General features: G+C 43.5%; 10 protein-coding genes and 1 pseudogene across 17 annotated transcripts in view; 10 read left to right on the forward strand and 1 right to left on the reverse strand.

Moving 5' to 3' along the window:
- Positions 1 to 3,448: 3,448 nt before the first annotated feature.
- LOC139641835 (ubiquitin carboxyl-terminal hydrolase MINDY-1-like) lies at positions 3,449 to 17,099 on the reverse strand (the record flags this gene model as incomplete). Its single annotated transcript, XM_071516453.1, has 8 exons — positions 17,030 to 17,099; positions 16,535 to 16,651; positions 14,454 to 15,886; positions 13,819 to 14,082; positions 10,791 to 10,984; positions 7,302 to 7,359; positions 6,130 to 6,194; positions 3,449 to 3,607 (listed from the first exon to the last, which is right to left on the reverse strand). Coding segments are annotated over exons 3-8 (1,101 nt in total), but the record flags the coding sequence as incomplete, so codon positions are not given.
- An 11,672-nt stretch (positions 17,100 to 28,771) lies between these two features.
- On the forward strand, positions 28,772 to 41,660 carry LOC139641822 (exopolyphosphatase PRUNE1-like; the record flags this gene model as incomplete). Its single annotated transcript, XM_071516435.1, has 8 exons — positions 28,772 to 28,790; positions 32,812 to 32,894; positions 34,806 to 35,017; positions 36,463 to 36,647; positions 36,739 to 36,897; positions 38,617 to 38,711; positions 39,113 to 39,274; positions 41,163 to 41,660. Coding segments are annotated over 8 exons (1,413 nt in total), but the record flags the coding sequence as incomplete, so codon positions are not given.
- Positions 41,661 to 46,236: 4,576 nt separating this feature from the next.
- LOC139641823 (zinc finger protein OZF-like) lies at positions 46,237 to 49,960 on the forward strand. Its single transcript, XM_071516436.1, has 2 exons — positions 46,237 to 46,448; positions 48,357 to 49,960. Exons 1-2 carry the CDS (start codon positions 46,256 to 46,258, stop codon positions 49,490 to 49,492), a joined length of 1,329 nt encoding a protein of 442 aa, XP_071372537.1. The 5' UTR covers positions 46,237 to 46,255; the 3' UTR covers positions 49,493 to 49,960.
- A 3,835-nt stretch (positions 49,961 to 53,795) lies between these two features.
- On the forward strand, positions 53,796 to 70,603 carry LOC139641826 (BCL2/adenovirus E1B 19 kDa protein-interacting protein 2-like). Of its 5 annotated transcripts, none has more exons than XM_071516441.1 (15): positions 53,807 to 53,921; positions 54,025 to 54,049; positions 55,486 to 55,551; positions 56,311 to 56,441; positions 57,602 to 57,658; positions 57,741 to 57,776; positions 57,902 to 57,964; positions 59,184 to 59,267; positions 59,884 to 60,045; positions 60,669 to 60,920; positions 61,178 to 61,280; positions 64,059 to 64,190; positions 67,189 to 67,275; positions 67,515 to 67,613; positions 68,853 to 70,603. In XM_071516441.1, the coding sequence occupies exons 3-15, from the start codon at positions 55,511 to 55,513 to the stop codon at positions 68,875 to 68,877; spliced, it is 1,272 nt and encodes a 423-aa protein (XP_071372542.1). In that variant the 5' UTR covers positions 53,807 to 53,921; positions 54,025 to 54,049; positions 55,486 to 55,510; the 3' UTR covers positions 68,878 to 70,603. The 5 variants fall into 5 exon arrangements, 4 of the variants coding, with proteins under 4 accessions (XP_071372540.1, XP_071372541.1, XP_071372542.1 ...); XM_071516442.1 differs by having other exon boundaries at positions 53,834 to 53,921; positions 55,489 to 55,551; XM_071516439.1 differs by having other exon boundaries at positions 53,796 to 54,049.
- An 8,583-nt stretch (positions 70,604 to 79,186) lies between these two features.
- On the forward strand, positions 79,187 to 80,587 carry LOC139641836 (nuclear factor 7, ovary-like; annotated as a pseudogene).
- A 1,772-nt stretch (positions 80,588 to 82,359) lies between these two features.
- On the forward strand, positions 82,360 to 84,310 carry LOC139641821 (E3 ubiquitin-protein ligase TRIM39-like). 3 transcript variants are annotated; one of them, XM_071516432.1, is made up of 2 exons: positions 82,360 to 82,792; positions 82,838 to 84,310. In XM_071516432.1, exons 1-2 carry the CDS (start codon positions 82,602 to 82,604, stop codon positions 84,000 to 84,002), a joined length of 1,356 nt encoding a protein of 451 aa, XP_071372533.1. In that variant the 5' UTR covers positions 82,360 to 82,601; the 3' UTR covers positions 84,003 to 84,310. The 3 variants fall into 3 exon arrangements, with proteins under 3 accessions (XP_071372533.1, XP_071372534.1, XP_071372532.1); XM_071516433.1 differs by having other exon boundaries at positions 82,360 to 82,782; positions 82,846 to 84,310; XM_071516431.1 differs by having other exon boundaries at positions 82,360 to 84,310.
- Positions 84,311 to 90,082: 5,772 nt separating this feature from the next.
- Positions 90,083 to 93,161, forward strand: LOC139641819 (E3 ubiquitin-protein ligase TRIM39-like). The gene has a single exon (XM_071516429.1). The coding sequence runs from the start codon at positions 90,402 to 90,404 to the stop codon at positions 91,788 to 91,790; it is 1,389 nt and encodes a 462-aa protein (XP_071372530.1). The 5' UTR covers positions 90,083 to 90,401; the 3' UTR covers positions 91,791 to 93,161.
- A 4,765-nt stretch (positions 93,162 to 97,926) lies between these two features.
- On the forward strand, positions 97,927 to 99,512 carry LOC139641818 (E3 ubiquitin-protein ligase TRIM39-like). The gene has a single exon (XM_071516428.1). The coding sequence runs from the start codon at positions 98,112 to 98,114 to the stop codon at positions 99,510 to 99,512; it is 1,401 nt and encodes a 466-aa protein (XP_071372529.1). The 5' UTR covers positions 97,927 to 98,111.
- A 9,594-nt stretch (positions 99,513 to 109,106) lies between these two features.
- LOC139641831 (nuclear factor 7, ovary-like) lies at positions 109,107 to 111,619 on the forward strand. The gene has a single exon (XM_071516449.1). It carries the CDS (start codon positions 109,107 to 109,109, stop codon positions 110,505 to 110,507), a length of 1,401 nt encoding a protein of 466 aa, XP_071372550.1. The 3' UTR covers positions 110,508 to 111,619.
- Positions 111,620 to 124,069: 12,450 nt separating this feature from the next.
- On the forward strand, positions 124,070 to 126,004 carry LOC139641827 (E3 ubiquitin-protein ligase TRIM39-like). Of its 2 annotated transcripts, XM_071516445.1 has the most exons (2): positions 124,070 to 124,452; positions 124,522 to 126,004. In XM_071516445.1, the coding sequence occupies exons 1-2, from the start codon at positions 124,284 to 124,286 to the stop codon at positions 125,682 to 125,684; spliced, it is 1,332 nt and encodes a 443-aa protein (XP_071372546.1). In that variant the 5' UTR covers positions 124,070 to 124,283; the 3' UTR covers positions 125,685 to 126,004. The 2 variants fall into 2 exon arrangements, with proteins under 2 accessions (XP_071372546.1, XP_071372545.1); XM_071516444.1 differs by having other exon boundaries at positions 124,070 to 126,004.
- A 15,039-nt stretch (positions 126,005 to 141,043) lies between these two features.
- LOC139641832 (E3 ubiquitin-protein ligase TRIM39-like) overlaps positions 141,044 to 142,621 on the forward strand; it is a 1,972-nt gene continuing 394 nt past the window's right edge. Inside the window, exon 1 of the mRNA XM_071516450.1 lies at positions 141,044 to 142,621. This exon is cut by the window's right edge and continues 394 nt beyond it. Within this exon, the coding sequence (XP_071372551.1) occupies positions 141,122 to 142,522 (1,401 nt within the window). The 5' untranslated portion in view covers positions 141,044 to 141,121 and the 3' untranslated portion in view covers positions 142,523 to 142,621.

Genomic DNA, 142,621 nt, shown 5'->3' on the forward strand with positions numbered 1-142,621 from the left:
CCATCTCTGGACTCTGGAGGCACACACACACACACACACACACACACACACACACACACACACACACACACACACACACACACACACACACACACACACACTTAGGACTTCAGGGCAGTATCATAGAGCTTCTACAGAATCAGAGAAGTGCTGAGTTGAGAAAGTTGAGAAATGTTCAATTTCTTTTAAATTTTGTTTTCAATATTTTAAATCTTTTTTAAATCTTTACAGCAGGAACACAACAATAAATCAAATAAATCAACTATACGAAAAAGAAATAATAATATGCCAGATAATATGAACTACAAACAAGGCCATCATTCCAAGAAAATAACATCATAGACTGTTAGACAAGTCTGTTCTCTTCTAAATATCTAAGAGTTCCCCCGCAGGTTCTGTCAGATCTGTTTGGTGTTCTGGAAAAATCTTCCTTCCACTTCATTTAGCTCATTCTGAAAAGCAGCTGAAGTAAGAGATTTATATTCTTTAAGGATAAGTTTCTTGGCAGCTACCATGCCAACACCGTATGGAGTGTGAAGCTGCTTGTGTCTGCTGTGGACTTCAGTGAAGCAGGAACCCGGCTGAGCAGCAGGTGGCAGCAGAGAGACAGGGAACGAGCCACAGAGGAAACTGATGAGTAACACCGGTGTCATTTTGTTTCTGAATAGCAAAGCCTGTTTACAGAGCCCAGGAGCGGCCATTGAGAGAGAAAAAAGTGATATAGAGTCCACGATTTACTGTACCGTGCGTCACGTTTTAGTTCATTCATGCGCACGAGATACAATTCCTTCCCTCGATTTCGTTAAACTGTGCAGTTTAGGAAACAAAGCAACTTAAAGGAACCTTTTAGGTATTGCAGATAGGCCTAGTAAGGATTTGGTATGTTAATATCCATTGTCTGTTTACACTGAATAGGCAAATCCCCCAAATATTACAACATATTTATCCACTTAACCTTCAGGCCATGTAAACACAATCAGTTGCTGCAACACACCCAGGACAGGCCACATTTAAACATGATCACCAATATGTGACTGACTCTTTATAAGCTGTGAAGAGCGCATGGATTATATCCAGAGCATGATGTCACTGTTTCCAGGACACGTTTTGACAATTTGTGCACACGAAAAAGAGAAAACGAGAGCTTGAACTGCAGATCGTGGCCACGACATAAATTATTTTTCTCCCGATGGACACTCTGTACTTCATACTGACTCAACCTGTACTGGTGTTTCAAATCTCTTCTTGAAACTCACTTTCTAGACTTTTTAGTCTAGAGTTTTAAATACCTGATTCATTGCTTTTATGTTCTTTTGTTTTTACGTTTGTGTGTCTCATGTTGTTTTAATTCCCTTCTTACTTTGTGTTGTTTTTCTTGTTGTGTTGTTTTTCTTGTTGTTAATGTGATGCCTTTGGAAAGAACTTCGTAACTCTGTTTTTAATAACTACTATAGAAACAAAGTTATAACTATTATTATTATTATTATTATTATTATTATTATTATTATTATTATTATTACTACTATTATTATTACAAAGCAGTAAAGAATATGTTATACTGCCTCTTTCCAAAGCTGAATATACAGTTTTCAGGAGCGTCTGTGATGTTGACAGAGTTTCATGTGAAGTCTGTCAAACAAAACACACAGAAACCAAAAATCCTTCTAACTGCTTCTGTGGTTTGGATTCTGTTTCCCTTCATGATGAATTTTAAATCTTGATTCGTCGTATAAGTGAGTGAACAAGTTTTGAATTAACACACAGTGACTACTGTATAGACCAAGTAGTGCTGGAAACAGCTGGAAACAGCTGGAAACAGCGGTAACACTTTATTTTCCAGGTCCATAATTTCCTGATAATTTCCCAGAAAGGAAATATTCATTTCTCTGGAAGTTTCCTGAAAGCAGCAGGAAGTGAAGCAGCAGCTCAGTAGAAAGCAGCTGGAGAGTCGATCAGATACTGAACATTTCTACAAGAGTTTCAACTGCAAAACTATAAACTGTTTACTGGAAAAATAATAGGCAGAGGCCAATTATCAGAAATCATTATTCATATAATTATATCATATAGTTATTTCATTTCTAATTTTCTATATCACTACTGCATCACTTCATGGTTCTGTCTTGGAAACAACAGAAGAAATTGGATGAACTGACCAGCTGCCACTGAACTCTTTCTCCATTTTCCCTGTAATGAGAACATCACTTCATGGTTCTTTACAGCAAACTTCCAAAGAAATGAACAGTTCCTGTCTAGGAAATCATTAGGAAATTGCAGAACCCGGAAAATAAAGCGTTACTGAAGCAGGTAGAGTGCAGAGTCCAGTCTTCTAACTGAAGTAGAATAAACTTCATCCCATGTGGAGTCGCTTCATGATGAATTACCATGATCCATTTTAAAGTGAGTGAGTTTTAAATTAAGTTTTAAATGAATCTGAATCTGTTCACCAAATATCATGAAAATGAGTCAGGTGGGGTGGAAACATATTTCACTGAAACATTTATATTAATTTTTTTCTATAGTAGAAATTATTCTTGGCAGGTGTTTTCTTTTTCCATTCACCGGCCGTTCTGGAGACCGGCTGCATGTCGGAGTGTGAAGTGTCTCCACCTGCTTCTTCATTTCATCAGCACACAGCCCGGCTGAGGCAGCAGAACAGCAGACTGCTGTGACACTGTGGTCAACTTTACTCTCTGTCATTTCTATTTTATCACTTCAGGGAGAATTTCGCTTATGCAACAATTTCCACAAACAGAAAAACCGACAAAGTTTAGTGTCAGGCATTTAGTGACAAACACACAGCAAGAAGGCCAGCTCACCATAAACTAGGGCTGGGCGATATGGTTGAAATCAATATCATGATAATCATAAGGATTTTTCTTGATATCAATATACATCACGATATGGTTCCTGTATGCAAAATCATGTTAAATAATCAAATTAATGTTCATCTCATTGAACCGAATGGTAATGTTAGGTGTGATGTCAAACAAAACAGAAATATTCAAATAATATTCCTATCATACCTCATTTTATCAGAGTTTTTAAGTAAAATTTGCTTGTCATCATCAATTCAGACAGCAGAAATGTGTGTTACGATATCAAAATATCTTCATATCATCACGATATGATTCCACTGAAAGACGATAAATGATAATGTTGAATTATCACCCAGCCCTACCTTAAACACACACACACACACACACACACAGGCTTATATTACTACACTTGTGAGGACTTTCCATTCACTAAATTCCCTCTCTAACTGAATTTTAATCTGAACCCTAATCTAAAAAATGAGAACCGGAGAAATGTCCTCACTTTGGAGGATTTTTTGTGATCTTTCTCTCCTCACCAGGGCCTTTGACCCTCACAAGTACAGAAGTACAAGTCCACACACACACACACACACACACACACACACACACACACACACGCGCGGCGGTACCTGCGGGTCGACCAGCCAGCCGTGGTACAGCGGGATGTCCAGCAGGTCGAACACGATGCACTCGGGGGTGTACTCGAAGTCCGTCACGCCGGTGAAGCGCACGTTGACGTCCAGACCGGTCGACAGCTTGGGCAGCACCACCATGGCATCGCTCATGTTCTGCACACACACACACACACACACACACACACACACACACACACACACACACACACACACACGAAAACTCAGTATGTACAGTACAGTATGTTAGTAAGGTACCACAAGTAAAAAAATCCTTTCTTCCTATCAGAATGAAGCTTTACAAGTTGAATATGGACACAAATGCAAACACTTTTTGTATAATGATTTTTATTTATTTTATTATTAACGATTTCAAATTAACTAATATTTTTACTAATTACTAATATTTTTACGAATCCCTTTTCTCCCCCTCTGTGGATCGAGCTGCAGAGAACTTTCCCTATTTCATTCTGATCAATAACAAAATAGTTATTTTTAATGTGAAATACATGTATATATATACATATATATATATATATATATATATATATATATATAGAGAGAGAGAGAGAGAGAGAGAGAGAGAGAGAGAGATGGGTCAGAGAGAGAGAGAGACAGGTCAGAGAGAGACAGGTCAGAGAGAGAGAGAGAGAGAGAGAGAGAGAGAGAGAGAGAGAGAGAGAGAGAGAGAGAGAGAGTGTGAGAGAGAGAGAGAGATGGGTCAGAGAGAGAGAGAGACTGGTCAGAGAGAGACAGGTCAGAGAGAGAGAGAGAGAGAGAGAGAGAGAGAGAGAGATGGGTCAGAGAGAGAGAGAGAAGTCAGAGAGAGAGAGAGAAGTCAGAGAGAGAGAGAGAAGTCAGAGAGACGGGTCAGACGGGTCTTTTCTATCCAACTCTGGTTTAAATTTCTCCAGGATTACTGCAGCCTGAATAAACAGTTTCATTCTGATCAATAACAAATTAGTTATTTTTAATGTGAAATACACAATAAAAATAAATGACAAAAGATAATAAAAAGCCTCTGTAAACTACCAGCTAGTTCAGTTACGAAGCAGCAGGTCAGATTTGGATTTTAAAGTTAGGTTGAAAAAATACAGAGAAAATGTTTTGTTTTTAGTTAATTTTGTTTTACTGCTGAATGGATTTTGACAGAATTTAAGGGAATTCTGCGTCTCGTTAGAATTGCCCTGATTGGCTGAAGGGGGGCGCTACGTTTGTTTATTTATTGGGTTTTACTGAAACCTTTGGCGAGAGGTGGTTACCACGGTTACCATGGTATTCGCTCCAGCTATTCTCCGGCTTTTCATTTCCACAGGACACACACTGTTTTGTTTTGTTTGTTTTTTTGGTGCCGTGTGTTTGTGACAATCTTGCTTTCGTTTACATTATAGGTTACTGCTATTTATTGTTTTATGTGTAGTCATTTCATTTATTTTCTGATCTTTATATTTGGCTTATATGGCTTTTTCTTGTTGATATTGTGTGATTTCAAAATGTCTTTTTATTGTTGTTTTTGTGTGGAGCCCAGGAAGACTAGCGACCACATTGTGGAAGCTAACGGGGATCCAAATAAAGAATAAGGATTAAAGACTAGGGCTGAACAATTAATGACAATTTTATCGAAATCGCAATATGGCCGACTGCAATTTTCAAATCACAGGAGGCGCAATATTTGTTAAAGGTGAAATGTGTCAAAGTATCATTTTAAAGTAAATATTGTGGTGCTGCAGAGATGTCCTGGCCTACACATCATATTCTACAGACTGAAGAAAACATCTTTGTTTGGTACAGATCCCCGCAAAAATCACACCATAATCATTTAAATACATTTGCCATGAAAATGAGAATAATGATGTAAAAATTATCATTCCCTCTAATATCGCAAATCATATCACAATTGCAATATCAGTCAAAATAATCGCAATTAGATATTTTTTCAAAATGGTTCAGCCCTAGTAAAGACCTGGCTGCTCTCCAGCTGTTCTCGGTGCTGGTTGGGTCAGAACAGAACAGGCTCCACATGTTCACACACAAACTGACGCCGGGGCTCCTCCCCCTTTTCCCCCGGGTCCGACCCTCTGTGTACAGAGGGTTCCTGATTGGTCCATCTGGGGCTTCATCGTTCGTGTGGGACGACATGTTTACTGTGAGGAACTTTCCTGTCTGTGGAAACGCTTTCATGACTAAACTCCACTTTCAGTAACAGCAGGTGACATGACACCTGACGGTCGATATTATCCCTGATGAGGTCACAGTTTGTGCTGCGGTATCAGCAGGGATGATGTCATGTGTTGCTGTGGAGGCCGAAGGGATCAGCAGGTCTCCGCTAATCTTCTGGGTCAAAGGTCACCGCACTGCAGCTAGCTTACTCTGCTGCTGTGACACTGCAGCAGCAACACCAGGGAGGGCGTCGTGTTCTGTGGTTCAGAGTGTTGAGGTGGTGCTGATGTCATCCGGGCAGTCAAAACACACACACACACACACACGCACACACACACACACACACAAACACACACACACACGCATACCTGAGGAGGATTACAGCGATGTAAACACAGGAGAGCAGCCTGGCTCTGTGTGTTTATGGATCATGTGAGTGGTGTGATGATGTGTGTTTACTTGTTGGAAGTTGAAATGATATTCCCTCCGTGTGTGTGTGTGTGTGTGTGTGTGAGTACCTGTTGGAAGTTGAGCTCCATTCCATCTGCCTTCTCTCTGGGTGTGACGGACAACACACACTCTCCTACAGAAGAAATCAACACACATCGGTATCACAGAGCAGACTGATCATTTAAACTGGAAATGTGTTTTCTGTGTTTTCTGATCTTGTGACAATAAACAGGATTGTGTCTTTAACTCCCTCTGTCTTCCTGCACAACTAAACCTCTCTGTAGGAACAAAGATCAGCAGGAGAGGAAATTAACACCATTTTTTTTTTAAGTGGCTGGTAAGTTTGTACGAAAATTTTAACAGTGGCTGGTAAGTTTTTCATTTCTCCTCTCTTGTTTTTTCCTCCAGCAGATTAAACAAGTTGACTGTTGATAATAAGTTTCACTGTCTGAATGTCCTTGATTCAGGAACCATGTTGGTCGTCTTTCTCTAGAATTAACCAGTTTTTTTTTTTTTTCTGTAATGTCACGATGGTGAGGAAAACTAGAAGCATCCTCACTGATCTGTTTACAACTTTGAAAAATACCATTATCTCTTGAATGGGATCACAACAGAAATAATGTTTTCTCCATTAACCTCTGTCTTTCTAAACAAGAAAATGCTGCAAATTAGATTTAAACATCGAAGCAGTGAACAGAATAACAGAATCCATATTTTCGGTGACACTGAGCTGTCAAGATGAGTTCAGAATCACTCAGGTGACACACTGACTTTTGTTGTGATGTGGTTGAAATCAACATCATGATAATCATAAGGATTTTATATATCACCGTATGACTCACATCTGCAAAATCACCTGTTAAATAATCAAATCCCATTGAATTGAATGGTAATTGAATGGTAATGTTAGGGTGTGATGTCAAACACAACTGACATTTTCAAATAATATTCCTTAAAATGTTTCATACCTCATTTTGTTTTAAAAGAGTTTTTAAATAAAATGCGCTTGTTGTCATCAGTTCAGACAGCAGAATTCATCAATAATCAATATCATCACCACATGATTCACTGAAAGACCAGAAACCAGAATATTGAATCATCATCCTGGCTGCCAATGAAAACTACACTGACCAAACTGCATGTCTAAGGCTCTGGCTGAAGTGTGAGTGTGTGTGTGTGTGTGTGTGTGTGTGTGTGTGTGTGTGTGTGTGTGAGAGAGAGAGGAGGAGTGTTTTCTCACCCAGATGAGCCATCAGGTCTTCAGTAGTGATGACTTCAGTCTGAGCTGGCAGCTTGGCCTGAGGACAGACAGTTCTGTTCAGTTACAGTTAGAACACAATAAAGATTTTTACCAAACCTCAGGATGAGATGCAACATTCACACAGAAACCCGACTCAGATCCAGTGTCCGAAATTCATTAATTTTTACCCAGTTTTCACACTTCCAAACATTCAATACAGAGACGAGCAGATTGAGGTTTCGGTTGCAATGCCTAGATAAGAAACAATGAGTAGGTTTAATATTTTGAAGGAGTCGGTCTATACAGATGACCTGAGATGTGCCACATCATACACATTTCTAAAAGGCGGTTTTCTCAAACCTATGAGTAGTTTTTCTATGTGCTTTCCCCCCCCCCAATGTGTGAATGTATATATGTATATTAGGAGCGGGACGATCATCTCACGATACTCGGTATGGGGTTCAGGATTCAATACAACCAGGATACGATTTAGCCTAATAAATAAAATATGGAAAAATGGGTTCAAATATGGAATTCATTACCCACACATCTCAAATACGATCATAATTGGAATAATTTTAAATACAGACTAAAACAGTTTCTGAGGAGCAACCAGTCATATAGTCATGAGTGACTTTGTCTCTCCCTTTCTTTCTTTATTTCCTTATTTTCTTTTCTTATACCAGGCTATGTTCTTTTTTGTACTATCTGTCTTATTTTGACAATGTTCTTTTGTGTGTGTATTCTATCTCTGTTGTATATCTGTTTTTAACAGTGTGTTTACAAAAGCCCATCTAGGGACAAACATTGCAAATGTTATGATATGTGACATCAGACTATTTTCGTTTAAATGTTTAAATGCAGAATTCTGTTTATTTCTGAGACTCAAATCTTTCCAGCGATGCCATTGGCTGCTAGAATGTAAACAACAATTTAAAAATGTCATTACAAAGTGACAATAATATAATTTGGATGGAGAGCTTGTGAAACTGTGATGGTCAAGAGTCTCATTAGTGATTACTACAGCAGAATAACATGGAGCTGATATCACCATTTTTGTATCGTGATATATTGAATTTTGATATATTGTCCCATCTAATGTTTATATATGTATTTGTACGATTTGTACCATTTCCCTTGTTTACATTTTGCTTTTATGCGAAGCACATCGAGTTTCCCTGTGTAGGAAATGTGCTATATAAATAAAATTTTACTTACTATTACTGATAACGAGTATTCTAAGGCTGTAAAATGACATTTGTCCTAGTTAGTGACCTTTACTGATTTATCCACCAAAGATTCACTCCACCTGCGTTTCACACTTGAACATCATTTCTGACCGTGAAGACGTCAGAAGACACGAGGATGATCGGGTCAGAAGCGACATATCAGGGAAAATCTCTCAAAACATTCACACCGAGTTAGTTTTTGTTTAATCTTGCAACATGACCACAGTCCTAACGCCCACATGTTGGGAGCGGCAGGAGAAAACACATGATGGTGACTCAGCAGCCGAGCCGAGCCAGACGACCTGACTCACCGCCGAGCCTCCAGCAGAGCAGCTGCTCCTGTTTTGGACGTTTTCACGAGGAAAATTTCAGCCTTGGAAATATTTCCAACCGGTCTGAGAAACAAACACCGGCCAAACGCCGATCAATCCTGGTCGTAGCTGTCGAGTTTGTCCGCTCTACCAGCCGCTTCAGCAGCTGTCACTTGGAGGTTTTTTTCTATTCTAAAAGTCTAGTTTATTGGTAAAATGGTGAAAGTGGCTGGTGAATAATAGGATTTATCAGCCACTGTGGCCTGTGGACAACAAAGTCATTTTCTGTTTCCAATGGAGACACCCAACATGATCCAAAGTATCTAAAAAGGTGAAACGTGGGGCGCTGTGGATGTTTAGTATCAGCAGCTGATCTGTTTTGGGTAGCAGGTGCTCTTCTCTGAGAGCGAACTCGTCTTGTGGAGGACTGTTCGGTCGTTCTGCTGTGGACAGTAAACACTGGATAAGAGGCTCTGCTGTCTGACAGCCAGACAGACAGACAGGTTCCTGAAGCCAGCAGAGCCGGGGTGAACGAGCGGAAAAAATAGACATGAGAATAAATTGGTATAGTAGGAATATGTGTTTTTCCTATCGTATAACTCATATTGTGATGAGGGTCGGGTCTTTTCCAAATTTCCACCCGATTCATTAAGCTCCGAGTCTCATGAATCTCTTATCAAATCTTTTATCAATTTTTTTTCTCCTCTCTCTTCTCTTCTAGAACTGCTGTTTGCAACTGATGATGTAATCAGGGCATCTGCAGGTATCAGCAAATTGAATTGCTTTTTAAGACCTTTTTAATACCACTTTTAAGAAATTTTAAAGGATAAGGCTGGGGTTTTTTAATGCATTGCTTACCAACAAAACAAAGCAAAACAAAATCATTGCTGATTTGGTTATTTTCATAGGATTTGTTGACGGTAAGCAATGCATTAAAAAACACCGGCCTGATCCTTTAATGCCACCCCGAGCCGCAACTGGTCACACCATTAAGGTTACAGAAAAGCAGCATGTGAAAGCAAAACCAAGCAGTCTTGATGAGTGAGAAGAAGTCCATCACTTTAGTGTTTTACCAGTGGGAAGGCCATTGAAGCGATGAAAAAGATTTTTGTGCAGCAAGCCAGTAAAATATTACTGATTATTGCTAAAATGATAAAGAAAATATTTAAGACCTCTGGGAATCTCATTTCAGACTTTTAATGCCATTTAAGGCCTGAATTTTCGCTAAATTGATTTAATGCGTTTTCATACTTTTTAATGACCCGCGGATACACTGGTAATACATGTTCACACTCCCAGTTTGTTTACTGGTCTGACTGAACGTGGCAGATCAGATGTGCCAAAGTGTGGCTGCACTTCACTACAATCAACCAACAAACTGTGAGATGCAACATTTACAGCACCGTCCTTGCGACTCCAGGCCGGTGCTTAAACATTTATCTATTCTGCATCAGAGCAAAGTAAAAGAGAATCAGAGGAGTTGCAGAGTGCAGCATTTTTCACACCTTGTGCCGCCTCCACCTGCCGCTGCAACCAGTTCATCTTCAGTCAGTTCAACACGGTGCTGCACAGCTAAGGCAGCCATTCATTTAGTTGACGTTGGCTAAATGATTAAGTAGAATTCATATTATTTCCACTTACTTAACATTGTTTAAAGCTTTTTTGTTACAGTAGTGAGTGCAATAAAAACAAGATCCATTTTTTAACTAAGAAATTGTCTTCCCCCCCTAAACAAATTACCTAAATAGATTTAATAAGGGATTCAATAAGCAGATTTGATACTGGATTCAGATTCTATAAAATGCTTTCAGACCCCAACCCTAATTGTGACCCCCACCCAAATTATCTCGCGACCACCTGGAGGGGCCCGACCCTCAGGTTGAGAACCACCAGTTTAGAAGAGACTGAAGCGTCTCCTGATGTTGACGCCAACACTGAGGCGTCTTTACCTTCCAGCGCAGGAAGAGTGTGTTCATGATGGCCAGCAGGGGGCAGGGTCCGTTCTCGCTCTGGGTGACGATGGGCGTCTTCTTCTCCTTCCAGGTGATCCACTTCACCAGGTAGTAGGCCGGCATGGAGGGCTCGGCGTCCGCAGCACCACCAGCAGCAGCAGCAGCAGCAGCAGCAGCGGCAGCGGCGCCCCCTGTGGACAGGAAGTCAACTACAGTCACACAGAGCTGCAGCTGAGCAGGTTGAACTGGGTGTGGGGCGTAACCAAAAGGACACACGTTCCATCCCCAAACAGCCATGTATCCTGTTGACGTGTTGCTTTGTTTTTAGGTGGTGTTTTTTTTTTTTCCATCTCACCTGCACAAATTAGTAACTGTCCCCCATGATCAAATCAGGGGAGGGACTATGGATCAGTCCATCCATCCGTCCGTTTGTCAATATCTCAGAGGCTACTGATCAGATTTTGACAAAACTTTGGGGATTGATGCGTGTCACTGCTCCGTTCTGGCATTACTGCACTGATTGGCCTATTGGGACCCTACAACGTTTGTTTACTGTTTTACAACACTGATCCGATTTTGACAAAACGATGAAATGATGCATCTCAACTACTTTGCAGTTAGATGTGATGCTATGGGGCGTGCACTTTATCCAGAGATGCACATAGAATGTATAGACATAGAATACAGACAGACATATAAATTGAATGTACTTTACGTTATTACTGCACAGTATTAATTTCATTTTAACAGATGATTACACTTTTAACATGTGATATTACTGTGTGCTGACATAGACAAAAACAAACAAAACAAGTCTTGATTGGCCCAGATGGGGAGTTCATCATTCATGGGGGACGACATGTTTGTTGCCTTGTTTTCGTCTCTCCTTCCTGCATGTTTTTTCTAATCTTATTTTATCATCTCACGTCTATGCTTTATCACTGTGAAAATAAACTAAACTAAAACTAAACACTGAGACCCTGCCTGCTCATTCACCGTCTTTCTGGATAAATGAATCAGCTAAATCCTTAAAAACATAAAGAAACACGTCATTGTGGATTATGGCCTGTTACACAACACCCAGTTCACCCAGATTTCTTCCAGCCTGGTCCCACATGTGTTTAAAACCGTGTGACTGTTCATAAATAACCGCAAGATTAAACCTCTGATGATTACGTCTATTACTGTTCCTGCAGTACGGCGAGTGCTTTGTTCCTCAGCTTCAATAGAGAACTTTCTAATTTTGTTCCCTCACCCACTTCCTATTGTTCGACAACTTCCTCCTGATAACCTGGAGTGCCGCACTGCACTTCCCTCTCCAGCTGAAACATGCTGTACATTAGCTGCTTCAACACACACACAGTACACAATACTGAACGTATCTGTAGACTGGTATTAGACTGCTGTCTGTATGCAGACTGTGCTCAATACTGATGTAGGTTGATGGTTATGTAGTGTGATAGTGACGTAGTTTGATAGCGATGTAGTTTTGATAGTGATGTAGTTTGATAGTGATGTAGTAGTAGTTTGATAGTGATGTAGTTTGATAGTGATGTAGTTTGACAGTGATGTAGTTTGATAGTGATGTAGTTTGACAGTGATGTAGTTTGATAGTGATGTAGTAGTAGTTTGATAGTGATGTAGTTTGATAGTGATGTAGTTTGACAGTGATGTAGTTTGATAGTGATGTAGTTTGATAGTGATGTAGTAGTAGTTTGATAGTGATGTAGTTTGATAGTGATGTAGTAGTAGTTTGATAGTGATGTAGTTTGATAGTGATGTAGTTTGACAGTGATGTAGTTTGATAGTGATGTAGTAGTAGTTTGATAGTGATGTAGTTTGATAGTGATGTAGTTTGACAGTGATGTAGTTTGATAGTGATGTAGTTTTGTTAGTGATGTAGTTTGATAGTGATGTAGTTTGACAGTGATGTAGTTTGACAGTGATGTAGTTTGATAATGATGTAGTTTTGATAGTGACGTAGTTTGATAGTGATGTAGTTTGATAGTGATGTAGTTTGATAGTGATGTAGTAATAGTTTGACAGTGATGTAGTTTGATAGTGTAGTTTTGTTAGTGACGTAGTTTGATAGTGACGTAGTTTGATAGTGATGTAGCTGTTAGTGACATAGTTTGACAGTGATGTAGTTTGACAGTGACGTAGTTTGATAGTGATGTAGCTGTTAGTGACATAGTTTGACAGTGATGTAGTTTGACAGTGATGTAGTTTGACAGTGATGTAGTTTGACAGTGATGTAGTTTGATAGTGATGTAGTTTGACAGTGATGTAGTTTGACAGTGATGTAGTTTGATAGTGATGTAGTTTTGATAGTGATGTAGTTTGATAGTGATGTAGTCTGACAGTGATGTAGTTTGATAGTGACGTAGTTTGACAGTGACGTAGTTTGACAGTGATGTAGTTTGATAGTGATGTAGTTGTTAGTGACATAGTTTGACAGTGATGTAGTTTGACAGTGATGTAGTTTGACAGTGATGTAGTTTGACAGTGATGTAGTTTGATAGTGATGTAGTTTGACAGTGATGTAGTTTGACAGTGATGTAGTTTGATAGTGATGTAGTTTTGATAGTGATGTAGTTTGATAGTGATGTAGTCTGACAGTGATGTAGTTTGATAGTGATGTAGTTTTGATAGTGATGTAGTTTGATAGCGATGTAGCTTTGATAGTGATGTAGTCTGACAGTGATGTAGTTTGATAGTGATGTAGTTTGATAGTGATGTAGCTTTGATAGTGATGTAGTTTGATAGTGATGTAGTCTGACAGTGATGTAGTTTAATAGTGATGTAGTAGTAGTTTGATAGTGATGTAGTTTGATAGTGATGTAGTTTGATAGTGATGTAGTAGCAGTTTGATGGTGATGTAGTCTGATAGTGATGTACTGATGTAGTTTGATGGTGATGTAGTCTGACGGTGTGCAGCTACAGAGGAGTGAGGTGTCTCCCTGACTGACTGACTGCCTGTTCAGAGCCGTGGGGGAAAACAGCAACAACAAAAAGAAGAGCTGACCTGCAGTGGCAGCGGCGGCTCCTGGCGCCTCCTCGTCTCTCAGGCTGGGAACCTCGGTGGAGGGGGAGCGGCCCTCGGCTCCCAGGGCGGAGTAGGAGGAGGACAGCGCCTCGTCCACATCCAGGAAGTTCCCCGTCGCCGTGTTCCCGTCCGACAGCTCCAGGCTGGGGATGGAGAAGGAGGCCGAGTCGGTGGACTGGCGCTGGTCGTCGGAGCCGCCCGCCGTGGCGACAGATGAACTCTCCTCCAGGTCCAGATCCAGACCTGGAAGCAGAAATGTTTTTCACATTTTTGGGAAAGTGTAATACTCTGAAAGACTCCCTCCAAGCTCCGAATGCCGGTAAACTGAGTCTTTGATGGATACATCAGTCAGCGTCGCCGCCACACTGACTGGTAACTTTTAGACACGATAACATTTGAAAGCCTCGGTTATATTCAGTCTTTGGTGTTTTGCCATTTCTTAAATTCTGTCCCTGCGGCCACTGTACACGCTCTCTGACCCTCAGCCAATCAAATCAACGCAAAACATAAAATTACTCTTGTTTACCAGCCCTTGGCAGGTGAAGCAACAAGTTCATTTCAGACACTGCTCTACCCTCCGAGCTACACTGAACCTCCTTCTTCCCCAGGCTCACCTTGCTCCGCTCCTCCTTCCATGGCTCCTTCTGCCTTGATGTGGCCGAGCAGAACAGACAGAGACTCTTCTTCTGTGGTGGCCGTTACCGCTCCGTCTTCAGACGACAGGGATGACGGTTCCGGCGTGAGCGTCATCTCCTGCGTCAGGACTTTGGCAGGCAAAGGACTGTGGGTCTCGGCGGTGCCGGGGACCTCAGCGGTGACATCCGACCCCGATGTGTGGCCGTGCCCCTCTGTTGCCACGGTTACAGGAGCGGGTACGGCGAGGTCTTTGGAGATGTTTTCTGCCAGGGAAGACAGATCGTCTTTGCCCGCGATCAGCAGATCTCCTCCCAGCGTCTCGGCGCTGGACTCAGCCATGGCTCGCCGATCAATGCTGTCCACTTAAGCGCTTCAATCAATATGTGGGAATGACAGAAGGCCGGGCTTCAAGGAACACTACACAGACCAGACTACAGTCTGTCGGCAAGAAGAGCCCGATATACTCAATATATACTGTACAAGTGTAAAAAAAAAACAAATATACAAAAAAATCTAACAAACTTAGCCCTTCTTATGAAATTTTGATATTCGTTTACAAAAACACCTTGTCTGGATCCAGGCCACGTTCTCAAAATTTGACACAATGAACCAAAGTGAAACGCTGATTCAGGACGAAGACCCGGCGGTAAAAAACTGGCAGTTTTCCTCTAAAGCTAAATAAGGAGAGGAGTGGCGCTCTCCCCGGCCGGCACTCTGCTCCCTCCGGGCATTCCTGAGTGACAGAGGTCCTCGCTTTCCTAAACGAGCCGCAGCCTCAACATGGCCGCCTGGGAACGCTGCTGATCTCTGTGTTTCTGTTAGAAGAACCACTAATCTATCAGCTGCCTGCCCTCTGATGCCGGTTTGGGGGTTTCAGATAACAAACGCTACTATCTCCCTGACATTGCACACGGCGTACACACTAAACTGTACAAAACCCTACAAGTTACTTCCCTAAACAACAAGAAAAATATATATTCAAGACACAAGGTATCACAATAAAGACAACCCCAAAACTTTGGAGATGTTCCTAGCTCCAAGTCTACAGATTTCTGAGCTTCCTAGTCCAGTCGGTTCGGTTGAATCGCCTCGGGCGACAACAACAGCACGGAGGAGCGCAGGAGGCCTCCTCTGCTGCTCAGGGTGAATCCAGGCCTATTTGCAAGTCGGCCTACAGCACAAGCTGTGCTTTCTCTGCTGATGCCAGGGAGCCGGCTGTAGGGAAACAGAGAGAGATGTTTGTTTGAGGGGTGAAGCTCTTTTCAACAGGGCAGCGTGACAACAGAGCTGCAGTCTGTCAAGCATTTCCCCCGCTGTCCGTCAGCTGAGCGACAGGGAAGGAAGACTCTCCGGATCGAGCTCCCTGTCTGTCCGAGCTTCGTCTGAAAAGTCGATACACTTTATATCAGACCTGAAGGGAGACAAACACAAGGAAGAAGCAATTACCAAAGATTGTTCTTTCAGTGGGAAAAAAGTAAATGATCATCACAAATCACAATATCAATTCATCTATTGCTAAGAAGACAGAGGAAAGGGGATTAGGAAAGGGGATTAGGAAAGCTAATGTTAGAAAAACAACAGAGAAAGCAAGATCAACCAGCCCGCCGAACCAATTTAGCTTGAGTAATCGTTTCGCTAAACTGTCAGATAACAAAACAGAGGAAGGCAGAAAAGAAGCTAGCGTCACAGCTAAACTTACTGTCATTCTCGCCTGATTAAAGATTTATCACAGCGCAAAGTTAATATTGCAACAGTCAGAACTTATGAGGCAACAGCATTAGCTCGCCAGCAATTCCTCAAATCAACAATCCTCGTGTTGACTCACCTCATCTGAAAACTGATAGCAACGCTGCAAATGCAAGCTGTTGATGGCAGCCTTGAGCAAGCCGTTTCCTAACACAACAACTCCTGAGCTAGCAAACCTAGCCTTCCAGATAAGCTAGCCAAGTTAGCAACTGTTCCACAAAGGAAACAACTTCACTGCGCGAGCCGCTTCCCGAGAGAAGGCGGTCATCTGTTCGTTCAGACAGAAATAAAGTCGATTCAGGCGGATACTTACCAACTGGTCCACGTTTGTAGTTTTCGCTGACAGCGGCTGACAGACGAGCATGCTAGCTGTTTACATTCCACTTCGCCACGAACAGGCAGGGAGACAGGAGGGTTTTGGCCACGCCCACTACGGGACGAAACAAAAGCGTGTCGACGTCACTTCCGTTCAACTTTAAAGTCAGCGTTAGCTGGCTAGCTTATTATTTTTTGCTACTACTACCGCTACACTATAATACAGCTACTTTGTGCATGGGACCTGCATTGCTTTAATGGTATATAAATAGACGAGCTATCAAAGTATAGTAGGCAGCCAGCATCAGTGTTTTTAAGTAGATAATCATCTCGAAGTTTCTTAGCAAAAAGTTAGCACCCTGCTAGCCCCATTACGTTGCCTTTCTTCCTGAGAACTGTAAATGCTTAAACAAATCTGGAATCTTGAATGTGGAATCGCTTATCGGCAAAGTACATACATTGCATACCATGATTTAAGCTTTAAGACCCTTACAGACTTGTTTGGAGGCGCCGGTGAACTCGGCATACAAGTGATCCCCAAGAGCTCATAAAATGAATCTCAACTTTTACAGTTAGTTCCTACTGCTCGCTATCGCCCTCCAGGTGCGTTTTGGTGAAACAGGACAAGTGAACCAGCTCGAAAAGTTGAGATTTCATTGAAGCAGTTGCTGCTTTATATGTCGGATATATGCCGAATTGAACTATGGAGCCCAATGAGTAAGATAAAATCTTAAGTCATATTCTAGCATACATGTAGGATCGCCGACAAGCAAGGCAACATTAACCGGACAGGTAGTTCAATGGCGTTTGGCGTCTTTTGCATTTGGAAATATGACGCTCAGCTACTGCTTGCGTCCCATTAGTGTATAACGATCCATCATTTAGTGTGAGAGCAGAAAATAGCCATATCAGGTCAGAATATTTACTGTAGGCTAAATTAGGCTAGATCTTTCCGTTTTCATCACCATCTCAAGTTAATACACTCTGTAATGTCACTGCAAGCTCATAGATGTTGATGGTACGGTAGTTCTGGTGGGTGGAGCGCTCACCTCTGGCGATAGAATAGCACTGACAATCGGAAAATCTGCTCCACTCATAAACGAGGTAATTAAATGAAAGTCACCCAGACATCGGGGGAAAAGTCATGTAGGATGATATTGCGTACATACTTCTTGGCGGTAAGCCCCGCTCATCCGCGACAGCCCGAATGCTAAAACACCGCACCGCAGACGCGTCTGTGTAAACACGCCCACCTTTAAGGAGGTCCAGTAGGCACGAGCTGCTGGAGGATTTGTAACCGATAATATCCACTCTAACTTCACTTTTGTAGGAAAATGTGATGTTTGTGTTTACTGAACAGGGAAGAAGTAGATAAACACGACTTCTTTATTAACTCAGTTTTATTAATGGATGTATTTCATATTCACAAGTGCAAGTTAAAAAAAACAAAAAGTAATTTTATTGCTCTGATTAACAAACTCAAACAGTTCATACACACGATCTCATACAATAATAATTAAAAACTGTACAATTATGTTCACTTTGCAAGGCAGCTATTTGTGTGATGTAGCCTATATTTCCATGTATTATTAGGCCTGTATATGAAATACAGAAGCAAAGCTACTACAAGAATTATGTGATTCAAAATCGTTATAAAGCACTGCAGACTGGCTCATATTGCTTTAAGGAAACCAGTGTAATAGGAGAGAAAAAACTCGTTAATAATGTTGCAGCGTGGCTGTGAAGTGACACATAAGCATCAATGTGAGTGGTGATTTTCGGGTTTCGCAGGATGCGGTCCAGACAGAGGTGTGACCAAGTCAACTTTACTCAAGTCCCAAGTCAGTCTCAAGTCTTGAGGCACAAGTCAAGTCAAGTCTAAATGTAGATTACCAAGTCTAAGTCAAGTCCATGTCATTAATGTCAAGTCTCAAGTCTAAATGTAGAACAGCAAGTCAAGTCAGAACAAATCAAGAGTCCAGTATCAATTTAATATCTTAAAGAAAACTAAATATCTAGGACTTTTCAATGCAATATGGTTTTAATAGGATAAAAACTTGGTAAGAGCATCATGAGTTTGATTTCTATAATCAGTTTCAACTTCAATAAATTCAATCATTCCATACAAATTCAGAAAACAGAATTTAAATTCAGTCGTCTGCTGGAACAAATCTCATCACTTTCAAGACTTTAGAAACCTTTTCAAGTCATCAGAGTACAATTCAGAGTCAAGTCCCAAGTCACCAGAACCCAAGTCAAGTCAAGTCTCAAGTCTTCTCTTCATGCATCAAGTCAAGACTCAAACAATAAAGATGCGACTCAAGTCCAAGTCATGTGACTTGAGTCTCCACCTCTGGGTCCAGGTGTGTGTTTATATATTATTATGTATTATATTGTGTTAATATGTTTTACAGTGGCTTTGAACTGGATTCAGCCAATCAGAACTGAGGACTGGAGTTATAATGCCAAACAATTGACAAAAATGTGTTTCAACATTTTGGATTATTTCAAAGTTCCAGTGTGAGAATAAAGAATATTTAATGAGGAATATTCACAACATATCCTTCAGCCTAATATATACATACGCCTAAAGGACTGACAAAAATATTTAAAAAAATACACGTAAATACTGTTTACCAGACTACATCAGTGTGTGTGAACTCTGACCTCCATCAACAAAAACTGATGATATTTCCAGGAACTTCCAGATTTTTTTTTCACTGTTACGTCTATAACTTCAGTCAGTTTTTCCCCTCTTATCCTGTAAATATGACTCATTAAGGAAAATAGAAGTTTGTTCCCATACTGGAGTACGATAAAAAAAAAAATCAATTTTTTATCATTACCGTTACTTACCTATTTTTATCTTTCTGTCTCTTTTTTAATGTCATTTTACTAGACAAATTATGCATGTCTTGTGTTTTATGTGAAGCATTCTGACCTCCAGTTTGCGATCCTACAAACAAACACCGACATGAACAAAATCATTTTCAGAAACATATTTCCCCTTTAAAGGCTCTGTCCTCATGCAGTTTGATGCTAGTTAATATGATGTATATTGGGTTCGAGGGCTTTTGAAGCCTAATACTAATATTTATGGACTAAAGGTGCTGAGTGTTTCCACCAGAGTTTTCTTCTTGTCGGGGTGGAAAAGCCTCTGAAACAGCATTTAGAGAACCCAATATATAACCCTAACCCTAATGTATACTATGAAATTATATCACAAAGGCTTATGGCAGGCTAAAAAAAACAGATAAAGGCTATTCTACTAAAAAGACACCGATTCCTCCTTAAAAGTGGGAGTTTATAGTTTCATAGCCTAGGGTTTTATTCTGAAATGTGTGAAAGGAAGAGCTTTTCTTTAAAACTCTTGCTGGCTTGACACTGATCAGGTGGTCCTATACTCTCTCTCTCTCTCTCTCTCTCTCTCTCTCTCTCTCTATCTCTCTCCCTCTCTCTCTCAGTATATTGTCTCTTGTCCGAACAGCAGCAGTCATCTTGGGTTTTGAAACTCCAGCAGGCTGGTCAGGCTCCTGTCTCTCTCTCTCTCTCTCTCTCTCTCTCTCTCTCTCTCTCTTCGTATCAGTTTATTGTCTCTCGTCCGAACAGCAGCAGTCTGGATTTTGGGAACGCACACACACACACACACACACACACACACTCCGGCTGAGGCTGCAGAGCACACAGCATGGAGCGGTTCCTGACATGGAGCAGCGCTGCAGTGAAGGTGAGAACTGAACTGAACTGAAATGAGTTGAACTGAACTGAATTGATCTGACTGAATTTAACTGAACTGAACTGAACTCAGTTGAACTGAATTGACTGAACTGAACTGAACTGGACTCGACTGAATTGAACTGATTTAGCTGAATTGAGCTGAACTGAACTGAACTGAACTGAACTGAATTGAACTGAATTGAATTGACTGAACTGAACTGAAATTAATTGAACTGAGCTGAACTGAACTGAATTGAACTGAACTGAGCTGAGCTGAACTGAATTGACTGAACTGAATTTACTGAACTGAACTGGACTGAATTGACTGAACTGAACTGAACTGAATTTACTGAATTGAATTTACTGAACCGAACTGAAATGAATTTACTGAACTGAACTGAACTGAACTGACTTGACTTGACTTGACTTGACTGGACTGGATTGGACTGGACTGGACTGAACTGAATTAGACTGAACTGAACTGAATTGACTGAACTGGACTGGACTGAACTGAACTGAACTCAATTGACTGAACTGAACAGAACTGAACTGAACTGAAATTAACCAAACTTAACTGAATTTACTGAACTGAACTGAACTGAATTTACTGAACTGAACTGAATTTACTGAACTGAACTGAACTGAATTAGACTGAACTGAACTGAATTAACTGAACTGAACTGAACTGACTGAATTTACTTAACTGAACTGGACTCAATTGAACTGAACTGGACTGAATTGAACTGAACTGGACTGAATTGAACTGAATTGACTGAACTGAACTGAACTGGACTGAACTGGTTCTCAGCTGGAGATTTAATGTCTGAACTGGAGTGTTACTGGTGTGTGTGTGTGTGTGTGTGTGTGTGTGTGTGTGTGTGTGTGTGTGTGTGTGTGTGTGTGTGTGTGTGCAGGACATAAATAGAGCAGCATGACATCTCTAATGGCATTTTAGTCAGATAACAGACAGCAAAGAATGTGACACGTGTAAGACACACACACACACACACACACACACACACACACACACACACACTCTCTAAGTCCTGAACAGCAGACATCAGCGTCACTCTCTCTCCATTCTCATCTTTCCTCCCCTCTCTCACCCTGTCATCACTCTCTCTCTCTCTCTCTCTCTCTCTCTCTTTCTGTCTCTCACCCTGTCATCACCTTTTCGTTTCTCTCTTACTGTTTGTTTCTCTTCCCTTTTTCGGTTTCTCTCCATCTCTCTCTTTTTTATCTTTTATTATGTCATCATCAACCACACAGTGGATGTTAATGTGATGTTACAGAAGACTTTACATTTGACTTCATGGTGTTCGGTGTTGGCAGTGACAGACAGCGCTCTCAGTCTGTATAATCCCCCAGTTCCTTGTTTTGTCTCCATCTTTGTCCCTCAGCCTCACTGTGGTGTTTCTGCTGCTCTTCTCACAGATCACCTGTCAATCAAACAGTGTGGGCGGAGTTTGGATTTTCTGTTGATGCAGTTTGAGTTTCTGTAGGTGGCGCTCTTTTCTTTGTCTGTTCGGCCATGGTGTCGCTGTTCATGCTAATCGCATGCAAAAATGCCCCCCCAAAAAAGTTTTTCTGGCTAAGCCCAGTGAAAAAGACAAGAGGTAAGAGAGGAGGAAGCTAGAAGCTAATATTTTGAAGCTTAGCGCTCATAGCCTCATACCCATACTAAGTTATCTAGGTTAGCTAGTTAGCCTAGCTGACCAAGTTCAAACTAGCCATACTAGCCTATAGCTAACCTAGCAAACCTAGTTAGCTAGCTGCTGACCTTTAACATCATGATGCTATGGTCATGAAGGAATGAAAAAAGTAATTTGCATTGATGTTATATTTTGACCAGAGTTCCTTCTTTGCCATTCAAGTTTGCCTGCAGCTAACTTGAGCTCTGAAAAGCTGTGGTTCTTTGGCTCCGCCCACTGAGGTTTAATTCAGCCAATGAGATTATTTCTGCCTCCAGAAATGTTTAGCTACGACTACAATCAGCTCCCATTTAAAAGCCCCAATCCATAATCAAAATGTATTTATACTTACACTATCTTCTGGATCATTTTTCAGTCTCTCCTCCCATAACAACTATCATGGCCTTTATACACTCAGACAGGAAGCGAGGCAAAACGTCTCACTACTCAAGAGTTTGATCACTTGACTCAAAACATCAGCAGCAGAGACGGCATGCGAGCGACAGAGTGACAGATTAGTTGATATCTGCTTCTGCATTATGTTTTTTAATCTGTGATGCTGCATGTTAACCCTTTAGCTCCAGGCTTGGCAGCAGCATCGCTGTCTCCTTTGGGGAATCTCTCATTTAGAAACATTCTGGTCAGATGTTGGACAGTGTTTTTGGTCACAAATATGTTTCCTGCTAGCACTAGCTAGCATTAGCTAACGTATCTAGTAGCAGCTAGCGTTAGCAGGTTCACATTAACATCAGTGTGTTTGCTGGCTAGTTAGCTAGCTAACAGTTTGTTCAGGTTAACTGAGCTGACTCTTCTCAAGCTACAACTCTTCATGTTTTGGAGTAGAGACTAGGGCTAAAGACAAGACAGTTTACTGTGTCACAGTAACCTACATTTAAGCAATATTACATGAGATATTACACAAGAGAGTGTGCTTTATCGTCATTGGCACAACAGTGATGCGGTCAGCATCACTGAAGTATAGCGATTATACAACGGTTACCAACAAAATAATAGATATAATCAAAATGTATATTGTGGGGCAATTTGCCGTCAAAATAAAAAAAACGTTTTGCTAGTGTTATCTCTGTTTCCCTGGAAATACATGGGGTCTGACTAATAACTGGAAAACAATCAGTCACGTCAGTAGACTCCTATGTAATGGAACCTAGTTTACTGCTCCAGCAAGTAGACCGAGCCTTAGTAACGACCTGCAACAGAAACGATTTCTAGTCCCTGTTGAGTCAGCAGCCAACTTGAGCTAATGCTTTCTAGAGATCGTGGAATTTCCTAAACTGAATAAACACCACACATATAAACACAAAACTGCCTTGCTGGCTCAATCTTGTTGTAACTAAGATATCTGCTGAAAAAAATAATTTGCTGCTACGTCCGCGAACTTCACATGTATTTTTAAGCTAGTAGCGCCGTGTCACCGACTCACCGGCACAGCTGATGGAGGATGCAGAGCGTCTGGTAACATCAAGGCTGAACAGAGTTATATTTAAATATACTGTATGATAATATATGGCGGAGTAATATTTTTAGTGATGAGCACGGCTAGGTGTTCTGTCATGCTGATTTGATCACGTTATAAATGTCTAGTTGAAACAAATCCACCTTATCACACTATTCACTTTTACTGAGAACGTTACTGAGTGGATCTACAGCCACAGATCCCAGCAGACCTCCATGATGACAGAGTTTTATGCAACTGCAAAGCCTCTACAGACTGCTGACTATTTTTGCTTCATCTTTGCCCTCTATCAGGCTATACTGATAAAAACTTAAAGGTCAAACTTTGGCCTAGCTCACTACTAATATTTGGCTAGTGCCACACCTTGCCAAACCCAGCAGACACCAACTCTCCTGTTGTTGGTTTTTGAAGCGCTTGTCAGTTCAAAGCACTTTAGAAATCAACTTGTCTTGACTCAGATCATCATGGCTGTAAGCTCCCTCACTTCCTGTTAATGTACTTCTAATCAGAAACCTGTGGTGAATCATCAGGGCTGTGTGTGTGTGTGTGTGTGTGTGTGTGTGTGTGTGTGTGTGTGTGTGTGTGTGTGTGTGTGTGTAGTAGAACATTATCCAGATGGAATGAGAGGCATGAGAGGGCTGGGCAGAGGAGGAGAGGGAGGGGGCGGACGATAAGAGAGATCGATAAACAGAGAGAGAGACAGAGAGAGACAGAGAGAGAGAGAGAGAGCGAGAGAGAGAGAGAGACAGAGGGAGAGAGAGAGAGAGAGAGAGAGAGACAGAGAGAGAGAGAGACAGAGAGAGCGAGAGAGTTGAAATGGAGAGAGAGAGAGACAGAGAGAGAGAGAGAGAGTGGGAGGGAGAGTAGAGGAGAGGATATTTGATTTAGTCCAGCTCCACAGTAACTAAGTGAAAGCTGAAGTGATTTTCTGAAGCTCATCTGCTGATCTTTCCTCCCCGGCTCTTATTTCTTCTTCTCTGCCGTATTAGAGCGCTGTACAGAGTCTCCTCTCAGGCCTCTGTGACCTCTGACCCCTGACCTCCTCACTGTTGGTTGCTTGTAATGTTGCTGATGGAAGAATGGAGGCTCATTCTCCTGCTCACTAAGTCGCTAAACGGCTAAAATGTAAAAAATAAATCATCCTCGTGAAATTCTGTTTACTGAGAGGCAGAAGGGTGAGAGTGGGACATAAATGAAATTACATGAATTTAAAATTAATTGAATTAATAAAATGTTATTTTTATTAATGTTAATTGTTTTTTACCGTAGCTAATTTTATGCCATAAATCTATTTTATTTTACTTTATTGTATTATCTTTTATTTTATTATGTTCTATTTTTTATTTTATCACAGCCTATTCGTTTATCTTAGATACTTTATGCTTAAATCTCATTTTATTTTGTTTCATTTTATTTTATTTGTTTAATTTAATTTAACTTGACTTAATTTTTTTTTTTTTTATATCCTTGGATATTTAGTTTAGTTTGGTTATTACCCTTTCTCCACTCTTTATGGCTGTTTACTTACTGTTGTTTAATTAATCGATAAGCGATTCAAAAGCTCAGTTGTGGAACTGTGCCGTGCAAATAAAGCTGATAAACTGGCAGAGAATCACACCGACTGTTTACCTGAACCTGACAGTCACCTGAGGACACGACATGACGAGCGGTAACCAAATATTTGACAGAGAGAGAGAGAGAGAGAGAGAGAGACAGAGAGAGAGACAGAGAGAGAGATGGATTGAAAGGAAAGGGTATTTTATTTTATCTGAGCCAACAAACTGACATCTGTTGAACCATCAGTGAATCTGCTCTGCTTCACACTGTACTCACACAGTAAAGATGACAGACTGACAGCTGATAGATAGATAGATAGATAGATAGATAGATAGATAGATAGATAGATAGATAAGAACTGTATTAGTGGGAAATTCAAATTGGCACAGCAGCAAGACACTTCAGACTCGACACAGACAGAACAAAGCACAAACCCAAATACATTAAAATTAGAAGAATGAACAATAAATATAGATACAAAAAATGAACAATGCATGTACAACATATATGTGGAAATGTAGCCTATATGTGCAAAGCAAGATTATTATAGTTTTGCATTTTTCATTAGTTTTTATTTTTATTTCGTTTTGACTTTTTGTTTTCAATTTCAGTGTAGTTTTAATTTTAAATTTTAAAGCGGGTTTGCTAGTTTAGTTTAGTTTATATTTTTTGAAAATGCTTAGTTTTAGTTTCGTTTTTATTAGTTTCAGTGTTAGTTTTAGTCTTTTTTGTAATATGGGGTATTTGTCAGGGGCGAAATTCAAAAATTCAAAATACTGGGCTTATGATGATATACAAATTTTATTTTCAGGATAAAACCCCTTGAGATGTACCATCTCGTTTTGAAATACATTTACAAAGACGAAAACTAAAGACATTTTCTCTATAATTTTAGTTTATTTTAGTTAGTTTTGTAAACACACAATACAGTTTCAGTTAGTTATCGTTTTTTTTGTAAAGCCTCGTTTTTAATTTTATTTAAGCTAACGAAAATGTTTTTTCACACCTAGTTTTCGTTATTTCTTTTTAAAGATTTATTTTATGCTTTATTGATAGAGACAGTGTGAGAGATAGACAGGAAGGTATGGGAAAGAGAGAGGGGAGGACATGCAGCAAATGGCTGCAGACCGGATTCGAACCCGGGTCACTGCAGGAAGAACTGAGCCTTATGGTATGCGCTCTACTCGGTGAGCCACCGGGGCTCCCCTAGATTTTGTTCTTTCGTTAGTTTTTGTTAACGATAATAACCTTGGTGCAAAGCAGCATATTGTTATGAGAGAATATGTATCGAACATTGGTCGAGTTAAACCTCAGTGGATGGAGCCAAAGAATCAGTTTTTCTGACCGATGCTGAGCTCAAAGTTGGAAGTTGGAAATTCCCAGTCAGTGGGTTGTAATTACGACCTCGGTGCGTTCCAGTGGTCCGGCTCCAAAAACCACCAGGGCAGAAACCTGCAGCGAGATGCTGGGAAATAAAACCTGGTCTGAAAACCCTGCTCCGCCTGCAGCAGCTGATGTGATGTCATGATATTTGGCAACGTTAGCTGAGCTCAACGCAGCATGTTGGCAACTGTGAGCGCAAATTTACTTTTTAAATTTATATGTTTAACTGCCACTGCACTTCAGAACACTCCGGGTTGAGAAATGTTGGCCTTTCCAATGCAGAGGCCAGAGTGCCCTTCTAGTTAGAGTGAGTGATTCACCTGCAGTTCCTCTCTCAGTTGTTGGCTCTTCTTAGTGCGCTGGTATTTTTTTTCTTATTTTATTTTATTTATTATTTTACCTTTGCACTCATTCTAAGTTGCTCTGGATAGGAGCATCAGTTAAGTGCCTGAGATGTAAATATTAACTAGAAGGGCACTCGGAGAGCGCAGACCTCCTCCAAGGTTTGTGCTATTATTGCTTGTTTGTGAGTCGGATCCGGATCCGCTCCAACATTTAATGGGTTCTTCCTTGGCCCATGCTACACCCTTCCACCAAGTTTCATGACAATTGGGCCAGTAGTTTTTCCGTAATCCTGCAAACAGACAGACAAACAAACGGCACCGAAAACATATATAGAAACAAATATAGAAGGTTCTGGTAGAATCTGATCCCAGACCAGCGATGGCATCTGAACCTCTACCATTTCTCATCCCTTATCTAAAATGGACGTTCAGTGATCAGCTTGGGTGTAATAAACTGCGACTGCTCCCAACCCAGCGGTCCGGTCTGAAGCGTCCTGCGGGTCTCAGCTGTTGGCCGGACCTCCTCCGCCTCACCGCCGCACGTGCATCATGACCTCCAGACCCGGAGCCAGGCCGGGTCACAAGACGCTGTACAACCCGCAAACCAAATATTTGGGGTTTGAGTTCTGTCCAGTGAAGTAAACAGGAGTTGTGTGTGTCCCCGTGTTGCCCCGGACCGGAGAGGAGCCAAACCTCTGTGGTGGTGCCACGGTCCTGTTGAAACCACCTTGGCTGCGTTGTTGAGATCCCGTCAGAACCTCCTTAACCCTTTAAACCCCAACTTTCCTGACTTTCCCCTTAAATTTCCCCTTAAGTAGCTTCAAAGTTAGAAAGTCTTTGTCTCATCCATATTCTGTATCTGCTGTTCCAACGCTCTTGAAGCTCTAGCTGCTGATACTGAGTGAAATATTCAAACACAAGACGCCATGTTTTTATGGCTGTACCAATTACATCAAATGGAAAAAATCTAGATGCATGATTTTATACACGTTTCCCATGATGCTAACCTTACCTTTTAAAAGCTATGTTATTTTTAATGGATACCGTATTTCCTCTAATAGTGGCCGGTAGTCAATTAAAAGCTGGGTCTCTGATAATGTCCGGGGCCGTGGTCGACACGAACAAATAAAGGCCGGCCCCAAATACAGGCCGGGGAAAAACAAAGGAAACAAGCGTGAATTCGCAACAGCTGCAACCGCGTACACACACTGTGCGGCTATAGGACGCCAAAGGGTGGGGACATTTTTGTGAACCAACCAATTGACCGACCAACAGAGCGAGCTGTAGAGCTGCTGGTCGCAGCTAAAAACAACGTTGGATCCCGGTAAACTCCTGGTGCCTGGCGGAAGTCTCTGGAGCGTGCCGTCGTCGATTACCGTAATTATCGGTAATGCGTCGCAGTAACAAAAAAACGGCTACCTAACGAACCCCAAAAGAAGCAGATCAGAAAACAAGGAGGCTTCGTACTAAAATATGAGCAAATATACTTATCAAACAGAGGGAATTAGAAATAAAGGCCTGTCTCTAATATAAGCCTGCTTCCAATAAAGGCCTGGGACCCTCTGCAGCTGAGGGAAATAAAGGCCCGGGCCAATATTAGAGGAAATACAGTAATTAATGTTTATGGAATGAGAAATGAAGGACATTTCAGGGAAAATGAAGGGGTTTGGTTTGGTAGTATGTTGTAATGTAGCCTACAGCATCAGTATCAGTTAATTTAGCTACTTAACCAGCTGCTAAACAAGACTAGGTCAAAACCTAGTATATGGCTGGACCGTGTATGAGTGTGCCACGTGCCACGGCCGACCAATGGTGTAACTAACTCTGCTGTAGACTGCTAATACAGAATAACCCATCGGTGCCGAAAACGCCGTTCGCCGGACACCCGGTGGCGCATCAGCGTCGGGACCCCCGCTGAAATCTCGGCCGGATCACCGGGAACCGTGGCCCCGGGAAACCCCAGGAAGGTCGGCAGGAAGCCCTCGGCGTGATGAAACCTCCATGCTTGTCTGTGTCTCTCTCTCCGCCGACAGAACAGAGGGACTTCAGGTGGACTGAGCTCGCGCATATGCATCGAAATAAACAGCGATATGATATAATTGTGTCGATTCTACTTTAGCTTCAGCTTACATGCATGATATTGGTCAGCCTGCTTACGGTGTGGGAGAAACGGGCTCCCGAGGTCAGCGGAGAAACAAGATGGCGGAGAAAACGAAACTTAACTTTGGCTCTGTGATCCTATGATGTGTCACGTGCCACGGCCGACCAATGGTGTAACTTGATCACTCAGTCAGTCAGTCAGTCAGTGAGTGACAGCCATTCGCGTTTGTAGGGCTGGCCCCACTGTTGCGGTCCAGCCAACAATGAATACAGATTGATGCAGGTTGTTACAAAGTAATGTATTGTAGGAACCATGGTAGTTATATTGTAGCGATCTCTTCTGTTGAAACGGCGCCCGGCACAAAGCAGAACGCCGCGTCAGTTTGTTGTGGTGAGTGAAGAGCGAGCGCTGGGTGAATTCAGGTGCAACCGGCCCTTACGGCTGCGGACACAATCTGACGGGACGGGGGCGTGGGGGGGGGCGTGGGGGGCCCACTGTGGGACCGTGTGGGGGTCCGGGACCCGGAGCCCGGGGAGACGGCCCTGCTGCCAGCAGCTTGCTGCTCGGCTCTGCGGCCGGCGCTCCACATGCCAGCGTCCCCCAGGCTCAGCTCGGCTACAACTGCTGCTATTCCTGTCCTGCCAGGGGTTCACCCCACGTCCTTGGATGGGTCGCACCTGTGTGTGTGTGTGTGTGTGTGTGTGAGGGAGGGGGAGAGAGAGAGAGAGAGAGAGAGAGAGAGAGAGAAGTACTACTGCAGCTTCAGAAGTTGTCCTCTTGTTCTGACAGAAAAAGGAGGATAGTAAATGATTGTGTTTCTCTTCCAGCTGTAGAGGTTATCCTGCTGTGTGTGTGTGTGTGTGTGTGAGAGAGAGAGAAAGAAAGACAAAGACATAGAGAGAAAATGATAGTACTCCCCTTCCAGCAGCAGAGGTTTTCCCAGTTGTGTGTGTGCGTGTGTGTTTGTGTGTATGTGTTTGTGTGTGCGTGTGTGTGCGTGTGTGTGTGTGTGTGAGAGAGTAAGAGAAAGAGAGATGAAGACACAGAGAGAAAGTGATAGTACTTCCCTTCCAGCAGTTGAGGTTTTCCCTGTGTGTGTGTGTGTGTGTGTGTGTATGTGTGTGTGTGTGTGTGTGTGTGTGTGTGTTGGTTGCATGTTTGTGTGTGTGTGTGTGTGTATGTGTGTGTGTGTGTGTGTGTGTGTGTTTGGTTGCATGTTTGTGTGTGTGTGTGTGTGTGTGCAGGCCTGGAGGGCAGACAGCCTCTCCTCCTCTCTGCAGTTAAATTTAGCCTGTCCTTTCTCTCTCTCTCTCTCTGTCCCTTCTTCTCTCCCTCGCTCGCCCCATCTCTTCTCATCTCCTCTTCTGTCACTCCTCCTCTTTTCCTCTCCTCCATCCCTAACTTCCTGTCGTTCTCTATTTCCATCATTCTCTCTCTCTCTCTCTCTCTCTCGTTGCATCACACTCTTTCTCTCCCTCTCTCTCTCTCTCTTCCTTTCTCAGCCATTCCTCCCTCGGTCGCCCACTTCCCTCCTCCATCTCTTCCTCATCTCTCTCGCTCTCTCACTCCCTTTTCTTTCAATTCAATACCAATAAACTTTATTGATAGGAATGGAAGCAAACCAATATTACCAAAACATTTCAGTAACACAAAGCTATTAGTCCATTAATGGGTTTTTTTAAATACTTTGTTTTATTGTCATCAGGCAGTTTTCATACTTAGCATGTTTTATACATGATGACAATTTTTATACATATATATACTGGGTACAGTATGTATATCATTTTTAACAATAATAATAATCATGAAAGTAAAGCTGTGTGTATGCACTGCTTTAAATCTCTTCTTAAAAAGCAGAACAAGGCTTTTTATAATTGCTGATTTTATATTTTCCTTTCCATATCATTACATTTTACCTTGATTTAATTGGTAACACTTTACAATAAGGGTCACTAAGTTAAGGGTTACTTAATGCTTAATAAGGGTTAGTTTATGTTTAATAAGCTTATTAATCATTAACTAACCCTTAACTTAGTGACCCTTATTGTAAAGTGTTACCATTTAATTCCTTCAGTTGTACTTTGCACTTTACTTTTTGTATTTTCTCACACTGTAAAGCCCTTTGGAACATTTATTTTTGAAAAGTGCCATAAAAATAAATGTTATTATTATGATCATACGCCTATGCAGTAGTCCATTACACTTATCTTACAAGTATAAATGCAGAGAATACAAAACCTTAAGTGGTACAAACTGAAGAACTCAAACTACAGAACCTGATAATACAAACACATTATGTAACACATTATGTATTATATAATATACACAGTTATTATTATGTTTCTATAGAGACAGTAAAAGCTTTTAAATCTGGAATAAATGAAATAAAATCAACAGTTAGTTCTGAGTTTGTGGCTGAGACAAACAAACAGTGTTTTCAGTTTCATAGAGAAACACCCGGAACATTTCTCTGAGTCTCTGCATCAGCCTCTGTCTCATGCTGGATTATGTCCGGCTCTGACAGCTGGATTACAGGAACACCTGACGTTAAAACGCACATACAGTACGAATGAACTAAAATTAGATTTCAAAACACAGACCGGTGTGTTACTGTCCGGCTGCTTATCACCTGTTTGTTTTGCTGGTGCTTCTTTTTTCCATCCGCATGTTAAAGTTTGTCTGTTTACGCAGCTCCTAGAACCAGCTTGTTGTGGTGTGGCTGCAGATCCATTCAGTAACGTTCTCAGTAAAAGTGAATAGTGTGATAAGGTGGATTTGTTTCCAAATGTAACATCAGGGTATCTAATTCCGGACAGCATATGACCAAAAAATCACAATCATATACCAATATATTTCATCCTGTACTGTTTTCGCCGAAGTTTCTCATAAATTAACAATCCTCCATCTGTCTTTTTTAAAGTTTAATATCGCTTTTACCTTAACTTCTAATTGATTTTCTTCCAGTCCCTGCAAATGGACGATAGCGCACCTATTTTTCAGATTCAAAATTCGTATCCAATTCCGGACACTTACTTTCGTCCGTGTCGGTGTATTCATATACTCCATATTAACCCTTTATTAACCTTCCTGTACCTTCACAGTGTTACAGAGACTTGTAAGAAGTGCAGGCTCTGTACTCAAAGCTCTTATTTTTCCGTTTATCAGCCGATACAGATTCTCTACATGAAGTAACTGTCTCCCAAAGTGGGATTTAAGGCTTCCCGCTAATTGTTTGTGACTAAGTTCGTAATTTAGTGTTTTATATGCTTAAATGTGTATAGATATTTATGAAATTTGATACCTAGCTTCTGAAATGTGTATGAATTTACGTCACTTAGCTTTCGGTTGGGAACTCCGTATAAAATGCCGGTAAACACTGGAAATTACGCGAGTGACCGAGTGGCCGGAATTGGAATTGGATTACCTGAATTTCCCCAAGGGGATGAATAAAGTATCTATGAATAAAGTATCTATCTATCTATCTATCTGGATACAGTGTCCAGAATTGGATACAATTCAATACAATTACTGTGACACAGTAAACTGTCTTGTCTTTAGCCCTAGTCTCTACTCCAAAACATGAAGAGTTGGAGCTTGAGAAGAGTCAGCTCAGTTAACCTGAACAAACTGTTAGCTAGCTAACTAGCCAGCAAACACACTGATGTTAATGTGAACATGCTAACGCTGAACAAACTGGACACTTACATACTTTCCCACTTGAATCTGATGGTTCAAGACATAATAGCATTAATTTTCCCCTCTCTCTTCCCCCCTATCTTCTCCTCTCTCTGTTTCTCTCTTTTTCATCACCACCATATTTCCTTCTCCTCTCTCTCCTCCCTCTCTCTCTCTGTCTCTCTGTCCACACCCTGTTTTTCTCTCTCCATCTCTTACTTTCTCTGTTTCTTCTATTTTCCTTTCCCTCTAACTCTGTTATCTCTTATTTTCTTTCTCACCCCCTATCTCTCTTGCTCTTTTCTCCCCAGGCCGGTTCCCATGGCAACTCGCGGTTCCACATCGTCCTGGGCAACGAGTCATGTGACCTGGACTCCATGGTGTCGTCGTTGGCGATGGCCTACTTCCTGTCCAGGGTGAGCGAGGATGATGATGATGAAGTGTTATCATCTTGTTTTTTGGTGAACCCACTTTCCCTCAGCCTGCCTCGTCTGCTTCTACTGCAGTCAGTGATTTACTACATTTCCCAGAATGCCTTTCAGAGAAGGGGCAGGAACTTGTTGCTTTCAGCTGTGGGTTTGCTGTTTTTGCTGTTGAGAATTTTTTTTTTACTAAAATCCTGTCTCTCTGCTGCATTGCATTCTGGTCTCTCTCCTGCTCCTGTGGTGGAGAAACTGGTCTCTCTCCTCTTCTACGATGGATCTCTCCCTGTATTATTGTTGAACGTCTCTTGGTGCAAAATGGCGGCTCTAGAAAGAACAGGTTTTGACACCAAAACCTGACGTTTACCGCTGATGTTTTACATCCTGAAACATTTTCTCATATCAAACATCTGGAGGTGACGTCACCTCGTCTGTGATTGGCCGGTTATCCACCAAGAAGAAAAGTCACTGCCTGTCCGATTTCTGCTTTTTCCTCAAAATAAATCTTTCAACCGATAGCTGTCGTTCTCTGTGGTTCCATTAGGCCCCGCCTCCTGTCAATCAACACAGTCAATCCAAAAGACAAACCAAAGCCAGACTCCTCCTCCAGCTACAGTCTGCAACAAGACTAGACTACATTAGACTAGATTCGACTAGATTAGATTAGACTAGATTAATCTAGACTAGATTACACTACACTAGATTAGACTAGACTAGATTCGACTAGATTAGATTAGACTAGATTAAACTAGACTAGATTAGACTAGATTAGATTAAACTAGACTAGATTATATTAGACTAGATTAGACTAGATTAGATTAGACTAGATTCGATTAAACTAGACTAGATTAGAATCGATTTGATTAGATTAAACTAGATTAGATTCAACTAGAGTAGACTCTATTAGATTAAATGAGACTAGATTGGATTAGATTAGATTTGATTAAACTAGACTACATTAAATTAGATTGGACTAGATTAGTCTATATTAGATTAGAGCAAATTAGACAGAATTAGATTAGATTACAGTAGATTAGACTATTTTAGATTAGATTAGATTACAGTAGATTAGACTATTTTAGATTAGACTAGATAAAAATGGATCAGACAACATTAGATTATTTTAGATGACAATAGATTACATTAGATTAGTGTTGCTAGTGAGAAATGCTTTTTCCTCAAAATAAATCTTTCAACCGATAGCTGTCGTTCTCTGTGGTTCCGTTAGGCCCCGCCTCCTGTCAATCAACACAGTCAATCCAAAAGACAAACCAAAGCCAGACTCCTCCTCCAGCTACAGTCTGGAACATGACACAGAAATGAAAGCTAGATTTAAACTGCTTCTCTCTTGGGAGAAACTCCTAATATTTAGACAGAGTTTGTTTCAGAATATTTACTGTGAGAAACAACGAAGAAGAAGAAGGAAGAAAATCAAATATCTCCTGACATGATGAAAGCTTGCAGCTGCTGTCTTCATGTCTAACTGGTTTCTGGTTCCCAGTCGTCCCCCTGCAGCAGGTCTCTGGGTCCAGACTCCAACCTGCGGTGAAAACCACACCGATCAATAACTCACACCTCCGTCAGCCCATCCCTCTATCCCTCCATCCCTCCATCCATCCATCCATCCATTGATCCATTCTGTCTGAGATCATGTTAGGCCTGATCAGCTTTCTCTCTCTTTCTCTGTCTCACTCTATCTCTTTTTCTCTCTCTCTCTGTCTCTCTCTCTCTATCTCTCCCTCTCTCTTTGTCTCTTTCTCTCTCTCTGTCTCTCTCCCCTCTCTCCCTCTCTCTCTCTGTCTCTCTCTCTCTCTCTCTCTCTGTCTCTCTCTCTCTCTCCCCTCTCTCTCTCTCTCTCCCCCCCCTCTCTCTCTCTCTCTCTCTCTCTGTCTCTCTCTCTCTCAGATCTCGTCCGGTGTTCCGGAGAATCCGGTTGTGGTTCCGGTTCTCAACGTTCCGCGGTCGGAGTTCCATCTGCGTGCCGACGGCTGCTTCCTGTTGAGGGAGAGCGGCGTTGCCACGGAGACCCTGGTGTTCAGAGACGAGGTGGACCTGGCCCGTCTCCATGGCAACAGGAGGCTGGCGCTGACGCTGGTGGACCACAACGTCCTGCCCAGGTCAGAGGTTGCTCCACAGTCCTGATTCCTGACCCTAACCCATTTCTCACTAGCAACAGTAATCTAATGTAATCTATTGTAATCTAATATAATCCAATGTTGTCTGATCCAATTTTATCTAGTCTAATCTAAAAGAGTCTAGTCTAATCTGTTTAAATCTAATCTAAAATAGTCTAATCTACTGTAATCTAATCTAAAATAGTCTAATATACTGTAAACTAATCTAATTCTGTCTAATTTGCTCTAATCTAATATAGACTAATCTAGTCTAATCTAATTTAATGTAGTCTAGTTTAATCAAATCTAATCTAATCCAATCTAGTCTCATTTAATCTAATATTGTGTCATCTAATATAATATGAACTAATCTAATATAATCTAATCTACTCTATTTTAATCTAATCTAATCTAGTCTAGTTTAATCTAATCTAGTTTAATCTAATCTAATCAAATCGAGTCTAATCTAGTCTAGTATAATCTAATCTAGTCTAATCTAATCGAGTCTAATCTAGTCTAATATAATCTAGTCTAGTTTAATCTAATCTAGTTTAATCTAATCTAGTTTAATATAATCTAATCAAATCGAGTCTAATCTAGTCTAGTTTAAACTAATCTAGTCTAATCTAATCGAGTCTAATCTAGTCTAATATAATCTAGTCTAGTTTAATCTAATCTAGTCTAATCTAGTTGAAGCTAGTCTAATCTAGTCTAATTTAATCTAATCTAGTCTAGTTTAATCTTGTCTAATCTAATCTAGTCTAGTTTAATCTAGTCTAGTCTAATCTAGTCTAATTTAATCTAATCTAGTCTAGTTTAATCGTGTCTAATTTTATCTAGTCTAGTTTAATCTAGTTTAGTCTAATCTAGTCTAATTTAATCTAATTTAGTCTAGTTTAATCTAGTCTAGTCTAATCTAGTCTAATTTAATCTAATATTGTGCCATCTAATATAATCTGAACTAATCTAATATAATCAAATCTACTTTAGTTTAATCTAATCGAATCTAGTCTAATATAATCTAGTCTAGTTTAATCTAATCTAGTCTAATCTAGTTGAATCTAGTCTAATCTAATCTAATTTAATCTAGTCTAGTTTAATCTAATCTAATCGAGTCTAATCTAGTCTAATATAATCTATTCTAGTTTAAACTAATCTAGTCTAATCTAGTTGAATATAGTCTACTCTAATCTAGTCTAATCTAATTTAATCTAATCTAGATTAGATTAAACTAGATTAGTCTAATCTAGTCTAATTTAATCTAGTTTGATCTTGTCTAATCAAATCTAGTTTAATCTAGTCTAGTCTAGTCTAGTTTAATCTAGCCTAGTCTAATCTAGTCTAATCTAATCTAATCTAGTCTAGTCTAATCTAGTCTAGTTTAATTTAATCTAATCTAATCTAATCTAATCTAGTCTAGTTCATATAATTCTCCCTCTCCTGCTCAGTACCGACGGTGGCCTGGAGGGGGCGGTAGTAGAAGTGATCGACCACCACCAGCTGGAGAGAACCACGTCCTCTTCCTGTCCCGTCACCGTGGAGACGGTGGCTTCCTGCGCTACCTTGGTGACGGAGCGAATTCTCACCAGAGCGCCGGAGATTCTGGACAGACAGCTGGCTCTGATGCTGTATGGTGAGACACACACACACACACACACTCACACACACACACACACACACACACACACACACACACAGCACCCTGAAGTCCTGTGTCCCTGCAGGAGTGATGGTGGTGGACAGTGTGAACCTGAACCCGGAGGCTGGCAGAGTGACGGCCAAAGACAGACAGATGGTCCGGCTGCTGGAGACGCAGTTCCCTGACCTGCCACCGAGGGGCGCGCTGCACCCGGCGCTGCACCGGGCCAAGGTGGACCTGACAGGTCGGGTCTGTCTTAGAACAGTAATGCTGCATTCATGTCACATAGGAATACAATGCAATGATTTTGATGATTTGAAGCCGTCAAGACGCCATGATTGTAGTTTTCCAACCCGGTCTCACGGCAGTTCGCAAAATAGTCACGAAAATCTAATCTAGTCTAGTTTAATCTAATCTAGTCTAATCTAATCGAGTCTAATCTAGTCTAATATAATCTAGTCTAGTTTAATCTAATCTAGTCTAGTCTAATCTAGTTTAGTTTAATCTTGTCTAATCTAATGTAGTCTAGTTTAATCAAATCTAATCTAATCCAATCTAGTCTCATTTAATCTAATATTGTGTCATCTAATATACTATGAACTAATCTAATATAATCTTATCTACTCTATTTTAGTCTAATCTAGTCTAGTTTAATCTAATCTAGTTTAATCTAATCTAGTTTAATCTAATCTGAAGAAGAAGACAAGATGTTTTCCAAGTTTTCCAACACGGTCTCACGGCAGTTCGCAAAATAGTCACGAAAATTTAATCTATTGATTCGTGTACATGGACGCGATTTTTCAATTTTTTTCCGTGAAATGAACACGATCTAAAAAACGTGCCTCCACCACGACCTGAATTACGTTCCTCCACCACCAATTTGAAATGTAAGTTTTGGCAAATAAAACTACTTGTGTTACGGTTATGGTTAGGCAACTAAAACAACTTGGTTAAGGTTAGAGAAATTATTTGGTCATGGTTAAATAAGAAAAACGTTAAAATCAAACCCCGGTCGTCGGCATCGAAGGCAAACGCCCATCCTCCCCCCCGACCACAACACCCTGACTGCCACCGTTTTATTTCAATGTCACACTACTTCCTGAGTCCCGACTGACAGAAAGAAAAACGTGCTGCAGGCCCTGAAGATACTTCCAGTTGAAATACATTAGTTTGAAAGTCGTGCTGAGAGTCACGAAAAAAATTGAAAAATCGTGTCCATGTACACGAATCAATAGATTAAATTTCGTGACCATTTCACAAACTGCCGTGAGACGGGTTGAGTTTTCTGTGGTCTTTGGCAGCTCCTGATCAGCTTTTTCACACTTAACACACATCAGTGACAGAGGGCTTTCAGGTGATGATGGCTAGCTCACTCTCTGGCGGCCATCTTGGAGGTCCTCAGCTCTGTGAACAGCTGACTGTGTTTCTGTCTCAACAGAATTGAACAGACGGTTAATTTCTGTCTGTTTCTGACTGAACTGATCATTTCATCACTGATCCATCTGATTGATTTAGTGTTTAGATAATGTCAGCTTGTTAGCTAGCTAACCATAGCATCTGGTCAGCTAACCATCACTGTCTTGTTGTTAACACATCTGATTAGCACACTAGCTAACGTAGCTAGTAGCGGCTAGCGTTAGCGTGTTGACATTAACATCAGTGTGTCTGCTGGCTAGTTAGCTAGCTAACAGTTTGTTCAGGTTAACTGAGCTGACTCTTCTCAAGCTCCAACTCTTCATGTTTTGGAGTAGAGACTAGGGCTAAAGACAAGACAGTTTACTGTGTCACAGTAACCTACATTTGGAAACAAATCCACCTTATCACACTATTCACTTTTACTGAGAACGTTACTGAATGGATCTACAGCCACACCACAACAAGCTGACTCAGCATTATTCATTCACGTGTATTTATGTGTGTGTGTGTGTGTGTGTGTGTGTGTGTGTGTCTGTGTGTGTACCAGGTTTCACCACAGAGCAGATCCTGCTAAAGGACATGAAGACGGTTGCCGGGGGCGACCTGAGAATAGCTGTCAGCATCGTCTTCATGACACTGGATGTACGTACAAACTGTGTGTGTGTGTGTGTGTGTGTGTGTGTGATGAAACTCCTAAAAGCAGAAAGTTCTTAATTTATTTTCCTTTGTCCGTTTGATTTGTTTTCCAGTTGTATCAATGCTTGTCATCTTTTTTTTTGTTGCTTATTAATTTATTATTCAGTAAAATTATAAAATGATTCTATAACATCTATAAATTATACTTTGCTTGTTTTGTAGGGAGATGTATTTTATTAACATCTTAATTTTTTTAATCTTGCACTAATTTTTGTCCTGTTTTTCATTTTTCTGTTATTCTATTATTACGCAATGTTTTGTCACTTTTATCACTTCGTCTGTGTTTGCCTTCTGTTTGCCTGTGGTGCATTATGGGAAGTGTAGTTGTGGTCTGTCTCTGTCTGCAGTTGTTTCTGCAGAGGAAGAGTCTGCAGCAGGAGCTGTGTGAGTTCTGTCACTCACGCAGGCTGAGCGCTCTGGTCGCCATGACGATCTCCTTCAACGACCAATCAAACGAGCCGGTCCGCCAGCTCGCCGTCTACAGCTCCAGCTCTCTGTACAGGCAGGAGGTAGGAGGTGGTGTGTGTGTGTGTGTGTGTGTGTGTGTGTGTGTGTGAAAAATCCTTCTAAATTAGGTCAGTTTGGCTGCTCAGGATTAGGATTAGATTTTGGGTTTAGGATTAAGATTAAGATTAGAGTTAGGATTAGGTTAGGGTTAGACTCGTCTCATTTAGCCACATCTTTGTGTAAAACAACGGAAGTTTGGAGACATTTAAAGGTATAATCTGTAACATTTCCACATTAAAATATCTAAAAACGACTAGACCTATGTTATATATTTTTTGAGTTGTGTACTTACATTATCCCAAATGTTTCCAACAATGTTCAAACCCAGAGAAATCCGTAATTTTCTTCAAGGTAACGGTGCGTTTCATTTGGTCTCCTGTCATGATGTCATATCCCCTTTACCCCCTAACTTCCTGTCATGGCGTCATATCCCCTTTACCCCCTAACTTCCTGTCATGACGTCATATCCCCTTTACCCCCTAACTTCCTGTCATGGCGTCATATCCCCTTTACCCCCTAACTTCCTGTCATGATGTCATATCCCCTTTACCCCCTAACTTCCTGTCATGATGTCATATCCCCTTTACCCCCTAACTTCCGGGGAAACACGGGAAACACCAGATGATCCGTCAGAGAGTGAGGAAGGAAGTCGTCCAGCTAGCTAGCCGCTCTGTTGTTTTTTTCATTCTATTGTTTTTATCGGATCACGATTATTCATTCCCGTTTGCTGCGTTCTGTCGCTGAAGCTGTCCCCGTAAAAAAACTCCCATGATCCCACGCTGCTTCACGACGTCATCAAACTACGTCTTTTGTTATTGTTTTGATTGAGAGCCCTAGTGGCAGAAATTACATACTGTGAGTTTAAACCCAGTAGTTGTATAGAAAAGGGCGGCGAGGCTCATCATTCAGAGCTGTGGGCGGAGCTAGGGGCGGAGCCTGGACCTGCTGCTCACCTGTTTACTGTTGCAGGAACAACAAGGAAGCTGCTACAGTTAGCTAGCTAGCAGGAAAACATTTTTGGTAAGGAGCAAACAACAATAGATGATAATAGAGACGACAAACTCCGTCTGCTGTGATGAGACTCTGCCGCAAAACACAATTAAGTCTTGATCCAAACTTTTCATCCATTTTTATCTCACATATTTAATTTACCCAAATTTACTGGGTGAAGTAGCTAGCGTTGCAGCTAAGCTAACGATGGAAACTTGTTCTACCTGGGCAGAAAAACAATAGCAAGCAAGTTTATTTATATAGCACATTTCGTACACAGGGGTAATTCAGTGTGCTTTACATACATAAAAGCAAAAAGGAACATCCATATATAATTAAAAGAAAGTACAAAGTACATAAAATAGTAGTTAAAAAGAGAGTAATATAATTAAAAGATAAGTAATAAAAAGAAAATACATAAAATAGACTAAAGAAAACATGGTGGAAGTAGCCTCGGCTGTATGTTTATATCTGTTGGAACACCGAGTAGAGAACCACAGAGCAAAGCCCGCCAATAGAGCCAAACAAAGGAGAAGTTTCTGTTTCTGAGGGATTGTGGGAGAATCCTGTTTCAAACTCAGAGCCAATCAGAGCGGCCTTCGGCTCAGCGAGGTTTCGTTATCCCGCGATTTACAACGAGGATTTCTCCAGACCTCCACGGGTCGAGACGGAGGTCTGGCTACGAGAGATCAGGGTAAGAGTTAGTTTAGTGTTAGGATTTGGGTTTAGGACTAGGAGTAGAATTAAGATTAGGTTTATTTTAGGTTAACAGTTAAAGTTAAAGTTAGTTTAGGATTATTTGGCCTATGTTCGGTGAAGGAATGAATGCAGTCTACCGAAAGTCCTTCCAAGTCTAGTAACACAGTGTGTGTGTGTTGCATCGTGTCTCATGTCTCCCAGATTAGCCACGCCCTCTGCAGCGCCCACAGCCCCTCCCTCCGCCTCGCCCCTCTCAGCAGCCCATATAAGGACGTCGTGGCGTATCACCAGGGCAACGCCCTCGCCTCGCGCAAAAAACTCCTCCCTGTCCTCAAACGCTTCCTGTCCGACCGGGAGCGGGGCCAGGTGCATTGTGGGGCGGACGGGGAGGAGGAGCTCGACCGGTCGGACCCGATGATCTCCGACGCGTCGCCCGGCAGCAACGGATCGGCGCCCGACCTCGCCGACGACCTCCGGCCCCGCGTGTACTCCGCCTCCCGGCACCACCGGCGGCGGCTGCTGGGAGCCGAGGATTGTGGGATCGCGGACGAGGACTGCTACAGCGGGGGGGCGGTGCCTCCGACGCCGATGAACAGCTTGGTGGACGGCTGTCCGTTAGACGGAGGATTCAACCAGGAAGCTTTACTGGAGAAGTTCAGCAGGATGGAGGGAGGAGGGGAGGGGAGGGGGGGGCAGTAGAGAGGAGGAGGAGGAGGAGGAGGAAGAGCTGGATGGACAACAGAGATGGTTAAAGGGGAATGCCACCCATTTTTAGAATTCACACAGCAGGACGGTTCAGTCAGGTCTTGAACTCGCTCCGCTCTCCTAAAGCGACAAACTGCAGAACTGACCCTTGACCTTGTGATGTCACTGGAATGTAAAATCTATCAGCTCCAGAGGTGGGGACTCGAGTCACATGACTTGGACTCGAGTCACATGACTTGGACTTGAATCAGACTCGAGTCTCAGTTTTAATTGGTTGAGACTCGACTTGATGCATGAAGAGAAGACTTGAGACTCGACTTGACTTGGGTTCTGGTGACTTGGGACTCGACTCTGACTTGTACTCTGATGACTTGAAAAGGTTTCTAAAGTCTTGACTTGAGATCTTGTGTTTGTGTAAATGACTCAGATTGAAAGTGATGAGATTTGTTCCAGCAGACGACTGAATTTAAATTCTGTTTTCTGAATTTGTATGGAATGATTGAATTTATTGAAGTTGAAACTGATTCTAGAAATCAAACTCATGATGCTCTTACCAAGTTTTTATCCTATTAAAACCATATTGCATTGAAAAGTCCTAGATATTTAGTTTTCTTTAAGATATTAAATTGATACTGGACTCTTGATTTGTTCTGACTTGACTTGCTGTTCTACATTTAGACTTGAGACTTGACATTAATGACTTGGACTTGACTTGGTGATCTACATTTAGACTTGGGACTTGACTTGAGACTTGTGCCTGAAGACTTGAGACTGACTTGTGACTCGAGCGAAGTGGACTTGGTCAAACCTCTGATCTGCTCCATTGACAGTGAATGGGTTTGTGACTTGGTTGGTTTCTGTGTTCCTGAACCAAAGTGACGTTCAGTTCCTGCTTCATATCTGTCAGCAGCACTAGAATATAAACTTCATTCTGGTTTGACGAATCAATTTAGCATCTTGCCATAAAGTCAGTTCATGCATGATTTCTATTTTCTCTCGTTCCTCTCTCTCTCCATCTCTCTCTCTCTCGCTCACACACACACACACACACACACATCTTTTTCTCTTTACTATGCAACAGTCATGTTTTGCTGCTGTTCTGCAGACTGAATCTTCTTTTTTTATGATCGCTGTTTTTTTTTTTACTTTGTAACTTAATGAAGGAAAGTCGGACACCGACGTAGTTTCTGATTCTCTGCTGTTTTAGCTCTGATGCTGTGTGATCGTATCCCAAAGTGGTTTGACTGTTAAGGAACACTTTGCAGCACTTCAGAACGCTTTATGGCAAATGTTTGACTGTAATGCCTCCTGAGTTGTCTGTCTGTCTGTCTCTCTGTCTGTTTGTCTCTCCCTCTGTCTGTCTCTCTCTCTGTCTGTCTCTCTGTCTGTCTTTACCTGCAGACTCAGGAAGAGGAATAATAATTATACTACTAACAACAATACATTTTATTTGTACCGCTCTTTTCAATCACAGTTAATCTCAAAGTGCTACAGAGTTAAAAGCAAAAACAAATAATAATAATAATATTCACTAAAAGTTTAAGTTTAAAAGTTTAGCTTTCCTGAATAAAAGTTTTTTTTTGTCTCAAGCCTCTTCCTCCCTGCTCCATCAGCACAAACTCATGTTTCTCAGGCGAGTTTTATTCAAACCCAGAGAAATTTATTTTAAATTCTAGTCCAGATCTCTTTGTTTCCAAAGATCCAAACATGTCAGACTGAACTACAATGAAGCACAAGACATCTGGAGTTTTTCCATTTGCTGTGATGTTAATACAGGATGTAAGACATGTTTTGTTTTTCTAATTCTGAAGCTACTTAAAGGATCAGGCTGGTGTGTTTTTTTATGCATTTCTTACCATCAACAAATCCTATGAAAGTAACAAAATCAGCAATGAATTTGTTTTGCAATTGGAGGCAATGACTTCCGGGTTGAAGGCTAAAAATGGAACGTGGGAAGTGGGAAAATAACGGGAGTAGAGCAAACGCATTGTTGATGTTGTTATTTTCATAGGATTTGTTGACAGTAAGAAATGTATTAAAAACACCAGCCGTGTCCTTTAAGGGGAAATTTAAGGGGAAACTCAGAGTCCAAGGAGTTAAAGGAGATGAAGGTCTGGTGGCCTCAGGTATTAAAAATGACACTTTGCAGCAGTGATATAAAGGGTTTGCAGTGCAGCCTGTTATCTAATCTGAACAGACTGTTGGATGAAACCTGAAGATGAAGATGAAGATGAAGATGAAGAATCAGCCGGCTGTCTGCTGCTGTGATGAAGTTTCCTGTGAAGATTTAAAGCTCCGGCTCAGTTGGACTCAGCGGTTCGGTCTCTGGGTTAAAGCCGGTTCAGCCCATGCAGCTTCATCTCAGCCTCCCAACTCTTCCAACATTTTTCATATCAAGGACCCTAATCCAGTCCACATTAGAGCCACAGACCCCCATTCAGTGAGATTTTGTCTCTCGGATCCAAACCTGTGAATATTTTTATCGTCAGATATGATTTTGTCCAGAACTCCATGACTGTCTGTGTTGCAGGTAGAGAGATAACAGAGAAGCTATGATCAGAACAGTCATTCTTCTACATTCTCTAACTTTATTACACGGCTTTGTTGAATACTCAATTCTGATTGGTCAATTACGGCATTCTACGGTCTGTTATTTCTGAATAACAGACCTCTGCTATGAATAACAGACGGTTGCTATGGACGCAGTTCTGATCACAGACTCTGGAGGACCACGTCCAATCATATCAATCCGCAGAAAGAAGTCCGGTAAATTTAACAGTTAATTTAAACTTAACGTCAGCTCTTTCGCGACACCCTGTGGCAAAGAAACGTTAGCTTTCCGTTACTCCATCAGAAAACACCATGGAAGACTTTTCTAATATTAATTTTAATATATTTGGAGAGCATGAAACTTTCGATTCATGGTTAACGGCTGAACTGTCCCCAGTAAAGAAGGTAAGAAGGCTGCAAAGTTTACGTTGCTATGGACACAGCTCCAACCAAAGAATCTAACGGACTATTTTTTGTAGCAGAAGCAATAAAATTATTTTTATATCAATAAAATCATTTTTAAATCAATAAAACCATTTTTAAATCAATATTGTGTGTCAAATTATTGATTTCTAAGTAAGTAAGTAGCCGTGTAATAGCAGGATAATGTACAGGAGCGTCACCTGCATCACCCTGTCTGGGTTTATTTCGCGATAATAACCCGCTGTACATTATCCCTTACGTGTTCACTTCTTGTAAATGAAATAATGCTTAAGTTTAACTATTCATCAGTTTGCTGGGGACCCCCTGGAACCCCCTCAAGGACCCCTGGTGGTCCCCGGACCCCACGTTGAGGACCGCTGTGCTAACTGTCAAAGTTAACAGAGCCGTCGTTTTATCTTTTTCCAGCTCAAACAAAATGATAAAGTGTCAGATCAGATTTCTCCAAACAGCTTCAGCAGAATCCAAGTTTTCCACTGCGATTCTGATTCTGATATTTCTGACAGACTTGAAGGCAGCAGAAGACGAGGGGAAACTTTCATAGATAAACCAATAAAGAGTTAAAGAGGCTGAAGAATGAGGATTAAAAACAGTAAATTGATTTAAACCGTTACATTAGAGTAAAATGACATTCAAATTTCAAGATAAATCAGACTGAACGGTGAAGCAGCTCCAACACAGCAGGGGGCAGAAACCAGGAACAAGGAGGTAGAGCGGAAGTACAGAGAGAGCTAAGGCCGAAAGTTTCACAATGTTGCCTTCAGAATAAAACCCCAAAAATGTATTGGGACAATCACATCAAAACTTTTATACTCAATACTACAAAGATTATATTACTGGATGATACTATTATTAGATACAAATAGGGCTGCAACTAACGATTATTTTCATTGTCGATTAATCTGTTGATTATTTGCTCGATTAATCGATTAGTTGTTTGGTCTATAAAATGTGAGAAAATGGTAAAAAATGTGGATCAGTGTTTCCCAAAGCCCAAGATGACGTCCTCAAATGTCTTGTTTTGTCCACAACCCAAAGATATTCAGTTTACTGTCATAGAGGAGGAAAGAAACCAGAAAATATTCACATTTAAGAAGCTGGAACCAGAGAATTTTGACTTATTTTTCTTAAAAAATGACTCAAACCGATTAATCGATTATCAAAATTGTTGCCGGTTAATTTAATAGTTGACTATTAATCGATTAGTCACTGCAGCTCTCAATACAAATAGATGAAGAGTAATAGATTATATTTATTAGATACTGATGGATACAAAAACATATATTAATCAATTATTGTATCATTAAGAATGTTGTATCATGATGCATAGTATTTACTGATGAAAGAGTTTGTTGTGGAGATGTAAATGTATGGGTAAATAATAATAATTGATGAACCGGTGACACATAAAAACAAACCAGACAACAAGGATGTCTGCTATTTTAAAGTCAGTTTTACTCTATGAAGGGTTTTATTTTGAAGGTCACAGCCGGAAGTGTTGTGTTTTACTCTGACTAGCTTGACAATAGTGTTGTTAGCTAGCATGCTAACCGGCTAGCGAGCAGAGTTTCTATCGGTTTCATCCGCCCCCGGTGAACATGTCGGGCCTGGAGCAGCTGAAGCTGTTCGTGTCGGAGCGGCTGGCCGCCGCGGCGCTGGAGATCTTCGTGGCTGTGGAGAAAACAGTTTTGGAAATCCAGGAAGAAACGCTGAGAAATAAACAAGATGGCGAGCGGCTAGCGGGCGCTGTGCATCAGTACAACCTGTCCGCCAGCCCGGAGAGACGCTCAGGTGAGGAAATGAGTCTGGATGCTTCTAATCATCCAGCAGCTGGATTTTAAACACATTGGAGTTTATGGCATTTACTGCACGGTTTATCCAAAGCATCTTATATTACCATACATGTTTAATACCGTGCCTCCAGTAGGAATATGACCCATAACCAGACTCCTGGTTCAGGTTTCAAGGCATACTTCAAATTTGACGGATAGAGAAGAATGGCGTGACGTTTCAAATAGGCCACGCCCACACAGTGCGGTGCAAGACTTGGAAACACTGTGACGTTTCTATGAGCAAAATAATAAATCGACATTTTCTGTGGTTGCTTTTTATTATTTATGTGAAATGTATGTGGTGTTGTTACTCGCCCATAACAGCTGTCAAACAACTAATGATCATTATTACTGAATTATCTGGAAGTCACAACATGCTAACAAGCTAGCAAACTTCTGTGCAAGAGATCAGTCGTGTTGCATTTTGACACTTCAAGAAAAAAAACATTTTAATGATCCTGCTGTTGTTTGAGAACTGTTTAAGTTATTTACACATCTACATTTCACACCAATTATTAAAACACAGAAAAAGCGACCACAGAAAATGTTGATTTATTCTTTAAACGCACAGTATGTAATTTCTGCCACTAGGGGTCTGTCAATCAAAACAATAACAGCAAACAGGAATGAATAATCTGATCCGTCACAGTGAGCGATAAAAACAATAGAATGAAAACAACAACAGAGCGGCTAGCTAGCTAGCTGGACAACTTCCTTCCTCACTCTCTGACGGATCATCTGGTGTTTCCCGTGTTTCCCCGGAAGTTAGGGGGTAAAGGGGATATGACATCATGACAGGAAGTTAGGGGGTAAAGGGGATCTGACATCATGACAGGAAGTTAGGGGGTAAAGGGGATATGACGTCATGACAGGAGACCAATTGAAACGCACCGTTACCTTGAATAAAATGACAGATTTCTCTGGGTTTGAACATTGTTGGAAACATTTGGGATAATGTAAGTACACAACTCAACAAAATATATAACATAGGTCTAGTCTTTTTAGATATTTTAATGTGGAAATGTTACATATTATACCTTTAACTCATAGAAACTGAACAGTGTCTCCACTTGTACCGCACTTTGTAGGCGTGGCCTATTTGAAAAGTCACGATTCTTCCAAATTTCCAAAATATATATATTTTTTCAAATTCAGTAAGGCTTTAAAATGTGTAATATGCGAAATTCGGCTAATGTCATTTCTACTTATATTATTTCAACCATTTTAAGTACAAAATGATTGGCGAATGGCATCCAATTCATTTCGGCCGTGGGTGGGAAAAAAAAATGGATCCGGAGAGAATCTGAAAGCATCAAACCAGCAGACGGGAACACGGAGTTACTGAAGTTCAGTGATGGGAAGCGTTTTCCGAAAAATTCCACGATCTCTGAATGGCGGCGGCTGCCTGTCAGCTGTTAGCACCTTCGTCTAAAATTTATTCTAAACTGACTTGCGGTTCCTTTTCTTCATGGCTGCTGCTTTCAGTGCGTTTGATTCCCACAGAGATAGTTAACCCAAAAACTCTTCATTTTTCCTGATTTGGATGTGATAGTAACAGTTACATATTTTTTTTTCCAGCACTAGTATTCACCATCAAAACTAATTGCACAGTAGTATATTCTAATCTGGAATTCATACAGTCTTAAAACACACTACAACACCTCACATCTCCTCCTCAACCACATCGGGGCAAAGTTCATTCATTTAATTAGTTCAAAATGTCTTTAGTGTAATAAAAATAATGAAGTTGTTTGTACAGTCTGTTTGGGTTTATGATGATGCCAGCTGCTCTTTTCCATGCAGAATACCACTGAGAGCTGAAATCATTTCAAAACAAATAAAATATTTTTCTTGTTCCTCCACTCAGACGTGCAGCCGGCTGGTTACCCAGCATGCCGAGGGGGCGTCGCTTCAGAGCAGCAACGCTGTGAGGAGGAGGAGGAGTGTGAAGAGGAGGTGAAAGTGGAAGAGGAGGAGGAGGAAGAAGAGGAGGAGGAGGAGGAGGAAGGTGGAGGCTTCAGGCCGGTGGAGGACGACAGCGACTGCAGGCTGGATCCAGACTTCAGTCCGGATCCAGACTTCAGTCCGGCTCAGAGCGAGGGCGGGGGGGCGGAGAGCGGCGAGGGGAAACGGGGAAAAGCAGAAAGAACCGGACGGAGTTTTCACGTGGATTCCCCGGGCGGCGAGACGAGCGGAGCGAGCGCGGCGGCGCCGGGCGGGAAGGTCCGGAAGCCGCACCGGTGCGACGTGTGTTCCAAAAGCTACGACCGGCCGTGCCGCCTGAGGATCCACCTGAGGACGCACACGGGCGAGAAGCCGTTCGAGTGTCCCGACTGCGGCAAGAGGTTCAAGAGCAAAGCCATCCTGTCGGCTCACGACAAGACGCACAGCGGCGTGCGGCCCTTCTGCTGCCACGAGTGCGGGAAGTGCTTCGTGCAGAACCAGGCGCTGGTGGAGCACATGAGGACGCACACGGGCGAGCGGCCCTTCGGCTGCCCGTTCTGCGACCTGCGCTTCGTCACCAAGGGCCACCTGACCCGCCACCGGCTCACGCACACGGGCGAGAAGCGGCACCAGTGCGTCGAGTGCGGGAAATGCTACAAGAGGAAGGAGCACCTGACGGCCCACGCCCGCGTTCACACCGGGGAGAAGCCGTTCGGCTGCAGGGAGTGCGGCCGGCGGTACGGCGAGCGGGGGAAGCTGCGGCTGCACCTGCGCACGCACGCCGGGGACGACAAGCCGTTCTCCTGCGCGCTGTGCGAGCTGCGCCTGGTGTCGGCCAATCACCTGCGGCGCCACATGCAGACGCACGCCGGCGAGCGGCCGCACCGCTGCCCCGACTGCGGGAAGCGCTTCGGCCGAAAGGACAAGATGGCGGAGCACATGAGGATCCACACCGGGGAGAAGCCGTACCAGTGCGCCCGGTGCGAGCTCAGCTTCAGGTGGCGAGCGGCGCTGAACGCTCACGCTCAGACTCACACCGCCAAAGACGCCGCCGTCTGAGGCGAGAACCGGAGTGACATCACTGTGTCGATTAAATCTAACGATGAACCGCCTCGCCGTCTGAAGCTGCAGCAGGCAGAGAGGGAACTGTTTGACTCATGTCATGTGACATCAGATGTGTGTGTGTGTGTGTGTGTGTGTGAGAAGTTTTGTTTTGTCACTTCCTGTGTGAAGAAGTCTTAAACACCAGAATTTAATTTGGGCAAATAGTAGAGCTGCACAATAGAATAAAATTGAAAATTGAAACGTGATTTACTGAAGTTTCCTCATCACAAGCGTTTGCTGCTCAAAATGGATCCTTTTTCTGACCAATAAATTAAATCACACATTATAAAAGAAAAACAACTTTAACTGTATTTGAACAGATCAGATCTTAACCAACAGCATCTCAGTTTTTGATTGAAAATGTTTCTTGTTTGCTGAAAAATTGAAAATATTGATAAATCTGCATTTGTATAGTGTATTACAATCTATATCGCAAGTGTAACTTTCAGCAAAATAAATTTGTTTTGTCAAATTTGTTTCACTAACAAGTCTGGTCCATGTATCCTGGTCCCAGTGCAGCCATGTCCCAGCAGCCATTGAACTCCATCGTATTAAAAAACGATTAAAAACCCGTCACAGAGCCATGCTGCTGCTCTGCAGCATATTTCATCATCACCATGCACCGGGCCGGACCACTTTTTCCTCAGACAACTTAATAAGCCGGCTGTAAACACTTTGCCATCTCAGGAAAGTAGTTCCGTAGCACAGAAAATAGTCCCCGGCGTAATGAAGAATTTGTTCCCATTTGAATTTGATTTGGTAATAACTACAACAGCCTGACTTTTCATGGTAACAGTTAGAGATTTTTAAAATGTAAACTATGTCTTTGTGAGCTGAATTTAAAGGTTTTTATCTTACAGTTGGAGCCAATGACTTCTGGGTTGACGGCTGAAGGGAACGTGGGAAGTCAGAAAGTAACGGGAGGAGAGCAAACGCTTTGTTGATTTAGTTATTTTCATAGGATTTGTTGATGGTAAGCAATGTATTAAAAAACACCGGCCTTATCCTTTAAAGATGCTCCATTTTCCATTGACTACAATAGTTTCCACAAAGGCAGAATTCAAATCATTTAAACAAAATCTGTTTTTGAGTTAGAAGTCTGAACTTTTGTACGTTTCATCTACCAAGACCATCTGGACTATTTGCCCCAGACTTTAGTGAGTGTGGTTTGGCAGGGGACTGGAGCTGTGTGCCAAGTGTGGTGAGTTTTCATGCATGGGAAGGCAGCTTTAGTAAGAAAGAAAGAATAACAATACATACAAACACAACAGGAATACCTAATGAACTCGTTATCACAGGAACACGGCATAAATATAATGTATGAATTTATTTTTGTGACCAATTTTTTATTAATTCATTCATACATGGCTTTGGCTGCTATCGTTACCCTTCCCCATTCCCCAATCCCCCTCTCAGGCTTTTTCAAAATAAAAATAAATAAATAAATTTAGATGTACAAGTTTTGTGTATTTGAGTGTCAAGCTATCAATAGCATAACATTATTTGGCCTATTATCTATAAAACATCTATACTACGTTAATGAAAACATTTACATAATTAGGCTGGGTTAATTAAGTAATAAATGTGTAACTGTAGTACATAGACCATTGGAATAATGGGAATAATGTCATCAATGGGCTTCCGTAGCTTTAAGTGACGGCTCTGAGTTTGGGGGGTTCGGGTTAGTTGGACTCAGATGTCAGGGGGTTTCTCCAGCAGAGTGTTGACCTGTCGCCCCCTGCTGGTCCACAGCTCAGTGAACAGCCTGGCTCATGAAGTTATTTTCCAGATTACATTTACAAAGTCAGGAAGTCTGTTTTAAAAGAAAAACAATCTTGGTTCATTGCAGTTACTTACAGGCTTCTAAAGACTCAAGTTCAGTTTCACATTTAAGCTTCAGTCTGTTTCTTTATTTGTTCAAAAAAAAAAAAGTTTTGGTGACATTCATGCAGTTTCATGTTGATAGAAATGTATATTGTTTTCATCAGTGGGGAAATTTAGTGGAGATTTTCTCATGGTAAATGTGAATAGCAGACATGCCAGTTGATGGCTGAGATAAACAACAACAACCTGCAGACTGACGAGTCGTGATAAAAAACATGTGGAAGTGTGAAAACCAAACGGCTGGAAGCATAAAATGTAGATTTAATAAAAGGAAATGTTTATGAAGTGTTGGTGGTGTTTTGGCTGAAACGGTCCGATGGCTGCTCAGTAAGTTTGAGGGTTACAGACTGAAAAAACTAAGAGGCTCATTTCCCTTAATACAAATATTTGGATGATCTAAATTTACACTTCAGAATCAGTTTAGTCACCAGGTGTAATAAATGTGCAGTGGATGTGGATAAATGTGGAGTATTTCTGGTCTGGTGATGGTTCGGAGAGATATCGACAACTCGGAGGGAAACACTTGATTTGCCGGATGTAAGAAGTTTCTCAGCTTTTAAGTAAATAATCCTTTATTTAAAACCGTGCTTAATGTATGCATATAGGTATTTTTGTTTTTTCTCTGTGTAGTTATTTATTTATTTATTTTTTGCTGGGGTTTCAGCAGCTTAACTTGCATGGTGTAAAAACAAAAATCTCTCAGTTAAGAAAAAAATAATCCTTTATATGGCATCTTTCAAAACAATGAGCTAGTGCTTCACAAAATGAAAAGCACAGGAAACAGAAAACAAGAAGGGAACAGAGCACTTCCCAACAGTGTAAAACAGATGGATAGAACAATAAAACGGTGCAGTGGAGTGATGCATAGAAGTACAATGGCATAATACACAAGTAAAAATATAGTAAAAGGATAATAATTAAAAATTCAAGAAATGGGTATAATATGTGTTGGGACAAAACAACAAAAGACGGCAGTTTGCTCCGGTCAGTCTGCTGCTCAGAGTGAAGCCTCCTCAAACACGACTCCTGAGGTCCTGCAGGTTTAATATCTAGATTTACAGGATCAGGGTCAGGATCAGGGCAAAATCGGGCTAAATCAGGCTGTATCAGACAGAATCACGGCTGAATTGAGCTGAATTAGGCAGAATCGAACTGAATCAGGCTGACTTGAGCTGAATCAGGCTGAAGCAAGCTAATTGAGCTGAATTAGGCAGAATCGGGCTGAATCGGGCCGAATTGAACTGAATCAGGCTGACTTGAGCTGAATCAAGGCTGAATCGGGCTGAATCAGACTGAATCAAGGCTGAATTGGGCTGAATTGAATTGAATCAGGTAGAATCGGGCTGAATCAGGCTGAATCGGGCCGAATTGAGCTGAATTAGCCTGAATCTGATTCAATTAGCTGAATCAGAACAGAATCACGTCTGAATCGAATTGAATCAAGGCTGAATCGAGCTGAATCTGACTGAATCAGACAGAATCACGGCTGAATCAAGCTGAATTGAGCTGAATTAGGCAGAATCGTGCCGAATTGAACTGAATTAGGGCTGAATCAGACTCAATCAGGCGGAATCGGGCCGAATTGAATTGAATCAGGCTGAATTTAACTGAATCGGGCTGACTTGAGCTGAATCAGGCTGAATCAAGGCTGAATCGGGGTGAATCGAATTGAATCAGGCTGAATTGAGCTGAATCAGGTAGAATCGAGCTGAATCAGAACAGAATCAGGGCTGAATCGAATTGAATCGAGGCTGAATCGAGCTGAATCAGACTGAATCTGACTGAATTCAGTTTGGTCTCTGGTGTTTGTGTCCTCTGTTGCTCTGTGAATCCCTGAGTGACAAACCTGTTTAGTCACAAGCCTCAGAAATAAACTTTGACTAGACCAGACACGCAAACTGCAAAACAACATACACAACAGTTTTAGTACAAGTTTGTAGAATACACACACGTTAAACCCAGAAAAACACACACACACACACCATGAAATTAATAATTCATCTTTATCTCTAGTGCAATGTGTTTTAGCTCTGTCATATATCTACTCGCTCTATCCAGTCTAGTGTGTGTGTGTGTGTGTGTGTGTGTGCGTGTGTTAGTGTGCACGTCTGTAGGGAGGTGTCAAATTGGTGTGATGAAGTGATGAAACCATGAGATCAATTTTGTGCTTACATACACATTGTGTGTGTGTGTGTTCTGAGCAGGCATGAACATGCACAGCAGTTTCCGCCCCTGTAGCTAAGCTCTCGTACAGTCAGAGTTGCCATGGTTACCGGGCCGGGCCCTCGCCGTGGCAACGCACCACACCTCTCCGTTCTGTTGGCTGAAAGGTGTGGCTGAGCGAGAGAGAGAGAGAGAGAAAGAGTGGGAGGGAGAGAGAGAGAGTGTGGGAGAGAGGAAGGAGAGAACAAGGGAAAGAGAGAGAGAGAAGGTGGTAGAGAGAGGTAGGAGACAGTGAGGGAGGTAGAGAGAGAGTAACGAGAGAGAGAGAGAGCGACAGGTGAGATCTGAAGTCAAGAGTCCAGTCATAAAGTCATAAAAAGTTGCAGTGATCTGCAGTCTGAAGTGTTTTTCTGACAGTTTGCTTCCTCCGGTCTGAGCAGAGAGGCGAGGCGGAGGATCCTGAAGGTAAAACCAGTTTGACTCTTCTCACTTCTCAGCTGTGACTTTGTTCTTGCTGCCTCCTTATCAGCTGCAGTGTGTGAGTTTCACTTCGCTCCGACGGGTCGAGTCTCCCGGAGGTCAAACCCTGCAGTCGGGTTTTCCTCTGCTGTTTAAAAATACAATCTGAAAGGGTTTTTTTTTCAGTGTGAGCATGACAAATTCAGATCGATGCAGTTCAAATACAATCTGTTTTTCCACACTGTGCTGCTAAACGTGGCTCCATGAATGAAGGTTTTCATCTGGTGAAACATTTTAAGGGAATAGTGTCATTACAACTCTCCTGCATGCCAGCTGAAACACAGGTGAAGTTTGTTTGTCTACATAACACACAGAGAGGTTGGCAGGACAACTCTGTAGCAGGCTTCTCCAAAACAACTGAAGTCAGTTTGGTCCAGTTCTTTAGAGTTCAGAAAAGAGCAAAAAATATGACCATAAAATGACTCCATACAGGTTCTACAGCATATTCCAAGTCTTCTGTAGCCAATGATTGCACTGACTTACTTGACTTACTTGACTTTAAACCTCTTTACCCCATTTAGGGGCATAGGGCGTCCACCAGAGCTCGCCATCTCACTCTCTTCTGGGCCCGGGCTTTTGCTTCCTGCCAGCTTACTTTGATTTCCTCCAAGTCTTGAAGCATGGAGCGTCTCCAGGTGTTTCTCGGCCTACCCTGGTTCCTCTTTCCCTGTGGATTGTAGTCTTGTGATGTTATTTGTGTCCTTCCTATGGGTGTGGCCTATCCAATTCCACGTTCTTCTTTTGATTGTGGTAGCTATGTCTTCCTGGTTGGTATTCCTCCACAGTTTGTCATTTGTGATTTTGATGGGCCACCATAGCTTTAGGATGTAGCGTAGGCATTTGTTGACAAACACCTGTATCTTGCTTGTGAGTGCCTCGGTGGTTTTCCACGACTCAGAACCATAGAGCAGGACAGTCTTCATGTTGGTATTGAAGATACGTAACTTCGTGTTGTTGGAGAGCTGGTTTGATAACCAGATTGGCCGTAGTATCTTGAATGCCTTGCACAGTGAGTGGAAAATACAGATATTTACACACGATATTTACGCTCGATAAATGAGGCCCAGTGACTGTAAACCAGTGAGTCCATGTTGGAGATGATTGTTCTCCTCTATCTCACACCAGTAGTATTGTTAGTTCTAGTGTTTCTCCACATTAAGACTACATTTCCCATCAGCCCCGTTGCTTCCTGGGGCTAAAGATTGCTAAGAACTTTAGTATTAGTAGTAGAGTACGTGTCACTTTTATCAAGAACACCCTTTTTTTCCTACAGAAACAAGCTCTCGAACCCATTTTGTCTCTCTATCCATGTTTTAAGACAGTTAAATATTATCATCAAATTATACTCAGGTAGACTAATTAATCATCATCATCATCACCAGCAGCAACAACAACAACAGGAACATCATGGCGTCCAAAGAGGAAGAGCAAGAGGAAGACGCACCCAGGTCAGAGTTCATCTACTTCCTGCTTTTTGTACCTTTGAAATTATAAACTTTTGTTATTGTTGAAAATGTGCTTTGAAGGAAAAATCCCCCTAAAACACGTTAACTCTGATAAAAGCAGCTACTGGTGATGTACTTTTCATTCCTGGTTCCATCCAGTAGTTTGTTATGTTTTTCTTCTTGGTGGATAACCGGCCAATCGTAGACGAGGTGACGTCACCTCCAGATGTCTCCAGCAGCTCCAGTGGAGTTTGATATGAGAAAATGTTTCAGGATGTAAAACCTCAGCGGTAAACGTCAGGTTTTGGTGTCAGTCCCTCAGAATCAAAGAGCGAGGGCTTCTTTCTAGAGCCGCCATTTTGCACCAAGAGACGTTCAATAGTCATACAGGGAGAGATCCATCGTAGAAGAGGAGAGAGACCAGTTTCTCCACCCACAGGAGCAGGAGAGAGACCAGAATGCACTGCAGCAGAGAGACAGGCTGAGGTTTGAGGAAGGAGGGAGACTTTCACTCTTTTTCTAGACTGGAAAAAGTGTGAAAGTAGATGAGGCAGGTTGAGGGAAAGTGGGTACGACACAAAAGTAAACTACAAAACTTGATCACAAAATAACTCCTGGAATATCATCAAGACTGATGATAATATCAGTGAAACTCATAGAATGTGTAATAAACCTGTAATAAACAGAATAACAGCTGTACGATATAGATTACTTCTGTACCAAGATGAAGATTTGGGAGTAACATGTTGTTCCTCTGTGTAGGTCACTTCTAGAAGATGAGGACACTGACAGCACTACTACTGCTACTAGTTCTACTACAACTAGTACTAGTACTTTTACTACTACCACTACGACTACAACCACAACCACTACAGTATCTGATGACCAGCCAGGTAGTTTTCCAGAGTTTTCTACAAACCCTAATGCTGCACAAAGGACCAGGGACTCATTTATCTCACTGAGATAATGCGCTTTGTCCTTATGGTTTATTCTGTGGTGATTTGCTCTGTTTTTATTGATAACTGTCTGAAAACCAAATTTTTCTCATGGGACGGCTGAGAAAATACGGTGATCACAGAAGTTTCTGATCGTGTAACTCACATTTCATCTTGTAGTTTTTATCATTATAATAAAGAACAAAGAATAACCACAAATCATGCAGATTGTAGTTTTAGTTCTACACACATTTCTCAGAGGCAGAGCTGCTCTGGAGGCAGAGACACTTGTCATTGGTTGAGTTAAACCTCAGTGGGCGGAGCCAAAGAATCAGTTTGTTTGGAGCGCAAGTTAGCTAACTGGCTAACTTGAATGGCAAAGAAGAAAGTATAAAAATATAAATGGAAATGACTTCTGTTCATTCATAACCATGGTATTCATGATGTTGAAGGTCAGCAGCTAGCTATAGCTTACCTAGCTAGCTATAGGCTAGTATGGCTAGTTTGAACTTGAAGGTCAACTTATGATAGATTGTATTTTTTCAGTTAGCAGCAGAGCACTAGGCTTCATAATATTAGCTTCCTCCTCTCTTACCTCTTGTCTTTTTCACTGGGCTTCAGTCTAATGTTACCTAGCCAGAAAAACTGTGGTTCTCTGGCTCCGCCCACTGAGGTTTAACTCAACCAATGAGATTATTTCTGCCTCCAGAGCAGCTCTGCCTCCAAGAAATGTTTGTAGAACTAAAACTCAAATCTGTAAAAATATACAGTTATATCTACAGTCAAATCTAAAAAAGTCTCATGAGGAGGCATCGGGACCAATGTTCCCTCAGAGATGATAGTTTGGTGAGATACATCTAATAATTTATCACATTAAACAAATCATATCTTGTCAGTCATCAGTCTGAAACTCAGTGGATATAAGCAGGTTTGGAAGTTTTGGTGGCAAATGATATTAGATGGAGGGATTTTGCCACAGCTCGAGGTTTAGTGAATCGACTCTAATCCCTTCTGTTCCCACATCTGGCAGATGAGGAGACGGATGAACTCTACGTAGGAAACTGCACAGGTTTGATATCCACTGCCTCGACTTATTCTCATCCGTTTTACTCCTGCAGGTGAGGAGGCGACAGAAGAGGAGTCGAGGAACAAAGCGGCTTCTGGAGACGAGCTGGGTAAGGAGGAATGCAAGTTTATGCTTCGGTTCTCTCATCAGATATCACCGTGTCTGTTCTCACACCTCCGTTTCTTCTTCAGCCGCCGCCGGACAGGAAGCATTCGATTTCCATCCAGGTAACTGCATCACCAGCATCACCGCAACACCTCTCTCTCTCTCTCTCTCTCTCTCTCTCTCTCTCTCTCTCTCTCTCTCTCGCTCTCTCTCCCTCATCTTCATGTCTTCCTGTCTTCACCTCCAGGAGCTGCTGAGGACACAAGTATCTCAGACCAGAACACATCGACACCAACGAAGAACAAACCAGGTAAACAGAAGAGTTTCCCCCATCACCCCATTGGTTCAGTTGTTCCTTTTATTCCCAGTTATTTACAGGGACTGGACATCTGCCCAAAGTCTACTTTTGTGAATGGAGTAACACTGGTTAATTCCTCCACTGATGTCTATGCATTTTTGACATTTTACAATGCATTATTAATGAACTGCAAGCAGGAGCATAAGTTTAAACATCTTTATTTCCACTGGATTTGTCTTTATTTTTGTCATTACTCTCGTCAGATGTAACCTAAGGTGCTTCCTACTGTTTTGGGGGAGATTTTTTGGTGTGTTGACCTGGTGTTCATCTGATCCCAAAACTGCAAAAAAAAACATATTTCACAAAATCACCAAAATATTACAAGCATATGTCTGATAAAAAAAAACACAAGAGTGGCATAAGAAATTCAGTTGAATACAAAAAAAAATACATTTTCTACAGTTCTCCTGAATGCAAATCAACATGATCTCATAAAAAGTCGTGAACTGAGCACGAACTCTGAAATGCAGATTTCTGGTCAGTGGACACAAATTATGTGAAAATTGCGTTCATCCTCCATGAACTGGATTCTGTGACAAAAACATGACTTGGACAAGACATTTTCAGCTAAAGGTGATGTCACCTTCTATAGAGTACAACAGGTGGTGACATCACCTGGCACCAAAGACCAGCCAATAGCAGATTGCCAGTGTAGTACCCTACTTTTGACCATTAGATGTCAGGCTTCACCACAGATTTGGGTTTGGGGTTCAGTTACTCTTTAAGTTTACGCAACTAAAACAACTTTGGTCGGTTAAATCTGAAAAGAAAAAGTTTTGCTACAAATTTGATTCCTGGTACAAATTTCCTTCGTACAAGCTGGGAATTGAACTCTGGTCTCCAGCATTGAAGTCAAACTCATCGTCCATCCTCCACTGGACCACAACACCCTGACTGTCACTGAGCTGCTGCACTGTGACTCCACTGCCTGTTTATAGCCGTGCCTCCTTCACATACGCGTTTTGTGGTGGGAAAACTGACTTTTAGAACTTCACGTAGATCTCAGGACTCTCCACTTCCTTCTAAGTTACCTCGCCACGAACACTGCAGGAACATTTTGTCGGTACCTTTGTAGGTCAAAGTCTCTGACCGACCAGAACCACGTTGAATATGGAGGAGATGGTTTTTCATGTCCTGACCAGGTGCCTGTCTGTTCCCTCTCTCTCTGCAGCTCCGCCCAGCAGCCTGGCCTTGTCGGGGTCGCGACCCCGCAGGAGGAAAGTCCTGGTGGCTCCAGCCCTCAGTCTGTCACTGGGTATTACAGATAACTCCATGTACACACACTCAGAAGGCTAAGTATTGGGCCAGTGATCAATCAGTGAATAGTTCTTGGGTGTTTTCTGTAGTGTGGTATGGATTTCACAAAAAAAGACAGTTTATGATTCTGGGTCTTTATTGTCCTCCGTGTTAAACCATTTTAAGCAACAAGAATAATTTTAGCTCGCTGTCCTCATACTCTGGGTGTTACAATACTATTTAGGCTTTAAAAACACCAACTTTAGCTCACAATTCTTGATTCTTCAAGACGAACCTTAAGTCACTGACCCAATACTTTAGCCAACGACCGCATATCGATATGAATAATATAACTGAGGAACTGAATGTCCTCCTCTATACTCCTAAATTAACCTCACTAGTGTTTTCTGAATTTTGTCGCTAAGACAAAGTCATGCAATGTTTCAGATGAAAACTTTTGAAGAATCTCCACCATCTGAAAAACACACAAAACCAAAATAAACTGTGGTACATTTAAAAGCGGAGTTTAATCATGATCTTTAGGAAATGATTTTCTTTCCAAAATGGATAGATAGTGTTTGGTAACGACGTCTTGGTTTGTAAATCAGTGATGTTGCAGTAAAGTCTGGTTTTAGGACGCAGCGACTCGGCGGTTTCCGATGACTTCCCGTCCGCCTTCCTCTCCCCGTCCCTCGACGACGAAGACGACACCGGACTGGACTTCGACCTGGACGGCATGGAAACGCCCTCCGACAGCGAGTCGCTCCCTTTCCCCGTCTACGACCTGGACCTAGAAGGTGAGGGGTCAAAGGTCAGGGCAGCAGATAGTCAGAAAGAAGCTTCTTTGGTTCAGATCATATGAACCTTCTGCTCTCATGAATTGTCCTCTGTCCTGTGTTCCTCCATTCTGTCTTGCTGTACGGACAGCAGTAACACTGTAACACCACGCTCTAAAACAGGTTCTCAACCTTTTTGGCTCGGGACCCCGTAAAATGAAGCGACGCTGACTCACGGTCAGAGTTCAACCACTGAATGATTTTCCCTTTTCAGCTTGTTTTGTTTTGATTCATTATCAGAGGAGGTCGAGAGGCTGAAAACCATTCAGAATTTCACAAGAAAAAAAAACAAAAATTTGAGAAAAATCTGAAAAAATAGACATGATAATAAATTTGCAAAGTAGAAATATGCTTTTTTCCTATCCCATAAATAATCTTGCGACCCCCAAAATGATCTTGCGACCCCCTGGGGGATCTCGACCCCCCAGGTTGAGAACCCCTGCTCAAAAACACATTTTATTTAATAGGAAAAGCCAAAACCAGCTGTGTTTCCATCCACATGTAATGTAGATCTCAGGACCTCCAGTTGTTTTTCTAACTTTGCGTCCCTACATGTCTTCCTGTCTGTTGCGTCTGTCTTCCAGATGACCTGCGGCGTCTCGGCGTAGCGTCCCGGCGCCACAGGGCCCGCGGCTCCGGTCCGGGGTCCAGGTCCGGTTCTCGGTCCGGCTCGGCACCGGGAGCGGACCCGACCGGCCTGGGCTGTCTGGAGCGCGAGGACACGGTGGACAGCCGGGGCACCAGGTGGCGCTGTTTCTCCATGGGACACCCGCCTCAGGAGAGCAGGGTGAACATGAGCGTCCTGCAGCCCTTCCTCAGGGTGCTGTCCCACGGAGGTAAGGCCACGCCCACTGGCCACGCCCCCCTGGCCACGCCGCCTGGCCGGGACGGGACTTTTACTTGCCGACTCACTACAGCTGATTATCAAATCCAAAAAAGCCAGGTTGATACTCATGTCCTCGTGGAGAAAGTTCTTCCCAAGTCGTCTTAACACAAATTTGTGCTACTTGCTTGTTCCAGAGAGCTCTGATCTGATCACTGACATGCACATGCACAGGAATAACTCTGTAACGCCTTCCCTTTCATCTCTCAGGTTACTATGGAGACGGTATGAATGACATCATCGTGTTTTCTTCCTGTTATCTGCCAGAGAACAGCCTGGAAAATTACCAGTATGTGATGGATAACCTGTTTAGGTAAAAGGCAAACAGACACACACACACACACACACACACACACATATTTTTCCTGTGTGTCCCCACCCACTTTATCATCTTTGACACCTGACACTCTGTAGGCAGCTGGCAGGCCATCGGAGCCGGTAGTGGCAGACAGCGATGGGATTGTCTGATGTGTCTTAAAGGAATAGTTCACCCAAAAATGAAAATTCAGTCATTATCTCCTCACCCCAATGCCGATGGAAAGTCGGGTGAAGTTTCTTAGTCCACAAAACAGTCCTGGAGCTTCACAGCAAAACAGCGTTGCAGCATTCTCCTAAACAACCGAAGTTGCTGGGGTCTTGTCTTAAAACGTATAAAAACAACCAAAAAAAAAAACATAAAATGGCTCCATACAGCTCGTCCGGTGTAATCCAAGTCTCCGGAAGCCACCGATACGTCCCGCGATGAAGAACGACCACGAAATCTCACACGCTTCTCTCTGTTGAAGCATCCAGGAAAAGAACACACTCGAACCATCGTTTTTTTTATATATCGGCGCTATTGAAAGAAGCTACAACAGTTAGGTAACAGATCAAAGACCGAAGATGTAACGTTAGATCCGACAGAGGCACTTCAGCTTCAGCAGAGCTCTCTGTGTTGTGTGTGAGGCTAGCTTCTGGGCAGCAGTGTAAACACGGAGGTGAGGAGAGATCGCGAGTTCTCGTTGATCTGGTCTAGCGGCTCATGTCCGCTCCTCTGAGCTCGAGCTTCACTTCAGACGAGGTTCACGCTAACACACTTTGGGCTCAGCGGCTACAGTGAAGGTTTCGGCTAAAAAAAAGGGTGTAAATGACGTCTTTTCAAGTCAACTTGGGATCTCTGGGCTTCCGGAGACTTGGATTACGCCGGGCGAGCTGTATGGAGCCATTTTATGTTTTTTTTAGGTTGTTTTTTTTTACATTTTAAGACAAGTCCCCAGCAAGTTTGGTTGATTAGGAGAATGCTGCAACGCTGTTTTGCTGTGAAGCTCCAGGACTGTTCTGTGGACTAAGAAACTTCACCTGACTTTCCATCGGCATGGGGCTGAGGAGATAATGACTGAATTTTCATTTTTGGGTGAACTATTCCTTTAAAGTCACACTGAAACAACATTTTGAGAACATCTTTACTTCCTTAATGTGATGTATTTCCTGCTTAGGGTTGCAAAGGGGTGGAAAATTTCCGGTAAATTTCCGGAAAGTTTCCGGTAAATTTCCATGGGAAGTTAAGCTGGGGAATTTTGGAAATATTCCAAATTGGAAACTTTCCATGGGAATGATGGGAATTTATGGGAATTTATGGGAATTAATGGGAATTTATGGGAATTAACTGGGAATTGAGGGTAATTTAATGGAAAGGTATCATATCCAAGCATAAATATTTGTTTTGTTATAAGCAGACATCCATCCAAAATAATACAATTAAAACAGATTTATTTGTAAGTAGAACTTTATCAAGTGTTAAATATTTTATTGAACAATCAATTCTTTCATTGAAAAACAAAAACATGAATGTTGAGTTAAATATTACTCATCCCCCCGACCCAACCCATTCAAAAATGAACAAAAATGCACAGGAATGCACAGTGCATGTAGGCATGTAGGGGGCGTGGTCTCAATAGCCCTGCAGTAAGCAGTGTGCTATGTGTGCATGTGATTGAGGAATAGCATAGATATTCAACTGTACTTGCATGATATCTGGTTGTTTTAGTCAGGATTATGCTAAAATATATTTTCCCCAACTATATTTAAGTTCCCTATTAAGAGCACACCTTCAATTTAGTAAATTCCTGGTTTATTCCCGTTTATTCCCATAAATTCCCGTTAATTCCCATAAATTCCCGTTAATTCCCATGGAAAGTTTCCAACTTTGAAAATTCCCGGAATTTTGCAACCCTATTCCTGCTGAAACAGGATGTTGGGGGCGGGACATAACGCAGGGAGGGATCATTCAAAAAGTGTAAACCAATGGGAGATCAGTTAGGGAGAGAGAGGCAGTTTGATTGGATGGGAGGGGCAGAGGGGCGGGACTGTTCAAAAATCTGTTAAATTTTATTGGTTATAGTTTTTATTTTACGCCTCCTGGTGCAGCATGATGTCACCATTACACTGAGTTTGTTGGCATTCATTGTAAAATAGGTTTAAACTATGACATGGAAAATTAGTCATATTTCATTTCAATGTGACTTTAAATGACCACATTCAGTATGTGGCATGACTATGGTGAGAAAGGACGCTGCCATGTTTACTTACACTGTGAATACTACTGTGGCTTCTACAATATGTTGCTATGATGAACAGTTTGTATGATAAACTAAATAATTATAAATAAAATAAATAAAAACAAATACTTTGTAGGTATTTAGTTCACACACTGGAGCTCAGGGGATCTGAAAACCTTTAAAATTCCATCTCTATCATTTTTAAACATCAATAGGCCTATATGATTATCAAATGAATTTCACCACCCAGTAGTATTGTTAGTTCTAGTGTTTCTCCACATTAAGACTACATTTCCCATCAGCCCGTTGCTCCCTGCCCCCCCCCCCCTCCCCCTCCCTGAAGAGGATCAACATGTTGGAAGTGATTTCTCCATCTTCCTCTCCCTCCTTCCACCATCTGCTGCCAGAAACTCTTTCAGCTTTAGCTCCGTTTGCTCCGGAAGAACAGAACCTCTTCCTGTTTTGTGCCGTAAAGCGATCCAGCAGATTTCCCTCCTCCTCTCTTTCTCTCTCTCTCTCTCTCTCTCTCTCTCTCTCTCTCTCTCTCTCTGCAGGTTTGTGGTGGGAACACTGGAGCTGATGGTGGCAGAAAACTACGTGATCGTCTATCTGTGTGCCGGAGGACAGAAGGACAAACTTCCAGGAATCGGCTGGCTGAGAGAGTGTTACACCACCATCGACAGGAGGTGAGAGATGGTACAGTGTTTTAAATTAAAATAAACTCAGTAAACCACTATGGACAGGAGGTGAGAGATGAAACAGACCTTAAAGGAACCACAGGGTTTGGTCTGGATTAGTCACTTTTGAGACATTATGATATTTTACTTCTATACTGAAGTTTAATAAAATACACATGTCAGTTATACAAATATAAACAACTTAATTTATATGGTAACACTTTACAATAAGGCTACATTAATTAAGGGTTAGTTAATGCTTATTAAGCATTAACTAACCCTTAATTAATGTACTTAACATTTAACTAATGTGTCTGGTAATCATTTAGTAATGGTGTTCATGTTAACTAAGGTACTAATTTATACATTATTTAATAGTCATCTTTATAAACTATTAAATCATGTATAAATTAATACCTTAGTTTTAGTATTTGTAGACACAGCCATCAAATTAGTAGTTTACAGAGGATGTTTTGATATCTTCTGTCATTTCTGTTTTCAAGGAAAAATCAGAGGTTTCCACCACATGCACAGTATTTTGTAAAAAAAAAACAAAAAAAAACTTCTGTAAATTATGAGCTCTTTCATTATTCATCAGAATGAAACAGGAAAATGCACACAGACTTTTTATCCATTGAGGAAAAAGTTTATGCATTTTTTTGACAAAACAGGTAATTTGATTGTTAATAATGAAATAAATAAATATTATAATACCAAAAAAAAAAAATTCCTCTTCACCTGCAGTGCCTTGGCTTTAATAAATCACCTCAAATAATCAATCAGTTCTTGTTGATTTCATAGCTCTGAAGTTTTCATTGTTTTTTGTTTTTTTTTGTTTTTTTTTGGTCGTTTCATCTCGTTTTCACCTTTGGTCGAACTCATTCTGGCTTTGTTTAACTTTCTTTCTTTCTTTCTTTCTTTCTTTCTTTCTTTCTGTCACCAGTCAGATCTCCTTGTTCTTCCAGTCTTTGTCCAGATGGGGGCGTCAGAGCCAAACTGTTAAACACCCAGCCTCCCTCTCTTCACAGCATCCATCCATCTGAAAACTCTTCCTGCTTTCACACTTTCTTTACAGGGTCACCGCTCATTTAGAGCCTAAAGACAAGATCCAGTTGTGTCCTTACCAGGAAGTACAGTTCCCCTGCAGTCCGAGTTTAAAGTCATAATTTGTGACATTTTCATGTAAAAAATAAATCTTCTCCACTGTCTGTTCTAAACAGCCGGTGTCTGGTCGCTCTTTCCTGGGAAAAATCCTCTGCCGCACAGGAAATGATGCGTTTTATGCTTTTCCTGTTCGTTTGGAATAAACAGAAGAAGAAGAACAGGGTAGTTAGCATGAGTAGTGATAGCCACCATGGCTGAACAGACAGAGAGGAGAGAAACTCAAACTGCATCAACAGAAAATCCAAGCTCCGCCCACACTGTTTGATTGACAGGTGATCTGTGGGAAGAGCAGCAGAAACACCACAGAGAGGCTGAGGAGGAAGATGGAGGCTGGAGATAAAACACCACAGAGGAAGTTGTCTGTGTTTGCCATCTCTGTGTTTCATTATTTAGGTCTTTTTGGTTTGTTGTGACTTTTTGTGAAAAAAAATAAAAAGCTAGTTTATTATAAACTGACCATCATGTAAATATGGAGTTCCCCTGCAGATTAGGGCTGCAACTAACGATTATTTTCATTGTCGATTAATCTGTCGATTATTTTCTCAATTAATGGATTAGTTGTTTGGTCTATAAAATGTCAGAAAATGGTGAAAAATGTGGATCAGTGTTTCCCAAAGCCCAAGATGACGTCCTCAAATGTCTTGTTTTGTCCACAACCCAAAGATATTCAGTTTACTGTCATAGAGGAGGAAAGAAACCAGAAAATATTCACATTTAAGAAGCTGGAATCAGAGAATTTTGACTTCTTTTTCTTAAAAAAAGCTAAGTAGCTACAATTCTTTGTATGCGATGAGACAGTTAAGTAAGATCAGTTCTTATTGGATCGATGGTCTGACTCCTCGTTCCCATGGCGATGACTGGAGAGCTGCCGGCCTCACCGAGCCGTCTGTCAGCAGCCAGGAGGAGACTAGGAAGCAGAGGAAGGAAGGAGTGAGGGAGGAAAGGAGGAAAGGAGGAGTGGAGGAAGGATTGAGGTTCAGCCCGGCCGATATCTGGCTCTCACACACCTGACCGGTCTAGACCGCTTCCTGTCTCGCTTCCTGTTTTGCCCCTGGAAGACGGACTGGGTGAACCCTTACTCAGCGGCTGAAGTTAGGAAGCAAAGAACACCGCAGTCATTCTGTTTTCACTGTGTGTGTGTGTGTGTGTGTGTGTGTGTGTGTGTGTGTGTGTGTGTGTGTGTGTGTGTGTGTGTGTGTGTGTGTGTGTCAGTGATGGGAAAGTATGTGTGTGTTGAGTCAGTCACCAAGAGTTTGAGAACATTTGACAATCTCACATGACTCACATTATTCTCTCTCTCTGTCTGTCTCTCTCTCTCCCTCTCTCTCTGTCTCTCTCCCCCTCTCCCTCTCTCTCTCTCTCTCCCTCCCTCCCTCTCTCTCTCTCTCCCTCTCTCTCTGTCTCTCTCTCCCTCTCTCTCTCTCTCTCTGTCTCTCTCTGTCTCTCTCTCTCCCTCTCTCTCTCTCCCTCCCTCCCTCTCTCTCTCTCTCCCTCTCTCTCTGTCTCTCTCCCCCTCTCCCTCTCTCTCTCTCGCTCTCTCTCTCCCTCCCTCCCTCTCTCTCTCTCTCCCTCTCTCTCTGTCTCTCTCTCCCTCTCTCTCTCTCTCTCTGTCTCTCTCTGTCTCTCTCTCTCCCTCTCTCTCTCTCCCTCCCTCCCTCTCTCTCTCTCTCCCTCTCTCTCTGTCTCTCTCCCCCTCTCCCTCTCTCTCTCTCGCTCTCTCTCTCCCTCCCTCCCTCTCTCTCTCTCTCCCTCTCTCTCTGTCTCTCTCTCCCTCTCTCTCTCTCTCCCTCCCTCCCTCTCTCTCTCTCTCTCTCCCTCTCTCTCTCCCTCTCTATCTCTGCAGGTTGAGGAAGAATCTAAAGGGTTTGTATGTCGTTCATCCCACCTGGTACATCAAGGCCCTCATCACCATCATCAAACCCTTCATCAGGTCTGTAACCCTCCTCTTCCTCTTTTGTTCTTCTTCTTCTTCTCCTTCTCCTTCTTCTTCTTCTTCCTTTTCTTCTATAAACTACAGCTAAGCAATAATAACAGGTTAATTTTAAACACAAATGCACAATAAAATAATGTTTCGCTCTCTCTCTTTCCTTTCTTTTCACCCTCCTCCTCTTCCTCTCCTCCTCCTCTTCTTCCTCTCCTCCTTTTCCTCCTCCTCTTCCTCCTCCTCAGCTCTAAGTTCAGCAGGAAGCTCCGGTTTGTCGACAGCCTCCAGGATCTGTCTCGCTTCATCCCTACTGAGCATGTGCAGATCCCAGACTGCGTCAGACAGTGAGTGACATCACACCTGAACGGGATGAAGGTCACACTGGAGACGATACTCAATCAATATTCACACCAGCTAAGATGAGATGGAAGTTTATTGATCCCTGTTGCAGCAGCAAAGAAAATAGGAGAGGAATAAGAATAGAACGAATGGAAGACATGAAATATAAAAACACTACGACAATGTAAAGGATGAGTTCCTCTATATAATTCCTCTCTTCATCCCTGTAGTTCTTGGACCCACAGACAGTATTAAATAGTTAAAAAATGAATAGGATAAAAACTTGGTAAGAGCATCATGAGTTTGATTTCTATAATCAGTTTCAACTTCAATAAATTCAATCATTCCATACAAATTCAGAAAACAGAATTTAAATTCAGTCGTCTGCTGGAACAAATCTCATCACTTTCAATCTAAGTCATTTACACAAACACAAGATCTCAAGTCAAGACTTTAGAAACCTTTTCAAGTCATCAGAGTACAAGTCAGAGTCGAGTCCCAAGTCACCAGAACCCAAGTCAAGTCCAGTCTCAAGTCTTCTCTTCATGCATCAAGTCAAGACTCAAAAGATTCAAACTGTGACTCGTCATGTGACTCGAGTCTCCACAGTCCTGCTGTCCAAAAATCAACAGCACTCAGCATTCATTCATTCATTCAGTCAACCTGTATTTAGATCTCGGAGATCATTGAGGGTATATCCTCATTTACAATGATGCAATGAGTAAAATACACATAAATAAACAAACAACAACAGAACACAACCAAACACAGTTAAAAACAGTAACATGAGTGGTGCAGTTTGCAGTTAAGGTTTTAAATTGACCCAAATGTACAGTTGTGTCCAGTTTCACTGTTGCAAAGTGTTCCAGGTGTGCAGCACTGAAACTAAAGGCAGTTTTCCCAAATTCAGTTTGTACGCGGGACTTCGAGCATTAGCCGATCACTTGAATAGTGACTATAGGACCAATTTAATAAAGAAGTGATATATGATGGCAAGTTGCCATTAAGGCCTTTATAAATAAAGAGAAACCAATACCTGTCACGTCTTACTGTTAGGGACGCCCACCCAAGCTTTTCATACAAGAAGCAATGATGTGTGGAATAACTGTCACCGGTAATAAATAAGACCCAGCAATCGATCAGTATGATTGGAAACAGGATCCAGGTTGAAAATCCAGGGTTTTTTTTTGCTTTTGTTTCACAGTATTTTCTGATGATGTCATGTGTCCTGTGCTGTCCTGCAGGTATGACCAGAACCAGACCAGGTGAGACGGCCTGCGGACGGATGGAAACACACGGAAGCTCTCTTTCCCCTTCTGTCATTTCACAGGAACATTTTTACATTTCAGGCCTTCAGCTGCTGCTCTGACCCACAGCGGCTCAGTGTGTTTTTGCTCAAAGACACTTCAGCAGTGAAGGAGGAGGAACGCTGCGTCCCGGCAGTGGAAACAAAACATTTGTGCCAAAAAAGCTGAAAAACAACAGAAGTTCAAATTCAGTCAGTGAGTCGAGGAGCCAATCACTGTGACTCTGCGGGGAGGGAGAGGCTTTCATTGTTCCCTCTTAAAAACTCTCAATTATCCCTTACAAAAAAAAAGTCACATGTGAAAAGCCTTGTGAATTCAAAGCACATGTGCATTTGGGACACGTTGGTTTTCATATGTGAACAATTTGTTTCAAGTTGTTTTCTGACATCACATGTGACAGTTTTTTTTTTTTTTTTTAGAGTATTTTATTTGGGTTTTTCAAAAAGTATACAAAACATACAATCATACAATGACAATACAAAAACATTCACCGTACATTACAGACGTCTCAAAAATAAATTAACAGACAAATGAGAGATAGGTTAGCCTTAACCACAGTAGATCATTCAGTCGTGTGAGATGGGAGATTCTCCATGTAGTTGATAAAAGGTTTGCCATATTTTATAGAAAAGATGTCATGTGACAGTTTTTACATCGAATGTGAAAATTTCATTCATCGGTGAAAACTGTTTTTTTAACCTCCCATTACATATTTATTCACATGTGAAAACTTAAATTTTACCTGCAAAGAGACAATTCACAGGTGAAAATGTGATTTGCGCTTGGTGAAACTGACGTGTCCAAAACCCACGTGCGCTTTGAATTCACATGTGGGTTTTCACATGTGACTTTATTATAAGGGAATTCACACTCGATATGGCTCGAAGAATTATTTTTTTCATCTGGCAAATACATGGAGGACATTGATATTTTAAGTTAAGTGAATTAATGAATTTAATAATTAGATTTTCTCCTGCGGCAATGCTACTTTCTCTGTGGATATAAATCTGATTCCTAAATATTTAAAGAATCGAAAAAAAACAAAAACAAAACGTTGATCATCTCTCTCAGACAGCAGGAAATTATTTTATCGTTTTACTGCCTCTGTGAACATGAACCAGTCAGATTATCAGGGTATTTTTCAATAATAGGACGATAAAACAAACCACAGGCTGATCCAGAGCTCATATTCATGTTGTCTTTGATAAACAGTGATCACTGTCTGTTTGATAGTGATGCTCTCTGTGAACATGGATACGGTTTGTGTAGAAATGATAGCGGATGGCACCAATATAACTAATGAGATACATCAGGACTGTAAATGTAATAAAACCTAACTTAAGTGGATTGGACTTCAGGTTGTGACGGTGCTGCGAGTCCTGCAGGATTTACTGAGGCTCAGCATGCAGGTTGAGTTCACTGTTAATATTTCTGATGTGTCAGTTTGGGAAAAGATGTTTTTTTTTATGTTTAATTGATATGTAATTAAAATTACATAATGAGCAAACAAAGGGTTTAATTGCAAAATGCTATATATCCATATATCAATTTTTGAAAATTCTTATAATTTTGTTATTCATCAGGCAATATCTGACAAACATAAATGATTCGGTGACACTTTACAATAACGGTCACTAAGTTAATGTTATCTCGCTCTCGCTAGTTACCGTTAATTAAGGGTTAGTTAATGCTTAACTAACCCTTAATTAACAGTTAACTCATGTGTCTGGTAATCATTTACTAATGGTGTTCATGTTAACTAAGGTATTAATTTATACATTATTTAATAGTCATCTTTATAAACTATTAAATAATGTATAAATTAATACCTTAGTTAACATGAACACCATTAGTAAATTACACATTAGTTAACTGTTAATTAAGAGTTAGTTAATGCTTATTAAGCATTAACTAACCCTTAACTTAGTGACCCTTATTGTAAAGTGTTACCAATGATTCTGCCCTAAAAAAAAAAAAAGTATTTTATAATCAGAAGTCTTCAGATGACTCCTGACTTCAACACTAACCTGTAATGTGCTTCTCTCAGTGCGGGAGAGGGAGTGTCATGTTTTTGTTTTTTAAATGGTGGATCATCCATCTCTTCATATGTAACTCGTCACGTGTCACATGGTGGAGGCTTTTACCCAGAGTGCCCGGCGGTTTATTTCCAGAGTCTCAGTGGGAGAACCCGACCCGGCGTGTCGCTCTGCCACTGCAGCAGGGACTCTCTCATTTTGTCAATGTTCAAATATGTTCTGGAGTGTAATAAAGTCATGATGGTCCAGTCTTTCAGTCTTTAGCAGGTCATTTAAAAATATAGAAATATACGGTATATATATATTATGTGTGACATTTCTGCTGTAGTGTTTCCCCCTGTGGTTTTATGTTGTTGTGATTTTGACTTTGATTCCACATCTGACCCTGTTCTGTCTTGGTCCCTGTTCTGGCTCTATAGTGCAGCTTGCATTGATAGAAACACTGTTCTTTATCAACATAAAAACCACTGCTAAATCATTCTCACCAGTGTGACCACAAGTCTTTAATTTAAATCCTAATTTTGCGAAATTGTGCTATTATTCCAACTTCCAATTTAGAAGTAGTAGTAGAACGTTTGCTTCGCTGCTCCATGCTAACAGCATACACTCAAATATCAATATAGTGTATGCTAAAGTGTTAGCATTGCACCATACTATCGCTCAACATTTGTGTACGCTAAAGTGCTAGCATGGAGTTATTGATCCACCTGTAACACATGGATGATTTTGGTGTCTGTTTTCATCAGTTAATGGCTGAGCTGACCAACGGGACAATCTATCAAAAACTTGATGTATTTAAGATACGGTGACCAGACGGCCCGGTTTGTCCGGGATTGTCCCGGTTTCAAGATGGGTGTCCCGAGTCCCGACAAATATCTGTAAAACACTAAAATGTCCCGGTTTTCAACATTCACTACCAAATTGTCCCGGTTTTCACCACAATTAAAATAATAATAATAATAATAGTAGCCTATTATACTTGTTTGCAGCGCTTACATAGACGTTTATCATGTTCTGTCCTGCTCATTTCAACCTAACCCAATCAAAAAACATAAACAATGCACCATGCGTCTGAATGTTTTGGTGGATTTTTGGTTTGCTGAGGCTCTGTCCATGGTGGTGAAGCTGCAGTCACTAGGTGAGCTAAGGGCTGAAATAATTCTCCCCCCCATCCTGATGAAACTCCTGTGGTGCATAAGCTCATACATGTGTGTGTGCATGAACGTGCGGCACACTTAAGGGTCCCGGTTTGGGGGTTTGAAAATGTGCTCACCCTAATTTAAGGTAAGTTTAAGTAAAATGTCAGCAACGTAGAAGGACTTGTAGTTGAGTCAGATATTCAGTCAGCTGCCTCGAACCTGAACTGAGTTCATACTGGGACAAACAGAATAATAAACTGAACAGAGACTGAACAAACCCCTCTGTCTCCTGTTTACTACTGGGGAGGGAGGAGGGAGAGGAGAGGGAGGAGGGAGGGGAGGGGAGGGAGGCATAGGAAGGAGGGAGGAGAGAGGAGAGGGAGGAGAAAGAGGAAAGGGAGGAGAGAGGAGAGGGAGGAGAGAGAGGAGAGAGGGAGGAGGTGAGAGAGCGAGATTGATAGAGTGACAGAAAGAGCAAGAGAGGTGGGGAATAGTGTGTGTGTGTGTGTGTGTGTGTTTTGAAAAGCTGTAAGGAAAGAGAGGAGGGGTGTTTGCTTCAGAGCACTGCAGCCATTAATAAAGAAACAGAGTGTGTGTGTGTGTGTGTGTATGTGTGTGTGTGTGTGTGCGTGCGTGTGTGTGTGTGTGTGTGTGTGGAGGTGAGACTGGCCTGTCTGAACCCACCGGCTGGACAGGAAATGGACTGTGACAGCTACAGGAAGTGAGGTAGCCAAGGAAACTCAATAAACAGGAACACAGAACAGTGTATGTGTGTGTGTGTGTGTGTGTGTGTGTGTGTGTGTGTGTGAGGTGTGTGAGATTGGAAGCAGGAGTGTGTTTACTCAGTCCAGAGTACTGTGTGTCGCTGACAGACAGAGCTGTGTGTGTGTGTGTGTGTGTGTGTGTGTGTGTGTGTTTCAGGTTGTCAGGTTGCTGCTGCTGGTTTTTACACTGACGTCTGGTTTTGTGTTGAAAGAAATATTAAAAGAATAATAATAAACATTTTCCAATCAATACCTATCTGTTCTGCTCCTCTAACTCAGCAGTGATCCAGCCTATGCAGGGGAAAAATAAGCTTCACCCTTGTGGGTCAAAATGAATGAGCAAAGGTTCAAGAGTCATGGTTCAGTTCAGTGTTACAGACAAGCAACAAGGAAGTGACAAAGAAAGGAGTGGAGAGGATTCACTTATATAGATTTGAGTAAACAAAATCATAAATATTGACATAGAGCCAAACCCACAGGTTCAGACAAAGCCAACCAACTTAACATAGGCTAATATGGAAACACGTATGGATAGCATAAACTATTGTCCACCTATAAGACACAGAGCCACTCATAACCATATTTATACCATGGTCTGGGTGAATACTCGATTCTGATTGGCTGCAGGGTGTCCATTAATTCCTGATAATGGACACCTACTAAGTAGTTCCAGTGAAACTGTCTGTTCACCGTTCTAAATTAATGCGCTGGCTACGTAGCATCAGCCTGTATCTAAAATGAGTAACCATAGCAACAGGGACGCAGTCAAAGCCTCCATTTACAATTTGTTTGTTGGTGAAAATCTTGATATTGATTTGGGGACAATGACATGGCTGGATAGCTAGCTAGTCTTGTTGTTAAACATAATGTCAAATTATATTTACTATTTGTTATTGACTTTGAATGTTGCTAGCATAACGTTAGCATAACGTTAGCATAACGTTAGCTTTCTGGCTCCTAGCTGAGCCAAAGGGTTCTATGAGCTGAGCGGACTAGAAATATCTCCTGCTGCCAAGTCCTATCTAAGGTTCGTCCTATTTACTGGAGCAGTGAACAACGTTTCCGTTGCATAAGAACCTTATGGGACGGTAATGATTGTTCCAGGTATTAGTCAAACCCTCAGGTGTTACCAGGGAAACTGAGTTATGGCTTGTGAAAAACTTTAGATTTTGATTACAAAACGCATTAAACTATAAATTAATGGTCTTAATTTTTTTTCTTTGGCAACTGACCATGGTATAAGCGGGATAATGCCCAATGAGGAGTCCATAATCAGGAATTAATGGACTCTGCTGCACGTCGGACGGTTCTGGCCTCCCTGTCGTGCATTAATTCCTGATAATGGACACCTTGTCGGGATATCCCTTACATAGTGGACATGCACACATACGTGCATTGATTACATCATTATGGTATGTTAGGGGAAAAAAACACGTTTTACGTTTCCGGTTTGTCCCGACAATCGGAGGAGAAATCTGGACCTGAGTCTTGGTCGGAACCGATCGGTGCCGAATATCTGGTGATGTGAGCTGAGTACAGATCAGATCTGAACCTCCTGAACCGTTCAAAGACGCATTGGAGCCGCCCCGATAATTTCTAACCTGTCTGATATTTGCGAGTTAAAATCTGAACGGCGACGTCACTATGCCTTTCAACATTGGACAATACAACTTTAATGTCCCAGCCCGGACAGCTGATGGTGTTGCCTAGCAACGGTAAACCTTTTAGTACTTTTAGCACAAGGCTAGCGATAGCGTACGTTATAACAAACATATTAAAACTGACTGGTTAAATTCTCACCTCCGGTCCTCCGGAGCGGACAGCCCGCTTTATGTCTGTCTCTCCAAACATTTCCTCATCCAAACTCGTCTGGTCTTTCTCTTTTCTTTGGCAAACTACTGAACAAACTGAATGTCTGTAAACATCTGCCTCCTGCCTCTCTATGGTCACGTGACTTGTCGCGTACAGCAGCTCCGTCGGGCGAGATAATCTTAATAATATCTGGTAGTGTGTGATGCATCGTCATGTTCTAAACTTGTAGTGTGAGCTTTTGATTTGCGATTTGAAAAAAGAAAATCGTTTAAGTTTCTCCTTATGTGCGTGATGCAATCCGATTTCAAAATCGGTTAGGATTTTAAAACTCCTGTAATCTGAGGCCATCTTAACGCGATTTTCCATTGACTGTAAAGCAGTCTGTCTTCTGTAACTAAGAAACTAATGGAGTTGAGATTCTCCTCTCTCACTACGAAGCATAAGCTGCTTTTTACAATCACCAATTATCATTTTTATCATGATTTTTAGGATTTTTATGACTCAGGTGCTAAACAGATGACAGATTTGATGTGACTAGCTGTTGGTTACATATATCTAGTTTGGCATAATTATTTAATTAATAACAATAATAACAATAAATATGTGTATCAAGCAGCCAAAACCACGGGTGAATTTTGAAGCCAATAACAAAGTGGCAGCAAGAGTCCGCTAGAGTCCGGCTCCATAAAGACTGTCTGCAGGGTGACGATTGTTTGATCTCAGTTAAGCAAACTGCCAGCTATGCCAAGCTGAGTTGTGTGGCAGTGTTAAGACTGGAGAAGAGAAGAGAGAATTTCTTTTAATTGATTGAGGATTCTTACACAAATTTCAGGAAATATTTTGATAAAATTAAGCACTTGTTCCTGTAATTGTTTTATATTGGGTTAATAGGCAGCATGAACGACTTGAGTGGCACTCGGATCGGTACTTGTATCGGCCGATCTACTTAATAAATTACTTGGTACTTGTATCAGTGCACCTCTACTCTTATCCATGATTGATAGCTCGTAACAAAGTAGTGAATTTACTCACCTCTTAACTCACTTAAAACACTCGCAATGCTGCTCCCAGGTAATGTTCGAAAACAAAGTGGAAAGAAGGTGACGTCACCTGGCACCGAGGATCAGCCAATGACAGTTTTCGGTAGCATGCTTTTTACCATTAGATGTCAGGCTTTCCACAGATTTGGGTTTGGGGTTTAGTTCCTCTTTAAAGAGACTCTACATCCCCCTCCACTATTTCTCCCGTAATTAAAATAAAGCTTGTTATTTGCTGCTTCCTCTGTGTTGAGCCCACATTTTTTGGAGTCGATTCCAACTGCAACTCCTTGTAATAGAATTGATGGAATCGATTCTAAATCAATTCTGATTCCAAATTAAAATCAACACCAAAATTTAAGTTTTATGTCGGTTGGCATTCAACCAATGAGCCTTCAATTTCTCCCTCCCCACTCCCCACTTGTGAAATGGATCAGACCAAGGAAATTGAACACAGATTAGTGTAGGTAGGCCTAAATCAGAATTAATTACAACTTTGTTTAAATTAAACAGTTTCTTCTTCAATTCCAGAGTTTGGAGTCGAGATTACAACAGGAGTTGACTCCTATAAACTCTGTGTATTAGTAGAATGATTCTCAGAGTCGATGTGATAGAATCAAGAATCGACTCTATTGGAGTCAGTCCCGCCCTTATGCCCCTTTTTTCATTTGAGCACCTTCCGCTGAAGAACTCTCTGCACGTCCCTGAGTGATAGTGTCGCTCTGGACTTGTATTTAACAGTCCCAGGGTGTTACAACTGAACAACAAGAATTAAGCTCTCATGATTATCATTATTGTGTTCTGGATTTAGAAATAGAAATCTACAGTTTATTCACAAGACACTGTGTATTCATTTTGGAATCATTGAATATATCTCATCTCTCACATCATCTACACTAGTTGTCTGGAGCCTCAATCACACTACAATACCCAGTGAGCAACGAGAGAGAAAATGTCATGGGACTGGCTATTCCATTGCCTGCCTCACCTCCTGACCTGCCCGCCTCTGCCAACCATGGATCCAGCAGACGGATCATTTGAAGATAAGCTGTATAACTTGTCTTATACCCTCTTGTGCATCGTGGGTTGTTGGAGGAGGGCCCCTAGTAGTGTGTACAGACAGACAGCTCTGAATATGGCACGCAGGGAAGTGTCCTCTAAGCCTTGGCTGAGGAATTGGTTACCTGACTGGGCTAAGGACTTCCTCCTGATTCTCAGCCTGCTTCCCGGTCTGCTAGCTTCCAGCCTGCATCCCAGCCGGCTAGTAACAAACCGGATTCCTAGCCTGCACCTCGGCTTGCTAGCAACAGACCTGATTCCCAGCCTTCACTCCAGCAACCGGCCTTCACCCCGGGCTGCCAGAAGCCAGCCTTCACTCTGGCCTGCCAGCAGCCAGCCTTCACTCTGCCCTGCCAGCAAACAGCCTGCTAGCTTCCAGCCTGCACCTCGGTCCGCATCTCAGCCTGCACTCCAGTCAATTAGGCTCGGGTTCATGAGCCTGCAGCCTTCCTGTCCGGAGCCGGCTAGCCCGCTACCTGCCTGTCCTGAACCTGCCTGTCCGGAGCCGGCTAGCCCGCTACCTGCCTGTCCTGAACCTGCCTGTCCGGAGCCAGATAGCCCGCTACCTGCCTGTCCTGAACCTGCCTGTCTGGAGCCGGCTAGCCCGCTACCTGCCTGTCCTGAACCTGCCTGTCCGGAGCCGGCTAGCCCGCTACCTGCCTGTCCGGAGCCGGCTAGCCCGCTACCTACCTGTCTTGATCCTGCCTGTCCTGATCCGGCATGCCATGAACCCCAAGAGTCTTCTACGGATGATGCCCTGATGCCCAGTGGTCACCCTTTGAAGGGACTTGCCTTGCCATTTTCACAGGGTACCATGGAGTCTCCAAAAGGAGGCGTGGTCCCCATGGCTCCCAACACCACTGGCTCTCTCAGCTGCCCAGTGCCACAGAGACTCAGCTGCCCAGCGCGCCTGAACCCCAGTCGGCCATCCTTGCCGACATCCTGCCTGACCACCAGTTGGCTGGCCCTGCCGACGTCCAGTCTGAACTCCCAGACCCCCAGTCGGCCGTTTCCGCCAACCCCAAACCAGATCTCCCAGATCATCAGTCATCAGTCATCTTCGCCGACGCCCAGCCAGACCTCAAGCCACCAGCCTCCGGTCCTGCTTTCCAGCTGCCGGACTCCGGTCCCGAACTCCAGATGCCAGATGCTTATCCAGCAGCCTGCCCCAAACTGCAGCCCGAATCTTCTGGTACCAGCTGCCTTTCCTGACCTCCAGCCTCGCCGCCGACATCCAGAGCGGCCCCGCCTACGTCGCTGGCCTCTGGAGAGGTCTCGTCTACGTTGCCAGCATCCTGGCCGTCGTCCAGCTCTGCTCTGCCCTTCACTCCTGCAATCTGGTCACCCTCCAGATGTGTTACGCCGTCTGCCCGGCCCCCGGGATGTCCGCTTGAGGTCTCCTGCTTGGCCTCTGCCCTGTCCCCAGGCCGTCTGCCTGAAGTCATCGGCTCCATTCTTCAGCGCCCAGGCCACTTGCCCCTGAACCCCTCTTCCAGACCCCCTCCACCCACCCTGCTTGGTGTTCCTGATCAGCTTGGTGGGACGTCTGGAATCCATCCCTAAGGGGGGGTCTTGTCATGGGACCCGCTGTTCCATTGCTTGCCTCACCTCCTGACCTGCCTGCCTCTTCTACTCTATGATCTCTTTGTCTGTTTGTCTGTGTGTCTTGTCTATGTGTTGTGTTTCTAGGTCCCGTTGAGAGCTTCAATCAGTCCAGTCTAGCTCCTCCCTAAACCAGCTGGCCTTAATTCACAATTACTCTAGCAACATATATATACCAGTCACTTTCCCTTCAGTCTCTATCAGATTGTCTAGTGTGTTTTTCCTAGCTTTCCCACGTTTGTTCATGTTCCTGTTTGTAGTTATCGGTTATCTGAACTCTGCCTTGACGGACTCTGCCTTGCCTGATCCCTGCCTGGTTTGGTTACCTTTTTTGTATTTTGCTCGACTCATAGTAAAGTACTTTTTTCATTTATCTGCCTCTGTGTGTCTGCATCTGGGTCCTTGTCTCTGCTCATCACAGAAACACTGTGGAATGAAACTAAGCTCTGCTCTATTACAGTAAACAGCTGAGCATTTAGGAGAAATGGCATGACAAAGCTCCGCCCCTTACCTGACTCACCTGGGACAAACCAGGAAACTGAGATTATTATTGTTCCACTCCTCACTGATAAGAGACACACACACCGAGAGGCAGACAATAAGATTCACCTTCAGACCAAACCCAAGACTTCCACTGATGGAGGACAGCTACAGGAGGGAATACTGGGAATACTAGAATTCTGCCACTTCCACCTGCTGCTGACTCAACACACTGAACATGAGTTTTAGAAGAAACACAAGTCAAAGTAACTTTCAGGGAACATTTTAGAGGAGGGAGTGGTGTCACGACTGACTGACAGACTTCCTGTTTGAGCGGAGAAAATGTCTTCCAGATCAGAGGAGGATCTCTCCTGTCCTGTCTGCTGTGGCATCTTTAAAGATTCTGTCCTTCTGTCATGTAGCCACAGCTTCTGTAAAGCCTGTCTGCAGACATGGTGGACAGAGAAACAAATACATGAGTGTCCACTTTGTAAGAGAAGATCTTCAAGGAGTAAACCACCTCGTAACTTGGCGTTAAAGAACCTGTGTGAGGCTTTCTTACTGGAGAGAGATCAGAGAGCTTCAGCAGGATCTGAGCTTCTCTGCAGTCTGCACTCTGAGAAACTCAAGTTCTTCTGTCTGGACCATCAGCAGCCAGTGTGTGTTGTCTGTCGAGATTCAAAAACACACACCAACCACAGAATCAGACCCATCAACATAGCTGCACAGGATCACAAGGAGAAACTGCAGGAATCACTGAAGCCCTTAAGGGAGAAACTGAAGCTCTTTAATGAAGTTAAAGGAAACTGTAATCAAACAGTAAAACACATTAAGGTCCAGGCCCGACACACAGAGAGGCAGATTAAGGAGGTGTTTAAGAAGCTTCACCAGTTTCTACAAGAGGAAGAGGAGGCCAGGATCGCTGCACTGAGGGAGGAAGAGGAGCAGAAGAGTCAGGCGATGAAGGAGAAGATTGAGGGTCTGAGCAGAGAGATAGCAGCTCTTTCAGACACAGTCAGAGCCATAGAGAAGGAGCTGAGAGCTGCAGACGTCTCGTTCCTGCAGAACTACAAGGCTACAGTGGAAAGAGTCCAGCGCCCCCTGCTGGAGGATCCACAGCTGGTCTCAGGAGCTCTGATTGATGAGGCCAAACACCTGGGCAACCTGAGCTTCACAGTCTGGAACAAGATGAAGGAGATGGTCTCCTACACTCCTGTGATTCTGGACCCCAACACTGCTGATCCAAGACTCATCCTGTCTGACGATCTGACCAGTGTGAGATGGGGAGAGAGACAGAAGCTTCCTGAAAACCCAGAGAGGTTTGAATACTACCGCTCTGTCCTGGGATCTGAGGGCTTTAACTCAGGAACTCACATCTGGGATGTTGAGGTTGGAGACAGTACAGTGTGGTTCCTGGGTGTGGCGGCAGAGTCTGTCCAGAGGAAGGGACGCATATGGTCTGAATTATGGACAATATAGTTCAAAGATGGTAAATACAAAACATTCTCCCCACCAGATCCAGTCACTGTTCTCCCAGTGAAGAAAAAGCTCCAGAGGATCAGACTGCATCTGGACTGGAACACAGGAAAGCTGTCATTCTCTGATCCTGATACTAACACACACATACACACCTTCACACAAACTTTCACTGACAGGCTGTTTCCATACATTGCCACTGTGAAAGATTTCTCTCTGAAGATTTTACCAGTGAAGGTCTTTGTAACAGTGGAACAGCACAGTTAGAGATGATGATGATGATGATGATGATAAAGATGATGATGACATTAATACAAGCCATATATTTCTTTAAGGGGAATACCGCTCAATTTAAGGATTCATTATATAAACATTATATATCCATTACTTTTATTTCTAGCACAGTCAGTGAATCTAATCAACTCTCTAATCTGTGATGTCATCAAGATTTGCCCATGTTGTCCTGATGATAATGTTGCTGTCATGGTGATGTGGATGACATCTTTAACAACAGCAAAGAACAAAAATATAAAAAAAAACATCAATAATAAAATAATATAATAATAATAATAATAATAATAATAAGTAGAAGAAGAAGAAGTTCATGCCTGCCTGTCCTGAACCTGCCTGTCCGGAGCCAGATAGCCCGCTACCTGCCTGTCCTGAACCTGCCTGTCCGGAGCCGGCTAGCCCGCTACCTGCCTGTCCTGAACCTGCCTGTCCGGAGCCGGCTAGCCCGCTACCTACCTGTCTTGATCCTGCCTGTCCTGAATTCTCAAAATGTAAAATGCAAATTTCTGATTATGTATGTTAGATTTGTAATCTTTGTTACTTACTGTGATTATTTTCATTTACTGATGGATAACTTTGCATCTAAAACCAAGGTACAAATGCAATGAGTAATTCATCTTTACTGATGCTAGGACTGTGTTTGTAATAAAATAATACATAAACTGAACCTTTGTACACCTTTTATAACCCAGGTGAGCAGTCCTGTGGTTTTATGATTAGGACAGCATTCAGTGAATACAGTTGATGTGAACATGGTTATGCTGTTTTTTTTTTGTTTTGTTTTTTTTGTTATTTGTTACAGGAGGAGGATCAAGTGGTGGAGGAGGCTTCACTGCAGAAAGTAGGTTTGGCGCAAAGTTTCTCCTGTAAGGTGTGGATGTTATATTGGGTTCTACTTGCAGTGTGAATATTTGTTATTTGTTGTATTGTAAATTTAAGCATATGAACGAATTAACGTTGCGCTTGTGTAGTGTGTACATTTAACCCTTTATACTCTGCAATAGAAATGGTCCGCCAGAGCATATACACTGGTATTTTCGCTTACGGTGATGTCATCTTTTGAGTATCTTCAAATGTTTCATATCCCTAAAATCTGCAAAACCCAAGGTAAAAGGCTATGTAAATCAATAAAGCATAATAACTGGAAAAAAATATTGAAATTGTGTCATAAATTAAAAATTGGACAAAATTGGACATGTTTTTTGACCTAAAGTTGCTAATGTTTCTCTCTGCCTGAGAGAGAAACAATATTAGCAGTTGGCTAATCAACTGCTAATGTTTCTCCAGACATTGGTTATCCTCTGGTCTCGGGGATAGTACAGCTAAGTAAGGATTATCATTATTGTGTTCTGGATTTAGAAATACACATGCATAACTCATTTCCAAGATGCTGTATATTCATTTTGAAAAAAAACAAACCACTAAAAAAAAAATTACCTTTTGTTCATCATTCAATATACCTAATTGCTCAGATCATCTACAAATCTCTTGGAAATCTCATTTTGGATTCAAACTCTTCAAATCCAAATCAAACTCTAGTTGTCTGGAGCCTCTATCAGACTACAATACCCAGTGAGCAACAAGAGAGAAACACTGTGGAATGAAACTCAGCTCTGCTCTGTTACAGTAAACAGCTGAGCATGTAGGAGAACTGGCCTGACAAAGCTCCGCCCCTTACCTGACTCACCTGAGACAAACCAGGAAACAGAGGTTATTATTGTTCCACTCCTCACTGATAAGAGACACACACACCGAGAGACAGACGATAAGATTCACCTTCAGACCAAACCCATGACTTCCACTGAAGGAGGACAGCTACAGGAGGGAATACTGGGAATACTGGAATACTGCTACTTCAACCTGCTGCTGACTCAGGAGTTTTAGAAGAAACACGACTCAAAGTCAAAGTAACTTTCAGGGAACAAAAGACTGACTGACTTCCTGTTTGAGCGGTCTGTCTGGTGAGTTTTTAGCTTCACTCAGAGAGAAAATGTCTTCCAGATCAGAGGAGGATCTCTCCTGTCCTGTCTGCCATGACATCTTTAAAGATCCTGTCCTCCTGCCATGTAGCCACAGCTTCTGTAAAGCCTGTCTGCAGAGCTGGTGGAAAGAGAAACAAATACGTGAGTGTCCAGTTTGTAAGAAAAGATCTTCACAGAGAAAACCACCTTGTAACTTGGTGTTAAAGAACCTGTGTGAGACTTTCTTACTGGAGAGAGATCAGAGAGCTTCAGCAGGATCTGAGCTTCTCTGCAGTCTGCACTCTGAGAAACTCAAGCTCTTCTGTCTGGACCATCAGCAGCCAGTGTGTCTTGTCTGTCGAGATTCAAAAACACACACCAACCACAGATTCAGACCCATCGATGAAGCTGCACTGGATCACAAGGAGGAACTTCAGAAATCACTGAAGCCCTTAAAGGAGAAACTGAAGCTCTTTAATCAAGTCAAAGGAAACTGTGATCAAACAGCAGAACACATTAAGGTCCAGGCCCGACACACAGAGAGGCAGATTAAGGAGGAGTTTAAGAAGCTTCACCAGTTTCTACAAGAGGAAGAGGAGGCCAGGATCGCTGCACTGAGGGAGGAAGAGGAGCAGAAGAGTCAGGCAATGAAGAAGAAGATTGAGGGTCTGAGCAGAGAGATAGCAGCTCTTTCAGACACAGTCAGAGCCATAGAGAAGGAGCTGAGAGCTGAAGACGTCTCGTTCCTGCAGAACTACAAGGCTACAGTGGAAAGAGTCCAGCGCCCCCTGCTGGAGGATCCACAGCTGGTCTCAGGAGCTCTGATAGACGAGGCCAAACACCTGGGCAACCTGAGCTTCACAGTCTGGGACAAGATGAAGGAGATGGTCTCCTACACTCCTGTGATTCTGGACCCAAACACTGCCCAGCCAAGACTCATCCTGTCTGAAGATCTGACCAGTGTGAGATGTGGAGAGAGACAGAAGCTTCCTGAAAACCCAGAGAGGTTTGACTACTACTGCTGTGTCCTGGGATCTGAGGGCTTTAACTCAGGAACTCACAGCTGGGATGTTGAGGTTGGAGACAATACAAACTGGGCAGTGGGTGTGTTAGCAGAGTCTGTCCAGAGGAAGGGAGACATATGGTCTGAATTATGGACAATATGGTTCAATGATGGTAAATACGGAGCACTCTCCCCACCAGATCCAGACACTGTTCTCCCAGTGAAGAAGAAGCTCCAGAGGATCAGACTGCATCTGGACTGGAACAGAGGAAAGCTGTCATTCTCTGATCCTGATACTAACACACACATACACACCTTCACACACACTTTCACTGACAGACTGTTTCCATACATTGGCACTGGGAATAAACTCTCTCTGAAGATTTTACCAGTGAAGGTCTCTGTAACAGTGGAACAGCACAGTTAGAGATGATGATGATGATGATGATGATGATGATGATGATGATGAGGGTGATTGAGATGATGATGTCATGAACACAAGACATCTATTTCTGTAAGGGCAATCCCTCTCATTTTAAAGATTCATTATATAAACATTATATATCGATTATTCTTATTTCTAGGACAGTTAGTGAATATAATCAACTCTCTAATGTGTGATGTCATCAACATGTGCCCATGTTGTCCTGATGATGATGTAGCTGTCATGGTGATGTGGATGACATCTATAACAACAGCAGCAAATAACACAAATATACAAACATCAAAAATATAACAATAATCATGATAATAATAATAATAATAATAATAATAATAATAATAATAATAATAATAGAATGCAACTCAAAGTGCTTTACATAAAATAGGTTGATTAATACAAATAGATTAAAAACAGTAAATGGAATAAAAACCATTACATTACATAAAAATGTGAATGTCAAAAATAGTCCAGCATAGGAATGACAATATAAATATAAAAAACATAAAAGGAAATCAAAGTGCTAAAATGATTATTGAAGGAAATATTATTGAATAATTTAAAGCAAATTAAACAGAAACAATGAATAAATATTGAAATAATCTATAATAACAACATTCAAATAAATAAAACTAGTTTTGCATTACCTCAAAGTAGACAAGCTCTACTTTGTTAAAGTGAATTTTATCTATATTTAGCCTGCAGGTAAAAGTTCATCCTGTCTTCTTTGGTTCTTCATCTGAAGTGTTAAATTTATTTGATCTAACTTTATTCCAGGTTCTTAGAGTTTCTCTCCACTGTAACTAGTCTTCTCTTTGTAGTTAAATCATTTAAACTGCAGCAGATCCTGGACTGACTCTAATATTTACAGCAACAGATCCAGGCTCAGCTGAACTCTTCATTTACAAAACTCTTTATATCCATTTGGGAAAATAAATCAGAACCTCATAGTTTGTCGTTCAACATCTCCAACATCCAGACCATCCTGTCTGTAAAAGAGTTTTCATTTTGTCAACCGAGGACTTCAGTTATCTAGAGTCCTTTAAAAAGTACCATCATTTTAATTCTGCATGATATATCAGTTTGTCACTTTATTTAAAAGGTGGAGATTTCATTTTGGATTCAGACTTCATGTAATGTTGGTGTTTTAGGAATTGAAGCTTTCTCTACTGTTGCTCTCATTGTGAGTCACTCTGCAGAAGAAAATCAGCTGAATTCTCAAAATGTAAATTACTGATTATGTTGTTAGCACTGTAATATTTGACCTGCTGTGATTATTTTAATTTACTGCTGGATAACTTTGCATGTAAAACCAATAAAGAATGAAGTTAAGAGGGAAATGTGTTCAGATTTCCTGACTGTGATTTCAGCAGCGTTGTCATCATGTCTAGATTCTGCTGACTCAGGGCTTCAGCTGGTCTCCTGAAAGTTTGTGAAATATTCACCAAATGTTGCTCAGTGCATGAGAAGTGAGAGGAGTGTGTGTTCCCACCATGAAAGGCCTTCGTGAAGAAGGCTCCAAACTACAAACCAGAAGCAGTCTGACACTGAAATAGTGCAGTGGACAGTAAAGGTGTAGTGGTCAGGATGGTGGATGGGTGGAAGCTTTTACCTTAAACTCCAACAACTGAGTTAAAGTCCCAGCTTCTACAAAAAGGATTTCTACTGTGGGTCAAGTTTTAAATCGTAGCTAAAGTTTTTATTTAACCGACCAAAGCCTTTCACTGACCTTAACCAAGTTGTTTTAGTTCCTAAACTGAACCGTTAGCCGACCTGCAGCTGAAAATGTCCAGTTCATGTTTTTGTCACAGAATCCAGTTTGTAGTGGAGGAACGTAATCTTCATAATTTGCTGAGTCAGGAGCGTATCTATGGTCCCAGGGTCCTATGTTGCCCAGTTCACTATTCTGTTAACACACATTAACCCTCCTACTGTGTTCGAGTCAAATTGTGTGTGTGTGTGTGTGTGTGTGTGTGTGTGTGTGTGTGTGGAGGAGCTGCCTGAGCCCCGCCCACGGTGAAACTCCGACACAGAGAGCAGACGAGAGGACAGAAGCGGCTCGACCAGGAATGACAAACGTGTCTCAGCATAGTTTCTTTCTGTTCATTCGGCTTAGGCGCTGTGAAAAACGTCTTATAACGGTCGGGAAAACCTCGCTGTTTATTCTGGCATCATGTTGGCCAAAATGTTGGTGACATTCTTATGTAAACAAACAGAGATGATGAAAAGCGGTAGAAAGAAGCAGTTGTTCTCTCCTGACCGATAGCTGCAGCCAGGTACAAAACACTGGACCGTGTTCTTCTAGTCTGAACGTTGTAACCCTTTACAGGCCGTGGTTGTAGCGTTAGATCTATCTTGTATGACTATAGCTCTAGATATAGTTTGTCTCTCCCACATGACAAGACCACGGAGCGAGCTCTGTGATTGGAGGACTTGGATGGCGCACTTCTGTCTGGGATGAGTAGTTTCTTTACCCTCTAACACCAAGATGGACACAGCCTTGTACCTTAGCTTTTTTTTTTTTTCATTTACGCTAGTTTTTCCGACACAGCTGTAAGAGTGAAATTGTGTTTTATGTGCAAAAGTTGTGTAAACATAAGTTAAACATGGGTTTACTGTGTTCGTATTGAATGTTGCCTGTTATCTTCTGCATATGTTTGGGTGATATTCTAGAGTCAGCCACTTGGCGGATGGTTTCGGGGAGTTGAGTTTGGGGTAGAAGAGAGAGGGAGAGAGTTGAGGGGGCAATGAAGGAAAAAGAAGGGTAATGGGCAGAGTACAAGTACAAGTACTCTCGTTACTGTACTTGAGTAGTTTTTTTGGAGGATTTGTACTTTTTAAAGTATTTTTATAATGCTATACTTTTACTCTTACTCGAGTCATTTAAATAATAGATATTCTACTTCGCTACTTTTAAATGTACAGTCAATTCAGATTTTTGTTTTGCACACCGCACTATGAAAACAGCACGGTAGTAATGGGACTGCTCGCTAACAGGTCCAGAATCACTTCCGCATTTAGGGCGCAACTGGTGGCTCGTTAGTGCAGTGGCCAACAAAATTAAATTGCGCTCAAGACTGGCCAATTGAATCAGACAGGCGTAGACGATCCACAAAATTGTAATGATCCCCATTGTCGATGGATCTGATTCTGATATTGCTGCTGCTAGCAGCTCAGGCTACACCCATCCTGCTAGCTAGCTATGCTATATAATTAGCAATGTGTGTGTTGGGGACTACCCATTGTTCAGACGGCCCATTATTCTGAAACCCCAAAAATGTCCCATTGGAGGACCTGCCTCCTAATGTTTCACACCCTCTTTCCCTTGGTTGATTGGGAGCATCTGTGTATATATATGGCTGTCGGAACTGACGTCCGGTAACTTACCAACTACACCACTCGGCTGCTCCAAACATCAGACCATGTGCGTCCATGAAGGAAACGTGAGTAGGTTGTTCTTGTTAGGGGATTAAGCCTCACTACCATCGTAATATCACTGCTGCATGTAACGCTGCAGAATTCCAACCAGGGAAACAGGATTGTTAAAGGATTGATAGAGTAAATATCCGACCGGGAGGTCGGATATTTACTCTATCAATCCTCTATATAATCTATATAATCCTATATCAATCCTATATTTACTCCGACCGATATTTACTCCGACAGCCAGCTTCCTCCATTGCACCCGGGGAAGTCTGATGACGTCATTCTGCATAATAATTAGCCATGTGCTTCTGTTTGTTTGAGAAACGTTGGAAGATTCAGTGTGAACAAGGTATGAAACATTAGGAGGCAGGGCCCACTGATTGCAGGCCATGAATCTTTCTAACTGCAGGGAGAGTGTGTATTTTCGGAGCAATGGGCGTTTGTTTTCGAGATAATTAAAATATAAAACATTGTTAAAGTAACGCAAATGTACTTTTACTTGAGTACTTTTAAATAGGCTACTTTTTTACTCTTACTTGAGTAATTACCTGGACTAGTAATTTTACTTGTACTTGAGTTAATTTTCACTGAAGTAACAATACTTGTACTTGAGTAGGATTTGTCAGTACTCTTTCCACCTCTGGTAATGAGAGAAAAACCCAGAACGTGTTGGACTGATTTATTCCCTCACACACACCCACGTCTCTTACAGTGGTGGCAGCGGTGGGACGTCCTCCGGTGGAATATCGTCCGTTGGGATTCTGCTCAACTTTGTGAGTCTCTGAAGCTATAGGCTAACGATAGCCACGCTAACCGCTAGCTTAGCTTTAGCTTGAAGTACAGTGAGTCAGCTAGTCATTACTATCCCCATTTTTTGTTTTTTTTGTTAGCTTCAAGTGAGTTTAGAAACCGAGTTTCGGTCATCAGATTTCGTCTGAGAGCTAAAGAAAATATTAAAAGAGAGGAAGAGAGGAGGGAAACTCATCATGTCTGACGAGGAATCATCCTCCCTGGGGAGCAGTGAGCCAGCAGAGCACCAGTGGAGCTCCAGAGCACATGTTGCCCCCAGCCAGCAGAACACAGGGAGCGTCGAGGGGCTTTCCCTTGCTGCCACCGTTTCACAGCGATGGCCGTGAGTCTTTTCAGCTATGGGCTCGCCGCTATGAGGTAATTCAAGAGGCCCGTTATAAGGACGGTGGTGTGGATCTGAGTACAGTGTTAGCAGCTGAGTTACCCACTAGACCAGCGGTTCTCAATGTGGGGTCCGGAGACCACCAGGGGTCCTTGAGGGGGTTCCAGGGGGTCCCCAGCAAATTGATGAATTATTAAACTTATTTACAATTAGTGAACACAGTTAGAGAATGTAGAAGAATGAATGTTCTGATAATAGTTTCTCTGTTATCTCTTTACCTACAATACAGATAGTCATGGAATTCTGGACAAAATCATATCTAGCAATACAAATATTCTCAAATTTGGGCCAGAGAGACAAAATCTCATCAAATGGGGGTCCGTGGCCCTAATGTGGACTAAATTAGGGGTCCTTGATATGAACAAGGTTGAGAACTGTTCACTGTGTGGGATAATCTGCCCCGGGAAACTCAGGGCTCTTATTCTGAAGCAAAGAAGCACTTGCAGACAGCTTTTGGCCAAAAGGATGAAATTGCATCATTTCAAACATTCCCTAATGCCCGTCATAGACTGCCTAATGAAGCAATGGAAGTTTATGCTGCGGATGTATGCGGGCTTATCAAAGAAGCTTTCCCAGATTTTGATCACAATGCTTCAGAATTATTAAAATGTCTCGCTTCATTGCAGGTCTGGATCAGGAGCTTCAAGTCAAGTGTCATGAAAGAGGGGTGAAAACTTTCACTGAGGCTTTTGAAGTCGCCTCCCAAGCTGAACGGGCTCGCCAAGCAGCTAGATTAGTAAAGCCAGTGTCCTCAGCTAATGTCGCTATCAGAGATATTGGCACAATGCAGTCAGCAAATTCGGTTCGTGAAAATGACACTGAACTTAGAAAAACGGTCCAGAACCTCACTGCTACTGTACTTGCTCTCGTCTTACCATGATGTGTTCAGTAAAACCAGCACAGACTTTGGTAATACAGACATTGTCAAACACAAAATCTACACAAACCCTGCACCCCCAGTTAGGAAGCGTGCATATCGCACTTCCCCAAAAATGCAGACACACAATTCAGTCACATGTGGATGAGATGTTGGAAAAAGGAATAGTGGAAGTTAGTCACGGCCCCTGGGCAGCACCTGTGGTGATGGTCAGGATGGCACATGGCGTTTCTGTGTAGACTACAGAAGTTTGAATACAGTCACTGTAAAGGATGCACACCCTCAGCTGCTATTCGTTTGAGCTGCTGCCTCATTGTGTCGCGGTTCAGGTCATTCGACTGTTGCAACACTCCGAACGGCGTGTCACGTGACCATGTGTATGTGAAAAATGAATGGGTTTTTTGGCTTCCAGAAACCAAGAAATAGTCACGCCCACGTCTTCACATCTCAACTCTATTACAGTAAACAGCTGAGCATTTAGGAGAAATGGCCTGACAAAGCTCCGCCCCTTACCTGACTCACCTGAGACAAACCAGGAAACAGATTTTATTATTGTTCCACTCCTCACTGAGAACAGACACACACACCGAGAGACAGAGGATAAGATTCACCTTCAGACCAAACCCACGACTTCCACTGAGGGAGGACAGCTACAGGAGGGAATACTGGGAATACTGGGAATACAGGGAATACTGGAATACTGGGAATACTGGGAATACTGCCACTTCAACCTGCTGCTGACTCCTCACACTGAACAGGAGTTTTAGAAGAAACACGACTCAAAGTAAGTTTCAGGGAACATTCTAGAGGAGGGAGTGGTGCCACGAATGATTCACTGACTTCTTGTTTGAGCGGTCTGTCTGGTTTGTTTTCAGCTTCACTCAGAGAGAAAATGTCTTCCAGATCAGAGGAGGATCTCTCCTGTTCTGTCTGCTGTGACATCTTTAAAGATCCTGTCGTCCTGTCATGTAGCCACAGCTTCTGTAAAGCCTGTCTGCAGAGCTGGTGGACAGAGAAACAAATACATGAGTGTCCACTTTGTAAGGAAATATCTTTACACAGTGATCCACCTCGTAACTTGGTGTTAAAGAACCTGTGTGAGACTTTCTTACTGGAGAGAGATCAGAGAGCTTCAGCAGGATCTGAGCTTCTCTGCAGTCTGCACTCTGAGAAACTCAAGCTCTTCTGTCTGGACCATCAGCAGCCAGTGTGTCTTGTCTGTCGAGATTCAAAAACACACACCAACCACAGAATCAGACCCATCGACGAAGCTGCACTGGATCACAAGGAGGAACTTCAGGAATCACTGAAGCCCTTAAAGAAGAAACTGAAGCTCTTTAATCAAGTTAAAGGAAAATGTGATCAAACAGCAGAACACATTAAGGTCCAGGCCCGACGCACAGAGAGGCAGATTAAGGAGCAGTTTAAGAAGCTTCACCAGTTTCTTAAAGAGGAAGAGGAGGCCAGGATCGCTGCACTGAGGGAGGAAGAGGAGCAGAAGAGTCGGACGATGAAGGAGAAGATTGAGGGTCTGAGCAGAGAGATAGCAGCTCTTTCAGACACAGTCAGAGCCATAGAGAAGGAGCTGAGAGCTGAAGACGTCTCGTTCCTGCAGAACTACAAGGCTACAGTGGAAAGAGTCCAGCGCCCCCTGCTGGAGGATCCACAGCTGGTCTCAGGAGCTCTGATAGACGAGGCCAAACACCTGGGCAACCTGAGCTTCACAGTCTGGGACAAGATGAAGGAGATGGTCTCCTACACTCCTGTGGTTCTGGACCCAAACACTGCCTATCCAAAACTCATCCTGTCTGAAGATCTGACCAGTGTGAGACATGGAGAGAGACAGAAGCTTCCTGAAAACCCAGAGAGGTTTGACTCCTACTGCTCTATCCTGGGATCTGAGGGCTTTAACTCAGGAACTCACAGCTGGGATGTTGAGGTTGGAGACAATACAAACTGGGCAGTGGGTGTGGCAGCAGAGTCTGTCCAGAGGAAGGGAGACATACGGTCTGAATTATGGACAATAAGGTTCTCTGATGGTAAATGCAGAGCACTCTCCCCACCAGATCCAGGCACTGATCTCCCAGTGAAGAAGAAGCTCCAGAGGATCAGACTGCATCTGGACTGGACCAGAGGAAAGCTGTCATTCTCTGATCCTGATACTAACACACACATACACACCTTCACACACACTTTCACTGACAGGCTGTTTCCATTCATTAACACTGCGAAAGATTTCTCTGTGAAGATTTTACCAGTGAAGGTCTCTGTAAGAGTGTAACAGCACAGTTAGAGATGATGATGATGATGATGATGATGGTGATGGTGATTTTGATATGGGTTTATCATGGTGGTGATGATGTTGATGCTTATAATGATGAAGATGATGATGTCATGAACACAAGCCATCCATGTCTGTCAGGGGAATACTTGTCATTTTAAGGATTCATTATATAAACATTTTATATCCATTATTCTTATTTCTAGGACAGTCAGTGAATATAATCAACTCTCTAATCTGTGATGTCATCAACATGTGCCCATGTTGTCCTGATGATGATGTTGCTGTCATGGTGATGTGGATGACATCTATAACAACAACAGGAAACAGCAAAAATATAAAAACATCAACAATATAATAATTAGTTTAGTTTATTTACATAGCACCATACATAGAATTCAACTAAAAGTGCTTTACATAAAATAGATTGATTAAAATAATAAATTGATTAAAAACAGTAAACAATAAAACATTACATTACATTTAAATAACATTAAAAAATAGTCCAGCATAGGCATGACAATATAAATATAAAAAACATAAAAGGAAAATTCAAAGTGCTCAAAAGATAATTAACAGAAATATTATTGAATAATTAAGAGCAAGCTAAATGGAAAAAATAAAAATTAATAAATACTGAAATAATCTATAATAACATTCAAATAAATAAAAATTGTTTTGCATTACCTCAAAGTAGACGAGCTCTACTTTGTTAAAGTGAATTTTCTCTATATTTAGACTGCAGGTAAAAGTTCATCCTGTCTTCTTTGGTTCTTCATCTGAAGTGTTAAATTTATTTGATCTAACTTTATTCCAGGTTCTTAGAGTTTCTCTCCACTGTAACTAGTCTTCTCTTTGTAGTTAAATCATTTAAACTGCAGCAGATCCTGGACTGACTCTAATATTTACAGCAACAGATCCAGGCTCAGCTGAACTCTTCATTTACAAAACTCTTTATATCCATTTGGGAAAATAAATCACAACCTCATAGTTTGTCGTTCAACATCTCCAACATCCAGACCATCCTGTCTGTAAAAGAGTTTTCATTTTGTCAACCGAGGACTTCAGTTATCTAGAGTCCTTTAAAAAGTACCATCATTTTAATTCTGCATGATGTATCAGTTTGTCACTTTATTTAAAATGTGGGGATTTCATTTTGGATTCAGACTTCATGTAATGTTGGTGATTTAGGAATTGAAGCTTTCTCTACTGTTGCTCTCATTGTGAGTCACTCTGCAGAAGAAAATCAGCTGAATTCTCAAAATGTAAATTACTGATTATGTTGTTAGCACTATAATATTTTACCTGCTGTGATTATTTTAATTTACTGCTGGATAACTTTGCATGTAAAACCAATAAAGAATGAAGTTAAGAGGGAAATGTGTTCAGATTTCCTGACTGTGATTTCAGCAGCGTTGTCATCATGTCTAGATTCTGCTGACTCAGGGCTTCAGCTGGTCTCCTGAAAGTTTGTGAAATATTCACCAAATGTTGCTCAGTGCATGAGAAGTGAGAGGAGTGTGTGTTCCCACCATGAAAGGCCTTCGTGAAGAAGGCTCCAAACTACAAACCAGAAGCAGTCTGACACTGAAATAGTGCAGTGGACAGTAAAGGTGTAGTGGTCAGGATGGTGGATGGGTGGAAGCTTTTATCTTAAACTCCAACAACTGAGTTAAAGTCCCAGCTTCTACAAAAAGGATTTCTACTGTGGGTCAAGTTTTAAATTGTAGCTAAAGTTTTTATTTAACCGACCAAAGCCTTTCACTGACCTTAACCAAGTTGTTTTAGTTCCTAAACTGAACCGTTAGCCGACCTGCAGCTGAAAAAGTCCAGTTCATGTTTTTGTCACAGAATCCAGTTTGTAGTGGAGGAACGTAATCTTCATAATTTGCTGAGTCGGGAGCGTATCTATGTTCCCAGGGTCCTAAGTTCCCCAGTTCAATATTCTGTTAACACACATTAACCCTCCTACTGTGTTCGAGTCAAATTGTGTGTGTGTGTGTGTGTGTGTGTGTGTGTGGAGGAGCTGCCTGAGCCCCGCCCACGGTGAAACTCCGACACAGAGAGCAGACGAGAGGACAGAAGCAGCTCGACCAGGAACGACAAACGTGTCTCAGCATAGTTTCTTTCTGTTCATTCGGCTTAGGCGCTGTGAAAAATGTCTTATAACGGTCGGGAAAACCTTGCTGTTTATTCTGGCATCATGTTGGCTAAAATGTTGGTGACATTCTCATGGAAACAAACAGAGACGATGAAAAGCGGTAGAAAGAAGCAGTTGTTCTCTCCTGACCGATAGCTGCAGCCAGGTACAAAACACTGGACCGTGTTCTTCTAGTCTGAACGTTGTAACCCTTTACAGGCCGTGGTTGTAGCGTTAGATCTATCTTGTATGACTATAGCTCTAGATATAGTTTGTCTCTCCCACATGACAAGACCACGGAGCGAGCTCTGTGATTGGAGGACTTGGATGGCGCACTTCTGTCTGGGATGAGTAGTTTCTTTACCCTCTAACACCAAGATGGACACAGCCTTGTACCTTAGCTTTTTTTTTTTTCCATTTACGCTAGTTTTTCCGACACAGCTGTAAGAGTGAAATTGTGTTTTATGTGCAAAAGTTGTGTAAACATAAGTTAAACACGGGTTTACTGTGTTTGTATTGAATGTTGCCTGTTATCTTCTGCATATGTTTGGGTGATATTCTAGAGTCAGCCACTTGGCGGATGGTTTCGGGGAGTTGAGTTTGGGGTAGAAGAGAGAGGGAGAGAGTTGAGGGGGCAATGAAGGAAAAAGAAGGGTAATGGGCAGAGTACTCGTTACTGTACTTGAGTAGTTTTTTTGGAGGATTTGTACTTTTTAAAGTATTTTTATAATGCTATACTTTTACTCTTACATGAGTCATTTAAATAATAGATATTCTACTTCGCTACTTTTAAATGTACAGTCAATTCAGATTTTTGTATTGCACACCGCACTATGAAGACAGCACGGTAGTATTGGGACTGCTCGCTAACAGGTCCAGAATCACTTCCGCATTTAGGGCGCAACTGGTGGCTCGTTAGTGCAGTGGCCAACAAAATTAAATTGCGCTCAAGACTGGCCAATTGAATCAGACAGGCGTAGACGATCCACAAAATTGTAATGATCCCCATTGTCACATTAGGTCAGAAATCTCAGTTTCACTTGACACGGCTGATAGCCATAGCAAAATGGATGGATCTGATTCTGATATAGCTGCTGCTAGCAGCTCAGATTACACCCATCCAGCTAGCTAGCTAGGCTAGATAATTAGCAAGCTGTGTGTTGGGGACTTCCCATTGTTCCGACGGCCCATTATTCCGAAACCCCAAAAAGGGAGGACCTGCCTCCTAATGTTTCACACCCTCTTTCCCCCAGTTGATTGGGAGCTGTGTATATATATGGCTGTCGGAACTGATGTCTGGTAACTTACCAACTACACCACTCGGCTGCTCCAAACATCAGACCATGTGCGTCCATGAAGAAAACTTGAGTAGATTGTTCTGCTTAGGGGATTAAGCCTCACTACCATCGTAATATCACTGCTGCATGGAACGCTGCAGAATTCCAACCAGGGAAATAGGATTGTTAGAGTAAATATCCGACCGGGAGGTCCGACAGCTAGCTTCCTCCGTTGCACCTGGGATGGTCCGATGACATCATTCTGCATAATAATTAGCCATGTGCTTCTGTTTGTTTGAGAAACGATGGAAGATTCAGTGTGAACAAGGTATGAAATATTAGGAGGCAGGGCCGACTGATTGCAGGCCATGAATCTTTCTAACTGCAGGGAGAGTGTGTATTTTCGGAGCAATGGGCGTTTGTTTTCGGGATAATTAAAATATAAAACATTGTTAAAGTAACGCAAATGTACTTTTACTTGAGTACTTTTAAATAGGCTACTTTTTTACTCTTACTTGAGTAATTACCTGGACTAGTAATTTTACTTGTACTTGAGTTAATTTTCACTGAAGTAACAATACTTGTACTTGAGTAGGATTTGTCAGTACTCTTTCCACCTCTGGTAATGAGAGAAAAACCCAGAACGTGTTGGACTGATTTATTCCCTCACACACACCCACGTCTCTTACAGTGGTGGCAGCGGTGGGACGTCCTCCGGTGGAATATCGTCCGTTGGAATTCTGCTCAACTTTGTGAGTCTCTGAAGCTATAGGCTAACGATAGTGACGCTAACCGCTAGCTTAGCTTTAGCTTGAAGTACAGTGAGTCAGCTAGTCATTATATCCCCATTTTTTGTTTTTTTTGTTAGCTTCAAGTGAGTTTAGAAACCGAGTTTCGGTCATCAGATTTCGTCTGAGAGCTAAAGAAAATATTAAAAGAGAGGAAGAGAGGAGGGAAACTCATCATGTCTGACGAGGAATCATCCTCCCTGGGGAGCAGTGAGCCAGCAGAGCACCAGTGGAGCTCCAGATCACATGTTGCCCCCAGCCAGCAGAACACAGGGAGCGTCGAGGGGCTTTCCCTTGCTGCCACCGTTTCACAGCGATGGCCGTGAGTCTTTTCAGCTATGGGCTCGCCGCTATGAGGTAATTCAAGAGGCCCGTTATAAGGACGGTGGTGTGGATCTGAGTACAGTGTTAGCAGCTGAGTTACCCACTAGACCAGTGGTTCTCAATGTGGGGTCCGGGGACCACCAGGGGTCCTTGAGGGGGTTCCAGGGGGTCCCCAGCAAATTGATGAATTATTAAACTTATTTACAATTAGTGAACACAGTAAGAGAATGTAGAAGAATGAATGTTCTGATCATAGTTTCTCTGTTATCTCTCTACCTACAATACAGATAGTCATGGAATTCTGGACAAAATCATATCTAGCAATACAAATATTCTCAAATTTGGGCCAGAGAGACAAAATCTCATCAAATGGGGGTCCGTGGCCCTAATGTGGACTAAATTAGGGGTCCTTGATATGAACAAGGTTGAGAATCACTGCACTAGACTACCGCCAGAACTGTTCACTGTGTGGGATAATCTCCCCCGGGAAACTCAGGGCTCTTATACTGAAGCAAAGAAGCACTTGCAGACAGCTTTTGGCCAAAAGGATGAAATTGCATCATTTCAAACATTCCCTAATGCCCGTCATAGACTGCCTAATGAAGCAATGGAAGTTTATGCTGCGGATGTATGCAGGCTTGTCAAAGAAGCTTTCCCAGATTTTGAACACAATGCTTCAGAATTATTAAAATGTCTCGCTTCATTGCTGGTCTGGATCAGGAGCTTCAAGTCAAGTGTCATGAAAGAGGGGTGAAAACTTTCACTGAGGCTTTTGAAGTCACCTCCCAAGCTGAACGGGCTCGCCAAGCAGCTAGATTAGTAACGCCAGTGTCCTCAGCTGATGTCGCTATCAGAGATATTGGCACAATGCAGTCAGCAAATTCGGTTCGTGAAAATGACACTGAACTCAGAAAAACGGTCCAGAACCTCACTGCTACTGTACTTGCTCTCATCTTACCATGATGTGTTCAGTAAAACCAGCACAGACTTTGGTAATACAGACATTGTCAAACACAAAATCTACACAAACCCTGCACCCCCAGTTAGGAAGCGTGCATATCGCACTTCCCCAAAAATGCAGACACCGATTCAGTCACATGTGGATGAGATGTTGGAAAAAGGAATAGTGGAAGTTAGTCACAGCCCCTGGGCAGCACCTGTGGTGATGGTCAGGATGGCACATGGCGTTTCTGTGTAGACTACAGAAGTTTGAATACAGTCACTGTAAAGGATGCACACCCTCAGCTGCTATTCGTTTGAGCTGCTGCCTCATTGTGTCGCGGTTCAGGTCATTCGACTGTTGCAACACTCCGAACGGCGTGTCACGTGACCATGTGTATGTGAAAAATGAATGGGTTTTTTAACTTCCAGAAACCAAGAAATAGTCACGCCCACGTCTTCACATCTCAACTCTATTACAGTAAACAGCTGAGCATTTAGGAGAAATGGCCTGACAAAGCTCCGCCCCTTTCTCTGACTCAACTCCGACAAACCAGGAAACAGATGTTATTATTGTTCCACTCCTCACTGAGAACAGACACACACCGAGAGACAGACGATAAGATTCACCTTAAGACCAAACCCACGACTTCCACTGAGGGAGGACAGCTACAGGAGGGAATACTGGAATACTGGGAATACTGGGAATACTGCCACTTCAACCTGCTGCTGACTTGGGAGTTTTAGAAGAAACACGACTCAAAGTGAAAGTAACTTTCAGGGAACAAAAGACTGACTGACTTCCTGTTTGAGCGGTCTGTCTGGTGAGTTTTCAGCTTCACTCAGAGAGAAAATGTCTTCCAGATCAGAGGAGGATCTCTCCTGTCCTGTCTGCCATGACATCTTTAAAGATCCTGTCGTCCTGTCATGTAGCCACAGCTTCTGTAAAGCCTGTCTGCAGAGCTGGTGGACAGAGAAACAAATACATGAGTGTCCACTTTGTAAGAGAAGATCTTCAAAGAGTGAACCACCTCGTAACTTGGTGTTAAAGAACCTGTGTGAGGCTTTCTTACTGGAGAGAGATCAGAGAGCTTCAGCAGGATCTGAGCTTCTCTGCAGTCTGCACTCTGAGAAACTCAAGCTCTTCTGTCTGGACCATCAGCAGCCAGTGTGTCTTGTCTGTCGAGATTCAAAAACACACACCAACCACAGAATCAGACCCATCGATGAAGCTGCACTGGATCACAAGGAGGAACTTCAGGAATCACTGAAGCCCTTAAAGGAGAAACTGAAGCTCTTTAATGAAGTTAAAGGAAACTTTAATCAAACAGCAGAATACATTAAGGTCCAGGTCCGATACACAGAGAGGCAGATTAAGGAGGAGTTTGACAAGCTTCACCAGTTTCTATTAGAGGAAGAGGAGGCCAGGATCGCTGCACTGAGGGAGGAAGAGGAGCAGAAGAGTCAGACGATGAAGGAGAAGATCGAGGGTCTGAGCAGAGAGATAGCAGCTCTTTCAGACACAGTCAGAGCCATAGAGAAGGAGCTGAGAGCTGAAGACGTCTCGTTCCTGCAGAACTACAAGGCTACAGTGGAAAGAGTCCAGCGCCCCCTGCTGGAGGATCCACAGCTGGTCTCAGGAGCTCTGATGGACGAGGCCAAACACCTGGGCAACCTGAGCTTCACAGTCTGGGACAAGATGAAGGAGATGGTCTCCTACACTCCTGTGATTCTGGACCCAAACACTGCTCATCCAGCACTCATCCTGTCTGAAGATCTGACCAGTGTGAGACGTGGAGAGAGACAGAAGCTTCCTGAAAACCCAGAGAGGTTTGACTTGCTCTGCTCTGTCCTGGGATCTGAGGGCTTTAACTCAGGAACTCACAGCTGGGATGTTGAGGTTGGAGACAATACATTCTGGTTTTTGGGCGTGGCAGCAGAGTCTGTCCAGAGGAAGGGACGCATATGGTCTGAATTATGGAAAATGTGGTTCTATGATGGTAAATACGGAGCAGCCTCCCCATCAGATCCAGACACTGTTCTTCCAGTGAAGAAGAAGCTCCAGAGGATCAGACTGCATCTGGACTGGAACAGAGGAAAGCTGTCATTCTCTGATCCTGATACTAACACACACATACACACCTTCACACACACTTTCACTGACAGACTGTTTCCATTCATTGACACTGGGAATAAACTCTCTCTGAAGATTTTACCAGTGAAGGTCTCTGTAACAGTGGATCAGCACAGTTAGAGATGATGATGATGATGATGATGGTGATGGTGATGGTGTTGGTGATTTTGATATGGGTTTATCATGGTGGTGATGATGATGATGCTTATAATGATGAAGATGATGATGTCATGAACACCATGTCAGCCATCCATGTCTGTAAGGGGAATACTTGTCATTTTAAGGATTCATTATATAAACATTTTATATCCATTATTCTTATTTCTAGGACAGTCAGTGAATATAATCAACTCTCTAATCTGTGATGTCATCAACATGTGCCCATGTTGTCCTGATGATGATGTTGCTGTCATGGTGATGTGGATGACATCTATAACAACAACAGGAAACAGCAAAAATATAAAAACATCAACAATATAATAATTAGTTTAGTTTATTTACATAGCACCATACATAGAATTCAACTAAAAGTGCTTTACATAAAATAGATTGATTAAAATAATAAATTGATTAAAAACAGTAAACAATAAACCATTACATTACATTTAAATAACATTAAAAAATAGTCCAGCATAGGCATGACAATATAAATATAAAAAACATAAAAGGAAAATTCAAAGTGCTCAAAAGATAATTAACAGAAATATTATTGAATAATTAAGAGCAAGCTAAATGGAAAAAATAAAAATTAATAAATACTGAAATAATCTATAATAACATTCAAATAAATAAAAATTGTTTTGCATTACCTCAAAGTAGACAAGCTCTACTTTGTTAAAGTAATTTTCTCTATATTTAGACTGCAGGTAAAAGTTCATCCTGTCTTCTTTGGTTCTTCGTCTGAAGTGTTAAATTTATTTGATCTAACTTTATTCCAGGTTCTTAGAGTTTCTCTCCACTGTAACTAGTCTTCTCTTTGTAGTTAAATCATTTAAACTGCATCAGATCCTGGACTGACTCTAATATTTACAGCAACAGATCCAGGCTCAGCTGAGCTCTTCATTTACAAAACTCTTTATATCCATTTGGGAAAATAAATCAGAACCTCATAGTTTGTCGTTCAACATCTCCAACATCCAGACCATCCTGTCTGTAAAAGAGTTTTCATTTTGTCAACCGAGGACTTCAGTTATCTAGAGTCCTTTAAAATGTACCATCATTTTAATTCTGCATGATATATCAGTTTGTCACTTTATTTAAAAGGTGGAGATTTCATTTTGGATTCAGACTTCATGTAATGTTGGTGATTTAGGAATTGAAGCTTTCTCTACTGTTGCACTCATTGTGAGTCACTCTGCATAAGAAAATCAGCTGAATAATCAAAATGTAAATGACTGATTATGTTGTTAGCACTGTAATATTTTACCTGCTGTGATTATTTTAATTTACTGCTGGATAACTTTGCATGTAAAACCAATAAAGAGTGAAGTTAAGAGGGAAATGTGTTCAGATTTCCTGACTGTGATTTCAGCAGCGTTGTCATCATGTCTAGATTCTGCTGACTCAGGGCTTCAGCTGGTCTCCTGAAAGTTTGTGAAATATTCACCAAATGTTGCTCAGTGCATGAGAAGTGAGAGGAGTGTGTGTTCCCACCATGAAAGGCCTTCGTGAAGAAGGCTCCAAACTACAAACCAGAAGCAGTCTGACACTGAAATAGTGCAGTGGACAGTAAAGGTGTAGTGGTCAGGATGGTGGATGGGTGGAAGCTTTTACCTTAAACTCCAACAACTGAGTTAAAGTCCCAGCTTCTACAAAAAGGATTTCTACTGTGGGTCAAGTTTTAAATCGTAGCTAAAGTTTTTATTTAACCGACCAAAGCCTTTCACTGACCTTAACCAAGTTGTTTTAGTTCCTAAACTGAACCGTTAGCCGACCTGCAGCTGAAAATGTCCAGTTCATGTTTTTGTCACAGAATCCAGTTTGTAGTGGAGGAACGTAATCTTCATAATTTGCTGAGTCAGGAGCGTATCTATGGTCCCAGGGTCCTATGTTGCCCAGTTCACTATTCTGTTAACACACATTAACCCTCCTACTGTGTTCGAGTCAAATTGTGTGTGTGTGTGTGTGTGTGTGTGTGTGTGTGGAGGAGCTGCCTGAGCCCCGCCCACGGTGAAACTCCGACACAGAGAGCAGACGAGAGGACAGAAGCGGCTCGACCAGGAATGACAAACGTGTCTCAGCATAGTTTCTTTCTGTTCATTCGGCTTAGGCGCTGTGAAAAACGTCTTATAACGGTCGGGAAAACCTCGCTGTTTATTCTGGCATCATGTTGGCTAAAATGTTGGTGACATTCTTATGGAAACAAACACGCATGTAAACACAACGGGCAATTATCGAGGTCAGAAAAATGATGGAGGTCGTGTCCATATATCGTACGATAAGTCGATAAAGTAATTATCGCGACAGGCCTACTGATAGCTGCTGTGAAGTCGATGATTAAACCCGATGGGTCGGATCCACCGCCGCTTCAGACTGAGACGATGAAAAGCGGTAGAAAGAAGCAGTTGTTCTCTCCTGACTGATAGCTGCAGCCAGGTACAAAACACTGGACCGTGTTCTTCTAGTCTGAACGTTGTAACCCTTTACAGGCCGTGGTTGTAGCGTTAGATCTATCTTGTATGACTATAGCTCTAGATATAGTTTGTCTCTCCCACATGACAAGACCACGGAGCGAGCTCTGTGATTGGAGGACTTGGATGGCGCACTTCTGTCTGGGATGAGTAGTTTCTTTACCCTCTAACACCAAGATGGACACAGCCTTGTACCTTAGCTTTTTTTTTCCATTTACACTAGTTTTTCCGACACAGCTGTAAGAGTGAAATTGTGTTTTATGGGCAAAAGGTGTGTAAACATAAGTTAAACATGGGTTTACTGTGTTCGTATTGAATGTTGCCTGTTATCTTCTGCATATGTTTGGGTGATATTCTAGAGTCAGCCACTTGGCGGTGCTGTTCAGACAGCGGGTGGTTTCGGGGAGTTGAGTTTGGGGTAGAAGAGAGAGGGAGAGAGTTGAGGGGGCAATGAAGGAAAAAGAAGGGGAATGGGCAGAGTACAAGTACAAGTACTCTCGTTACTCTACTTGAGTAGTTTTTTTGGAGGATTTGTACTTTTTAAAGTATTTTTATAATGCTATACTTTTACTCTTACTCGAGTCATTTAAATAATAGATATTCTACTTTGCTACTTTTAAATGTACATTCCGTTACTGAGTAAATTCAGATTTTTGTATTGCACACCGCACTATGAAAACAGCACGGTAGTAATGGGACTGCTCGCTAACAGGTCCAGAATCACTTCCGCATTTAGGGCGCAACTGGTGGCTCGTTAGTGCAGTGGCCAACAAAATTAAATTGCGCTCAAGACTGTCCAATTGAATCAGACAGGCGTAGACGATCCACAAAATTGTAATGATCCCCATTGTCGATGGATCTGATTCTGATATTGCTGCTGCGAGCAGCTCAGGCTACACCCATCCTGCTAGCTAGCTATGCTATATAATTAGCAATGTGTGTGTTGGGGACTACCCATTGTTCAGACAGCCCATTATTCTGAAACCCCAAAAATGTCCCATTGGAGGACCTACCTCCTAATGTTTCACACCCTCTTTCCCTTGGTTGATTGGGAGCATCTGTGTATATATATGGCTGTCGGAACTGACGTCCGGTAACTTACCAACTACACCACTCGGCTGCTCCAAACATCAGACCATGTGCGTCCATGAAGGAAACGTGAGTAGATTGTTCTTGTTAGGGGATTAAGCCTCACTACCATCGTAATATCACTGCTGCATGTAACGCTGCAGAATTCCAACCAGGGAAACAGGATTGTTAAAGGATTGATAGAGTAAATATCCGACCGGGAGGTCGGATATTTACTCTATCAATCCTCTATATAATCTATATAATCCTATATCAATCCTATATTTACTCCGACCGATATTTACTCCAAAAGCCAGCTTCCTCCATTGCACCCGGGAAAGTCTGATGACGTCATTCTGCATAATAATTAGCCATGTGCTTCTGTTTGTTTGAGAAACGTTGGAAGATTCAGTGTGAACAAGGTATGAAACATTAGGAGGCAGGGCCGGCTGATTGCAGGCCATGAATCTTTCTAACTGCAGGGAGAGTGTGTATTTTCGGAGCAATGGGCGTTTGTTTTCGAGATAATTAAAATATAAAACATTGTTAAAGTAACGCAAATGTACTTTACCTGAGTACTTTTAAATAGGCTACTTTTTTACTCTTACTTGAGTAATTTCCTGGACTAATAATTTTACTTGTACTTGCTAATTTTCACTGAAGTAACAATACTTGTACTTGAGTAGGATTTGTCAGTACTCTTTCCACCTCTGGTAATGAGAGAAAAACCCAGAACGTGTTGGACTGATTTATTCCCTCACACACACCCACGTCTCTTACAGTGGTGGCAGCGGTGGGACGTCCTCCGGTGGAATATCGTCCGTTGGGATTCTGCTCAACTTTGTGAGTCTCTGAAGCTATAGGCTAACGATAGCCACGCTAACCGCTAGCTTAGCTTTAGCTTGAAGTACAGTGAGTCAGCTAGTCATTACTATCCCCGTTTTTTTTTTTTTTTGTTAGCTTCAAGTGAGTTTAGAAACCGTGTTTCGGTCATCTGATTCCGTCTGACAGCTAAAGAAAATAATAAAAGAGAGAAAGAGAGGAAGAGAGGAGGGAAACTCATCATGTCTGACGAGGAATCATCCTCCGCTGGGGAGCAGTGTGTCTCGCTTCATTGCTGGTCTGGATCAGGAGCTTCAAGTCAAGTGTCATGAAAGAGGGGTGAAAACTTTCACTGAGGCTGCTATCAGAGATATTGGCACAATGCAGTCAGTAAATTCGGTATGTGAAAATAACACTGAACTCAGAAAAACAGTCCAGAACCTCACTGCTACTCTTAAAGACTTAAGTAAGGATCTGGATGCATTGAGACTGAAACTGGATGAGCGAAACAGCGTGCACCACCATGACCGGCACATGCTTGTGCATCCTCAAAGATCTCCCTCACCTTATGGGATAAGCCCAGATAGACCCACAAATGCATGGAGCTCAGGTTATGGACATTCCTCATCCAGATATTCGTATTCCCCAGAACGCTATTCCCCCTACTCAGACCATGCCTTTAGCCCTTGTGAGGAAAAGAGAGGGAGACAACCCTCTCCCAACAGACCCTACTATGACTCTCACCGCCGAAGCCCGAGTCCCTATGCCAAACATGTTTCGTTCCAAGAGTACGGGGACAAAGGCCAAACACGGCAACCAAAGGATTGGGACCAGCAATACCCCACTAAGAGTGGCTACAAAGATCATGGCAGATTTCCACAGGGAAACGGCCATTAGCTGATGATGCAGGGCGTTCATCAGCTACTTCTCTGGAAGCCCCAGATGTCTGCCTCATTGAAATAACAGACAACATCAGTGCACCACCGACCCCAAAATGTCAATTCCTTCCCTAGCAAAAAGACCCATTAAAAAGAAGTTCATCATGTCACAAGCTGTGACTGGCCAAAGTTTGGATACATTGGGTATGGTAGACATCACCTTTAAGCTAGGGTCTCAAACTCTGCAACATGAAGTACACGTCATCAGAAATGTCAATCAAGGCTTTATATTAGGTTTTGACTTTCTCATTCCTCACAGTGTTATTCTGGACATGGGGAGAGGGCTGTGCTATCTGGGTGATGATGTCCTGCCCCTACTTAGAAAAAGTGAACTGGCACCTGTTAGTTGTACAGCACAAATAATGGAGAACACCACTGTCCCTCCACGCTGTGAAATGACTTGCAAAGTTGTCTTGATTCCCCCTGTACTCAATGCAGGCATGCCAGGCAGCTGCAGCGGCTGTCTTGAACCCCAGCAACTAGAGCTGGATGGCATTGCAGTTGGCCGACACTGTCTACGGCTGAAAATGGCTGTACTGTTGCACGCATCATCAACCTTACACATTGCCCTATGGTGCTTCATTCAGGCATGCAGTTACAACAATTACAATTTCAATTACAATTTCACATTTGGCAGACGCTTTTATCCAAAGCGACTTACACGTGAGATTTTCATACAACACAAGCAAGGTTCTAGTTAGGAGAGAACAACAAGAGTAAGTGCTAGAAAGCTAAGTTCTGGTCCAACAGGACATAAGTGCTACAAGGCAGTGCTATGAGGCAATGCATAGAGTGCATAGAAGCAACATTTTTATTTTTATTTTTTTTCTTTTGGTTACCCGGGCCATTAGGTGAGAAGGTATTTGCTAAAGAGCTGGGTCTTTAGCCTTTTCTTAAGTATTGAGAGGGACTCTGCGGATCGAATGGAGTTTGGTAACTCGTTCCACCACCGGGGAACCACAGAAGAGAAGAGTCTGGCTAGAGACTTAGGGCCTTGCAGTGATGGCAGCATCAGGCGCCGCTCCTTGGCAGAGCGTAGTGAGCGGGAGGGAGCATAGACCTGAATGAGGGAGTTCAGGTAGGTCGGAGCCGTTTTGGTTATTGTTTTGTAGGCGAGCATCAAGGACTTGAACTTGATGCGGGCAGCAACTGGGAGCCAGTGGAGGGATATGAACAGCGGAGTGACATGTGCTCTTTTGGGCTGGTTGAAGACCAGATGCGGCGCCGCGTTCTGGATCATCTGCAGAGGTTTGAGCTACATGCCGGGAGCCCTGCCAGTAAGGAGTTGCAGTAGTCAAGGCGTGATATTACAAGAGCCTGTACCAGGAGTTGTGCTGCATGCTCAGACAGGTAGGGTCTGATCTTCCTGATATTGTACAGAGCAAATCGGCATGACAGAGCAACAGAAGCCACATGCTCCTTGAAGGTTAGTTGGTCATCAATCATGACACCCAAGTTTCTGGCAGACTTTGTGGGCATGAGCTGAGTTGATTCGAGCTGGATACTGATCTGTTGTTGTACAGAGGGACTGGCTGGGATGACAAGGAGCTCAGTCTTTGACAAGTTAAGCTGAAGGTGGCGTTCTTTCATCCAAGCCGAGATATCGGCGAGGCATGCCGATATCCACGCCGAGACTGTGAGGTCGTCTGGCAGGAACGATAGGAGGAGCTGGGTATCGTCAGCATATGAATGGTATGAGAAGCCATGTGAGCGGATCACTGCACCCAGTGAGGTGGTGTATATTGAAAAGAGAAGGGGTCCAAGCACTGACCCTTGAGGTACCCCTGTGGACAAGCAGTGGGATTTAGACACTTCCCCTCTCCAAGACACTCTAAAGGATCTCCCTGAGAGGTAGGACTCAATCCAGCAGAGAGCAGATCCTGAGAAGCCAAGCTCAGCGAGTGTGGAGAGGAGGATTTGGTGGTTAACCGTGTCAAAGGCGGCCGATAGGTCAAGTAGCAGTAGGACAGAGGACTGACCGGCAGCTCTAGCTGATCGCAGTGTTTCCACTACAGACAAGAGCGCAGTCTCGGTAGAGTGTCCACGTTTGAAGCTAGACTGGTTAGGATCATACAGGTTGTTCTCAGAAAGGAATTCAGAGACTTGATTAAAGACCGCACGCTCAAGTGTTTTGGAAAGGAAGGTGAGTAGTGAAACCGGCCTGTAATTATCAACCTGAGATGGGCTGAGTGTAGGTTTCTTTAGCAGCGGGCTAACCCGCGCTTGCTTAAAAGCAGTGGGGAACACACCCGTTGTAAGTGAGGAGTTGATGATGTGCGTGACTGCAGGGAGTGAGGTCCTGTTAGCTGGTGGCAGCATACTGAGTTGGTCAGGCTCAGAGAACTGATTACTGATGGTAGAAACCTTATCAGTAAAGAAGGATGCAAAGAGGTCAGCCATGAGCAAGCTTGAGGGTGGAGGTGGTGGAGGTTTGAGGAGTGAATTAAAAGCTGAAAATAATTTCCGAGCGTCCTTGGCGCGGCTGATTTTCTCCTGATAGTAAGTGGTCTTGGCACTTTTTAGATGGGAGGAGAATGCCGATAAGAGAGTTTGATAGTCAGTGAGGTCAGTGGGATCACTGGATTTGCGCCATTTTCTCTCAGCTGCTCTGAGTCCCGCCCGTTGCTCTCTGATGACACCGGTGAGCCATGGGCTAGTGGGGGTTTTACGAGCAGGTTTGGATGAGAGTGGGCAGAGATTGTCTAGAGAGACGGCTAGTGAGGAGCAGAGTGTGTCTGTAGCCTCATTGACATGGAGTGAGGAGAACTCTTTATGAGGGGGCATGGTAGCCAAGACCTCGTCGGAGAGCCGAGCCGGTGTGAGGGACCGGAGGTTCCGTCTGAAGGAGACCATTTGCGGCGGAATGTGAGGATGTTCCGGCAAGGAAACCATGAATTGGACAAAGAAGTGGTCTGACAGATGTAAGGGGGTGACAGTCAGATTTGGCGTGGAACAGTTTCGAGTCACAATCAGATCAAGTGTATTGCCCGCTTTGTGTGTGGGAGCGGTGGAGACCAGTTTGAGGTCAAATGAGGACAGTAGTGAAAGGAAGTCAGCCGCTTGGGGTTTGTCAAGATAGATATTCATGTCCCCCATGACAATCAGTGGGGTGCCATCTTCAGGAATGGCTGAGAGTAGCTTCATCGCTGAAGGAGACTTGATAATCAGTTAGGACAGTTCACCCCAGTATCTGATACTGAGATAATCCAGGATTCAGCCCCTGTATGTAAGGTGTCCACCGGCCTAGTACCGCCATCCAGTCTGCCAGCTAATGTCACACAGCCAACCAAACTCCCTTTCGATGTCAAGTGTGGAGATCGGACAAGTGCAGAGAGGTCTGAACTACACAACTTGCTCTCGTCTTACCATGATGTGTAAAACCAGCACAGACTTTGGTAATACAGACATTGTCAAACACAAAATCTACACAAACCCTGCACCCCCAGTTAGGAAGCGTGCATATCGCACTTCCCCAAAAATGTAGACACTGATTCAGTCACATGTGGATGAGATGTTGGAAAAAGGAAAAGTGGAAGTTAGTCACAGCCCCTGGGCAGCACCTGTGGTGATGGTCAGGATGGCACATGGCGTTTCTGTGTAGACTACAGAAGTTTGAATACAGTCACTGTAAAGGATGCACACCCTCAGCTGCTATTCGTTTGAGCTGCTGCCTCATTGTGTCGCGGTTCAGGTCATTCGACTGTTGCAACACTCCGAATGGCGTGTCACGTGACCATGTGTATGTGAAAAATGAATGGGTTTTTTGGCTTCCAGAAACCAAGAAATAGTCACGCCCACGTCTTCACATCTCAACTCTATTACAGTAAACAGCTGAGCATTTAGGAGAAATGGCCTGACAAAGCTCCGCCCCTTACCTGACTCACCTGAGACAAACCAGGAAACAGATGTTATTATTGTTCCACTCCTCACTGAGAACAGACACACACGGAGAGACAGACGATAAGATTCACCTTAAGACCAAACCCACGACTTCCACTGAGGGAGGACAGCTACAGGAGGGAATACTGGGATACTGGGATTACTGGAATACTGGGAATACTGGAATACTGGGAATACTGCCACTTCAACCTGCTGCTGACTCCTCACACTGAACAGGAGTTTTAGAAGAAACACAACTCAAAGTCAAAGTAACTTTCAGAGAACATTCTAGCGGAGGGAGTGGTGCCACAACTGACTGACTGACTTCCTGTTTGAGCGGTCTGTCTGGTTTGTTTTTAGCTTCACTCAGAGATAAAATGTCTTCCATATCAGAGGAGGATCTCTCCTGTCCTGTCTGCTATAAAGTCTTTAAAGATCCTGTCCTCCTGTCATGCAGCCACAGCTTCTGTAAAGCCTGTCTGCAGAGCTGGTGGACAGAGAAACAAAAACATGAGTGTCCAGTTTGTAAGAAAAGATCTTCAAAGAACGAACCACCTTGTAACTTGGTGTTAAAGAACCTGTGTGAGACTTTCTTACTGGAGAGAGATCAGAGAGCTTCAGCAGGATCTGAGCTTCTCTGCAGTCTGCACTCTGCGAAACTCAAGCTCTTCTGTCTGGACCATCAGCAGCCAGTGTGTCTTGTCTGTCGAGATTCAAAAACACACACCAACCACAGATTCAGACCCATCGATGAAGCTGCACTGGATCTCAAGGAGAAACTTCAGGAATCACTGAAGCCCTTAAAGGAGAAACTGAAGCTCTTTAATGAAGTTAAAGGAAACTGTGATGAAACAGCAGAACACATTAAGGTTCAGGCCCGACACACAGAGAGGCAGATTAAGGAGGAGTTTAAGAAGCTTCACCAGTTTCTACAAGAGGAAGAGGAGGCCAGGATTGCTGCACTGAGGGAGGAAGAGGAGCAGAAGAGTCAGACGATGAAGGAGAAGATTGAGGGTCTGAGCAGAGAGATAGCAGCTCTTTCAGACACAGTCAGAGCCATAGAGAAGGAGCTGAGAGCTGAAGACGTCTCGTTCCTGCAGAACTACAAGGCTACAGTGGAAAGAGTCCAGCGCCCCCTGCTGGAGGATCCACAGCTGGTCTCAGGAGCTCTGATAGACGAGGCCAAACACCTGGGCAACCTGAGCTTCACAGTCTGGGACAAGATGAAGGAGATGGTCTCCTACACTCCTGTGATTCTGGACCCAAACACTGCCAATCCAAAACTCATCCTGTCTGAAGATCTGACCAGTGTGAGATGGGGAGAGAGACAGAAGCTTCCTGAAAACCCAGAGAGGTTTTACCCCAACTGCTCTGTCCTGGGATCTGAGGGCTTTAACTCAGGAACTCACAGCTGGGATATTAAGGTTGGAGACAATACAGGGTGGATACTGGGTGTGATAGCAGAGTCTGTCCAGAGGAAGGGATTCATACAGTCTGGAGTCTGGGTAATAAGGTTCTCTGATGGTAAATACAGAGCACTCTCCCCACCAGATCCAGGCACTGTTCTCCCAGTGAAGAAGAAGTTCCAGAAGATCAGACTGCATCTGGACTGGAACAGAGGAAAGCTGTCATTCTCTGATCCTGATACTAACACACACATACACACCTTCACACACACTTTCATTGACAGGCTGTTTCCATACATTAACACTGTGAAAGATTTCTCTCTGAAGATTTTACCAGTGAAGGTCTCTGTAACAGTGGAACAGCACAGTTAGAGATGATGATGATGATGATGATGATGATGATGATGATGATGATGTCGTCAAATACACAAGCAATCTATTTCTGTTTTTTTCTTTTCATTGTAAGGATTCATTATATAAACATTTTATATCCATTATTCTTATTTCTAGGATAGTCGGTGAATATAATCAACTCTAATCTGTGATGTCATCAACATGTGCCCATGTTGTCCTGATGATGATGTTGCTCTCATGGTTATGTGGATGACATCTATAACAACAACAAGAAACAACAAAAATATAAAAACATCAACAATATAATAATAAGTTTATTTATTTAGCACCATACATAGAATTCATCTAAAATTGCTTTACATAAAATAGATTGATTACAACAATAAATAAAAATAAATTAAATAAAAATTAAAAATAAAGATAAATAAAAATAGCTTTGCATTACCTTAAAGTAGACAAGCTCTACTTTGTTAAAGTGAATTTTCTCTATATTTAGACTGCAGGTAAAAGTTCATCCTGTCTTCTTTGGTTCTTCATCTGAAGTGTTAAATTTATTTGATCTAACTTTATTCCAGGTTCTTAGAGTTTCTCTCCACTGTAACTAGTCTTCTCTTTGTAGTTAAATCATTTAAACTGCAGCAGATCCTGGACTGACTCTAATATTTACAGCAACAGATCCAGGCTCAGCTGAACTCTTCATTTACAAAACTCTTTATATCCATTTGGGAAAATAAATCAGAACCTCATAGTTTGTCGTTCAACATCTCCAACATCCAGACCATCCTGTCTGTAAAAGAGTTTTCATTTTGTCAACCGAGGACTTCAGTTATCTAGACTCCTTTAAAAAGTACCATCATTTTAATTCTGCATGATATATCAGTTTGTCACTTTATTTAAAAGGTGGGGATTTCATTTTGGATTCAGACTTCATGTAATGTTGGTGATTTAGGAATTGAAGCTTTCTCTACTGTTGCACTCATTGTGAGTCACTCTGCAGAAGAAAATCAGCTGAATAATCAAAATGTAAATTACTGATTATGTTGTTAGCACTGTAATATTTTACCTGCTGTGATTATTTTAATTTACTGCTGGATAACTTTGCATGTAAAACCAATAAAGAATGAAGTTAAGAGGGAAATGTGTTCAGATTTCCTGACTGTGATTTCAGCAGCGTTGTCATCATGTCTAGATTCTGCTGACTCAGGGCTTCAGCTGGTCTCCTGAAAGTTTGTGAAATATTCACCAAATGTTGCTCAGTGCATGAGAAGTGAGAGGAGTGTGTGTTCCCACCATGAAAGGCCTTCGTGAAGAAGGCTCCAAACTACAAACCAGAAGCAGTCTGACACTGAAATAGTGCAGTGGACAGTAAAGGTGTAGTGGTCAGGATGGTGGATGGGTGGAAGCTTTTACCTTAAACTCCAACAACTGAGTTAAAGTCCCAGCTTCTACAAAAAGGATTTCTACAGTGGGTCAAGTTTTAAATTGTAGCTAAAGTTTTTATTTAACCGACCAAAGCCTTTCACTGACCTTAACCAAGTTGTTTTAGTTCCTAAACTGAAAATGTCCAGTTCATGTTTTTGTCACAGAATCCAGTTTGTAGTGTGTAGCGGTTGCTGGCGGTAGCCAGGGGGTGCCGGTCAGAGTCTCAGTCTGACAAAGAAAATAATAATACGTGCCCAGCCAGTCAACCCTACAAAGGACCTGGTCCATGCCTATCCCTCAAACGGCCCGTAGCACACAACATATATCGGCAAGCCAAAAAACACACAACACAGCCAAATTCAATGATCCCCACAGTGTATTGTACAGCAAAGGTAAGTGCAACTCCCAACCCAACAACAATGCAATATACAGTGAACAACCTCAACCAACAGCAATTCAATACACAGTGAACAACCTCAACCAACAGCAATTCAATACACAGTGAACAACCTCAACCAACAGCAATTCAATACACAGTGAACAGCAATCAAATACCAGTTTAGTCCCGAACCACCCCAACCCACAGTCAGCTCCACAGTCGGGTTAGTCAGAGTCACGGCTCCCAAGTGAACGCTCTCACCAGAGCAAAACAGCTTTGTGCGGGTCTCCGGGAAAACCCCGGCGTTACCTCCGGTTGCGTACTCCGATACAGACGTGGCAGCGGCTCCCGGGAATAGTCGGCCGGGGCGATGTGCGGTGGGTTGAAGAATAAATGGCGTGTTTGGGAAGAGAAGGTGATTCCGGGCTGTATCGACGGTTGGCCTACAAAACGGCGGACTTTTACTCGCTGCCAGGGGTTGGCAGGCTAACGCGGGACACTGGGACGGACTGGCCTCTTCCTGCATGTGTCGGCCTGTGAGTAGGCGCCATTAGCTTTTGAAATAGCCATTGATCCGTCTATGGGGGTGTGTGTGTGACGTGGGGGGGGGGGTGCGTTCTTAAAGGCGCAGATCGCCACACATTTCCCCCCTTGGAGAAAAGCTGCATGTCTGCAAGCTTTCATTATCTTTTTCTTTGTCCTCCTCCTCCTCCTCACTTTCAGTTCTTTCATTTAACGGAAGTTTTCCTGCAGAGGTAGGTGAGCTAGCGGGGAAGCCCAGAAATTCCTCATCGTCACTTTCCTCATTAAAATGTCCAAGAGGCACCTTTTCTCCAGCTCCTCAACTTCTTTAGCTGTGGGATAGCAGGGTTTCAATCGTGCCACATGCACCACCTTCCTGTTCTCTCCACTGTCCTCCAGAACAATGTCGTAGTTGACCGGTCCCACTTCAGCAACAATTCGGTATGGACCGAGCCACTTGGGAGTCAGTTTGGCAGTAAATGATTTTTCTGCTTTAGATACTGGATGGGACCGGAGCCATACTCTGTCTTTTTCTTGGTATTGCTGATCTCGGTGAGTCTTGTCGTAATTTCGTTTTTGCCTTTCTCTGTTTTTCTGGAGGTTACACTGGGCGAATGCGGTAAGGTCCTGAAGTTTGGTTATTGTTTTGTAGTTTGATGAGTCAGGGGTGGCTTCCCTTGGCTGGAGTAGGGCGTTTGCCAGTCCTCGGAGGGCCCGTCCAAGGTTCAGTTCCGCAGGGGTGACTCCAGTTGATTCGTGGACGGCTGAATTGAGGGCAAAACGGAATTCAGGTAGATGTTTGTCCCAGTGTTTATGGTTCTCTCCGACATAGGAGGCAATCATTGTTTTTAGTGTCCGGTTTATCCTCTCGGTCATGTTGGTTTGTGGATGGTAAGCTGAGGTCATTTTCTGTTTCAGGCTCCATTTTTCACAGGTCGCTTGGAAGATGGCAGAGACGAACTGGCTTCCCTGGTCCGACAGAAGGTAGTTGGGGACCCCCCATCGGGTGAGAATTTCCTGGGTGAGTATTTTTGACACCGTTTCTGCTGTGGCTCTCCGTAGGGGATATAGCTCCACCCAACGGGTGTAGTAGTCCACAAAAACCAACAGGTGGACATTTCCCTTGGAGCTCCTTGGAAAGGGGCCCATCAAGTCTACACCCAGCATCTCCCAAGGGTGGTTCACCACGGTCTGCTGCAATTTCCCGGCGACCAAGCGACTCTCAGGTTTGAAGCGCTGACACACGTGACAGTTTTGAACGAAAGTCTTGACCTCGAGGCTCATTCGAGGCCAATATGCCAGAGCTTGCAACCTCTTGTAGGTTTTGTACCTGCCGAGATGACCAGCCAAAGGGTCCTCGTGGATCATCTGTAGCAGTTGTGGTCGGAGACTTTCAGGTATGAGGATTTGATAGATGGGTTTATGAGGCAATTGTAGCACTCGATAGACTTTGTCCTCCAAGATGGTGTACTTTGTGGAGTCTGTTAAGGTGGTTTCTCCCTTGTCCATGGCAGCCTGGTACAACTGCTGGCAGTCTGGGTCGTCCTGCTGTGCTCTCCATATCTGGTCATCCGAGATGGGCAAATCCTTTCCTCCCTCCCCTTTGACTGACAGCAGGGTGGCGCAGGCAGGTGGTAATTGGTGGCTGGCAGTGGTGGTGGAATCATGAGGGGCTCTGGATAAGGCATCCGGAACGGTGTTATATTTTCTTTTCCTATATTCCACAGCGAAATTGAATTCCTGTAGCCGGAGGGCCCACCTGGTGAGTCGTGCACTGGGCCTCTGGATTTTGAAGACCCATAGCAACGCTGAGTGGTCGGTGACTACTGTGAAGAATCTTCCATCCAGGTAATATCTCCACCTTTCCAAGGCCCATACCACAGCCAAACACTCCTTTTCCGTGGCTGAATAGTTGCGCTCTGCTTTGTTTAGGCTCCTGCTGCCATATGCCAGAACTTCTTCGGATCCAAGCCCGGTTTTCTGGGCAAGCACAGCTCCAAGGCCCACGTCACTGGCATCTGTGTAAACCACAAAAGGGAGGTCAAAGTTGGGATACCCAAGGATGGGTGGGGAGACCAGACATGTCTTCAGGGTTTCAAAAGCAGACTGGCATTCAGGTGTCCACTTGAATTTGGCTCCCTTGCGCTTCAGTGCATTCAGGGGTTCGGCCAGCTGAGAAAAGTTCGGGATGAACCGATGATACCAGCCGGACATGCCAAGGAACCACTGGACTGCCTTGAGGTTAGTTGGCACTGGGAATTCTTCTACTGCCTTGGTTTTGTCTGGATTCACCTGGATACCGGCGGCAGATACAATGTGACCCAGGAACTTGAGGGAGGTTTGAAAGAAGTTGCATTTTTTCATGTTGGCAGTCAGTCTTGCTTCTCTGAGTTTTTGGAAAACCACCTGCAGGTCACTGAAGTGCTGTTCCCACGAGGGAGAGTAGATGATGATGTCATCCAGGTAAACAAAACAGATGTTGCCTCTCAGCTCTCCCAAGGTCATTTCCATCAGCCTCTGAAAGGTTGCTGGTGCATTTTTGAGACCAAAGGGCATGACCTTGAATTGGTAGAGTCCAAAGGGACAGGTGAAGGCTGTTTTGTCTCCGCTGTTCTCATCCATCAGGCACTGCCAGTAGCCACTGTTGAGGTCGATGGTGGAGAAAACAACTGAGCCTGTAAGGGAGTCCAGAATTTCCTGTATAGTAGGCAGAGGGTAAGCATCGGTGTGGGTCACTGCGTTGAGTTTAATGTAGTTCACGCAAAACCTGGGCTTCCCATCTTTTTTAGGAATGAGGACCACCGGAGACGCCCAAGCCGAAGATGAGGGTTCGATGATGTCAGCGGCCAGCATTTCCTCCACTAGCTCCTTTATCACCTTGAGTTTCGCTGGGGAGACTCGGTAGGGTTTTTGTTTGATGGGAAGGTCCTGAGTAACAAAGATTTTATGTGTCAGAACATTGGTTCGGCCCAAAGAGGAGGTGCACACGTCAGCATTCCTCTGTAGCAGGTCACAGAACTGATTCTTTCCATCTCCCTCCAACTTAGCTCTCTCCACTGCCTTGTGAAACAGCTCCGCATCCAGGCTGGAGGGGGTAGGAGGAGCGGCACTCCGGGGATCAAGGGCAGAGTAAAAGGAAAGCAGGCTCCTCCCAGTCCATTCGGTAAAGTTATTAGTGTCCTTTTCAAAGCAATATTTTTTTCCACTGTTGCTCCTGAACCAGTACAAATTCTGTCCAACATCCATTTGCAGTCCACTGAGGCTCAGGAAGTCCAGTCCCAGGACTGCAGGAAAGGCAAGGCTTTCAGATGAAAGCACTACCACTGGCAGAGTACAGGTATGATCCTGCAATTTCACCACAACATGTTGCCATCCCAATGGCCATCTCTCCCCCCCGTCAGCCAAATACAGGGGTTTCCCATCCCAGGGATATAAATTCTTGTCCTCCACCTTAGTGGCCTGCCACAACTCCTCATTCAGAAGCGTGTAGGATGAACCTGAATCTACCATAGCCCTGCCATTCACTGAGCCAATGGTTATAGGAACGACCAGTTGGCGAGGAAGAGGTCTGGAAGCGGTGAAGGGGAAGGCTCTCTCCCCCGGCTGCTGATATGACACTGCGTGCATTGTAGGATTGCTGCTGGTGGATGGCCCAGATGGAGGTGGAGGCTGGTAAGTAGGCTTCTGATTCTTCCCCTTATTAGTAGAAATATTTGGACAATTGTGTGGTGAATGGGATCCTTTACACCGCCAACAGAAAGGTTGAGCCGGTCTTGCGGCTGCAGGAGTGAGAGATGTGGGTGGGGTAGAAGTGGGCGTTGCTACAGTCTGATATCTATTGGTGTCAGGGGGGTATTTCTGGGGAGTCTCTTGCTGTAGTTGCTTCTCTCTGTCCTTCTCCAGCTGCTGGCCGAGCCTCACCAGGGCATCCACTGTTTGGACACCACTGCTCCTCAGCTGGCTCGCCAAAGATGCCCGTATGTTCTTTAGTATGAGCTGGATGACTTTTTCCTCAGAGATATCCGGTTTCCAGCGGCGGCAGAGTGCTCGGTACATGTAAGCGAAGTCCCGGATGCTTTCCTGCTCGCCTTGCACCCGCGTCCTGATCCGCTCTTCCAGTTCATCAATATAATCCTCGGAGAGGAAGGCTGACAGAAACTTATGCTCAAAGTCCCTCCAGGTGAAGGTTTCCAACCTCACTACATCCCACCAGTCGCGAGCTGTGCCAAACAGGACATTGCGGAGGGTGGCGAGAAGTTCCTCATCCGTGAGGGGGTTCAAAGCCAGATAGTCCCGACACTGCTCCAGGTACATTAGAGGATCCGTACAATCTCTCATCCTGCCAAAACAAGGAAACTGCAATTTAATTGGACTTTTCCCCATTAACCTTCCCCTCAGGTCTCCCTGGATAGGGGAGCCCACCGGAGATGGGAAAGGCTCTGGACCACCCCCCAGTTGCATGGTAGAGTGCAATCGCAGCTGGGCTTTAATTTCTGGTTGCACCGTAGGTAGGGAGGCGGAGGGAGGTGGAGGTGGAATGGTGGTTGTCTGTACTGCAGTCGATTGCAATGAAGAGTGTGGTGTTCGGAGGGTTTGTTCCTTGATGGCGCTAACTCCCTCCACCATACTGTGCAATTGCTCCTTACATGTTGTTACTTCTTCCTGCAGGTGCGTGACAGTGGCCACCATTGGAGTCATTATATCACTGATGTCCTTAAGCATCTCTGTATGGTGATGATGGAGCCTCCACTTGAGAGTGTCTGTGAACTGCATCCTGAGATACTCTGTATGCTGTATGAAGCAGTCCTTTAGTTGTTGCTGTCCTTGTTCCTGCTTTACAGCAAAGGCATGTTTAAAGGCAGACAGAATGTCCAGCATTTTCTGATTATTGGTTTGTTGCTCTGCTTTCCACTGATGAATTAGACCATACATTTTCGTTTGGCTTCTTTGCAGATCTGCCAAAGTGTGCTGTATGTTTGTGTTATCCGGAGGCTTTAACAGTGGAGGAGCAAGAGGTTCATCTCCCGTGAGTTCCATGTCCAGTAATGATAGAGTGGTTTTGTCCTTTCCCTTGCCTTGTCCAGAATTAAAAATCTCCTGCTGCCCAGCAGAGGGCAGAACGCCCTGCATGGAGGTTCCCTGGCTTATGGAGGGAAAAGGTGGCATTTGGTCCTCTTGGCCAGCAGATGGCAATCTCCCTTGCTCGGAGCATACCTGACTGGTGGGGAGAGGAGGAAGTGGCAATTGGCCCTCCTGGCCAGCAGAGGGCAATGCTTCCCAGGAGAGATCCAGCAAATCCAGCAACTCTGCCATGCCCGTTTATTGTCCCTTAAAATGAGGTTGTGTTGAATAAATATGGTCTGCGTTCAGTTGAGTGTTGTTTGTCGTCAATGCCAGGGCGTAGGTTTTGCTTGCTCTTTGTGTGTGCACACACGACCAGTTTGTTAAATTTTCAGGTCCCATCTGGGGTGCCACTTTTTATGTAGCGGTTGCTGGCGGTAGCCAGGGGTTGTCGGTCAGTGTCTCAGTCTGACAAAGAAAATAATAATACGTGCCCAGCCGGTCAACCCTACAAAGGACCTGGTCCATGCCTATCCCTCAAACGGCCCGTAGCACACAACATATATCGGCAAGCCAAAAAACACACAACACAGCCAAATTCAATGATCCCCACAGTGTATTGTACAGCAAAGGTAAGTGCAACTCCCAACCCAACAACAATGCAATATACAGTGAACAACCTCAACCAACAGCAATTCAATACACAGTGAACAACCTCAACCAACAGCAATTCAATACACAGTGAACAACCTCAACCAACAGCAATTCAATACACAGTGAACAGCAATCAAATACCAGTTTAGTCCCGAACCACCCCAACCCACAGTCAGCTCCACAGTCGGGTTAGTCAGAGTCACGGCTCCCAAGTGAACGCTCTCACCAGAGCAAAACAGCTTTGTGCGGGTCTCCGGGAAAACCCCGGCGTTACCTCCGGTTGCGTACTCCGATACAGACGTGGCAGCGGCTCCCGGGAATAGTCGGCCGGGGCGATGTGCGGTGGGTTGAAGAATAAATGGCGTGTTTGGGAAGAGAAGGTGATTCCGGGCTGTATCGACGGTTGGCCTACAAAACGGCGGACTTTTACTCGCTGCCAGGGGTTGGCAGGCTAACGCGGGACACTGGGACGGACTGGCCTCTTCCTGCATGTGTCGGCCTGTGAGTAGGCGCCATTAGCTTTTGAAATAGCCATTGATCCGTCTATGGGGGTGTGTGTGTGACGTGGGGGGGGGGTGCGTTCTTAAAGGCGCAGATCGCCACAAGTGGAGGAACGTAATCTTCATAATTTGCTGAGTCAGGAGCGTATCTATGTTCCCAGGGTCCTATGTTCCCCAGTTCAATATTCTGTTAACACACATTAACCCTCCTACTGTGTTCGAGTCAAATTGTGTGTGTGTGTGTGTGTGTGTGTGTGTGTGTGTGTGGAGGAGCTGCCTGAGCCCCGCCCACGGTGAAACTCCGACACAGAGAGCAGACGAGAGGACAGAAGCGGCTCGACCAGGAATGACAAACGTGTCTCAGCATAGTTTCTTTCTGTTCATTCGGCTTAGGCGCTGTGAAAAACGTCTTATAACGGTCGGGAAAACCTCGCTGTTTATTCTGGCATCATGTTGGCTAAAATGTTGGTGACATTCTTATGGAAACAAACAGAGACGATGAAAAGCGGTAGAAAGAAGCAGTTGTTCTCTCCTGACCGATAGCTGCAGCCAGGTACAAAACACTGGACCGTGTTCTTCTAGTCTGAACGTTGTAACCCTTTACAGGCCGTGGTTGTAGCGTTAGATCTATCATGTATGACTATAGCTCTAGATATAGTTTGTCTCTCCAACATGACAAGACCACGGAGCGAGCTCTGTGATTGGAGGACTTGGATGGCGCACTTCTGTCTGGGATGAGTAGTTTCTTTACCCTCTAACACCAAGATGGACACAGCCTTGTACCTTAGCTTTTTTTTTCCATTTACGCTAGTTTTTCCGACACAGCTGTAAGAGTGAAATTGTGTTTTATGGGCAAAGGTTGTGTAAACATAAGTTAAACATGGGTTTACTGTGTTTGTATTGAATGTTGCCTGTTATCTTGTCTGCATATGTTTGGGTGATATTCTAGAGTCAGCCACTTGGCGGTGCTGTTCAGACAGCGGGTGGTTTCGGGGAGTTGAGTTTGGGGTAGAAGAGAGAGAGGGAGAGAGTTGAGGGGGGAGTGAAGGAAAAAGAAGGGTAATGGGAGAAAAACCCAGAACGTGTTGGACTGATTTATTCCCTCACACACACCCACGTCTCTTACAGTGGTGGCAGCGGTGGGACGTCCTCCGGTGGAATATCGTCCGTTGGGATTCTGCTCAACTTTGTGAGTCTCTGAAGCTATAGGCTAACGATAGCCACGCTAACCGCTAGCTTAGCTTTAGCTTGAAGTACAGTGAGTCAGATAGTCATTACTATCCCCGTTTGGGATAATCTGCCCCGGGAAACTCAGGGCTCTTATACTGAAGCAAAGAAGCACTTGCAGACAGCTTTTGGCCAAAAGGATGAAATTGCATCACTTCAAACATTCCCTAATGCCCGGCATAGACTGCCTAATGAAGCAATGGAAGTTTATGCTGCGGATGTATGCGGGCTTGTCAAAGAAGCTTTCCCAGATTTTGAGCACAATGCTTCAGAATTATTAAAATGTCTCGCTTCATTGCTGGTCTGGATCAGGAGCTTCAAGTCAAGTGTCATGAAAGAGGGGTGAAAACTTTCACTGAGGCTTTTGAAGTCGCCTCCCAAGCTGAACGGGCTCGCCAAGCAGCTAGATTAGTAATGCCAGTGTCCTCAGCTAATGTCGCTATCAGAGATATTGGCACAATGCAGTCAGTTAATTCGGTTTGTGAAAATAACACTGAACTCAGAAAAACAGTCCAGAACCTCACTGCTAATGTTAAAGACTTAAGTAAGGATCTGGATGCACTGAGACTGAAGCTGGATGAGCAAAACAGCGTGCACCACCATGACCGGCACATGCTTGTGCGTCCTCAAAGATCTCCCTCACCTTACGGGATAAGCCCAGATAGACCCACAAATGCATGGAGCTCAGGTTATGGACATTCCCCATCCAGATATTCGCATTCCCCAGAACGCTATTCTCCTCAGAGGACTCGCCGCCATCAGGATTACACCCGCAGGGAACTTGACAGGTACCGACAGCCTTACAGAGATACCCCCTACTCAGACCATGACTTTAGCCCTTGAGGAAAAGAGAGGGAGACAACCCTCTCCCAACAGACCCTACTATGACTCTCACTGCCGAAGCCCGAGTCCCTATGCCAAACATGTTTTGTTCCCAGAGTACGGGGACAAAGGCCAAACACGGCAACCAAAGGATTGGGACCAGCAATACCCCACTAAGAGTGGCAACAAAGATCATCGCAGATTTCCACAGGGAAACGACCATTAGCTGATGATGCAGGGCGTTCATCAGCTACTTCTCTGGAAGCCCCAGATGTCTGCCTCACTGAAATAATGTCACCACAAATGGCTCTCTGGATCCCCCAATGACCACCAGCAGTTAGAAGTACAAAATTACAATATTTATTATTAAAATATTCCTACACACACAAATCAACTAGTAAATGAACCAAATAAGCAAAAGTTATAAGTAACAGAGGATTAACACAGCAGCATGAGTTCAGCCATTATCCCACAATTAGTTCGCCCACACTGACAACCCTTCGTCTGCAAAGTGAACTTCACACCGACTCACTCCAATTAAAGTTTCAGATCCTCACTGGAATTTACCATTTCACTGCACTCATAATTCCACTCCACTACAAACTGTGTTATATGGCAGACACTGCAAAAATACAAACGAAGAGTTGCAGCTTAAGGCTTTGTAGAAGAGCAACCCCACTAGCTAGCCTAACCCGGAAACTTATAACAATTGTAACATAAGTATAGTTAACCTATCACATTTATACAAACAAGACATGACACCTAATACAAAAAAACAGAAACAAAATAAGACTTTTAAAATGTCCGGCCCAACTCACAACCGGAACGCCCTCTGTCCTTTCCTGGTGAGTTGGGAAATAAAATTGTACTTATCGGGCGCGATCCGCGTTCTCCTGGTTTCCTTCCTCGCTCGGCGAGTGAGCAGGCGCGGAGAGGACAATGGATTCCAGCAGCAGGAGCAAACTGTGGTCAGCAGCGTATGGCGGATCAGAAGACTCACGATGATAGCAGGAACGGTAGCCGTGGCAGTAACAGGAGCGGCAGCAGGAGCAGCAGCAGTAGCAGGAATAGTAACAGGAGCGGTAGTCGCAGCGGTAGCCGGAGCGGCAGCAGTAGCAGGCTGGTAGCAGGAGCGGTAGCCGTAGCAACGGCAGAAGCGGCGGCAGTAGCAGGAATAGTAGCAGGAGCGGCAGCAGGAGCGGCAACAGGAGCGGGCTGGTAGCAGGAGCGGTGGTAGGCTGGAAAGACACAGAGCAGCAGCAGTAAGGACACGCAGTCCACATAACACACGCCACCACACTCACACCATCTGAGTAGGAATCGACCGTCCCTGTTACGCAGTATGGCGAGCGTTGAGAGTTGTCGCCCCGTTCGATCTCACGGCTGTCCGGTCACCCCCCGAGCTGCCATAATCTGGTTGCATCCCCTTTTATAGTCCTGTCGCCAACCCTCTTCCGGGTCAGAGGGGGAGGTCACCTAAGAGTCAAGTTTTTAAAAGAAACAGCGCGCCCAATGGACACAATATACATCACATTCTAGCTCTGGCTGAATAGTCTGTTCCCAAAACCCAGGAGACAACCCATAGTCATAAATCACGTCGCCTCCATCCGCGACAATAACAGACAACATCAGTGCACCACTGACCCCAAAATGTCAATTCCTTCCCTAGCAAAAAGACCCATTAAAAAGAAGTTCATCATGTCACAAGCTGTGACTAGCCAAAGTTTGGATACATTGGGTATGGTAGACATCACCTTTAAGCTAGGGTCTCAAACTCTGCAACATGAAGTGCACGTCATCAGAAATGTCAATCAAGGCTTTATATTAGGTTTTGACTTTCTCATTCCTCACAGTGTTATTCTGGACATGGGGAGAGGGCTGTGCTATCTGGGTGATGATGTCCTGCCCCTACTTAGAAAAAGTGAACTGGCACCTGCTAGTTGTACAGCACAAATAATGGAGAACACCACTGTCCCTCCACGCTGTGAAATGACTTGCAAAGTTGTCTTGATTCCCCCTGTACTCAATGCAGGCATACCAGGCAGCTACAGCGCCTGTCTTGAACCCCGGCAACTAGAACTGGATGGCATTGCAGTTGGCCGACACTGTCTACGGCTGAAAATGGCTGTACTGTTGCACGCATCATCAACCTTACACATTGCCCTATGGTGCTTCATTCAGGCATGCAGTTAGGACAGTTCACCCCAGTATCTGATACTGAGATAATCCAGGATTCAGCCCCTGTATGTAAGGTGTCCACCGGCCTAGTACCGCCATCCAGTCTGCCAGCTAATGTCACACGGCCAACCAAACTCCTTTTCGATGTCAAGTGTGGAGATCGGACAAGTGCAGAGAGGTCTGAACTACACAACTTGCTCTCGTCTTACCATGATGTGTAAAACCAGCACAGACTTTGGTAATACAGACATTGTCAAACACAAAATCTACACAAACCCTGCACCCCCAGTTAGGAAGCGTGCATATCGCACTTCCCCAAAAATGCAGACACCGATTCAGTCACATGTGGATGAGATGTTGGAAAAAGGAATAGTGGAAGTTAGTCACGGCCCCTGGGCAGCACCTGTGGTGATGGTCAGGATGGCACATGGCGTTTCTGTGTAGACTACAGAAGTTTGAATACAGTCACTGTAAAGGATGCACACCCTCAGCTGCTATTCGTTTGAGCTGCTGCCTCATTGTGTCGCGGTTCAGGTCATTCGACTGTTGCAACACTCCGAACGGCGTGTCACGTGACCATGTGTATGTGAAAAATGAATGGGTTTTTTTGCTTCCAGAAACCAAGAAATAGTCACGCCCACGTCTTCACATCTCAACTCTATTACAGTAAACAGCTGAGCATTTAGGAGAAATGGCCTGACAAAGCTCCGCCCCTTTCTCTGACTCAACTCCGACAAACCAGGAAACAGATGTTATTATTGTTCCACTCCTCACTGAGAACAGACACACACCGAGAGACAGATGATAAGATTCACTTTAAGACCAAACCCACGACTTCCACTGAGGGAGGACAGCTACAGGAGGGAATACTGGAAGACTGGGAATGCTGCCACTTCAACCTGCTGCTGACTTGGGAGTTTTAGAAGAAACACGACTCAAAGTGAAAGTAACTTTCAGGGAACAAAAGACTGACTGACTTCCTGTTTGAGCGCTCTGTCTGGTGAGTTTTTAGCTTCACTGAGAGAGAAAATGTCTTCCAGATCAGAGGAGGATCTCTCCTGTTCTGTCTGCTGTGACATCTTTAAAGATCCTGTCGTCCTGTCATGTAGCCACAGCTTCTGTAAAGCCTGTCTGCAGAGCTGGTGGACAGAGAAACAAATACATGAGTGTCCACTTTGTAAGGAAATATCTTTACACAGTGAACCACCTTGTAACTTGGTGTTAAAGAACCTGTGTGAGACTTTCTTACTGGAGAGAGATCAGAGAGCTTCAGCAGGATCTGAGCTTCTCTGCAGTCTGCACTCTGAGAAACTCAAGCTCTTCTGTCTGGACCATCAGCAGCCAGTGTGTCTTGTCTGTCGAGATTCAAAAACACACACCAACCACAGATTCAGACCCATCGATGAAGCTGCACAGGATCACAAGGAGGAACTTCAGGAATCACTGAAGTCCTTAAAGGAGAAACTGAAGCTCTTTAATCAAGTTAAAGGAAACTTTGATCAAACAGCAGAATACATTAAGGTCCAGGTCCGATACACAGAGAGGCAGATTAAGGAGGAGTTTGACAAGCTTCACCAGTTTCTATTAGAGGAAGAGGAGGCCAGGATCACTGCACTGAGGGAGGAAGAGGAGCAGAAGAGTCAGACGATGAAGGAGAAGATTGAGGGTCTGAGCAGAGAGATAGCAGCTCTTTCAGACACAGTCAGAGCCATAGAGAAGGAGCTGAGAGCTGAAGACGTCTCGTTCCTGCAGAACTACAAGGCTACAGTGGAAAGAGTCCAGCGCCCCCTGCTGGAGGATCCACAGCTGGTCTCAGGAGCTCTGATAGACGAGGCCAAACACCTGGGCAACCTGAGCTTCACAGTCTGGGACAAGATGAAGGAGATGGTCTCCTACACTCCTGTGATTCTGGATCCAAACACTGCCCATCCAGCACTCATCCTGTCTGAAGATCTGACCAGTGTGAGACGTGGAGAGAGACAGAAGCTTCCTGAAAACCCAGAGAGGTTTGACTTGCTCTGCTCTGTCCTGGGATCTGAGGGCTTTAACTCAGGAACTCACAGCTGGGATGTTGAGGTTGGAGACAGTACATTCTGGTTTTTGGGTGTGGCAGCAGAGTCTGTCCAGAGGAAGGGACGCATATGGTCTGAATTATGGAAAATGTGGTTCTATGATGGTAAATACGGAGCAGCCTCCCCATCAGATCCAGACACTGTTCTCCCAGTGAAGAAGAAGCTCCAGAGGATCAGACTGCATCTGGACTGGAACAGAGGAAAGCTGTCATTCTCTGATCCTGATACTAACACACACATACACACCTTCACACACACTTTCACTGACAGGCTGTTTCCACTCATTAACACTGTGAAAGATTTCTCTCTGAAGATTTTACCAGTGAAGGTCTCTGTAACAGTGGAACAGCACAGTTAGAGATGATGATGAAGATGATGATGATGATGATGCTTATAATGATGAAGATGATGATATCATGAACACAAGCCATCCATGTCTGCAAGGGGAATACTTGTCATTTTAAGGATTCATTATATAAACATTTTATATCCATTATTCTTATTTCCAGGACAGTCAGTGAATATAATCAACTCTCTAATCTGTGATGTCATCAACATGTGCCCATGTTGTCCTGATGATGATGTTGCTGTCATGGTGATGTGGATGACATCTATAACAACAACAGGAAATAACAAAAATATAAAAACATCAACAATATAATAATAAGTTTATTTACATAGCACCATACATAGAATTCAACTCAAAGTGCTTTACATAAAATAGATTGATTAAAACAATAAATGGATTAAAAACAGTAAACAATAAACTATTACATTACATTTAAATTACATAAAAAAATAGTCCAGCATAGGAATGACAATATAAATATAAAAAACATAAAAGGAAAATTCAAAGTGCTCAAAAGATAAATAATGGAAATGTTATTGAATAATTAAGAGCAAGCTAAATGGAAAAAATAAAAGTTAATAAATATTGAAATAATCTATAATAACATTCAAATAAATAAAAAATGTTTTGCATTACCTCAAAGTAGACGAGCTCTACTTTGTTAAAGTGAATTTTCTCTGTATTTAGACTGCAGGTAAAAGTTCATCCTGTCTTCTTTGGTTCTTCGTCTGAAGTGTTAAATTTATTTGATCTAACTTTATTCCAGGTTCTTAGAGTTTCTCTCCACTGTAACTAGTCTTCTCTTTGTAGTTAAATCATTTAAACTGCAGCAGATCCTGGACTGACTCTAATATTTACAGCAACAGATCCAGGCTCAGCTGAACTCTTCATTTACAAAACTCTTTATATCCATTTGGGAAAATAAATCAGAACCTCATAGTTTGTCGTTCAACATCTCCAACATCCAGACCATCCTGTCTGTAAAAGAGTTTTCATTTTGTCAACCGAGGACTTCAGTTATCTAGAGTCCTTTAAAAAGTACCATCATTTTAATTCTGCATGATATATCAGTTTGTCACTTTATTTAAAAGGTGGAGATTTTATTTTGGATTCAGACTTCATGTAATGTTGGGGATTTAGGAATTGAAGCTTTCTCTACTGTTGCTCTCATTGTGAGTCACTCTGCATAAGAAAATCAGCTGAATAATCAAAATGTAAAATGTAAATTACTGATTATGTTGTTAGCACTGTAATATTTTACCTGCTGTGATTATTTTAATTTACTGCTGCATAACTTTGCATGTAAAACCAATAAAGAATGAAGTTAAGAGGGAAATGTGTGCAGATTTCCTGACTGTGATTTCAGCAGCGTTGTCATCATGTCTAGATTCTGCTGACTCAGGGCTTCAGCTGGTCTCCTGAAAGTTTGTGAAATATTCACCAAATGTTGCTCAGTGCATGAGAAGTGAGAGGAGTGTGTGTTCCCACCATGAAAGGCCTTCGTGAAGAAGGCTCCAAACTACAAACCAGAAGCAGTCTGACACTGAAATAGTGCAGTGGACAGTAAAGGTGTAGTGGTCAGGATGGTGGATGGGTGGAAGCTTTTACCTTAAACTCCAACAACTGAGTTAAAGTCCCAGCTTCTACAAAAAGGATTTCTACTGTGGGTCAAGTTTTAAATTGTAGCTAAAGTTTTTATTTAACCGACCAAAGCCTTTCACTGACCTTAACCAAGTTGTTTTAGTTCCTAAACTGAAAATGTCCAGTTCATGTTTTTGTCACAGAATCCAGTTTGTAGTGTGTAGCGGTTGCTGGCGGTAGCCAGGGGGTGCCGGTCAGAGTCTCAGTCTGACAAAGAAAATAATAATACGTGCCCAGCCAGTCAACCCTACAAAGGACCTGGTCCATGCCTATCCCTCAAACGGCCCGTAGCACACAACATATATCGGCAAGCCAAAAAATACACAACACAGCCAAATTCAATGATCCCCACAGTGTATTGTACAGCAAAGGTAAGTGCAACTCCCAACCCAACAACAATGCAATATACAGTGAACAACCTCAACCACCAGCAATTCAATACACAGTGAACAGCAATCAAACACCAGTTTAGTCCCGACCCACCCCAACCCACAGTCAGCTCCACAGTCGGGTTAGTCAGAGTCACGGCTCCCAAGTGAACGCTCTCACCAGAGCAAAACAGCTTTGTGCGGGTCTCCAGGAAAACCCCGGCGTTACCTCCGGTTGCGTACTCCGATACAGACGTGGCAGCGGCTCCCGGGAATAGTCGGCCGGGGCATGTGCGGTGGGTTGAAGAATAAATGGCGTGTTTGGGAAGAGAAGGTGATTCCGGGCTGTATCGACGGTTGGCCTACAAAACGGCGGACTTTTACTCGCTGCCAGGGGTTGGCAGGCTAACACGGGACACTGGGACGGACTGGCCTCTTCCTGCATGTGTCGGCCTGTGAGTAGGCGCCATTAGCTTTTGAAATAGCCATTGATCCGTCTATGGGGGTGTGTGTGTGACGTGGGGGGGGGTGCGTTCTTAAAGGCGCAGATCGCCACACATTTCCCCCCTTGGAGAAAAGCTGCATGTCTGCAAGCTTTCATCATCTTTTTCTTTGTCCTCCTCCTCCTCCTCACTTTCAGTTCTTTCATTTAACGGAAGTTTTCCTGCAGAGGTAGGTGAGCTAGCGGGGAAGCCCAGAAATTCCTCATCGTCACTTTCCTCATTAAAATGTCCAAGAGGCACCTTTTCTCCAGCTCCTCAACTTCTTTAGCTGTGGGATAGCAGGGTTTCAATCGTGCCACATGCACCACCTTCCTGTTCTCTCCACTGTCCTCCAGAACAATGTCGTAGTTGACCGGTCCCACTTCAGCAACAATTCGGTATGGACCGAGCCACTTGGGAGTCAGTTTGGCAGTAAATGATTTTTCTGCTTTAGATACTGGATGGGACCGGAGCCATACTCTGTCTTTTTCTTGGTATTGCTGATCTCGGTGAGTCTTGTCGTAATTTCGTTTTTGCCTTTCTCTGTTTTTCTGGAGGTTACACTGGGCGAATGCGGTAAGGTCCTGAAGTTTGGTTATTGTTTTGTAGTTTGATGAGTCAGGGGTGGCTTCCCTTGGCTGGAGTAGGGCGTAGGGCGATGGCGGAGACGAACTGGCTTCCCTGGTCCGACAGAAGGTAGTTGGGGACCCCCCATCGGGTGAGAATTTCCTGGGTGAGTATTTTTGACACCGTTTCTGCTGTGGCTCTCCGTAGGGGATATAGCTCCACCCAACGGGTGTAGTAGTCCACAAAAACCAACAGGTGGACATTTCCCTTGGAGCTCCTTGGAAAGGGGCCCATCAAGTCTACTCCCAGCATCTCCCAAGGGTGGTTCACCACGGTCTGCTGCAATTTCCCGGCGACCATGCGACTCTCAGGTTTGAAGCGCTGACACACGTGACAGTTTTGAACGAAAGTCTTGACCTCGAGGCTCATTCGAGGCCAATATGCCAGAGCTTGCAACCTCTTGTAGGTTTTGTACCTGCCGAGATGACCAGCCAAAGGGTCCTCGTGGATCATCTGTAGCAGTTGTGGTCGGAGACTTTCAGGTATGAGGATTTGATAGATGGGTTTATGAGGCAATTGTAGCACTCGATAGACTTTGTCCTCCAAGATGGTGTACTTTGTGGAGTCTGTTAAGGTGGTTTCTCCCTTGTCCATGGCAGCCTGGTACAACTGCTGGCAGTCTGGGTCGTCCTGCTGTGCTCTCCATATCTGGTCATCCGAGATGGGCAAATCCTTTCCTCCCTCCCCTTTGACTGACAGCAGGGTGGCGCAGGCAGGTGGTAATTGGTGGCTGGCAGTGGTGGTGGAATCATGAGGGGCTCTGGATAAGGCATCCGGAACGGTGTTATATTTTCTTTTCCTATATTCCACAGCGAAATTGAATTCCTGTAGCCGGAGGGCCCACCTGGTGAGTCGTGCACTGGGCCTCTGGATTTTGAAGACCCATAGCAACGCTGAGTGGTCGGTGACTACTGTGAAGAATCTTCCATCCAGGTAATATCTCCACCTTTCCAAGGCCCATACCACAGCCAAACACTCCTTTTCCGTGGCTGAATAGTTGCGCTCTGCTTTGTTTAGGCTCCTGCTGCCATATGCCAGAACTTCTTCGGATCCAAGCCCGGTTTTCTGGGCAAGCACAGCTCCAAGGCCCACGTCACTGGCATCTGTGTAAACCACAAAAGGGAGGTCAAAGTTGGGATACCCAAGGATGGGTGGGGAGACCAGACATGTCTTCAGGGTTTCAAAAGCAGACTGGCATTCAGGTGTCCACTTGAATTTGGCTCCCTTGCGCTTCAGTGCATTCAGGGGTTCGGCCAGCTGAGAAAAGTTCGGGATGAACCGATGATACCAGCCGGACATGCCAAGGAACCACTGGACTGCCTTGAGGTTAGTTGGCACTGGGAATTCTTCTACTGCCTTGGTTTTGTCTGGATTCACCTGGATACCGGCGGCAGATACAATGTGACCCAGGAACTTGAGGGAGGTTTGAAAGAAGTTGCATTTTTTCATGTTGGCAGTCAGTCTTGCTTCTCTGAGTTTTTGGAAAACCACCTGCAGGTCACTGAAGTGCTGTTCCCACGAGGGAGAGTAGATGATGATGTCATCCAGGTAAACAAAACAGATGTTGCCTCTCAGCTCTCCCAAGGTAATTTCCATCAGCCTCTGAAAGGTTGCTGGTGCATTTTTGAGACCAAAGGGCATGACCTTGAATTGGTAGAGTCCAAAGGGACAGGTGAAGGCTGTTTTGTCTCCGCTGTTCTCATCCATCAGGCACTGCCAGTAGCCACTGTTGAGGTCGATGGTGGAGAAAACAACTGAGCCTGTAAGGGAGTCCAGAATTTCCTGTATAGTAGGCAGAGGGTAAGCATCGGTGTGGGTCACTGCGTTGAGTTTAATGTAGTTCACGCAAAACCTGGGCTTCCCATCTTTTTTAGGAATGAGGACCACCGGAGACGCCCAAGCCGAAGATGAGGGTTCGATGATGTCAGCGGCCAGCATTTCCTCCACTAGCTCCTTTATCACCTTGAGTTTCGCTGGGGAGACTCGGTAGGGTTTTTGTTTGATGGGAAGGTCCTGAGTAACAAAGATTTTATGTGTCAGAACATTGGTTCGGCCCAAAGAGGAGGTGCACACGTCAGCATTCCTCTGTAGCAGGTCACAGAACTGATTCTTTCCATCTCCCTCCAACTTAGCTCTCTCCACTGCCTTGTGAAACAGCTCCGCATCCAGGCTGGAGGGGGTAGGAGGAGCGGCACTCCGGGGATCAAGGGCAGAGTACAAGGAAAGCAGGCTCCTCCCAGTCCATTCGGTAAAGTTATTAGTGTCCTTTTCAAAGCAATATTTTTTTCCACTGTTGCTCCTGAACCAGTACAAATTCTGTCCAACATCCATTTGCAGTCCACTGAGGCTCAGGAAGTCCAGTCCCAGGACTGCAGGAAAGGCAAGGCTTTCAGATGAAAGCACTACCACTGGCAGAGTACAGGTATGATCCTGCAATTTCACTACAACATGTTGCCATCCCAATGGCCATCTCTCCCCCCCGTCAGCCAAATACAGGGGTTTCCCATCCCAGGGATATAAATTCTTGTCCTCCACCTTAGTGGCCTGCCACAACTCCTCATTCAGAAGCGTGTAGGATGAACCTGAATCTACCATAGCCCTGCCATTCACTGAGCCAATGGTTATAGGAACGACCAGTTGGCGAGGAAGAGGTCTGGAAGCGGTGAAGGGGAAGGCTCTCTCCCCCGGCTGCTGATATGACACTGCGTGCATTGTAGGATTGCTGCTGGTGGATGGCCCAGATGGAGGTGGAGGCTGGTAAGTAGGCTTCTGATTCTTCCCCTTATTAGTAGAAATATTTGGACAATTGTGTGGTGAATGGGATCCTTTACACCGCCAACAGAAAGGTTGAGCCGGTCTTGCGGCTGCAGGAGTGAGAGATGTGGGTGGGGTAGAAGTGGGCGTTGCTACAGTCTGATATCTATTGGTGTCAGGGGGGTATTTCCGGGGAGTCTCTTGCTGTAGTTGCTTCTCTCTGTCCTTCTCCAGCTGCTGGCCGAGCCTCACCAGGGCATCCACTGTTTGGACACCACTGCTCCTCAGCTGGCTCGCCAAAGATGCCCGTATGTTCTTTAGTATGAGCTGGATGACTTTTTCCTCAGAGATATCCGGTTTCCAGCGGCGGCAGAGTGCTCGGTACATGTAAGCGAAGTCCCGGATGCTTTCCTGCTCGCCTTGCACCCGCGTCCTGATCCGCTCTTCCAGTTCATCAATATAATCCTCGGAGAGGAAGGCTGACAGAAACTTATGCTCAAAGTCCCTCCAGGTGAAGGTTTCCAACCTCACTACATCCCACCAGTCGCGAGCTGTGCCAAACAGGACATTGCGGAGGGTGGCGAGAAGTTCCTCATCCGTGAGGGGGTTCAAAGCCAGATAGTCCCGACACTGCTCCAGGTACATTAGAGGATCCGTACAATCTCTCATCCTGCCAAAACAAGGAAACTGCAATTTAATTGGACTTTTCCCCATTAACCTTCCCCTCAGGTCTCCCTGGATAGGGGAGCCCACCGGAGATGGGAAAGGCTCTGGACCACCCCCCAGTTGCATGGTAGAGTGCAATCGCAGCTGGGCTTTAATTTCTGGTTGCACCGTAGGTAGGGAGGCGGAGGGAGGTGGAGGTGGAATGGTGGTTGTCTGTACTGCAGTCGATTGCAATGAAGAGTGTGGTGTTCGGAGGGTTTGTTCCTTGATGGCGCTAACTCCCTCCACCATACTGTGCAATTGCTCCTTACATGTTGTTACTTCTTCCTGCAGGTGCGTGACAGTGGCCACCATTGGAGTCATTATATCACTGATGTCCTTAAGCATCTCTGTATGGTGATGATGGAGCCTCCACTTGAGAGTGTCTGTGAACTGCATCCTGAGATACTCTGTATGCTGTATGAAGCAGTCCTTTAGTTGTTGCTGTCCTTGTTCCTGCTTTACAGCAAAGGCATGTTTAAAGGCAGACAGAATGTCCAGCATTTTCTGATTATTGGTTTGTTGCTCTGCTTTCCACTGATGAATTAGACCATTCATTTTCGTTTGGCTTCTTTGCAGATCTGCCAAAGTGTGCTGTATGTTTGTGTTATCCGGAGGCTTTAACAGTGGAGGAGCAAGAGGTTCATCTCCCGTGAGTTCCATGTCCAGTAATGATAGAGTGGTTTTGTCCTTTCCCTTGCCTTGTCCAGAATTAAAAATCTCCTGCTGCCCAGCAGAGGGCAGAACGCCCTGCATGGAGGTTCCCTGGCTTATGGAGGGAAAAGGTGGCATTTGGTCCTCTTGGCCAGCAGATGGCAATCTCCCTTGCTCGGAGCATACCTGACTGGTGGGGAGAGGAGGAAGTGGCAATTGGCCCTCCTGGCCAGCAGAGGGCAATGCTTCCCAGGAGAGATCCAGCAAATCCAGCAACTCTGCCATGCCCGTTTATTGTCCCTTAAAATGAGGTTGTGTTGAATAAATATGGTCTGCGTTCAGTTGAGTGTTGTTTGTCGTCAATGCCAGGGCGTAGGTTTTGCTTGCTCTTTGTGTGTGCACACACGACCAGTTTGTTAAATTTTCAGGTCCCATCTGGGGTGCCACTTTTTATGTAGCGGTTGCTGGCGGTAGCCAGGGGGTGTCGGTCAGTGTCTCAGTCTGACAAAGAAAATAATAATACGTGCCCAGCCAGTCAACCCTACAAAGGACCTGGTCCATGCCTATCCCTCAAACGGCCCGTAGCACACAACATATATCGGCAAGCCAAAAAACACACAACACAGCCAAATTCAATGATCCCCACAGTGTATTGTACAGCAAAGGTAAGTGCAACTCCCAACCCAACAACAATGCAATATACAGTGAACAACCTCAACCAACAGCAATTCAATACACAGTGAACAACCTCAACCAACAGCAATTCAATACACAGTGAACAGCAATCAAATACCAGTTTAGTCCCGAACCACCCCAACCCACAGTCAGCTCCACAGTCGGGTTAGTCAGAGTCACGGCTCCCAAGTGAACGCTCTCACCAGAGCAAAACAGCTTTGTGCGGGTCTCCGGGAAAACCCCGGCGTTACCTCCGGTTGCGTACTCCGATACAGACGTGGCAGCGGCTCCCGGGAATAGTCGGCCGGGGCGATGTGCGGTGGGTTGAAGAATAAATGGCGTGTTTGGGAAGAGAAGGTGATTCCGGGCTGTATCGACGGTTGGCCTACAAAACGGCGGACTTTTACTCGCTGCCAGGGGTTGGCAGGCTAACACGGGACACTGGGACGGACTGGCCTCTTCCTGCATGTGTCGGCCTGTGAGTAGGCGCCATTAGCTTTTGAAATAGCCATTGATCCGTCTATGGGGGTGTGTGTGTGACGTGGGGGGGGGGGTGCGTTCTTAAAGGCGCAGATCGCCACAAGTGGAGGAACGTAATCTTCATAATTTGCTGAGTCAGGAGCGTATCTATGTTCCCAGGGTCCTATGTTCCCCAGTTCAATATTCTGTTAACACACATTAACCCTCCTACTGTGTTCGAGTCAAATTGTGTGTGTGTGTGTGTGTGTGTGTGTGTGTGTGTGGAGGAGCTGCCTGAGCCCCGCCCACGGTGAAACTCCGACACAGAGAGCAGACGAGAGGACAGAAGCGGCTCGACCAGGAATGACAAACGTGTCTCAGCATAGTTTCTTTCTGTTCATTCGGCTTAGGCGCTGTGAAAAACGTCTTATAACGGTCGGGAAAACCTTGCTGTTTATTCTGGCATCATGTTGGCTAAAATGTTGGTGACATTCTTATGGAAACAAACAGAGACGATGAAAAGCGGTAGAAAGAAGCAGTTGTTCTCTCCTGACCGATAGCTGCAGCCAGGTACAAAACACTGGACCGTGTTCTTCTAGTCTGAACGTTGTAACCCTTTACAGGCCGTGGTTGTAGCGTTAGATCTATCTTGTATGACTATAGCTCTAGATATAGTTTGTCTCTCCCACATGACAAGACCACGGAGCGAGCTCTGTGATTGGAGGACTTGGATGGCGCACTTCTGTCTGGGATGAGTAGTTTCTTTACCCTCTAACACCAAGATGGACACAGCCTTGTACCTTAGCTTTTTTTTTCCATTTACGCTAGTTTTTCCGACACAGCTGTAAGAGTGAAATTGTGTTTTATGGGCAAAAGTTGTGTAAACATAAGTTAAACATGGGTTTACTGTGTTTGTATTGAATGTTGCCTGTTATCTTCTGCATATGTTTGGGTGATATTCTAGAGTCAGCCAGTTGGCGGTGCTGTTCAGACAGCGGATGGTTTCGGGGAGTTGAGTTTGGGGTAGAAGAGAGAGGGAGAGAGTTGAGGGGGCAATGAAGGAAAAAGAAGGGTAATGGGCAGAGTACAAGTACAAGTACTCTCGTTACTGTACTTGAGTAGTTTTTTTGGAGGATTTGTACTTTTTAAAGTATTTTTATAATGCTATACTTTTACTCTTACTCGAGTCATTTAAATAATAGATATTCTACTTTGCTACTTTTAAATGTACATTCCGCTACTGAGTAAATTCAGATTTTTGTATTGCACACCGCACTATGAAGACAGCACGGTAGTAATGGGACTGCTTGCTAACAGGTCCAGAATCACTTCCGCATTTAGGGCGCAACTGGTGGCTCGTTAGTGCAGTGGCCAACAAAATTAAATTTCGCTCAAGACTGGCCAATTGAATCAGACAGGCGTAGACGATCCACAAAATTGTAATGATCCCCATTGTCGATGGATCTGATTCTGATATTGCTGCTGCGAGCAGCTCAGGCTACACCCATCCTGCTAGCTAGCTATGCTATATAATTAGCAATGTGTGTGTTGGGGACTACCCATTGTTCAGACAGCCCATTATTCTGAAACCCCAAAAATGTCCCATTGGAGGACCTACCTCCTAATGTTTCACACCCTCTTTCCCTTGGTTGATTGGGAGCATCTGTGTATATATATGGCTGTCGGAACTGACGTCCGGTAACTTACCAACTACACCACTCGGCTGCTCCAAACATCAGACCATGTGCGTCCATGAAGGAAACGTGAGTAGATTGTTCTTGTTAGGGGATTAAGCCTCACTACCATCGTAATATCACTGCTGCATGTAACGCTGCAGAATTCCAACCAGGGAAACAGGATTGTTAAAGGATTGATAGAGTAAATATCTATATAATCTATATAATCCTATATCAATCCTATATTTACTCCGACCGATATTTACTCCGAAAGCCAGCTTCCTCCATTGCACCCGGGAAAGTCTGATGACGTCATTCTGCATAATAATTAGCCATGTGCTTCTGTTTGTTTGAGAAACGTTGGAAGATTCAGTGTGAACAAGGTATGAAACATTAGGAGGCAGGGCCGGCTGATTGCAGGCCATGAATCTTTCTAACTGCAGGGAGAGTGTGTATTTTCTGAGCAATGGGCGTTTGTTTTCGAGATAATTAAAATATAAAACATTGTTAAAGTAACGCAAATGTACTTTTACTTGAGTACTTTTAAATAGGCTACTTTTTTACTCTTACTTGAGTAATTTCCTGGACTAATAATTTTACTTGTACTTGCTAATTTTCACTGAAGTAACAATACTTGTACTTGAGTAGGATTTGTCAGTACTCTTTCCACCTCTGGTAATGAGAGAAAAACCCAGAACGTGTTGGACTGATTTATTCCCTCACACACACCCACGTCTCTTACAGTGGTGGCAGCGGTGGGACGTCCTCCGGTGGAATATCGTCCGTTGGGATTCTGCTCAACTTTGTGAGTCTCTGAAGCTATAGGCTAACGATAGCCACGCTAACCGCTAGCTTAGCTTTAGCTTGAAGTACAGTGAGTCAGCTAGTCATTACTATCCCCGTTTTTTTTTTTTTTTGTTAGCTTCAAGTGAGTTTAGAAACCGTGTTTCGGTCATCTGATTCCGTCTGACAGCTAAAGAAAATAATAAAAGAGAGGAAGAGAGGAGGGAAACTCATCATGTCTGACGAGGAATCATCCTCCGCTGGGGAGCAGTGTGTCTCGCTTCATTGCTGGTCTGGATCAGGAGCTTCAAGTCAAGTGTCATGAAAGAGGGGTGAAAACTTTCACTGAGGCTGCTATCAGAGATATTGGCACAATGCAGTCAGTAAATTCGGTACGTGAAAATAACAATGAACTCAGAAAAACAGTCCAGAACCTCACTGCTACTCTTAAAGACTTAAGTAAGGATCTGGATGCATTGAGACTGAAACTGGATGAGCGAAACAGCGTGCACCACCATGACCGGCACATGCTTGTGCATCCTCAAAGATCTCCCTCACCTTATGGGATAAGCCCAGATAGACCCACAAATGCATGGAGCTCAGGTTATGGACATTCCTCATCCAGATATTCGTATTCCCCAGAACGCTATTCCCCCTACTCAGACCATGCCTTTAGCCCTTGTGAGGAAAAGAGAGGGAGACAACCCTCTCCCAACAGACCCTACTATGACTCTCACCGCCGAAGCCCGAGTCCCTATGCCAAACATGTTTCGTTCTAAGAGTACGGGGACAAAGGCCAAACACGGCAACCAAAGGATTGGGACGAGCAATACCCCACTAAGAGTGGCTACAAAGATCATGGCAGATTTCCACAGGGAAACGGCCATTAGCTGATGATGCAGGGCGTTCATCAGCTACTTCTCTGGAAGCCCCAGATGTCTGCCTCATTGAAATAACAGACAACATCAGTGCACCACCGACCCCAAAATGTCAGTTCCTTCCCTAGCAAAAAGACCCATTAAAAAGAAGTTCATCATGTCACAAGCTGTGACTGGCCAAAGTTTGGATACATTGGGTATGGTAGACATCACCTTTAAGCTAGGGTCTCAAACTCTGCAACATGAAGTACACGTCATCAGAAATGTCAATCAAGGCTTTATATTAGGTTTTGACTTTCTCATTCCTCACAGTGTTATTCTGGACATGGGGAGAGGGCTGTGCTATCTGGGTGATGATGTCCTGCCCCTACTTAGAAAAAGTGAACTGGCACCTGCTAGTTGTACAGCACAAATAATGGAGAACACCACTGTCCCTCCACGCTGTGAAATGACTTGCAAAGTTGTCTTGATTCCCCCTGTACTCAATGCAGGCATGCCAGGCAGCTGCAGCGGCTGTCTTGAACCCCAGCAACTAGAGCTGGATGGCATTGCAGTTGGCCGACACTGTCTACGGCTGAAAATGGCTGTACTGTTGCACGCATCATCAACCTTACACATTGCCCTATGGTGCTTCATTCAGGCATGCAGTTACAACAATTACAATTTCAATTTCACATTTGGCAGATGCTTTTATCCAAAGCGACTTACACGTGAGATTTTCATACAACACAAGCAAGGTTCTAGTTAGGAGAGAACAACAAGAGTAAGTGCTAGAAAGCTAAGTTCTGGTCCAACAGGACATAGGTGCTACGAGGCAGTGCTATAAAGCTAAGTTCTGGTCCAACAGGACATAAGTGCTACAAGGCAGTGCTACAAGGCAGTGCTATGAGGCAATGCATAGAGTGCATAGAAGCAACATTTTTATTTTAATTTTTTTTCTTTTGGTTACCCGGGCCATTAGGTGAGAAGGTATTTGCTAAAGAGCTGGGTCTTTAGCCTTTTCTTAAGTATTGAGAGGGACTCTGCGGATCGAATGGAGTTTGGTAACTCGTTCCACCACCGGGGAACCACAGAAGAGAAGAGTCTGGCTAGAGACTTAGGGCCTTGCAGTGATGGCAGCATCAGGCGCCGCTCCTTGGCAGAGCGTAGTGAGCGGGAGGAGCTGGGTATCGTCAGCATATGAATGGTATGAGAAGCCATGTGAGCGGATCACTGCACCCAGTGAGGTGGTGTATATTGAAAAGAGGAGGGGTCCACGCACTGACCATTGAGGTACCCCTGTGGACAAGCAGTGGGATTTAGACACTTCCCCTCTCCAAGACACTCTAAAGGATCTCCCTGAGAGGTAGGACTCAATCCAGCAGAGAGCAGATCCTGAGAAGCCAAGCTCAGCGAGTGTGGAGAGGAGGATTTGGTGGTTAACCGTGTCAAAGGCGGCCGATAGGTCAAGTAGCAGTAGGACAGAGGACTGACCGGCAGCTCTAGCTGATCGCAGTGTTTCCACTACAGACAAGAGCGCAGTCTCGGTAGAGTGTCCACGTTTGAAGCTAGACTGGTTAGGATCATACAGGTTGTTCTCAGAAAGGAATTCAGAGACTTGATTAAAGACCGCACGCTCAAGTGTTTTGGAAAGGAAGGTGAGTAGTGAAACCGGCCTGTAATTATCAACCTGAGATGGGCTGAGTGTAGGTTTCTTTAGCAGCGGGCTAACCCGCGCTTGCTTAAAAGCAGTGGGGAACACACCCGTTGTAAGTGAGGAGTTGATGATGTGCGTGACTGCAGGGAGTGAGGTCCTGTTAGCTGGTGGCAGCATACTGAGTTGGTCAGGCTCAGAGAACTGATTACTGATGGTAGAAACCTTATCAGTAAAGAAGGATGCAAAGAGGTCAGCCATGAGCAAGCTTGAGGGTGGAGGTGGTGGAGGTTTGAGGAGTGAATTAAAAGCTGAAAATAATTTCCGAGCGTCCTTGGCGCGGCTGATTTTCTCCTGATAGTAAGTGGTCTTGGCACTTTTTAGATGGGAGGAGAATGCCGATAAGAGAGTTTGATAGTCAGTGAGGTCAGTGGGATCACTGGATTTGCGCCATTTTCTCTCAGCTGCTCTGAGTCCCGCCCGTTGCTCTCTGATGACACCGGTGAGCCATGGGCTAGTGGGGGTTTTACGAGCAGGTTTGGATGAGAGTGGGCAGAGATTGTCTAGAGAGACGGCTAGTGAGGAGCAGAGTGTGTCTGTAGCCTCATTGACATGGAGTGAGGAGACCTCTTTATGAGGGGGCATGGTAGCCAAGACCTCGTCGGAGAGCCGAGCCGGTGTGAGGGACCGGAGGTTCCGTCTGAAGGAGACCATTTGCGGCGGAATGTGAGGATGTTCCGGCAAGGAAACCATGAATTGGACAAAGAAGTGGTCTGACAGATGTAAGGGGGTGACAGTCAGATTTGGCGTGGAACAGTTTCGAGTCACAATCAGATCAAGTGTATTGCCCGCTTTGTGTGTGGGAGCGGTGGAGACCAGTTTGAGGTCAAATGAGGACAGTAGTGAAAGGAAGTCAGCCGCTTGGGGTTTGTCAAGATAGATATTCATGTCCCCCATGACAATCAGTGGGGTGCCATCTTCAGGAATGGCTGAGAGTAGCTTCATCGCTGAAGGAGACTTGATAATCAGTTAGGACAGTTCACCCCAGTATCTGATACTGAGATAATCCAGGATTCAGCCCCTGTATGTAAGGTGTCCACCGGCCTAGTACCGCCATCCAGTCTGCCAGCTAATGTCACACAGCCAACCAAACTCCCTTTCGATGTCAAGTGTGGAGATCGGACAAGTGCAGAGAGGTCTGAACTACACAACTTGCTCTCATCTTACCATGATGTGTAAAACCAGCACAGACTTTGGTAATACAGACATTGTCAAACACAAAATCTACACAAACCCTGCACCCCCAGTTAGGAAGCGTGCATATCGCACTTCCCCAAAAATGCAGACACTGATTCAGTCACATGTGGATGCGATGTTGGAAAAAGGAAAAGTGGAAGTTAGTCACAGCCCCTGGGCAGCACCTGTGGTGATGGTCAGGATGGCACATGGCGTTTCTGTGTAGACTACAGAAGTTTGAATACAGTCACTGTAAAGGATGCACACCCTCAGCTGCTATTCGTTTGAGCTGCTGCCTCATTGTGTCGCGGTTCAGGTCATTCGACTGTTGCAACACTCCGAATGGCGTGTCACGTGACCATGTGTATGTGAAAAATGAATGGGTTTTTTGGCTTCCAGAAACCAAGAAATAGTCACGCCCAAGTCTTCACATCTCAACTCTATTACAGTAAACAGCTGAGCATTTAGCAGAAATGGCCTGACAAAGCTCCACCCCTTACCTGACTCACCTGAGACAAACCAGGAAACAGATTTTATTATTGTTCCACTCCTCACTGAGAACAGACACACACACCGAGAGACAGACGATAAGATTCACCTTCAGACCAAACCCACGACTTCCACTGAGAGAGGACAGCTACAGGAGGGAATACTGGGAATACTGGGAATACAGGGAATACTGGAATACTGGGAATACTGGCACTTCAACCTGCTGCTGACTCCTCACACTGAACAGGAGTTTTAGAAGAAATACGACTCAGTAGTAAGTAACTTTCAGGGAACATTCTAGCGGAGGGAGTGGTGCCACAACTGACTGACTGACTTCCTGTTTGAGCGGTCTGTCTGGTTTGTTTTCAGCTTCACTCAGAGACAAAATGTCTTCCAGATCAGAGGAGCATCTCTCCTGTTCTGTCTGCCATGACATCTTTAAAGATCCTGTCCTCCTGTCATGTAGCCACAGCTTCTGTAAAGCCTGTCTGCAGAGATGGTGGACAGAGAAACAAATATATGAGTGTCCACTTTGTAAGGAAATATCTTTACACAGTGATCCACCTTGTAACTTGGTGTTAAAGAACCTGTGTGAGACTTTCTTACTGGAGAGAGATCAGAGAGCTTCAGCAGGATCTGAGCTTCTCTGCAGTCTGCACTCTGAGAAACTCAAGCTCTTCTGTCTGGACCATCAGCAGCCAGTGTGTCTTGTCTGTCTGCATTCAAAAACACACACCAACCACAGAATCAGACCCATCGACGAAGCTGCACTGGATCACAAGGAGGAACTTCAGGAATCACTGAAGCCATTAAAGGAGAAACTGAAGCTCTTTAATGAAGTTAAAGGAAACTGTGATCAAACAGCAGAACACATTAAGGTCCAGGCCCGACACACAGAGAGGCAGATTAAGGAGCAGTTTAAGAAGCTTCACCAGTTTCTTAAAGAGGAAGAGGAGGCCAGGATCGCTGCACTGAGGGAGGAAGAGGAGCAGAAGAGTCGGACGATGAAGGAGAAGATTGAGGGTCTGAGCAGAGAGATAGCAGCTCTTTCAGACACAGTCAGAGCCATAGAGAAGGAGCTGAGAGCTGAAGACGTCTCGTTCCTGCAGAACTACAAGGCTACAGTGGAAAGAGTCCAGCGCCCCCTGCTGGAGGATCCACAGCTGGTCTCAGGAGCTCTGATAGACGAGGCCAAACACCTGGGCAACCTGAGCTTCACAGTCTGGGACAAGATGAAGGAGATGGTCTCCTACACTCCTGTGATTCTGGACCCAATCACTGCTCATCCAGCACTCATCCTGTCTGAAGATCTGACCAGTGTGAGACGTGGAGAGAGACAGAAGCTTCCTGAAAACCCAGAGAGGTTTGACTTGCTCTGCTCTGTCCTGGGATCTGAGGGCTTTAACTCAGGAACTCACAGCTGGGATGTTGAGGTTGGAGACAATACAAACTGGGCAGTGGGTGTGGCTGCAGAGTCTGTCCAGAGGAAGGGAGACATACGGTCTGAATTATGGACAATAAGGTTCTCTGATGGTAAATACAGAGCACTCTCCCCATCAGATCCAGTCACTGTTCTCCCAGTGAAGAAGAAGCTCCAGAGGATCAGACTGCATCTGGACTGGACCAGAGGAAAGCTGTCATTCTCTGATCCTGATACTAACACACACATACACACCCTCACACACACTTTCACTGACAGGCTGTTTCCATTCATTAACACTGCGAAAGATTTCTCTCTGAAGATTTTACCAGTGAAGGTCTCTGTAACAGTGGAACAGAACAGTTAGAGATGATGATGATGATGATGATGGTGATGGTGATTTTGATATGGGTTTATCATGGTGGTGATGATGATGATGCTTATAATGATGAAGATGATGATGTCA

This window comes from Centroberyx affinis, unplaced genomic scaffold (assembly GCF_046629955.1).
Source record: "Centroberyx affinis isolate AG114_WGS23_722 - 3 ecotype Tasmania unplaced genomic scaffold, CSIRO-AGI_Caff_v1 ptg000402l_1, whole genome shotgun sequence".
NCBI lineage: Eukaryota > Metazoa > Chordata > Actinopteri > Beryciformes > Berycidae > Centroberyx > Centroberyx affinis.

Excerpts from the sequence above, each read along its gene's own strand:
- LOC139641823 (XM_071516436.1), top strand. The coding sequence starts at position 46,256 with ATGTCGGGCCTGGAGCAGCTGAAGCTGTTCGTGTCGGAGCGGCTGGCC. Across the intron at positions 46,449-48,356 it reads CAGCCCGGAGAGACGCTCAG|ACGTGCAGCCGGCTGGTTAC; the intron begins GTGAGGAAATGA and ends TCCTCCACTCAG.
- LOC139641826 (XM_071516439.1), top strand. The coding sequence starts at position 55,511 with ATGGCGTCCAAAGAGGAAGAGCAAGAGGAAGACGCACCCAG. Across the intron at positions 60,046-60,668 it reads CTACGACCTGGACCTAGAAG|ATGACCTGCGGCGTCTCGGC; the intron begins GTGAGGGGTCAA and ends TCTGTCTTCCAG. Across the intron at positions 67,276-67,514 it reads ATCATCAAACCCTTCATCAG|CTCTAAGTTCAGCAGGAAGC; the intron begins GTCTGTAACCCT and ends CCTCCTCCTCAG.
- LOC139641821 (XM_071516431.1), top strand. The coding sequence starts at position 82,602 with ATGTCTTCCAGATCAGAGGAGGATCTCTCCTGTCCTGTCTGCCATGAC.
- LOC139641819 (XM_071516429.1), top strand. The coding sequence starts at position 90,402 with ATGTCTTCCAGATCAGAGGAGGATCTCTCCTGTTCTGTCTGCTGTGAC.
- LOC139641818 (XM_071516428.1), top strand. The coding sequence starts at position 98,112 with ATGTCTTCCAGATCAGAGGAGGATCTCTCCTGTCCTGTCTGCCATGAC.
- LOC139641831 (XM_071516449.1), top strand. The coding sequence starts at position 109,107 with ATGTCTTCCATATCAGAGGAGGATCTCTCCTGTCCTGTCTGCTATAAA.
- LOC139641827 (XM_071516444.1), top strand. The coding sequence starts at position 124,284 with ATGTCTTCCAGATCAGAGGAGGATCTCTCCTGTTCTGTCTGCTGTGAC.